Genomic DNA, 132,805 nt, shown 5'->3' on the forward strand with positions numbered 1-132,805 from the left:
CTGGGCCAGAAGATGAAGCCAGAGCACAACTACAGGTGAGGTCGGCTGTGGTTTCCTCTCCCAACCACCTCCCTTCAACCTCTATGACTCCTGATGCAGCACCGCTCTCCTGTATAGCCTGGTTCTAGCTGCATCTTTCCAGCTTGTGGGTCGATGCTGAGTCCCTTTTGCAAACATCCTTGAACCTGAGCCTACACTGGCATCCACAAATTCTCCATATAGGACACCCTTTGGAACGTGTCCATTGTCCACCTGGTGCAGATGACAAAGATTGACAGCGACCTCCGAGTGTTTGAGAATAGCGACTAGATGTGGTAATTTTGTTTTCTCAAGTACGTCGGTGTCAAGAACATTGGTTTCCCCACTTCATTTTTAGAATATAGCAAAGACAGTGAGTGTGAAAGGTGGTTAGCCTTCCCTCATGCATGCTGTAGGTGGTTCAGATCTCATCACAATACAGCAGTATGCTCAAAATGTATGTCTGGTGGAGCCTTATCTTCATGTTCAGTGTCAGTTTCTTGTTATGCCACAGGCAATTGGTCAGCTGGCAACTGTGGTGCCTGCCTTCCCAATATGAGAATTAAGGTTGTCATCCAGAGATAAGTTATCTGATACCTACCAGTAGGAGAGCCAAACCAGTGGTAGTAAGGCTGGGGAAATGTAAAAAGCAAATGTCTAATGTAGACAAAAGCTAAGTGCTTTACCCAAGGCCACCCAGCAAGTGAGTGTCAGAGTTAGGAATAGCATGCAGGAACCTGTGGCTCCTACTACCAAGACTGGTTCACTAGGCTAGGCTGCTTTGTTTACCAAAGTATAAAAAAGAGAGAGAATAGCTCCTTTTTCATTTCCCCTTGACTTGCTTAATCAGAGGCTCTGAGTTCTCAAGGAGAAAACCAGGGAAGAATGTATTCCTATCTGAATTATTTTTGAAATATGTTTTTAACCAGGGCGGTGAGAAGCAATTTTCTGATGTGGAGACTGAGAATGAGTGACAAGAGGAGATGAAGTGAGAGCAATTAACTACTGGAACAATTTACCAAGGGATTCTGCATCACCTGAAGTCTTTAAATCATGAGTGGATGTTTAAAAAAAACAAAACAAACAAAACCCAAAAAACAAACCATCCTTAACCACAAGATAAGGGCTTGATGCAGGAATTCCTGGTTAAAATTTTATGGTTCATGTTATACAGGAGATATCATCGGACTAGATGATCATAATGGTCTCTTCTGGCCTTAAAATCTCTGAATTTACAGTCTTAGATGTGGGAGGAAAAGGAGAATTCAATGTCAAGGAATAAAGTCATGGAAAGTGGAGGCAAACAAAGTTCTGAATCAAGGAAGGAAATGGAGGATATATGAATATGCTTGCCCAGCAAAATCACTTCTGTTGTCTTTCAAGCATTAAGCCAAAGGAAGTGGAGCTGAAGCCTCAAGATTTCTTGGCCAAAATAGGCAGAGGGAGAAAAGATTGAATCAACCAGTGTCAGAAGATATATACAGTTGAAGACATAAAACAGAGCAAGTATCTCAACATATGGGAACACTTTATTTAAAGACAAAGCTCAGTGGTTATGCATAGGCATTTACATGAATTATTTGAATAATAATACTGGTCAGTGACAGGATCCTCCCTATTATATATCAAAATAACTAAATACATACAGAAGGTACTATATTCATGGGAGTCCTTGGATTCCTTACATTATAAAGCCACTCATGATTTTGGATGGTTTTAAATACTGTTTGTAACCAACTCTTAAGTGTACATATTTCTGCTGGCAAAAGGTATTGGCTATGGGTAGGGCCCTACCAAATTCACTGTCCATTTTCATAAATTTCATGGTCATAACATTTTAAAAATCTTGAATTTCACCGTTTCAGATATTTAAATTTCATGGTGTTGTAACAAAGCATGAATTTGTATTTAAAAATGGCAAAATATAAACACGTAAAGCCCTTAAGACTCACCATTTCTCAAACTGGGGGTCCCAACTCAAAAGGGGGTCACAAGGCTGTTGTAGGGGGATCGCGGTATTGCTACCCTTACTTCTGTACTGCCTTCAGAACTGGGTGGCCGGAAAGTGGTGGCTGCTGGCTAGGTGTCCAGCTCTGAAGACAGGGCAAAAGTAAGGGTGGCAATACTGTGACCACCCCTCCCCCACAATAGCCTGGCATCCCCCTTTTGGGTCGGGACCCCCAGTTTGAGAAACGCAGTGCACTTTTGTATGTGTTTGAGAAACACTGTGCACTTTTGTATGATTTTACATTTTAGTATAGGATACAAATACACAAAAAAAGCAGATTTCACAGGGGAGACCAGATTTCATGGTCCGTGATGCATTTTTCATGGCTGTGAATTTGACAGGGCCCTAGCTATAGGGGAGGTTTTCAAAGGCACAAAATCTAGATGCCCAACTCCCACTGAAAACCAATTGGAGTTAAGTGCCTAAATGCCATGTGTGCCATGGAAAATCTCCCCCTGAACTTTAAGTTGAGTTGTATGCTGCCTTCATTGTACATATTACATTGAAAAACACCACCACAAGAAGGGTGCAGTGAGGTTAAATTAGTGGTAGGCAGTACAGGCTAGTGATTAGAGCAGGAGATAGGCAGGCAGACAATCTGGGTTCTGTTGTCTGAGTCTGCCATTGACGTACTGTTCAAACTTGTGCAAGTCATTTCCTTTTTCTGTTCGTCGGTTTCTCCATAAATTAGGGACATTGATACATATCCAACTTGGTAGGATTTTTAGAGAGATCCTCAGCTGAAAGATGCTTCAGAAATGTGAAGTATTAATTATAAATTGCTATTCTTATCTACTATCTCTCTGAAGTAGAAAAAATGTAACACTCTGCTCCTTTTGTCCACTTTCTGCAAAAAAATCTTTTTTGTATTTTATTATAAAACTACTTGTTAAAGAAACAATGTTTAAAAAAAAGATAGGTACAGCGAAGGGTCAAACATAAGAAGCTGGGAGCTATAAGTATTTTCCTATTATTTGTTAGGCACCAGCAATGTACATAGCACAAAAATACAGTTTCTACCCTAAGGAGCTAACAATCTAAAGCATTCTTATTGGCCTGGGCAATTGAGTCCAGAGGAGCAGAATTAGGTCAGCACTGATCACTTTTGAAAATCCCACTCTTAATCTTCAGAGTACTTTAAACAGACATTAACTAATTTCTAAACAGGCTTCACAACAGGCCGCTGAGGTGGGTCCATATTAGCATTTGTTGTATAGAAACTGAAGCCGAGATTTCCCCAAGATCACAGTGAGCCATCATGTCAGAGCCAAGTGAAATATTTTCTGGCTCCTGTCCTGTGCTCAGGCCACACCTCTGTACTGTAAATCCATGAGGCTGAGATGAAAGTTTTACGGGCTATGAAATGCCAGAATAGTACTAGTGAGTTCTTGTGATGGAGAATTAGGCCCCATGTCAACTACTGTGAGAGCAAGTTGAGGTGAGTTTTGTGTAGGGTAATTTCAACTAACTCCAAAGCTTTCTAGGAGTGCTCCTTGTTGCCTGATACGCATAGGGCAGCATGGCTAGGATCATCCTCCAGCTGGTGCAGAACTAAACCTGCTTTAAATAGCAATATTAAAGAGATAGCATCAACGCTGGAAGACCTAACATCTAATGTATTTTCATTTGTTTGCAAAGTCCATGTAACTTCTGCTGCTTCTTTTCGCTCTTGAATTGCATCAGACTGATTTGTATGATGAATGCAGACAGAAGCATACATGGCATGGGGCTTTCTAGGAGAAGAGTAAAATGGCCCTTTCCAATCCTCCACAGATCAAATCTAGGTCCCATGAGGCTGACCTTTGGCAATTCCATCATGGTGGCACTAGCCTTGATTCCTACACACTTTAGGAATCATCCAGCCCTGGTGTCAAACTGAAGCAGTATATTTAAGCCATTATTGGCAAAGAGACCATTTGCCATCAGTTGGCATGCAGAACTCCTATTGACTGCAAAGAAGAGTTCTACTTGGAAGTCTTGCAAGATCAGCTCTCTAACAATCATGTGGAGCAGCTGAGACTATAACCTTAACCCAGCTGGCCACTAACTGCTGGGAAATTTCTGACCCAGAGGTCATTATTGCTATTGTAAAGAGTGAAAATATATGTCAGAAATAAAGCACTTTCCTTTTGATGTGTTAAAAAGTTGGCATGCACATAGCCATGGATGGGGTGCTTTGTTTACAGCACTGGTCTTTTTCTAGCACTTAAGAGTGGAACAGTAAGAATGCAAGACAATTTTCAAGGTTATCTTGGGAGATTAATGGCCACTATCCAGAGGGATTCTATTTGAAACGCAGAGCAAAGCGTGTTGGAATTCAACCAGAGAGACAGGGAGGGAATCCATTATTGCCTCCCTCCCCCGATGGCTCTTAGATTGAGATGCCGAAATTCACTCATATTTCACAGCAGAAAGATTGGCAAGTTGACTGTATGCTTGACAAAATATGGGAAATACCATGCTCTATGGAAATGAAAATTTCTTTAATTTGAAGGGAACAGAAAGATCTGCACCCAGGGAGGCAGAGAAGTCTAGACAAAGCATCAGATCACACAAGCCAGTTTCACAATAAAACTGTAAAATCAAGTTGTTGGGTTTTTTTACTGAATAAACACTGCATGAGTGTTAGCATGATAGTGCTTTTGCTCTGTGTTTATAGTTCCCTTTATCCAAGGACCTCAAAGAACTTTGCAAAGGTGGCTACACAGTATCCCCAAATTATAATAGGCTAAATAACACATAGCAATTCAGTGGCAGAGAATCCAGGAGTCCTGAACCCCAGTCTGCTGCTGTAACCAATAGATCCCACTGCCTCCCTTATGAAGGCTGATTCCTACACTAGACAGCCCTGAACCTTGTATAATTCAGGAGACTGGTAACAGAATATGGAGCCTTTCATTATTAGGTTGCCAGGTGAGCTCAGTGTTTTCTTGATAGGTGAAATGAGGTAGTGGTCTGAGCCCAATTTGTATTTCCCAGTCAAAAGGCTACCATAACAAGTGGCTCCTATGTTGTCACTCAGGAGAGAGCAATGGTTAAATGAAGCTAAACAATCTTCTTCCTTTCCAAGGGTTCTCTTCAGGTAAGTGTGGAGGCCCTTGTTTGGGGCAGAATTATGGCTTTGATAGACACCCAGAGGTCTCCAGGGCTGTCATATGACCCCTTTCACAGTATTAAATTCACTGAAAAACTCAAAATGCTGCATTGCTGTTTGTTTTCTCCAGTTTAAAAATCCAAATCCTCCTCATTTATAGCAGGAGACATTTTAGCATCTGAAGCTGGCTTGCTTTTAGTTTATAAATGTGTTCCTATTCAGGGTGATTGTGATGTATGCGAAAGTAATATCCATTGGAACAACAAACAACCAGTGAGAGAGAGAGAGAGAGAGCCCCAGTCCCTGTCCAAATTACCAAATCCCATCAATCACTGTACCTTCATATTCAGTGCTTGGCCATAGGTACAGTTCTTCCCTTCACTTTAAAAGCTGGCCCCTCTATAAAAATGCACATGCCATAGCTACTCAGCCTAGCTGCCTATGAACAGTGATCCCCTGAGTCACCTTATCTATCCACGTCTCCTTTCTGGAGCCAAGATGCATCTTTTTAAGAGTGTGTTGTACTAGATGATTATATTGTAAGCTAGAGTGTGTATGGATAATGTGTATCTCCGTCAAAGTCTCTTTATTTTCCTGTATATTGCTATACTTTCTGAGATGCAAAATTGTATCCCTGTCTTCCTGTATGATGTAATTTTAAGTTGTAATAATACTAGTATGCATGTCTATAGTCCTATTTATCAGGTAGTCTCAAATCACTTTACAAACTTCAGGCCAGCTCGCACAAGCCTTTACTCACTCAAGTAAACGTAACGGGATTGCATGCACAAATTTGCAGGACGAGTCCCATTCCCAATACTATTATTTACTGAGCATGACCAGTGTGGTTTGCACAGTGTGCGCATTCAGACATTGTTAATTAAACCTTACAACAACCCTGTGCAGTAGGTAGTTGTGTGTTTTGTTTTTTAAAATGCACTAATCTGAAATGATCTTCTAGTACATGACAGTTATTCCTGTTGTTGCGGATGGGGAAACTGAGGAACAAGTTATGCAGCAAATCAGTGGCAAAACCTTAACTAGAACTCAGGAGTCCCATCATCCTCTCCCCTCCTCTTACCTCTATAATGGGATGATAACATCTTGTTTTGATCCCAGAGACATTTTTCCTTTGCGTGGTGCACGCGTCACATTTCAGACATAAAACAGGAGCTCTGTAAATGAGAAACTTTGGCTGGCGTGTTTAATGACTGATTACTTTTTCCTTTTGTGATGGATTTCTTTCCGTCGTACTCACCGCCTGTGCGATTACAGCCTGAAATGCCACTGCTTTCTGAAGCAAGTCCAGGCAGCAGCCGGAATGCGGAAAAAACATCACTGCAGATTATGGTATGAGCAGTTACTTACGGAACGTGATCCAAGCAGCTCTCTAATTCTGATTCCCCTGGAAGAGGGTGTTCAATGTGTAGTGAGGGCCTATTAACAGGACAAATACTTGCACCTTCTGCAATGGCAAACATGAGCCTCATGCTCCCTCCTGATGTTGCTCATGTGGGCCAGTTCTTGCAGAAATTCAGCTCTCATCTACTCAGACCAAGTTGTCTTGTGGCACCATTTATTGTATTTTCCTTTGAAGAAGAATCGCTTTCCTGTGAAGCGATTGTGGGATCACTGACCCCATCCAATCCACTGCCTCCACATTAATTATTATAGGTATCACAGCAGCACACCTAGGAGTTCTAGTTGTGGACCAGAGTTTTGACCCAGAAATCTGCAGGATTGTTTGGCGTGGGCACATGCAGCCCAATGCAGGTTTTGTGAAAAAAGCATGGAGTGGTTCAATTGTTGCCTGTGAGACTCTCTTTTTATTTGTATCTCCAGAGCACCAAGTTGGAGGTAAAAGGCATCCTGAAAAGGGACCCACTGGGGTTGGGAACACATCCTGGGAGGATATGGGAACCAATCAGGCACCAGCCATCTGGGCAGCAAAGCCATATCTACTGGTTGTCATGGATACAATCTCTCTGTCAGTTTTCCCCCATATCAGTTACCTTCCGTTTCCTGGATGCAAAGAAATGAGAGGTGGTCTAGTCTCTTTTCCGTGCGCAGCGGAATCATTGACATCCAGACAAAAAGAGAAATTATTCTGTTCAAAGCTCAGACATCTCTTCCTAGCACGAACTGAAGGAGGAGTGGAAGCTGACTTGCTTTTTGGTATTTCAACTATGTGAGTCTGCTAATGCTCTGACTAATTCCATTTTAGTGCTGCTGTTACCTTCAAATACCTCATAAGACCTCAGAGGAATTGTTTTCACAAACTTCAGTTTTTTCTCTGACTTAGCCTTTTGCATCCAGGATAAGCCACTATGGAGTCACCTTATTGCCTTCTTACAGCACAGACCTGCAATTTCATTTACTTCACTGCTCATTAGAAAGTTCAGGCTAATAACATCAGCTAACAAGAAACTGGCTCAGCCTTTCAGATCCTAGTTGATTTCAATTCCCTGTGTGGAAGAGGAAGAGGTGGATCAAACGTGGCATCAATGTTTTACGGAAGAGAAGCCTTTACAAAACCTAAAGCCAATTCCAGTGGAAACAGCCTATTGGGATTTTTTTAAAAAACTCAGCACTACCCTTCAATGTTTACAGCCCAGCCATTGCTATAAGCCATTCACGGCATATAGTTTATCTAACAAAGTTGGCAAATTTTGTTAAATCACTAGCATTCAGAGGTATTCATCATTCAACCAGCTTTCACTGCAGCACCCTGCCAGCCAGTGAGACTGTGAAAGGGAAAATGATTAGAAACTGTAAACAAGAGTGAAACTGACAGTTGTGTTTTCATTGTCCCCAGCTGGGGAGAATGCAGAGTCGTCAGTACAAATAGTGAAAAGGGCCTTCAGTTTTACATTTCTTTCGGATTTAATAACTCATAAAATGGGTGAGGGATTTTTCTTCTTTTAAGCATATGCAACTGGATTCAACTCACTTTTATGCAGTACTCCAGAATAAGTCCAGCTGCCTGGGTCTCTGAGAGGCAGGTCTGCCGGGGCAACAGAAAACAAAAGCACACTCCAGCAGAAGCACAATTTGAGCTGGTGGAAAATCTCAACTCAGCTGTTAACAGTACAGTGCTACAACACAGAGTTGAGCAGTTCTCATCCCACAGTGCAGAGGGCACTGGTGTGCACTACATTCATTCATCCATCCACACAATTTTACACTTTGGGAAATGCCACCCACCTCAACAGGTGGAAAACTTGATAGGGCCTGTGGTGATTGGGGATGAGAACACACATTGGGGGGATACAAGGGTGGCTTCTGCCCCTCCAGTTTTTAGACACTCACTAGCCAGTTGGCGGAAGAAGGGATCTGATTGGTCCTTCATTCTCCTCTTTCATTTCAATTTAAATGCTAGCCCAGGTCACATGGAGCTACTTTTTGATCTGTTTCAACAGGTAAACAGAAGTTAAGTCAGTTATTCAAAGTCATACAGTGAATCAGTTTCACATCTGAGAAGAAAACCCAAAAGTCCTGACTCCCAGATCCTTGGCTCTAACCCCTAAGCCACCCAAACCAAATAAACTGCTCGGATTCATCAGGAAACCATGCCCCTAGCAGCTATTCTTTCTCTCTGACTCTCTGCTTTCTCAGAGCAATGACGTTTTCATGTACCAGGCACTTCTTTGCTTCTTGGCGCTGCCACACAGCAGGGACTAAAGCCCACCCAACCCGTAGTGAAAAGCCATGCCACAAAAATAAATGAAGTGGATTAATTAATAACTTCATAACTTGGCAGCTAATAAGATCTCTGAGTGAACATATTCCCTGATCGAGAGAACTTTGATTCCACTCCCAGCTAATTCCCATTAGCCACTCTTTCTGTGATCCTACTCCTCAAATCCCAGAAGTGATTCTGCTTGAGAAGTTATTTCATGCCCCCCTCCGGTCCAGAAAAATCACAGCTAGGTATTATAGTGTGTGGGAATGGAGTCCATTTACACCAAGGGCGGGTCCATCAGGCTTCTGAGTGGGGCCCACAAGACATTTTGTTAAAAGTTACTCACATGCATGAAAGAATCATACAAGAAGTGCACTGATTTGACAATTTGTCGAATGTTTGGCAATTATTAAGTATTTTTCTAATTTTTATGTTATATTATTGTAATACTAAGTAATTTTCTATACCTCGTTATGAAATATTCAGCCTGTATTTAAGCTTGTTCGTGGGGTCATGGTTAGTGCACATGCCTGATTTCAATCTTGTGGCCCACTGAGCAAAAGGAGGGCCACTCATGCGGCCCACTCACTAGCCTAGGTTGCCCATTACTGCTTTACACTGTTTGTGAGCCCTCTAGTGGAACTCATCGTATTCTGTATTTTAGAAGCCACCTGACACTATTCAGAGCTGCAGTATGTATGCAACTAGGTCCGTGTATGGTTAGCAAATGCAATTATTTTGAACCCAGCTGTACCCTGTGGCTTCTTCATATTTTGTTGTATAAAGTACAAAAGACGTAACAGGGTTAAATATGCTGAGAAATGCATTTCCCTGCCAGAAGGAAAAGTAATGCTGCACTAACTTCAAAAAAAGACACCTGAGTTTGTGGGACTCCAACATATTTGGCAAAGCTGCAGCTCAAAGGAGCATCTGTCACCACAATGGTAAAATGGCTGAAACAATATAACACTTGTACTGCGTTGCTTCTCTGCGTATTTTATCATCTTTTTTCCTAGAGGGATTGGACCAAAGTATGAAGAAGTCTACAAAGGGACTTGGCAAGTGTTTGCTTTTTTTAATTGAACTTGTGCCTTTTTTTCCTCCCTCTTCTTTATGATGGATAAATGAAGGCCTGAAAGGGGGTTGGAAGTTTTTTGGGTCTACCAGTAGCTCCCCCCCTCCACCACCCCCAAATAATTTTTTTTCCCCTGTTTTTCACATTAGAAATCTCAGGAACATCCAGTCCAGCCTTCCCTGGGTCACGTCAGACTGATGTTTATCCTGTCTCTCCAACCAAAGGCGGGGAGAAGGACATTGAAGCTTTAACAAAAAAAGTCCTATCTCAATCATATTCACTAGACATCAAAATGAAACAGGTGTTAACAAACCCAAATAGATTCATACTACTGAAAATCCCTTCCCCACTCAGCTTCCGCTCATGGCTCTTATCATTTCACTAGTTCTCCAGGCACCATAGACTCTTCCAGGAGAGATTAGATCTGAATTTCTAAGGCAGAAAACAAGCAGGATTTTTTAAAAAAAATTTTTTTTAGGCCTCTTGCTCCATCATAATGAAGTTGAAAGAGGCATTGCCCATTTTTTCCCTCTTTGCAGCTAACTTTGTATTTGTGCCTGTACTCCCTCACTCCGTCGCTACAAGATGAGGACAACATTAATCAATTCAAGGTTTTAGTGCCGGTGAATTTAGCCAACAGACAATTTCTAATCAGCTATATATTTTTCATGTTAAAATAAAAATGTGTCCAGAGGCTCATATTGAAAAATTTGTAAAATAAACACAGGATCTATAAAAAGGGTGCATGCGTGTGCTTTTTAATGAAAATAATGCATTGCACTTCGGTAGCACCTTTCATCTATCTCAAAGTGCTTCATAAAGGTAGATAGCGTTAGGCCCATTTAGAAGATAGGGAAACTCAAGTGCAGAAGTAAAACTACTTACCCAAGTCAGAGCTCACAACCAGTCAGTGGCAAACTCCAGACTAAAATCCATGTCTCCTCACTGCCAGTCCTGTGCTCAGTTCACAGTATACAGCTGGCCATTTGTTTTATGGCAATTTGCAAAAATATTAACTTCAGGGATATGTTTTGGCCCCTAGTGGATTAGATAAAATCTTTATGCACCTACTTTATATTGCAGCATAATACATGCTATTTTATATAAATAAAAGCTTTTCCTGAGGTGGTCAATGTTATAGAAAGCCTGTTCCATGGAAGTCAACAAGAGTTTTGCCTCTCACTTCAATGAGAGCAGGAATGAGCCTGCTGTTGACTTCAATGAAAACAGAAATGAGCCCATGGCAGGTCTGCAAGGAAGGGAAATGAAGGTTTCTTTCACCCTATTTTCCTACAGCAGCTCAGTGAGACACTTGCTCAGAATCTGTCTTTTGAAGGCCCTGGCCACAGCTGCTGTGTTAATTTGTCTCTTTCAAAGTCCGTACAGAATAATTTTCCCCCAAGCCTTGCATGCCACTAACATAATATGCAAGATAAATGTCCCACAGCAGCAGCCCAGAATAAGATACAGTGGAAATGAGGTCAGTGTGTTGGAAACAGATAATAAAAATGTTACATCAGATGATACTTAACTCAAAAATCCTTTCCATTCAAACAGCAAGGACTCCAATATACAGTAAGAATCCTTAAAAAGGCCACAAGATCCACTGGGCGTGACTACACAGAAGCCCAGGGCAAAGAAGTCTCTGTTCTGCCTGCATGTGTGTCCGGTTGTGTAATGAAGTGAGCTACCTGTTCAGTGTTCAGACTGCAATTGCTCCATACCTGGGCAGGAATCCAATGCCTTAGAGAATAAATCATCCCACTGTTCCCTGCTCCGGTGCACAAAGGCAGGCAGTGTGCGCACAAACCGCTGCTGAGTATAAACATAATCTGATAAGGACTTGGATGAGATTGGGGCATTTTACTTCACGATCTGGTTATCCCTGGGTCCAGGCAACCTCTGCTGCTAGCAGAGTACTCTGTAAGTTATCCCTAGCTGTACACGTCCACCGAACTAGAATGACTAGCCATGCAAACTTTAGGATCCTATCCACACCACATAGATATAGTCATCGGAAGAAAGATCCTAGCAATATATCTTGGACCAACAGAGTAACTATTTTTTGACCCAACCTGTGCACGCAAGCTGCATATATGTGCGTACTTTTTAAAATGCAGAATGCCCACAAGCCTAAGGTTCGCTCACCCTTGTTCTACGAGTAGGAATTGCTCATTCACTGAGTTAACCGGCAATGAAAACAACCCCGAAAGCATTCCCATGCAAAAGGAACATGGGGTCTGGCCTCTGCAAATTGTTACGTTGCAGGCTAATTCGGGAGGATATAGTAGTGAATGGGCAGAGCTGGTCATCGGTTGCCATTTCAGTAGCTCTGCACGTAGAAGGCTAGCACCTGGGGGGGGTTGGTTCGGAGGCTGAGTACTTCTCTCTCTACCATGCAAGTTATTCAGCTCACAGGTTGGGACTCAGCCTGTTCCTCACTAGCCTTTGTGGCATTTTTCTCCATTTCTTCCCCTTATTCAGTCATTTTCCTTCTGCATAAAGACCAGTTGTCTTTTCACAAACAAGTAGGCATTGCGAGCTGAAGAAAGGATGCAGCAACTAAGCTGGGTTTATCTGTAGCCCATATTGCTGGTTTGTATTTACTTCGAGGAAATGTAATGAAGCTGCGAGTGCTTCATTAAAACCTCTCCTTTCCTTGGAAGTGGCTACTCCCACTTTTCAAAGTGTACGCACGGCTACTTAGAAACAGCAAAGGGCGTGTGTTATAATGGCATAACGCCAGGCCTCAGGTGCTTCATGAGGCAAAGGTGGAGAGTGTATGTGCTCCCTACAGAAGAATGCTTCAGTATAAAACATTTTGTATCACATTGTTTTTATAGACTTTAAAAATAAATTGTGAATGCAGTGGTGGTAAAAAGTTGCTGGCTTGACAGCCCTGGCAGGGTGAAGGCCTCTATTTGTCCTCTCATCAAGAGATACAGTGCAGGTAACAGCAGTCATCCAGAGAGGCCCTGCTAATAAGACTATCTACCCTGAGTTGAAGGCACTACCACCGTAGGGAGGAAAGGTGAGTCCATGTTCCATTGACTCATCATCCTTTCTGCTGAAAATGTCAAGAGGTCCCAAGTAGTGGTAACAGTGATGTAGGGGGTTATGATATGAACACCCGTTCACCAGAACTTGGGCTGAGACCCACTGAATTCAGTTCTCACAGGCCACTAGATGGTAAAAAGTTATCCCTAGCCAAGACTGGATTTAAACTGGTGTCCCAGAGGCAAATTTCCGTTGCCAATTTCCTTCACAGTCTTAAAAAGAATGAAATATGTAAAATTACTTTTCAACTTCAGGTTTTGTTGTATGGTCCTCCTGGAAACATCTAATGTTAAATAAAGCACTTCTTTTTAAAAAAATTAAATCAAATGTGATTAAGTAAAATAAAGAGGAATGAACAGGTCTTTGACAGATATTTGTACTGCTAGACACTAAAAATCATGGACAACTTCTTCTTCTTCTCGTGTCCTTGTCACACACTATTTGTTTTTCCAAAACTGGGCACAAGCAATTGCTTTTTCCATCACTGCAGCAAGGTCTTCCTTTGTACAGCTCTTCCCAAAGAGTCAGCAAACGAGCAGGTGCTCTACAGTCTGATTCTGCACCTCACCGCACTTGCACATATTCATGTCTTTAGAGTAGACCTGGGTGATATTAGTCTTTGATCGGTCAGTTTGTGTGCCCAGGCAGTTCAGGCATCGCCACATTGACCAATCTGTATTGGCCCCTCTGGGAAGGTCCTTCTGGGGTTCCTGACCTATTTCAGTGCGTCATTTTAGAAGCATTCTTGTTGAGGCCCCTGCGAATTCTGCTGCACACCTTGTCACTAACAACTTCAAAAGAATCATGGACTGAACGGAGACACTGGATTTATGGCTTATTACAACAATCTGTAACCACTGACCCCCTCTTTTTATGTTATGTCTGTAGCTGTGTTAACAGGCCCCTCTACTTTGAATGCCTTACAATATGTGTTAACTACTTATGCTAAACAATCTGTTCCACCTCGCACTTAGCTGTGATGCAAGACCTGAAGATCTTTGTGTGACTCAAAAGCTTGTTCCTCTCATCAACAAAAGTTGGTCCAATAAAAGATATTACCTCACCCACCTTGTCTCTTTATTGTTATTTTTCATTTATAAATCCACTGTTGTCTTGAAGACCTTCCAGTAGCCAAAATCTGAAAATAGCTTTCAAGAAACTGTCTGCTTTGGTTAGGCCATGGTGTATTGGCACATAGTTTAATTTTAATTGTAAGTGCCTTGGGGCAGAACTGCATTTTCTACTACACTTTGACTTGGATTGGGGATGAAGCTAGTCTTCAAGAAGTCCAACGCAGATTGGCACGCACACAAAATTGAAGTATATTTTCGGACGGACACAGTTTTAAATAGACTTGACAGAATTCCTTTTTAAAAATTTTTCAATTGATTATACAGATATTTAAAGTTTTTTACAATATTTTATGTATTTTAATTTTCATAGTTGTACAAAATTATGGGATTTAATAATTTTTTCTATTTTTATTAATCTTAATTTTCACAGTTGCAAGAAATTATGGGGAGGTTAGACAATAGTTATTTAATGATGGTAGACATTGAGATTAAAATAACTAAAGCTGTATCAAGCAGAATTTTTCTTACTTTGCTTATCTATACATTTTGATTATTGATGGAAATACTTTTTCACTGATTTGTGTGTGTATGGTGAAATCATCATTTACTGATAAAAATCTAATCCTTCCAAACGTAGTTTTAAAGTATCAGAAAACTTCTTTGAATCAGAATGTAATATGCCTTATGAATTGGGACACGGTAACATCCTAGAGTAGTTTATATTGTGCATTTATATTGTGAAAGAAACCACAGAGAAAGCAAACACCCACAAAATATTTGGGATGGCCTACAAAAGTGAGGGAACATGTTAATAAGTAGTATAGGAAGCTTTTAGTGAAGTGAGATTTAATCACATTAGATAATGGGATTTGTACTATAACCTCCATTGCGTGATGGAGCAGTTCTAACAAAATAATAATAAAAGTAGGATTAGAACAAGTTTACGGATACCAATTTAAATATGGGTCTGAAATAAGGAATACTCTGCTAATTGAAGACAGATAAGGATGACATGGGTTCTCAGTTTGGACCCTGACCTCTAGGAGAAACTCTGATACCAGCTGCAACAACTCTTCGAGAAGGAGAAGTGTTTAGGGTGCTGGCACAGGCCTTTGGAGACCCGGGTTCAATTACTTGCTCCACTACAGACTTCCTGTGTGAACTGGGACAAGCCTGAACAAAGGTCTTGCATTTCTCTACCTCATGTGTGTTGGGAGGATAAATTAAGATTATGAGGTGCTCAGATGCTGTGGCAATGCAAGACATAAACACCTTAGAGAGACCACCTGACTTTTAAGGGAGCCTCATGTTGCTTAAGTGACCATTCTTTGCATCATTAAATAACTATTGTCTAACCTCCCCATAATTTCTTGCATGCTCTTTTCAGGCTAGAAGAACATCAGCACAATAGGGAATATTAGAGCATTCCGGGAAATTCCCTTTCTCCATCCTAAAAGAATATATACACATTAGAGATTTTGGTTATAAATTTGGTTTGGAAACACCTGCTTGTTGACAGGCACAGACTGTGCTGCAGGTTGTCAGTGTCCCCTCTTGTGACACATGGCTCCAAGCAGTGATTTTATGTTTGCTGGTGGTGCCACCACGTGGTGACGTGGAGAAGCAGCTTCCAATCAAAAGTGCTGCTACACAGAAGAGCAGCACTGCATAATACAATCCTGAATCCACCATACTGGTGTGAGACTGTCCTGAGCTTGCCAAACACAGTGCTACCTTGGCAGCTTGCCTCAAACCTGACTTGCAGTGATGCCCACCCTTTTAAGGGTGAGTGACGTTCATTGAGTCCCTATGTCCCATGAAATCCTGGGCCTCTCTGTGAGGTGGCTAATTATAGTGACAGGAACACTTGTGCATTCAGAACCAGGCTGAGACCCAACAAAATCACTTCACATAGGCCACTGAACAGCCAATACCATGTAAACGTTTTTGGTATTATCTCCACTTTAGAGAGGAGGAAATTGAGGTAGAGGTTAAATACATTGCTGAAGGGTACAGAGGCAGTTGGTGCTAGGGCTGGGCTTACAACCGAGGGGCTTATGCTTAGATCACATTCATCTGCACCAGCGTTAAGCACCAAGAGATGCCATGTTGTTAGAATAATGGCCTCTCCTATGCCTATTTTTTCTGGTCTGCATTAGTGGAGCTAGACTAGTATTTCTTGCCTAGAGGTAACTACTGTCTTGTCTCCTCTGTGACCATCACTATACCCCTCTTGTACAAGAGGAGTACAGTGCAGCGAAATTGTCTAGAAGAATTTAGATCTGAAAACTGTTGCACCAGGGAAAATGTCAGTTAGAAACCCAAAGATCAACTGATCTTGCTTAATTTAACAATGGAAGATGCTGTAATACTAGGTGACAAAATCAACATTTAGCAGGGAAACGAGAACTACTGTCTGGTTTTGATGGACTAGACCAAATGGCAAAAAGTCTTCCTGTACCCATGTTAGTATAAATTAGAGAAGGAAAAAACCTATTAGATCACATTGATTGCATCCTCCAGACACTGCAGGAGTGTTTCTTATGGTAAGTTTTGTAGCGCTTTCTCCAGTTTAATTTTAAGTATCCAAAACAATAAGGTTTCTATTATTTCCCTTGGGGAGACTATTCTATTTGAATAAATCTAACCAACAGGAAGGTTTTAGTCATATTCAGCCTAATTTCTCTTTCTTATTCCAACACGCTGCTCCCAGTTGTACACTTTTGAGCATCCTAAGAAATTCCTCATACAAAGGAGATCCCTCAGTCAGAAGTCCATAAAAGACAGCATCAGACTCTCTTACTACCTTGCCCTCCAGTTCAGGCAAGAGACCTTCCAAATTCATTCTTACTAAAGCTTTTTTTCATATAGGCCCAGATCCATACACGGGCTTAGGCGCTTAAGTCTCTGTTTTAGGCACTGAGATCCACAAAACTCCTGCTTGGCTGCTGCCGATCCTTCTCGGTGCCTAAATTTGTTTGGAGCCTAAATTTTTGCTGTACAGGTTCCATAGGCACCTGGACTGTCTCTGAACAAGTGCACTACTGCCTCCCTCTAGGTGTCTGGACACTTAAGACTTAGTGCGATCCACAAACCAGGTGAAGATAGGCATTCCTCCACCTACATTTCTGTTTTGTAGGCCTAGCTCCACACAAAACAGCAACCATTGGATGACAGGATATTCTGATGTAGGTCTCCCCCTGTTGTAGTCTCTCCTGTTGAAGCCATTCCACTTTAATTAAATTATTAGATATTAATTGCACCAGAGAGAATCAATCACTCTATAGTTCAGTGGCAAGGACACTCACCTGAGGGGTGGGGAACTCCTGTTCAAATCTCTGCTCCTTGCCAGGCAACGGGGGAAATTGAACTGTCGAGGTAAGTATCAATGAGGCAATGCAAGTGCCCATTAATGCAACCTATCTCTGTGGCTGGACTTCTTACCCCTAGAACTAGGAGTAGTTACATATTTTTGCCCATTCAATTCTTGGTCTTTCTGCCACCAAAGCAGCCAACACATGTAGGGGACTACCTGTGCTATATTTTAAGGGAAGTTATTTGGTTGCCCAAGTAATGCATTCTGAATCTGTACAGAATGCGCTTTGTCCTGTATTTCATCAAAGATTTTTATATTGTGATGCTGTACAACTGAAACAGTATAAAGCCGCTGGCCCTTAAAAACAAGCTGTCCCATATTTTTCATAGAGTAGTCTATTTCCTTTAAATGTAGGTGGTCCCTAATGTAATGTAATCATTTTTGAAAGGATTGTGATGAGTTTTATCTTATTCCACATAACAAATAAAACTGGTGATTAAAGAGACCATGGTATTTTATATGATTAACTTTAACCAGCAATCCTAGACAAATCCAAATTAGGATAAGTGCATTCTGCTTACCTAAATTCCACTTCACTTTCAATTCAATACAGTATTCTGAACTTCTGCCCTAAACTGTCATGTTCTACCCAGAGCTGGCTGGATTTCCACGGTAGCCAAAGTGATTTTTATAAGTATTGTTTGTAAAGTGCTTTGGGATCTTTGAGGGGGAAAGAAATATTATAAATATGATTTCCCCAGTATAAAGCTTTTGGGGGAGGGGAAGTGCATTAAGGACTATTTAAACATGTAGAGTGGACTGCTTATTGATTTTTCATTTTCCTTTAAATTTCTTCGATCTCCAATTATTTGCATATCACATGCCATACATCCCTATGCAAAGCACTCAATAGATACAGCTGTGTTTTGACAAAGATAGCACCTGTAGAAAACTGTAGGAAAAATAGGGGGAAAATTGCAGATAATTTTCCTAATGTTTTGCAGGATTTTGTTTTATACTGTTACAACACAGAAGGACAGTCACTCACAAACGTCACATTGCTAATCATACCAGGAGAGCCACAAATCAACGGCCAGTAGCCTTCTGACAACATTCATTGCATTAGTCAATAACATCTAACAGAAGTACCATGTGAAGGTTGTCATCTTAGGTTTAGAAGGAGCTCTTTCTAAACCTCCAAGCCCCTCCACTTCACTGCTATCATCCCCATAAATTACACAAAAAATAAAAAGGCACTTATGACTTCTAAAAGTGGAAAAGCTGCTGGCAATGATGACATTTGTCTTGAATTTCTCAAGAATTTGGGGCCAAATGGACAAGCATGGTTGACAAACCTGTTTACTGCCATACATTCAATGGGAAAGATCCCAAAAAGCTGATGAGGTGATCACTCATTGCTCTCAAATGATATTGCCAGGTATGGCCCAATACCACTCCTCTTCACAATTAATGGAGAGGGTTTTAGTGAGCTGTGTCACCCCTATCTTTGAGGTCATCCTGCTCAAGGGCTAGTTTCAGACCAGGCCATAGTTGCTGTGATTAGGTTCTCACCATTACTAGTCATACTGAGACTGGCTTCCAGAGGAATCTAAAAACCAGAACAGTGCTGATATATTTATCTGTCGCCTACATGAAGATATGGGCTACTGCTCAAGCATCTATGGTTATCAAGTGCAGTAGCACTAAGGAACTACTGGCCACAATGTTGAGAAACTGAAGATACCGCATCCTTCTGAATGGACAGATCTGTCACTGAAAGTGTGTTCTTTGCTGTCTAGCTTAAGAATCCATGCTGATTCCTTTACTGTTCAGCATCAACTTTAGTAACTTATCTGAAACAATTTTGGATAAAAGATGGTTACTTACCTTGTAACTGCTGTTTTTTTGAGATGTGTTGCTCCTGTCCATTCCATTATAGGTGTGTGCACACCTCCGTGCATGGTTACTAGAACTTTTTTTCTCTTAGCAGACCCCTAGGGCCAGCTTCGGAGCCTCGCACACATGCCACGGTATGAGAGGCACTACCGGCCCTACGCCCCCTCAGTCCCTTCTTTCCACCAACTCCGGCAGCAGGGACAGGGGGTGGGTCATGGAATGGACATGAGCAACACATCTCAAAGAACAGCAGTTACAAGGTAGGTAACCGTCTTTTCTTCTTCGAGTGCTTGCTCATGTCCATTCCATTATAGGTGACTCACAAGCAATAACTTCGAGGTGGGCCGGAGATACGGATAAGTTGCCTGCAGCACTGCTCTGCCGAAATCCGCATCGTCCCGTGCCTGCTGGATGATGGCATAGTGGGACATGAAGGTGTGTACCAACAACCAGGTGGCAGCTCTGCAGATGTCCTGCACAGGCACTTTCGCTAGGAAGGCTGTAGATGAAGCTTGAGTTCTGGTTGAGCGTGCTGTGATGATCCCTGGAAGCAACACCTCTGCTTGCTTGTAGCAGAACTGATGCAGGAAGTTATCCACAATGAGATGCGTTGGGCGGAAACAGGGTAAGCCTTTCATCCGATCAGCCACTGTGACGAAGAGTTGCGTCGACCACCGGAATGGCCTCGTGTGCTCGATGTAGAATGCCAGCGCCCATCTTACGTCTAGCGAGTGCCACCTTCTTCCTCCTCCGAAGCGTGCGGTTTGGGAAAAAACACGGTGAAAAAATATCTTGGTTATAATTAAATTGGGAAATCACGTTGTGCAGAAAGGCTGGGTGCAGCCACAACTGAACTTTATCTTTACAGAATACAGTATAAGGAGGCTCGGAGGTCAGCACCCTAATCTCGGAGATCCTTCTTGCTGAGGTAATGACCACCAGGAAGGCCACTTTCCAAGAAAGCAGGAGTAAAGGGTATGTAGCCAAGGATTCAAAAGGAGGACCCTGTGAGCCGTGAGAGGACCAGGTTGAGATCCCAGGGAGGCACCAGGTCACGGACCTGCGGATAGAGCCTCTCCACCCCTTTCAGGAACCTAATCATCATAGGGTGGGAGAAAACTGATCCCCCCTCCAAAGGCTGGTGAAACGCCAATATAGCCGCCAGGTGGACCTTCAGGGAAGCCACAGCCAGCCCCTGGAGTTTTAGCTGTAGCAAATACCCCAGGATCGCCTGTATTGGCGAGAGACCAGGCAGGATTCCCTGGGACTCTGCCCAGCAGGTAAACCGCTTCCATTTAGCCTGATACACCACCTGCGTGGAAGGCTTCCTGCTGCCCAACAGGATTTGCTGGACTTGGGCCAAACAGGCTAGCTTGTCCATACTCAGCCACAAAGTCGCCACGCCGTGAGATATAGGGAGTTGGGGTCCGGGTGCAGCAGGCAACTGTGATCCTGGGACAGGAGATTGTGCCATCTCCGAAGCTCTTGGGGGGGGGAGGAGGGGAAGCAATCGATAGGTCCAGCAGCATGCTGAACCAGTGCTGGTGCGGCCAGGCCAGTGCGATTAAGATAACATCCGCCTTGTCCCTCTTGATTTTTGGCAAGACTCTGTGAAGGAGAGGAATGAGTGGGAATGCATACATGAAACTTCCCGACCACTACAGAAGGAAGGCGTCAGAGATTGACCCGGCCTCCCGACCACGGAGGGAGCAGAACTGCAGGCATTTCTTGTTCCACACGGATGTGAACAGGTCCACCTGGGGAGAGCCTGACCTCTGGAAGATCATAGACACCACCTGCAGGATCTAATTTGATACACATTCCCAGTGTGACAGCAAAGCATTTATTACTCTTTGAGTATGATTCTTCGACCAGTTGTACACCCACCTAATGGTAATTTAACCTAGATCACATTTCCCCAGTTTGCTTATGAGACTGTTATGTAGGACTGTGTCAAAAGCCTTACTAAAAATCAAGATATATCACATCTACTGTTTCCCCCTATCCGCTATGACAGTAATCCCATCAAAGAAGAAAATTTTGCCATGATTTGTTCTTGAGAAATTCATGGCTAGCTATTCCTTATAAATCTATTATCCTGCACGTGTATCAAAACCATTCATTTACCTGAAGTGGTGGAGTTAGGGATTACTCAAAAGGAACTCAAACATTCATGTTAATTATTATTTTATTTCATGGGTTCTTCAACTTTTCCATAGTATGGAGCACTTTCTAATATAGTGTCTCAAGGGCCAACTCCTGTTATTTATGAATTTGTGGACTACCTTCCCTTCCCATTTCCTAATATGTGGCAATCACAATTGTTTACTTGGAAACACAGAAAATGATTTCATGCATTTTTAGCTCACAAAGCATTCTATAGCAGTTGGAAAAAAGATGGGGTAGCTACTCCAATCACCAAGACTCCATGAATCACAGTGAGGGAATTTAAGAACTTTTATTATTCAATTTATAAAACTGATTAACTGGAAAAGCTCTGAGCAGATGGACTTTAACAAAAACCACATGAATAATATCTTACTAAACAGACTTACATCCCCAAATAGGTTAGTATCATTTACACACACCAATTCCCCTCAAACAAAAGCCTGTGTGACTAAATGAGCTTTACACCAAGACTCAACTTTAATGGAGAAAAGGAATTCCAATGTCAAGGACCCTCCACTAAGAATGCCCTAGGATCCAGATCCCAGATGTTCAAATCTCCCAGCTATCTCAATTCCTGCAACACCATTAAGTGGGGAAGAGAAACAATTAGTCTCTCAGGTAGCCAGGATGCAGATAATTTAAGAAATTATAACTACTCACTAGCACCCAATGAGGATGACAGGACAGAGAAGACTCCTAATTTCCTTCCAATGTAGGCAGTGACAAAGTACAAGGAATAAACAGCAAGCAGAGTCTAACCTGCAATGAAGGGGAACATGAAAATAAGCTTTGTAGCTGGAATCCATTTGAGTGTCTGGTCACTTCCAAATTAATTCATGCTAATGGCATCTAGTTACACATTTGGCCTGACAGATATGGTAAAGCAATTTTGTCTTGCAGTGCAGCTGGGATCCAACGGGGTATGTCTACATAGTAAAAAAACCCCATGGCAGCAAGCCTCAGAACCCAGGTCTACAAACTCAAGTTCATGCTACAGTGCTAAAAATAGCTGTGTAGACATTCAGGTTTGAGCTAGGTATGGGCTCTGAAACTCACTTTCAGGGTTGTTTTGTTTTTGCTGTGTAGACATATCCATGGAGTGTGTCACCAGTGGAATTTGCAGTATTAGCATTTAAGATATCAAAATTAAACATTGATATTAACCCCCAACTAAAAGGAATTAGAGAAATCACTTTCCTGTGTCTAGAGCAGTGTTTCTCAATTAAATTTGGCCACGGAACCCTTCTGAACTCCATAAATAATTGCAGAACCCCCCCAAACTCTTAGCAGTCTTCAAATGTCAAAATAAGCAAAGGTCAGCATTTCTCACTTAAATTACACTTACACTGGATACCCTCCGCCGGAAAATCCGAGACATCTTCCCTTTTTCGGCGGCGTGGCGAACAGCTGCTCGCGGAACCCTAACAGCATTCCCACGGAACCCCAGGGTTCCGCGGAACACCAATTGAGAAACACTGGTCTAGAGGAAACATTCTGCATGATAAAGTAAACAAAGCAGTATACCCATTCACATACTTTTTATATTGGAAAAGGCTACATCTAGCATGCAGAGGTGTAAGTGTTAGGGAGCCATAATTAGGCTTCATAGTTATACTGTAATCACAGTAAAAAGAAATGAAAGTAAAGCAACTCTGACCATAAAGGTAGCAGTTGTCTTCAGAAGACTGAAGACCATTATGCACCTAGTTTAGCATTTGAGTAGGCAGACATTACATTGAAGAAAGTCCCTTCAAGCTCTCAGAGCACCTGTGACTGGTTCTACTGAAAGCCTGCTCCAGCTCTCCTTTGGTGGAAAGGAAAGTATAACAGGCTTTTGTCAAAAGAGGAATTTCTACAAATATTTCAAGCTTTTTGTTTCTCTAGCATGTATCCCAGTTAATATTTATAACAGCTCCAGTAAAATGAGAGCTAGTTGTTATGGTAAAACTAGCCTAAAAAACAGCAGACACAGAATACAATCCAAGTATGAACTGGATACTGTGTGAATGTGAAATCGTATTCTGCTCCTAAACTGTATAGTTTAAAATCTCAGTTTGCCAAAGTATTACTTTGTCTCTCAAGTGGGTTTTTGGTGGGTTTTTTTTTTTTTTTTTTTTTTAATTATTTGAATACTATCTAGAGCACATGGGATTTTTCTTACCCTATGCTATGTATAGCTGGTGTGTATGGCATGACCATTCCTCATTTTACTACTTAGACAATAAAATTTTAAGTATGTAGTAAAAATGAGCAGTAAGTAACAGTTGACTAGAAGTAGTTCATCTGTTGTACTTTTCTAGCCCAAGTGACATCAAAAAGTAGTACACCAGGTACACTTTGACCATACCTCTCAACACCACATGCTTGAGATAATAAAATTCCTACATTTTTTGAAGGAATAAGGACTTCAATTAAAAATAAGCTATAATCTTCCTATGGCTCTCCTAGGACACAATCTTTGTAGATGCACCTCCTTCAGGCAGGAATCTTCCATAAAATGTCACTGCTCCAATATTAGTGTATAATAATTACAATGCACAAATGCTGCTCAGGAAGGTTTACAAAAAACAAACTTTTCTCCACTAAAGTTACTGATGTAGACAGTAACTGAATGGAACAAACTAGGTTCACGCTGACTTAAAGCACTTTAACTAGTTAAGAGGCACAATGCAAACAACCCCTTGCCTGGTTTTAACCTATTAAAATTTACAGCTGACAAATTTTATAAATAAAAAGATGTGATTGTAGAACCACAGGAATTGTCAAGGGGACTCAAGTGCAGGTTAATGAATGTAATTTGAGGTGGTGTATTTATTTTAAGAAGATTTAAAGTGTAAGGTATTCTTTAAGTGTGGCTCAACTTGAGAAGTAACTGAACAAAAATGACTTTCTTACTCAAATTTGCTCCCAAGTTCCTACTTTGCCAATCATCTCTGCACAGCCAAAAAATTATTTGCCAGAAGCTGGGAATGGGTGATGGGATGGATCACTTGGTTCTGTTAATTTCTTCTGAAGCACCTGGTGTGGCCACTGTTGGAATACAGGATATTGGGCTAGATGGCTCGTTGGTCTGACCCAGTATGGCCATTCTTATGTTGTTAAAATTAAGCTGGCAGTTTTTTGGTTTTTTTTAAAACTACACACATAGCCCATTACAACATGCTAGTACTGTTTTCATAGTAAAATCTAGGAAGTTAAAATATTAGTTCTCTTCTAATTGAAGCATTCATGATTTGTAAGACCATGACATTCAGAACTGTTAGTTTAGTAGGTCTTCATGCACAAAAGTCCAAAATGGTAGCTTGAAGCCAGGTGTAACACAAAAGAAACCTGTAGTGTAACCACCCCCTCCCATGTACCAGCCCAGAATGCAGTCTGGGGTCAAATATGACTCAAACCTTGAAGTGTAGCTACCAGGTGTATGCACCTGTACTAAAAGGGCAAGGTGATTAATTACAGCTTTTTGTTTTGTCAGACTATCCTATTAATGTATATATATGAAGATGTTAAGCAAATACAACTGTGCACTTTCACCTTTGACATGGTAACATGCCTGAAGGAGGGAGAGGCCATAGAAAACAAATATTAAAAACAGTCCAAGCCAAACCGTATCCAGCTTTATTAAAGGTACTTTTCATAAACAATCATGGTAATTCAGGCAGGATATGGGCTACAATCTGCAACATTTTACAACAACTTCAAACTCTCCCTCCCTTCATGGACTACCAAAACTTAAAAAGTTACTATATAAAACCAATGAAGAATCTTCATTTCATACTTTGAACAGGGAAATGTTTAGAGTGAGGGTGGACACTTTCACATTTAGCATGTTGTTTAACAACTTTTCATGAGCCTACCCTGACTTTTAGAGGAAAGCAAAATTAAAACTGCAGAGTTCTTAATCTGAAGATCCACAATATAAAAAAGGAAATGTAGCTCCTTTTAGAGCCCTCACATCCCAATTTGGACATTGGAAGTCTGGATTGCCTGACAGTGACAATGCATTAGGGTGATAAGTCCCAAAATGTCTTTTGCCATACTTAAAGGGGTGATAAGCTATATGCAAAATGACTAAGGAAATGAGAAAAGAGAGGGCATTTAAAACTGCAGTTTTAAAACTGGCAAGCAGGCATGTTGGGAGCTTCAATGCTCGCTCCAATGCATTTCACAAACCTACATTGATATGCAACATCAGGGAATCCCCCCTCCTCATGTCCAGGAAGAGCCCTTCTCTCAAAAAAGAAGGGGATTTTTTTTAAAAATTGGGTTCAGAGAAATAGAATGATACTTGCCCCTGCTGCTCCCCAAAAAACACAACAATGAAGCGTTCTGTGTGCTAACAACATAGCTTAAAAAAAAGTAAAACAAAAAATTCTGCATTGTTATAAAACTTGATAAAAAATAGTATTTCAAACTGTACAGTCACCAGAAGTACACAGTTATCAAAAATTCACACAATTCACTTGGCATCACCAGCACCTTCAGCTTTCTGTGCCTAAAAGAAAAAGGAGAAGCAGTCAGTGCACTGTGCAAACTTACTCACTTCTCACAAAGCAATTCATAACAGAATCTGGGAGGAAACCAATTATAGTTCCCAACCACTGAGGATCTTAAAACTGTGCTCTCTTACAGTAATCAGATAATGTTAATGAAGTGAAATGCAGAATCAGAGGAGCCTTAGAAGCAAGCCTGAAGTTATGCTCTTCCATGCACCAATAGTATTAAAGTAACAGTGCATGACATCAGTAACTATTTAAGCACTGCTGCTTTCAACTAGCACCAAATGACTTTTGTTTTAAGTACACACCAGTTAAGAATGGTGGGAACCAAACAGCCCATAGCAAACCCTTAAATGTAAGTGGGTACATGGCTTATGCCTTAAGCAAATAACAAACAAATCAAATAATCTCTCTTTTTATAGGACAGGCCTAGACCTGTCTTTACCTAATAACACAAAAAAGTCTCAGTTCATTAGAGTAACTGAGGCTACTAGACATGCTGTTATACCTGGTCTGTTTTGGCATCTCCATTTTCTGCAGGGTTGTTTCCATCCTTGCCAGCATCAGCTTTACCCTTCTTTCCCTTGGGTAACTTCTCACCCTTCTGTCAAGTGGTGGGAAGATATTAATATTGTTAGAAGTACAAGCACCTTCAATACCAAACTATGTACCTGCAAGAGCCCAATAACTGGCAAGATGGGGAAACAGTATACTATTTGGAATTTAGATGTAAGTGGGAGAATAGAGTAGTATACACAAGCATTTATCTTTCACCAGAGAACTAAATTTACAGCTTTAATGGAAGTACTGCCTTGAAGTACTTGACCAGCTCTCTCTCACAAATTCTAATGTAACTGAAATAACATCAACAATTTTTTTTGATAAATGCACTGACATTGAACATTTAAGCCTTGATTACTTGTTACCACTAGGCTAGGTCTCAAACTTAAGAGATCACAAAGATATTTCGCACAGTACGTTCATGATATTTTACACTAATTTGGTTCCCATGGTATCAACTTACCTTTGGAGCTACCTTTTTAGGTTTAGGCTCTGGCTTCGGTGGAGCAGGTTTCTAGGAGGAGGGGGGGGAAAAAAAATCAAACAAAACAAACAAAAAACACACAACTGAAATGTAGACCCCACAGGGCACTAATGGCAAGCACTTAGATTTCCCCCCCCCAAATCATGACTTGCCCAAGTTACTTTTAAAGTGGGAAGGCGGTTTGCCCATGTGGGTGGGTTTCTGTCTCAGCTACCACACCACTGCTCTAGCTTGTAATACAGCACAATATTCACACCAGGCAATGAGCGGATAACCTTCTCCCAAGTGACTTACTTATGAGCCTTCTAGAATAATGCAAGATGTTACTTCCAACAAATCTTCAGGGTTAATATTAAGACCAGTATTTTTTTAAAGCATTTATCATGCAACATACCTCATCCCAATAACAAAATACTTACAGCAGATAACCTTGCTGATCTCCGCTGTGGCTATCAAAAAAGAAAACAAATTAACACAACTATCAGAAGAGTTGAAAAGTATGGATTAACAATCTATTGTAAAAACCACAAAGTAAGCTTGGCTATGTCTACACTACAGACCTTACAGTGGCACAGCTGTACCGTTGCAAGGTCTCCTGTGTAACCACTGTATGCCGATAGGAGAGCGTTCTCCCACCAGCATAATTATACCACCCCAATGAGCAGCGGTAGCTTCATTAGCAGGACAGCATCTCCTGACAATATAGCACTGTCCACACTGGCGCTTTTATTGGTGAAACTGATGTCAGTCGTGGGTGTGTTTTCCCCCCACAGCCTTGACTGACAAAAACGATAGTGTAGACAAAGCCTTAGATTCAGAAGTATAAAAAAAGACTAACACTGGAACATTTGACCTGCTTTCTTCACATTAGCATGAGGAACAAAACACATTGCTTAAATGGACAATATGGGGAAACAGCTGCTAGCTCAGTTTATGAAGGCTAAGCTTAAAAGACCTACAACCAGTCTTTCAAGGGTTAATATAAATGAAAAATATGATCTCCCCCTTAAAATGTATCAAAATCAAACCTGTAATCTTGAAATCCAAACATTTAATGTATAAACTTCCTCAGAAGATAAATCTTACCTCATCCTTAACTTTGGCCTTATCGCCCTTGGAATCTCCTTCAGCCTACAATGAAAAGGACTAGTTACACCAAGAAATTAACAGCAGTGAACTAAAAGGCTGAAAAACTACTAGCCTCAAGACACTGCGCTGGGATGCAATTTGTTTGTTTGGAGGTACTTCTTAGATCAAACATGTGCATTAATTTGAACTCTCACTCTGGTGGTGGGGGCCAGACCTGAAATTTACTTTCAGTTTCACCTGAGAGAGTCCTGAGTCCCCAGGATGTCTCCCCCACCCTCCTCAAGCTTGTATGTTTCATTTATTCCACCAGGCTATTGGATTGTCAGCCCAATACACTGTGGTGTGGCTGGGCTGCATGCTATTTAAGATCAGTGCTGTGACACCGGCATCCCCAGGCTTGCTAACCAAAGCTGGAACAGCAGCAATTGCCATGCCATAACGTATTTGGGAGCAGGGATGAACGGTGTGCCTGGACGCCTGGGTTCTGGGGCATGGGACACAGCACCGTATCTCCCGGAGCCTGAGGAGAGGGCGCACCTCATTTGCCCATGGGTGTAATGGGGCGATAGTGGGATCCTCACCATTATAAAGCACTAACGGACCATCTCCCCACTCTACTCCCCGGAGACAGAGTTGAGGGACGGGGATGTAAACGGGAGACCTCGCGCTCCCCATCCGCCTCCAGGATTGGAACCTAGCGCCCAGCGGAGGTGACTAGTTGCCCCCCCCGGGCTCAGGGCCTGAGCTGCCCGAAGGAGACCCTGCTCCCGCTGAGGGCCCCAGCCAGGGCGGTGGTTTTGGCGGTAACTCGGCCCCAGCGCCAGAGCGCGGTCGCTTCCCGCCCTTTCCCGCGCGCTCTCGCCTCCTCTTCAAGGAGGGGGCGAGCCCGCACAACCCCCGCGCGCTCCCTGGCTCTGCGCGGGCACATGCATCAAGCCAGCCGCCCTCCCGCCAAAACCAACCGGATCGAGCCGGCTCCGGCCGCTCGGCCGCCCATTAATCCTACCAGGCCCGGCCGCGGCCCGCCACCCTCTTCATTCGGGCTCCCCCTTCCCCGGTCAGGCTACTTTGCCCAAGGCCATTAACCGCGCGCGACGAGTAACAGTCACGAAGTGGCTCGCGCTGCCCTGCCCCGCCCCTCCCCCGCGACCGTTGGGGCCTCTCCTGCGCGCCGCCTCACAGCCGACTGTTACCGCCCCGAAACGGGGGGAGGGGGAGGGAGAAAGACTAGAGCGGATGGTCCCCCTCAGGAACGGCGGTGGGGGAGGGGGAGGCAGCAATTGGGCCCTAGGACCTGAACCCTGCAAACGGGTAGGGGGTAAAGTAGCTGCCCTCTGGCCGCGCCCCGTACCTTTCTCTTAGGCATGTCTCCGGGCGCTGCGTGAGGAGCTGGTCTGGGCGGAGTGAGAGGGGCTCACGGGGTCCGGGCCAGGCGTTCGTGATAAGAGAGTGGCTCGCCTGGATGGGACACTATGACAGGCGGAGGCGCAAGGCTCGCTGGTCTCTCTCTCCCGACCCCACTAATTTGAATCGGGTGTTTATAAAGTTTTATATAGAGCCGGACGCGGCCCAACCGGTTCCAGCCGGATCCCCACCACCCCACCCGCCCATTGGCCAGCGTGGGTCACGTGGGGGAAGGGCCAAGCGAGGCGGGAGGGGGGGGAGGGAGGAAAAAAAAAAAAAAAAAAGGAGGTAGTGGCGCGCGCAGCTTTGCCCTCTCCTCCCCGCCATGCCAGCGCTCGCGCTGCTGCGCCTGCCACGCGCCCTCCGCTCCCTGCGAACGCTCTGTTCCGGTCCGTGCAGACCTGCTCCGGCAGTCCGCCTCCTGCCCCTGGTGCAAGCCGGGGCCTGCATCTTCAGCACCCCCCACGGCACCTAGCGGGAAGGAGGGGGGGGGCTGGAAAATCTAACCTCCACCCCCTGTGGGGGCGGGCAGCGCTTAGCGGAGACCTGTCAAATATCGGGGGATCTGCACGTTCCCGCTCTCCAAATCGGGGGGGGGGGGAGCTGTGCATTGTACCCGGGCGGGGGAGGGCGCTGTGCCCCCGCTACGTGGGGGTGGGGCTCCGCGAAGTCCTCCCGCAGGTCACGGGCGGGGTTAGAATAGAGCTCGACGTAATGCGAGCGCCCAGCGGGAGAAAGAAGCAGCCTCTGCGCCCCTCCCCGGCCAGCGGGCTGCTGAAATTCCCCCCCCCCCCCCCGCAGCTGGAGCGAGAGGGTGGGGACGGGGGACTGCACCAGCGCTTCAACGTGAGATGGGGGGGAGGCTGGCGGCTCTGGGGCCGGCGCCCCCACTTTGCCCAGGCTTGGCGCTGCCGCCAATGAGCGGGTTGGGCCGGTGGGAACAAGCTCCGCGCGGGCAGCCTCCTTGGCCCGGTTGCACCGCACGTGCAAGGTGCAAGCTTTGCAACCTGGAGCCAGCCCCCCGCCTCGGTGTCTGCTGGGGGCCAATGGGCAGGATCAGGAGCTGTCCCTTCAGCACCAGCCGGACCTGGCGTATCCCCCCAGGCCAGGCACACTCCTGTAGGCCGGTAGGACCACCCCTAGGGTTAGTGACTCCACGCTCCGCTAGACCCGCTCTCCCACCCACAGCAAGCCCCTTGGGAGGCTGCCAGCGCCTTCCCCGGGGAACAAAGCGCCGCTGTCGGGAGGAGCCCAGTCCAGCCAAAGCCCAGCAGCACCTAGACAAAGGCAGAGATCGCCGCAGGTTCACACGCCGCAGCCCACTGATCGTTCCTGAGGTTTAAGCGCCCACCCCGCCCGGCTCCAACGCAAAAAATGAACCGAAGTTTTCTAAATTACAACATGAAATCAGTCAAAATGGCAACTGACCGATTAAAAGGAATACCCAAGTCAATGAGCAGAGGAAGGAGCAGACAACTCAAAGGATAGGGATTGAGTTAAACAACTCGATGGAACTGGGTGCTTTCAGATAATAGTATGCGTTTGGCCATATAAAAACAGATCAACACTAGGCTAATAAGAGAAACTGATTAGAAGCTTCTCTAGCTGAAAACACACCTTTTTCCCCACCCCAATAAACCTGCAAAAGTCCAAGTTTTCCATCACACAGAGGGGAGCTAATCAGTGTTTGAAAAGCCCAGAAAAAATAGATTAAGGACTATTAAACTCAAAAGGTGAAAGTTTGAGTGCCAGTAACCATTACTGATTGCAAATGACTTGTAAAGTCTGCCCCTTTCCACAGGAAGACACAGTTAGAGAAAGACCACATGGTCTATTTTTCATGTACATTTGCTACACTAAAAGCGGCTGATTATTAGGTACATAGTTTAACCTCTGTCAAACTTTTCCCTTTATCCATCTCTAGAAGAATAGCACAGGGCCACTTATTGGGTTGTAACAATGCTCTTCAACTACACAGCAAACCTTCCTAGACAACTTTCCAGTGATGATTATCCATCTTCTATCCCCCTTCCATCAAGTCTTTTACACCATTCTAAACTATGCAAGTTGGACTGCCCCTGTAAAAGGCTTTCAACTCTTTTCCTGTGGGTTTAATCTAATTGGAAAGTCCCATTCCTAAAGGCATATACTTACAAGCTCTGCCTGCTGTTTTTCAGAATCTATTTCTCCCTCTTCCTTGCTTAAAAAAACAACAACATACCCCTGTAGTTTAGGCTGCCCTTGTTTTCATCATACACCTGAAAATATTTTATTTGGCCAAAAACAGGTTGTTGCACAGAACGTATTCTCTGGTTCCTGAAGGGTACAGTGGAAGAGGGCTCCCAAGTACTGTGCTAGGACTCTACATACACTGTAAATTGAGATTACAGAGGAATCCATCTCCTTAAAAATGAGAGATTAGGTTGAAGAACTATTTCCATAGAAGACCTCTTGAAACGTAGAGAAAGAATTAAATGAAATGCAACTAGATAAACACTATAAAATCGACAGCCTCCGTCACCCATAGATTTCACAATCGGGGTAGCATTAGCTATTTACACAAGAGGATGCACTGGAAAGTGGTTTATTCAGCCAATGTCTCAGGATTCCAGCACATCACCCAAACAGAATAAATCAGAAAATCTGCTAATCCACTCCATTTCCACAGGAATAAAGTGGGGAGTTATACATAGGTTAAGGAACAACATTACATTAGACCCAGGCATGTTCTTTATTAAACCTTAGAAAAGCAACTCCCTCTAGTTTAAAATGTTCAGCTCATTTTAGAAATATGTTTTGTATTAAAATGCTTTATTCATAGTTTGACATTTTAATTACCCTCTTCACAATCATTTTCAGTGTGCTACGCAGCACTTAAATTTTTTAAATCTGCATTTTTATCTGGAGGTAAAAGGAACACGTTAAAAGCTGCTGTTACAGTTGAATATGCCTTAGAAACAAGTTGTGGAGACATTTTCAGTTGGTTTTGACCATACAAAAAACACACAGAAATCAGAAATGAAGAAGAACTAGAAGGTTAGATAGTCCATCTCCCTGCCAGTAGGGAATTCAAATCAGGTAATACAGTGCCAAACTGAGTCTTTCCCATCATCTAATTACTCCACAGCCATGCAAACCATCCATATTAAGAGCTACTACATGTCATCTTTAAACCATACTGAGTAAGAAACATGGATTGGTCACAGTCCCCCTGTCCTGAGCTAAGACCATTCTTATACTCTGAAGCAGAATGGGAAAGCTGAACATGTGGGTTGAGTATTATGCTCATTTAATAGACCATAACCTAGCTGGCTTTAGCCAAGTTCTCTCCCTGCCTCAGACAAGTTCTTTTTAACAAGGTATTTGATTCACAGCCAGTTCTTTCTCCACACCCCCTCAAAAATAAAGTATTATTTCTGATATTGGAAAAGACACCTGTGCCCTTGCTTAAATATTGCAGAGAGGATGATGGAACAAGAATGCAAATATAAGATGATGCTTAAGGGCTTAATACAGCATGGCTGACAGTGTATATTTTGCTACAGCTCTTTGAAAGTCAGCAGCAGATGTATCAAAACCTGGAACAAAATGATAACGAGTTCAAAAGAGCAAAATTCTACAAGAAAAGTTTGAGAATATTTTTTGCCACAGCTCATAACATGTCCCCACCATAAACAAATCTTTCCACACAGAATGGGAATAGCGTGCTTCTTTTTTGGAAAAGCTTACCACCCATTTTACGATAATAAACAAATCTCACTGCAAGTGGCAGTAGGAATTGAAGCACAGGGTCCAGTGTAGATTTAAGGGAGGATTGGGTTGTTCTGTCTCAGCTGACTCACAAGGGGACTTAACCACATTGGAAGTTAATTCTAGTCAAATGCTTGTCACAAAAACACCCAGAGATGTAAAGTGTCAGGCAGCAGAGATAAGAGAGGGTGCATTGTATTCCTTTCTCCATTTTTAGTGACAGGAGGCAAGAACATCCTGCCACATCACCTTTCTCAGTGGCATTTACAGAACTAGAAAGCCTTATAGTATTCAGCCTCTGCCCTTTGGAGAGTGCCACTGGAGATATAAAATCTTGTACCAGTTCTGCATCATCACCGAGGAACCCTCCCACCCCCGACAGTGAATTCCTCTGGCCAAACAGTTGTGTTATTTCTAACACTGCTGATATTCACCCTCACAAGACCCACCTAACATCAAGGTCATGCAGACACTGTACACAATCTTTCAAGGAAGTCCACTCTTTTGTGCTCCAGAGCCTGCAGAAAGCCCTGGATTCGCCTTTCCCGCAGGGCAGTGCATTTCTGCAATAGTGTCCATCGGCGCTGAGAGTCTCCATGGGATGCAGACCCTTCCTGTTGCAGTTTGTTTGTCACATAAGCCTGGTCATTTTCCAGCTGCTGCCGCTTCCTTTCCTCCATGTGCAAATCTCTGGCCTTCTGAAGTGAAAAGCAATAGAGTATTAGTATTTTCCTGGCCCTTTCGGCTCATTCCTCTTTCTGTGGGACAGATAACACAGCAGAACAGGCTGCAGCAAAAATAAGTCTCTGCTTACTTAGCTATCAATCTGTAGATAAAACCCAAAATAGGCCCTGTATGAATCTCCTGTAATGTTAGGCAACTGTTTGATTGGCTGGAAAAGGTACAGGGAAATCCTTAAGGAACCCTTCACTGAAACTTAGGTCTGGTCACACACTGACTCACATTTAGAATGGAAAAAAGGCTGTGACTGCCAGTGGAAAAACCTCAAGTATCTGAATCAGAGATAAACAAACTAGTTTACAACAGAGCTCTCAAACCACAAACCCATGTATACATAAACAGTCCCTGTCAAAGCCATCCCAGAATCTTGGAAACCTGTTCTCACAGCAGTTCAAAGGTGGCATGATAGGAAACAGCCTAATGGTTTATAGGGCAAGTCTATCATCTGATGACCAGCTGGTTGAAGTAATCTGCTTCAGCAGAAAGCAAAAGCAGGCTCACCACACCACCCAGATGACACTTTGGACTTAATAATGCACTGATTTAAGACACAGTACGGGGGCTATAGAAATGTAAATATGGTAACCTGTACATCTATTAAGTATTGACATTTTCTAGTACAGAAGTACTTTCAGATTTCTCTCAGCATCATATTTTGAAGTAACTTTTGAATGCTAGAAATCTACATGAATGGAGACTGGGGAGTTTTAAATGGATTTAGGAGTCTCCCCAACTTTTTCCACAAAAAATAAGCTTTGATCTAAAAAATGTTACTAAACTTTGAGGTTGTGACAACAAGATGCCAAACATACCAAGGCAGTGCTGTCCTTTCAAGTAAGCGACAAGACAAACAGTAGCTCTAAGAAGTGTGAATGACCCCCAGCTCACTCCAGTGAGGAAGTCTATATATGACATTTTAGATACTAGTATAACTCTTTTGCTGCTAACTCCTCATGTGCTTGGATGAGCCATTCAATTGAGGTATGTTCCACAGACGTAGGGTTATCTGTTTGAAATAACTCAGATAACTGAATTCTCCCACACAGGTTTTCTGCCTCTGGACAGAGTGACATGGCGTCTGTTTACCAGGAGAGACCTGATGTCTTGATTTTGATGTAAGTGGCTTGCTGACCAATCTGTCATTAATCATTTGCACTACCCTCCTCCCTGTTTATAGAACAGCTCCGATTTCAGCTGCTTCGCAATTACACACCAGTGCCATGAACCAGCTCCCAGCCTCTCTATTGAATTGTGGGCCCACTGTAGAGCAATTAAAGGGATGCTCTAAAGCCTGAAGTTGTATGATCTGGGATTAGAAGGCCCCAGCCTCTATATTGCACACCCTACCCTGTAGGATGGCAGAGAGCACAGTGAAACGGTTTAGCCCAATAGAGGCAGAGGGAGAGGAACATAACTCTCCAATATTCCCAGACAGAGATAAATACTTTCAACATGACCCTTCTGCTAGTCTTCAAAACCTCAACTGTACCAGCCCTTCTCTGCTCCCCAGCCTCCAAAAGCTGTCCTGACAGTGCAGAAGCCCCCTCCCAGAATAGACCCCTCCAGCTGATGAAATATACTTTCATCTAACAGAAGTCAAACCATCAAAACCCCATCACATCTTCATTGACATACTTCCTTCTTGCCAGAATTCATCCCACACCTATGCTGACCCTTCTTGGTCTTGGATGGGACTTTCTTCATGTGCCATCAACCCAGCTCCTTACTAAGGTTCAGCAGTTACTTTAGAGTGGCAAGGAGATCTCCTCCTGCAAAGTCTGAATGCACACCCAGCAGCATGTACAACTGCTGATACCCTGTAGAGACAGCAGGCCCGGAAATCTAACAATGGTTCCATGTAGCAATGTGCAGCACTAACCAAAGATTAAGGCTGCCCCAAGTAATCTTGGTTATTCTTTTAATTAAGGCTCTAGCAACTCTCCTTAAAATGGGGAAACGAGTGACAGTGCTAGTAGCTGGAAAACACTGAGTTCCGGTAAAATTTGGTCTAGCAACAGTAACTCATTTTAAATAGAGTAACTTTTTTTTAGTAAGTCCTTGTATTTGATCATATTCGTTAGTAATATATGGGAACATAACCAAGTAAAGCCAAAAACAAAATTAGAAATTCACACAAGTTTTGGCTAGAATCTCTAACCAACTTCTGCAGAAACGCCCTCAACTGATTTCCTGTTGCCATGAGATAGCTGGCCTAATGACTGTATGTACGGGGCTAACAGATTTGAAGCTATTATGACAGCTAGCCACAGTCAGTTTCACTGCTGGCTGTTTTAATAAACCATATTTAAGAAGCTGTAGCACTGAGATTAAATCAATCTAGATCAGGAAGAAAACTAAATGGAAAGCAGAGACTTACTACATGAATAGAATGGCATTAAAAACATGAATTTGAGTATTTTTCAGAAATCTGCATGTTTGAAAGGGACAGGATAAGAATGCTCCCAGAGAGTTGTGGATTCACATATTAATACCTTGGGAAACGGGGTTATCTACATATAGGTGACATTTTAGCCAGGCTAATACATGCATTGTAATCAAACCCTATTATACCATCAAAATATGAGGCATTTAAAGCAATCTAGTGAAACTGGGGGAATTTGTTTAAATTTTATGTTTTCATCACTGAGGTACAACCCAAATTACATGAGCAGTGACAAGCTGATAAGTAGCATGAGGCATTATTAGGGCTTTTCACCTTCTCTTTACTTGTAGAGGAAGTTGGATATTTAACTGCTGCCTAGAACCCAAAGTTGCTGGATACTTCTATTAAGATCATCATCAGTTGATGAGTTAAACGTATTGCAATATGTTCAGAATGAACACCCTAATGAGGTGAACAGGACAGGTCTCCCGGATGTCAGAGCTGTTTCTATTATCTGCAAACTCAGGCAAACACTATTGAATGAGGTCAGCTCAGCACTGCCTCAGATTTTCTAGGCCATCATTATTATAAAGGCTAGAAATTGTATGAAACATTCTGCAGAAACCACCCCAGCCACCAGACATCACTGTATTCACCCCACTCCTGCACATCTGCCGTAGGCCACTAGTGAAACAGTGTATGACTAGACACATCATTAGTGTATTCAAACATGGTTAATTTCAATGTTTCTAATCCTTACTAGGTTACTTTACATACATGCTCTCCTGTCCTCCAGCACATTACTGTTTTGTGTAGACAGTATATTCTGCCTTGGGCTCTTCCTCTCTAATGCTCTTACCTGTAAAGCACTATGGTTCATCTGGAACCGAAGGACAGCCTCACACAAGTTCCAGAAGGAATATTCTGGCCACAGCACAGATTGAAACACCAGGCATGAGTGAGATGTCTGCAGAAAGCAAGATCACCAAGAATTTAGTAACCTAGGGATGAAAATCATCAAGAAGTGGCTCCGTCACTCACAAGCTATGCCAGAGCTTCCCAGCCAGGGGCTCATATAGGATTTGTTGATCAGGTCCTGCCTGCATGCGTACGTGAGGCTGTCCAGATACGTTATTCCAAGAATTACAATACAGCCTGATTTATCCGGTTCATTGTGTGACATTTTAATAGGAACAGGCTGGGAAGCTTTAAGCAACAAACATCCCTCAGAAGGGAAACATACCATTTGGAGGAAGAGGGTTTAAATTAAAACCACAACAGCCAGGAAATTCAGAGTCAGCTCAACACTTCCGTTTTCACCTGTTTGTTTCTACTGTTGGAACTACAAGGGTCTTCCATCCCCAGTACAACATGCAGGCAGGGTTAGACTATTACATTGGTCTTAGGAGGAACTATTGCTAACAAATTAAGCATCGAGCCACACAGGATGGCAGGTTCATATTAGGGATCAGAACATGACCTCTGGACCACCATTTAACATAAGACATCTTGTGCGATTCCTTTTTGCCCTCTCTTAATATCATTGTAACTGCATATTGGATTTGAGAGACATAGCACAGTGGTAACATCATAGGACTGGGAGCTAGGATCTCTCCAGTTAAATCTTGGTTTTGCCATCAACTCCTTCTAAAGGCTTTTGGAAAGTTATTTAATTCTTTTACTAGAATTTCTGCAAGATGTGGATACTGCTTACCTTCCAGGGACATTGCCAGGACAGGTTAATGTTTGTACAGTTCTTTGAAGATTTACTAAGCACTATATAAAGTCTTGGAGAACTTAAAATTCTTTTTTGTTGCAGAGAAACATAAAATTTTTCTAAGACATTCCCTTCCAAAATTTCAAATTAGCTTCATCTACATCAGAATAACTCCTGCTTCGGGGCTGTCGTTGTATAGGAGATACTGCAGTGGTGACGCTGGAGGTATGTGGAGCCCTCACACCCATTTAGTAACTTCTCCACAATGTCTGATCCATTTCTTGGCCACTTCCTCCCATTCTCCAGTGTAGACTAGAAGTTGAACAAACTCATTTTACCAGCACAGCACAAATACATGGCATAGAAGTATTTGTCAGACATATATTTTTGGGTGACAGATGTTGTGCCCTTCTTCTGTGTTGCCATTCGGTTTGTTGTATGTCTACATTACATGACCACAACATGAGGTGACGTAAGAATGAAGAGAATCAGGAATTCAGCTGGTAAGAACCTCCAACTCTAATATTCTCAGAAACTGCTATTTTGGAAAATGTGCTGGTGAAGGATGCCAGATTGACAGAATGAAGAACTTCATTTATAGTAAGTGCTGTAGGAATGTATGTTTCCCACTAATGCCCTGTCAACTTGGCTGAGGCACTGCCTGGAGGGACCCTTAATGACGTGGTTGACTCTTCAAGATATCAATCCTTACCTCACTGGTGAGATGACGAATGAAAGTAGAGAAAGCAACATTTGCTTATGATGTTCACAACTGTCCAGAGTACACTGTACCCCAAACTTTTGGAGGAGGAGAGGACGGGACAATTTGGAAGCGAGTCACAATTCAGATTTGAGAACATCTGCAAACTTGTCATCTGCAGAGCTGGTAACTGAGACTTGGTCAGTGGTTGTTTAAAGGCAGCAGGTAGTTTAGGGTCCATTTCCCCTCCAAATTTAACTCAAGAAATAGTCTGAGTCCAACATGCTGCTGCATTGTTTGAAGCCCAAATTCACAGTGCTGCCCAGGTGTGTAAGAAACAGAAAAGGAAATCAACAGGGAACGGATCTAATTCCATTAATCAAGCTGAATAAAGTGCATAAATAGGGACAAGCTAGTCTTAAATTTATGATTTTTAACCGGATAGTGTCCTTTTAAACCTTTCCCTTTAAACATTCACAGCTGAGTGGATGTGCATCACATGTTCCTTCCATCATATCCCATGGGTATATGTGGCCAGACTGGTTAGTTCCCAGCTTTAGATAATCTAAAACTAGGACTGACATGAGTGAGAGAATGAGCAAGGAAAGTATGAATCAGTCTCTTCACCAACTTGTGAACTAAACTAAGTTTGTGATCTCTTATTTTAAGTGTTTTCAGGACAATAAAAGTCTCCAGTTTGTTGCACTGGAGTGTATTTTAGAGCACCATGAAGGTCAGGAAAGATGGAAAAACCTCATATTGGGGACTTTCCCTGAGACTTATGCCATTCAGCAAATTGCTGGTGCCAAGGCATGACTGGTTCTCTCACTTCAGCTGACTCCTGGGCTCAGAAGAAAGGCCTGTTATGCAAACATGGAATATTTTCAGGACAAGACAGAGCTTTTACCTGCCAGAGCAAGAAGTCACTAAGCCGGACTTCTCCAGAGGTCCGTATCAGGAGGTCTGGGTTGGGGGAGTTGTTGGTGTAGAGACATTTATCGAGCAATGACTCGGACACATCGCTGAGAGAGAGAGAGACAGACAGACAGACATCCCATTAATAAGATCACTTTCAAAGCCTGATGATGAAATCACTATGAAATCAGAGTTACTAAGCCTACTTACAACGGTATGAATTTGCTGTTCTGGCCCCAAGAGCATTTCATTGGAGCTTTAGGAAACATGCTAGACAGACAACAATAGAGACTGAAGAGATCTACAGTCCAAACAGCGGCAGGACAAGCTCCGTACCCTCTCCTGACCATTTCAACTCTACGCCTTCCAGCATAGAGAGGGGAGTTCAGTCTCTATGATCCATTTAGCAAAAACAACGAGAGTCCTGTAGCATCTTAAAGACTAACAAATTTCTGCAGGCATAAGCTTTTGTGGGCTGCAACCCACTTTGTCAGATGCAGCCCACGAAAGCTTATGTCCGCAGAAATTTGTTAGTCAATAAGGTGCTACAGGACTCTTGTTGTTTTTGTTGTATACAGACTAACACGACTACCCCTCTGGAACTTATGATCCATTTGTTATTTGACCTCAAAACTTAGACTGCCAGCAAGGAAGCCAACAGTCAAGGATGGATCACTTATTCTATTCATTCCCTCTGAAGCACCTGGCATTGGCCACTGTTGGAAGACAGGATACTGGGCTAGACGGACCATTGGTCTGACCCAGTGTGGCCGTTCTTATGTTCTACTTTTATGTCACATACACCAGAACTGAAGTGAGACCCTCCAACTCATTTTTGTTCTGTTCAGGTTCTTGTAGCATACTCCTCACCATGTTACCTAAGGTCACAAAAAAGGCTTTCACATAGTAATTTTCAGTCACTATAAACCAGTCTGTTTGGAATCAGTGAACGGCCTAAGGGCCAGAAGGGCAAACATGACAAAGTATTGGGTGAAATTTGCAAGGAATCATCCTGTTTTTACAATACATTAACTGAATGACCAGACCACACCCAGCATCCTTTTAAAGAGCAGCTTGTTACCCCCCCTCAAATGTGGTAAACAGCGGTAGAGGTGGATTGACTATTTGGTGAAAGACCTTGTAAACCCAGCCCCCCTGAATTCTTTACTACCATATGTGGAACATTCCACATTGAAGTCTTTTGATCAAGAGCAGTTGTTTCCCCTCCAAGGATTATCTCTGTTACTTATTTCATGCCACTGTCCTAATGGTGACACCCAGAAATGGACTGGATTTTAAAGCAACAGTTCTTAGGTTTTCACACCCATGGAAGACTGCACAGTCATGCCAGAAGCTGTGAAAGGACGTGGGTTAGACTAGGGTAATTAGAGCGAGACACATGAGTTACCTGGGTTCAAGTAGTCCTTGTTCCACACCCCAGGCCATCTCTCTCACTGCATTGCTGATTTCGTGTCTTGACGTGTATGCAAAACAGACATTCAGAAAACATCTGAAAAATGTGAAAGAAAGTAACTCAAGGAAGGACCCAAAAGATAACAGAAAAAAATCTCCCTAGAACACTGATGCATACTTGTTGGGAAAAAGCAGAAAGTGTCTGTTGAACTTCCATTTCTAAGGGCATGTGATGGATACAGTATCTCTGCAACTTTGAATTGTGCACTACTTACTTGTTGTAGTTCCTGGTTGCCAGGACAGCCTGGGCAATCAATTCCTGAATATCCAATGGCAGAAGTGGTAGGTCCCCAAGAACACGGATACGCACACCATGCTTCTTCAAATTCTCCCTACACAGAACAAGAAGGATGAGGACAGAGCTTGGCTCTGTCCAACAGCAGGCAGGCCAAACCCTATTGCCTGTAAATTACACCTGGCACTCCTAACATTTGTTATGGAAGAAGGGGATCTTGACATCACAGGCAAAATTAAGACCTGATGTAACTGTCAAAGAGGCCAGTAATGTTGAAATTACTTACAGGTGGCCTGAATTTGACCATCTCTAGAGCTCTAGCCATTTCTTCAAGGGAAATTTAAAAACAAAAACAACCCACAAGATTCCTCACACACAGAAATAGCTCAGTAATTGTTCAAAAAAAGAATCAATATAAGCATCATAGTTGTGGGATTGTGCATTCTGTTCGCCATACTTTGATGCAATTAAATTCATCATATGAAAGACTTTTATACAAGTGATCATTTTCCTGCATTTTACTAAGCAGAAATTAAGAGGAGGAACGGGCAACTAGAATTAATAATGGCTATTCACCTATCAGCACAACTAATTTCCAGTTGGAGGGGAAACTAGTGCATTGACAAGGGAAAAACAATGCCAGCCGGAAACATGGTCACTATTTCGTTATTCTGGACAGACAAGACACTGTCCTAGTAACGCTACCCTGAAAGCAACAACCACCTCTGTATTCCAGTACCAGCTTCTGAGCAGAGAATGACAACAGTTTCGAGTCCAGTACACTGCAAACTGGTGCTATACGCAAGTGTTCAGCCTACCTCAGTCCTGACCTACAGCACCCCTCTAATATTTCTGACCCTCTCTATCTTTGCCAATTCACCCAAATACTGAACTATGATACCCCAGCCCCCATTATTCTAACCCTGTCCCCTGACAGTTCTTCTGATGTCACAAACATCAGGGCTTTCATTCTTTTTTTTGTCCCATATTGCTTGCAGACACAAATAAATGTGCCAAGTTGTTGAACCATTAAAATACCTCTGTGGTCATCTAAATCCACAAAGAATCCAGGTCTCCAGCTGGAGACATATACAGCTGCTTTCAATGATTTAATGAAAATTAACACATTGCAACATCACTTTTAACATCCTTTACTGCCATTCTCCCCTTTCCCCGCATTTATTTCGCCCTTTCCATATGGCCTTAGAGGATCTTACTGTTCTTCCAGCAGACGGCTAAATTTTTGCCTCGCCAGCTCCATCAGCCCATCCACCTCCTCCGTGGAGCGTTTAAAGTTCTCAATGCTAAATGCATAGACAGTGACCTCCCGGATATCCAGATTCAAACACCACCGCAGCGTCTGCAAGAGGAAAAATTTAGTCATTTAGAGCACCAGGTCTCAGCAAGTGAGTGAACTTCACTGCAGTTCATCACTACACTAATAATGACTGGGACAAAAAGAAAAAGAAAAAGGAGAGGATCTACAATGGTCCCAATCCTATAAGGATTTCAGATTCACCGCAAAGGACTCTGGAAAAGAATCTCAACTTGAACAAATGCACCCTTTCTTTACCACTGCACAGAACCTAAACTCCGAGTGTAACTGTAGAGTCTGTTACAGGGTAGGTTACAGTGTGTTTCGAGAACAGCCAGTGAAACAGAAAGAGCATTTAGGAACATAGGAATTGCGATAATGAGTCAGACTAGGATCAGTCTAGTCCAGCACCAGATATCTCACAAGAAACTTACAGTAGGCAGATATGCGATAGCCCATCTTCCTTGCAAGTTTCATCTTGACCCCTAATAATTAGACACTGGCATAAACCCTGACTCATGAGGCTTTATATCCCTTCCAGAGCATTCAAAACAAAACAAAACAAAACTAGCAACTGTTTGAACTCTGGATATTCTTGTTATCCATATAAATGTCCAAAACCTATTTGAATGTTGCAAAGTTCCTGGCCCCAACAACATCAGATGGCAATGAGTTCCACAGTCTAATTATGCATTGTGTGGGAAAAATATTTCCTTGCATCAGTTTTGAACTGGTCACCTTTCAATTTCGTTAATGTTCCAATTTGAGCATCTTTGTTACACCGCACATGCTTGTAATAAACCAACACTTCCACCAGTCACTCATTATGGCCAAGAACATGGAACGGTTTGTAGCCACATAAGTTATAACAACAAGGAGCATCTTGGAAGCCTAGGTGCAGGGATGAGCCACCTTCATAAAATCAACATCCAGCAGAAGGCTCACAGATGGTTGAAAACATTTACAGTACTTAAGCCAGAGAGACTGAGCACTAACCCACGGGGAAATCACTTTTTGTAGCATACAAGAGAAAAGATTATATGTAATATAACACTGCTTGTGTTGATTCACAGTAACTACACCTGTTTTTCCCCTGAGTGGTCTAGCAAGGGCATTGACACTCAGGCTTCCAGCCCCGCCTCCTGTCTCTCTCCCTTCTGACCAGGATTTCCAAGCTGAACAGTTTCCCTGCCTTCATTGTATTATTCCCAGCAAAAAACAGATTGCCTAAACAGGCCTGCTTGCTTTCTTCTCACAGACTAACAACAGTATAACGATCCACAGTTGTAAGTTACCACACAGTCCTTCCTCAGAAAGCACTACAGAGAAAACAAATTCAAAGCAACAGAAGAACCTAAATGCATGCTAATTATCTTACTAGAGATTATCCGCCCCTCCCCCACAATCTACGCAAACAATCCTTCCAACCCTTCCTTAAGGACTAGGGACGTCCATGGACTGGAGGTCCTATATGTTCACTGGATCAGAACCAAAAGCCCTCAACCTGTTTAAAACCAGGCTATTAGTCCAAAAATCCTGAAAGGATTTGGATGCTGGTCCCTGGAGAATATGGTAGATCTGAGAAGAGAACTCAGGAGTCCTGACTCCCAGACCAAGCATCTAAGTACCAGATTCCACTCCCATTAAGAAGGGGGACAATTGTCATGCACTAAGAAAGAAAACACTGATGAAAACTGGAACAAAGGATCCAACATCCAAACCTCTGGCACCCAGAAGCATCTATATAGAAGGTCTTCCCCACCTGTGCCAGTTTGTCGAAGCCCTCTGAATGCCCCTGTTGCCTCTTCACATGGCACTTCTGAGCATAACGGCGATTCCCATCCATGATGAATGCAACATGTTTGGGCATCGGACCTGCCTAGATGACAAGAAGGAGAAAGACTAAACAGACTAGAAAGCTAACAAGCAACTTGGATTCCCACTTCAATTAGCTTAACCCACCTAGCTCCTGGCAATGCTGCCCCTTTACAGGGAGTGCATTAGATGGATTCCATATTAAAGTTTGGGGGCAGAGAGGAAACAGGATAGCGAGAGAAAGACAGAAGAACACAGGCTACTAGATGTACGTACAGCTCTTTGGTAACCCTCGTTTAGAGTCCACTTGAAGCACTATGGCAGTGGCACTCACCAGTAACTGCCTATGGCTGCCCCTTACTCTGTTGTGTGACAGAGAACTGAACATATTTAGGATACAAAAGAGCCTGCAACAGCACTATGAAGTGATTGCCACCTTCTTTCAGTGAAGACTCAGCAGGTGTTCCATGTCCTATGCTGCCAGCATTTCCTATTTTGGTGTTCAAGAGAGGCCACAGACCCAACTCATTTACATGCAGAAAAATCTGAGTTTCACTGCTAAGGTCAATATTTTCTCCCCTTAATTTCGCTAGGCCTCTACAGCTCTTTTTGAGCATGGAAAGAGATGCTTATGTTAGTCCCAGCATACATTTCGAGATTTGCTCGCAGAGGGTACAGCAGACACACAATCTTCTGGAACTATTGGGATGTTTTACATTCAACATAAATACTTTAAAAAAAAAAGAATTATATTAATCTAAAATATACTATCTAATTATCTTGCATCCCTCCCAGCCCCTTTTCAATTGTCATATGATTTTAACAGCCATTATTTCTCAAACCACTAGATAAACATGAATGTGTTAAACCATTTGAAAACTAGGATTTTCATCTGCTTTCAGATGGTAAAATGATTAATTTCTTGCCTTAGCGATTCTTGTGATGCTGGCTGTCAGAAATGAAATGAGAGAAAGGGCAAGAAGATAAGACACATTATTTTAAGATTCTTTATCTCTTGATCAGCCAGGACTATAAATATTGGAAGTCTGGGAATCCCACCTTGCTAGTGACATCAATTATGGCTCTGCTCATCTACAAGACTGAAGCCAGTGTAATCTTCCATCCCTGAATAAAATTTAGGAATGTACTTTTAGTACTAATGTTAACATGTGTTCCTGTATAATGGCATTTTCTTACAGAAGAAGTCACAGTGATAGTTCTTTTCTCGAATATGGAGAAGCAATCTTGAAAATTCTTGGTTGTGACAGGCAGCACTGAGTTTTATATCTTACCTTTATAATGTTGGCACAAAATTTCTGTATGATGGTCAGCTCTCCTTCTTTGATCCATGACATGGCCTTACCCACAGCCTCTTTTTGAGAGGCAGGATGAGAAAAGGAGCAAATGAATCAGGAGGATCTGTCTGAGCCCAAAGCAGTAAAAATAGTCACTTTAGAAAAGTCAGCTTTAGTCACTCATCTAATAGGTTTTTTTACTACTTATCTACGAAAGTTAGAAAAATAGAACATGCAATCACAGGGCAGGATAGCTTAGGAATGTGATATGGAGTCTTGCAGCTTTATACTGCCAGTACTGGGTGGTAACAAGCAAAAATTGTTACCACCTGATAACTTGTTCAATGGCCTGGGTGAAACAACTTGTTGGGTCTCAGTATAGTTTTCAGAGAATAAGCACAGACATTACAAAAGCCACCACCATGGTTGTCATTAATTGGTCATCAGTGAAGACAAGGACTAATTAACTGATCTTAGAGACAGCACTTCTCTTTCATCCACAGAAGTGCTTGCTCCAATTTAAGGGCAATATACATTGTCAGGAGATGAGTCTCTTTCCTGTTGCCGCTTGTGCTATTTCTGTTCTGTAAAACAAAAGGACTTCAGCCTCTACAGTTGTCAAGGCAGAACCTTTCACAGCACTAAATTCACATCAAATGCTGATAGATCCCATGTATGCTTGGCCCGTTTATCATGTCTGCGACAATTTGCTGAGCTCCCAGAAAATCCTTTACTTCTTTCTTCCAACTAGGGCTCTGAGCTATATCAACCTTCAGCTAAAGGCAGGCAGATGGACAGAGAGCCTGGGGGTGGGGAAGGATGGTCCAGTTCTAACTGTGTAATACGCTCCCAGGCCTTGTTTTGAATCTATCCTGGGCCCTGGGTGAATAGATGGGACGATTTCTTCACCCACTGCCTCTTAGATTCCCCTCCCCTTCCTCTTCTAGAGAAAATGTCTGGCCAGGGACTCATGGCAGCTCAGCCACCTCCCAGAACTTGGGCTCCATTACCAGAGCTTTCCCATCCTCTCCCAACAGGAGCCTCTGGCTCCCAAGGCCTTAGCCCTCCTGCCTAGCCACTGACAATATTACCCAGCTCTCCTACCGTACGTGTCAGCCGTAGATCTCAAGGGGCTTTACAAAGGACCATTATCACTGTGATACAGATAGGGAAACTGAGGCACGTGGCGGGGAAGTGACTGGCCCAAGGCCACCCAGCAGGCCGCTAGCAGAGCCGGGGTTAGAGCCTAGCTATCCTGAGCCCCAGCCCAGTGCTCTGTCCACTGGGCCATACTGCCTCATACTGCTTTCCCCTGCCGGGTCAGGGCACAGGCTCCCCCCAGCTGAGGGGAGCAGGCGCGCTACGGTACGTCCCGTCCCGTCCCGTCTCGTCTCGGAAGGGGGGGGCGGATCTCCCCTCCCCGCCTCTCCCCCCGCGCCTCAACCCCGAGCCGTACCTCTCCCGCAGCAGCTTCCCGGTCCCCGACCACCAGGGTGATGACGTGTCCCTGTTCCTCTCCTTACGTCATCAGCACGCACGCACGGTGGGCGCATGCGCCGTGGGCACGCTGAAGCTGCGCAGCCTTTAATTATCCCCTCCCTCTCCCCGCCTCTTTCTTCCTCCTGCCAGCGGGGCCTGGCGCGGGGAGGGGAGGGGCGTGAGCCGGCTGAGGCGCGCGCAGGCTTGGGGGAGGGGAGCTGAAGGGGTCAAGAGGCGTTGGGACCCCCCGCACGCGTACAGCGGTGCTGGGGTGAAGGCGCCTGAGGGGGGTAGAGCGGGCCCCTGAAGAGCCGGGGTGGGCCCTACAGGCGCGAGGCGCCTCTCTAAGCCCAGGCCCACCCCTGCCCGCCCGCGGGGGATGCCCTGGTGCTGGCAGCTCGCGCCTTGAGAAGGGGGCCGCACGGCCCCCCGCGCTGGGCGGGGACGGTTAGGGGCACAGGAGGGTGTGTGGGGCGGCTGTTCCAGGCGAGCTCCATCGCAGCCCATTGACATCCTCCCCTCGGCCAGCCCCAGCAGCACGCAGGCCTGTCCATTCCTGCCCCACAGCCGGGGGTGTAGTTTGGGGTGGGGGCTGAGGAGCATTGCCCCCCCCAAAACTGCAAGCCTGAGGCAGGCACAGAATTTGCTCCCCATCCACCTGTGTACAGCCCAGTTGACCTGACTGGATCTCCCTGCCAAAGCCAGAAGTCAGACTAGGGCTGTCTCCATATCCCCAGGCCTTTGCGTACCAGGCCGGGGACATTTTAAAATGGGGCCTGATTGTTACTCTGATTTTTTTTGGGGGGTGGGTGGCACAGCCACACACAAGCAGATAACGCCATTTTCACATGCACCATCCTTTTGTCAGCGTTGGCTAGGTTATTTGGCTCCTTCCTGCACCAGGTGGCTCCAGTCACTGTTTGCCTTCAGCTACTGATGAAACCGGTAACAATGAGGGTAGGACACCTAGCAGGCTTTGCTGCCTCACATGCCATTGAGCAGCAGAAATGGTTGAAGAATCTAGTCTAGTGCTGTGGTAACAGCCAGTAGAGACTGAGTTTTTACTAGAGCTCTCTTATAAAGCAGGATGCTCACATATAAAACACTTATAGGGCCAGGAAGGTAGTGATTAGGAGTTTAAATCTGATAATAGTGAAAGGAAGCCAGTGAAGGGATGTGGGTTAGTGACAACAGAACAGTGAGTTGCAAGCAATATTTTGGACAAGCTGGAATGGGGGAGAAGGGGGAAATTGAGAAAGGATACAACCCATTGGGTTGTATCCTGAGTTGGTTCTGAGTGGGGGAAGAATTCAACGATGGGTACAAGCCTAAATTGTTCGCTGCTAGAAGGTACTGACTGGGAAGCTGGGCATTGTGTGTGGGTGAGTGCTGCTTCCACTGGAACAGGGAAGAACACCTCTGCACATGGGGCCTGACAGATAAGCTTCCCTTACAGCAAAGGGGCTCAGCAGGAGAGCTGCCCATCTGACCGGGGAACTCTGCTGTGCTCCATGGGGCAATAAAGCTGAGGTCCTGGGCATGCCATTGGTAGAAGTGTTCCTGTGTGGAATTTGATGGAGTGGGACCTGAATTTCCTTTCCATACACAGGAGTATCCTGCTCTGGTTGGCATATAGTTCATAACGAAGTGGTTAGTGGATTCTGATCACTCTGGCTGGGAGCTTTCTGGTGGCAGGCACACTTGCTCACCTTACTTCTGAAAACAGTATGAAACTTTGCTTTTTAATAGCTGCTGCCACCATGCCCTGTCTAAATCTTTTCACGCAGTACATGACCTTGAAATGTTCACAGTGAAAGGTGACCCTTAAGTGATTAGACTGTCTACCATTAAGGCTGGGTATCAGGGCAAACAAACGTTTATTGGGTAAAATTGCAAACAGATTAGGCTCCCCAAGCTAGAATAGCATTAAGTAGCTGTTGAGAATAGTTTAACATAGCAAACAGTTAAAGGGCCCTATGTATAGAAATTTAAGAGTCCTGTTCAATTTGCAGCAGAACAGGTTGAAAAGGTCCCCACCCAAATAAGTCACCAACTGTGCCATCAACATTACAAGTAGTCTTAGGCTCCGATTGAATCTGTAGTCAAGATTGCTGCTCCCACATGCAGCCCCATTGACTTAGGTTTGGGTCCTTATCAACTATAAAGAAAGGGTTAGTATTCTGAGAACATTATAAAGGGGAAATATCCTTTCATGGACTATTTCCCTCCCAGATGCCCTAAGCATTTTAATCTGCAAACCACTGGGGGTGGGGGTCTGCAGATGGTAATGAGCCCCTGTTATAGCACCTTTCATCCAAAAGCACTTCACCCAGCATCCAAATACAGCATTAAAATGCAGCCAGCTCTGGTGTGGAGAGCAGCTTACAGCACTGACACGTTGGCTAGGGACCCCAAGGAACTTTTATTCTTACCAAACTGACCAGATAGAGCAGATAGGCTCTGGGATTTTTTTTTAAATTCTGACAGGAAAAAGCCCCATAATTTAAGTTCTGTGCTATCTAGTGGAAAGAGAAAGGAATGGATGCTGCTTGGATTCTATCCTGTGGGTACAGAGTCTACTTTGTCCCTGACAGCTCTCTACATTAGATGCTTCAGAAGATGTAACCCCCAACCAGCAAAGGAAGATCACTTCCTGATTCAAGTGGGTGATTAGTACATGAAAATTAAAAGCCCTTGCACTTTTTCAGTGTAACTGCAGATCTTATTTGTTTCTGAGCCTTTTAAAGTTTAGTAGATGTTAAAGTTAATTGGAAGATAATTAAAATGATTGAGGGGGAACCAGACCAAAACTGCTCGATTCTGGGAAGTGCTCAGATTTGTAGTCAATCAGAATTTGTGGATGGGACTGATGCTTAGAGTTTGGGTAAGAAGGATGATTAGTAGACAAGGCAAACCTGGGTTCAATTCCTGGTTCAGATTTTCTGTGCTGCTTTGGGAAAGGCACAATGTACTGTGCCCCACTGCCTCATCTGTAAAATGGGGGAAACATTTCCCTCCTTCACAGGGATGTTGGGAGGATAAGAGCAATGAATGCTCCAGTACCACAGCAATGAGGGCCATATAAGTAACTAGGTCATTGTGGATCAGGACCAAGAATTCCTGAGTCCCAGGCCTCTGCTCCTGGACTTTTGGAACCAGCTATCATTCAGATAGTATTTGTGACTTTGGGAACATGCTTCTCAACATGACAGATCTATAGTAATGAAAGGGAAAACACCAGCTGCCATTACCCATATTCTTTATTTTGCAGAAAAAAAATCAAACATTTTGCATGGTTGGTACAAAAATGAAAAGGGGGGGGGGGGGAAATGCAGTGATGGGTATTTTTGATCTCACTGCAGACATTTCAGCAGGAAATCTGCTCTCCACAAAGCACAGTCCCACAGCTCAGACAACCCCAAAAATTGTACACATTCACCCTCTTAACCCCTCCCAGCCCCCCTCCCCCTAAAAATTCAAGAATTTGACACAAACAAGCTTTGGTTGCTAGCAGTAAACATGGAGTTACATTCTTCCGTCTGACAGTAGACAATCTTGTGGCCACTTGACTCCAGGTTTTTGCACCAGGGGAGGATCATCCCTTGGGGGATATTTTATCCCCCTAACATTCAAATGCTCCTATATTTTTGGATAGGACTGATACTTAGAACTTGCGTAAGAAGGATGATTAGTGGATAGGGCAGATCTGGGTTCAATTCCTAGCTCAGAGAGAGCCTGGCATCATTTACCTGCTGTCCCATAATGCAGAGTGCCTGTTGCCTGCAAACCGTGCATGAGCAGAAGAGGTGATGACAGTAAGTCTCTTGCAGCAATTTATCTGCAAGATTATTGTCAAGGAGTGGAAAGAGCCACAACAAAGATCTTCAGTCTGTAGATGACGGTACATAGAATATTATAATGTACGTGGCAAAGGATACTGCAAACCACAGACAAAAAGGAGAAAATGCAATTGACTATTGAAAAATTCCATCTTCTCTAGCGTGGCTTCTCCTTACAAAATCTATCACTTTTTTCTTGGGAGGCAAGTTGCTCTATTGACTGTGGAAAATCTGAGGGCTTCTTTAGAACTGTGTACGTTTATGATTCACTTTCTCACCAGAACCCAGGATGGGGCTGGTTACTTAAGTCACCTCCCTTCACAGACAGAGTTGCAAGGCAGAGCACACAGAGAGGATCCCATCTCCCTGATCCAAAAACCCATCTGATGCTTTGGCTATTTTTTAAAAAAGTTTGTAAACAATAATCAAGGAGAATATTGAAAGAAAGTGGAGAGATTTACATAGATATTTACACATTCTAGACACCTAGCAAATCACCAAATTGATTACTTGGAAAAATTCTACACGATTCTTCAAGACAGATAGATACAAAACTAGTAGGGGCAGCATTTATCCATTGGCACACCTAAGGTACCAAGGGATGGTCAACAGTTATCTCTGTGGACCACACGGGTACCAGAACCCAGGGTTAGACGCACACAATCCAATGCATTCTATTGCATTTACCCCGTTCAGACAGAAAAGTTATCCTGAGGTAGATTTGTATAGATCCCATAGCTATTTAAAAAATCAAAATTCCTTTTTTCCCCTCAAAAGGGCCATCAACACTTCACCACACTCACTACTGCAGCAGGGCGGAAAGCCAGCTCGAGAGCTTCCCTCCACCCACCAAGCCTAGATACAGGCAACATCAGACTCTGGCATCTCATCTAGGTGGCTTTCATGTGTACCAAGTGTGTGCTAAGGAGCCTTGCAGCGCTAATTGTTCATCACTATAATACATATCTGACTTGCCAAAGACAGGCAAATACATTTTCTGACCAGGCTAGTCAGTTTTCACAACAATTTAGCAGGGCAGCATGTTTATAAAAACAATGCTTTCTAGCCCCTTTTTCATTTGAGTCCTGATTCATCTCCCATAGAAGGGAAGTTTTGCCATCAACTTCAATGGGAACAGGATCAGCCCCTTGGATGGTAGCTCCCAGAGTTTTAAGAGGTGAGCGTTTCACTCCAATTGTTTCAAGCCCTCCTGCTCTCCAAATTCATATCCCAGCAGCAGAGGGAAATCTTAAGCAATGCCTCTGATTCCCCCCCAGTTTTCACCTGGTTCCTGTTTGGAAGGTTAGAGATCTCTCTTAATTTATTACTACCTAAAACTTGTAGCGGAAACGGCACACATATTCTGAAACATACCACCGTGTCAGCATTACCCTGTACCGGGGAGGGGTGGTACAGCCAAATCCTGTGGCTGCAGAGCACACAGGAGTGTCACAGCTCATGGTTCAAGAACAGGACTCCATAATCCCACCCAGCAATTGTTGGCTAGCATTTGAGGAAAGTGGGGAGGAGGGGAAAAACGGGGCAGGGCAGAGAAAAGGGGAGTAATTATACCTGAATCTGCTAGAAGTTTGGGTGATAGGGCTGGCTTTGGGAACTCTTGCCATACACGTTATGTGCCCAGCTGCATTCACATCCCCCAAGGAGGGGCTGGGAGTCAAGGCATATTAGCGCTAGGTAGAGATGGTTGGACCAGAAGGGTCTGCTCTTGGGGAGTGTTAGGATTGTAACATTTATTCTGGTTACACTGCAGGTTTCCTAGAGATGCAAACAGTCCAGGTGGAAGTAAGGAGGAGAGAACATCACAGCCACAGCAGTGCAGAGAAAAAGGAGGTTTTAGAGACGGGATTTATGTTATAGCCTGTTTGCTCTCTCAGAGAGGGATTACTGGGTGCAAGAGCAGCAGGCTTCCATATGCCTCCAGTCTAGATTAACCTCCACCCAGCGCTGGAGTGACATCCAGTCAGTCATTGCTCCCCATTTCTGATCTACAGTCAGGCACTGAGCTAGGCCACTGGGGAACTCCACTACCCCAGTGTCTACAGCAGGAGGAAGTCACCAGCAGAGAGAGACTAGATTTCATGGTGGGGTGGGGCAGAACGACGAGTGGTGGAGTCATCAAAAACTAGATTGGGGCAAAAACTAGGGCAGGGGTTCTCAAACCGTGGGTTGTGACCCCTCGGGGGTTGCGAGGTTGTTATGGGGGTTTGCAAGCTGTTAGCCACCACGCATGCTGGTAAGGGAGGCATGGCCGGGGGAGGAAAGGGGGGGGTGTCCGTCCCAGCCTGAAATATTTTCAAAAGGGGTCCCAGCAAAAAAAAGTTTGAGAACCCCTGAACTAGGGAGACAAGAATGTTTCCAGCCAGTGAGCAGTCAGTGGGGTGGGGAGGGAGAGGGAATTGAGAATGGATTGAGTGGGCAGGGGAGAGGGGAACATGGCCACGCTGGGAGAGAATTTGGAGTTCGGTACCAAAATACAGACACAGGCAGCTGTACCTTCCTCTGCAACACTGACTGATTTCTCTTTATCCACCTGCAGACACAAAGTCCCAAATCCCATGTAAATACAGTGAGAGGAGAAAGAGACTATTAAAAATACAGTTTTAAAAATAATCAGTCCACCTGACGAACACCCAGCGAGGTAGACTGACAGTTTAAAAATACAAACTTTGTTCTGTCTTTGTGCTGTTAAAAAACAAAAAGCAAAATTCCACTCCGTCCAGCACTGGAGCTGCAGAAGCTGTTCATCCCTGAGATTGCTCGAATACCTGAGAATAAGTTGCAGTAGTTATGTCCTCTCTCTCTTTAAGATTAAAATATACAAAAATACAAAAAACAGAATATTTATATTAAAAAAAACAAAAAAACAAAGACGACAAACAAACCCAAAGATACGTCATACGCGCACGTCTTAGTGCAGGTTTCACATCACGTCGGCTTCGGCACAAATGGGGGCGGGGGCGTGCATTGCAGGGCAGCTGTCCATGGGAACAAATAAATAAAGGCAGAATAGGAGAGTGGGGGAAGACAAGGCGGGGAGAGAAGGCAGCAGCTTTTAACTGATAGGTCACCCTTTTCCAACATCAAAGGAAAGGACCGAGCCTGCAGCCCTTATGCTCAAAAAAGGGCATTACAGCTGCATATGGACTGGAGGATTGGGCCCTAATAAAGGGAGAAATAGTAGCAAACTGTATACTATATGGGTCTGATCCAAAGTCCACTGAAGTCAAAGGGAAGATTCCCATTGATTGCATTGTGCTCTAGATCAGCACCTGTAGGCACAGGGATACATTTAATAGATTTCACTCTAGGTGCTCTCAACTGTGATGGCTTTAAAAACAGTGGAGAAAAAATATGGCTTCTTCCTCTGTCAGACCCTGCATTGCAGCCCCTGGGCACTGAGGACCCACCATGATCTATACCAAAACACGTGCTTCCAAGCCACTTGTCACTTGGGCAGTACCACCCCATGTGTGCCAGCATGCACACTGACAGACAGCGAGTGGCAGACCAAGAGTGACAGCAGATTATGGAAGGGCTGGAACGACTCCTCCCTCAAATTTTGCATCTGTCTGATTTGTTAACAGTTTTGATGTCTCCGTGGTTTTGTTCCAGCCAGGCCATGTGTTGCTTTGATCTGTCCCCTGCTAATATAGCTAGATTTTTTTTTAAAATCAGCATTATATTACAATGGCCTTCAATTAAAGAAACCCTGAGTCTAGTTAAATGCTAGGAGCCAAGGTCTGAGCCCATTAAAATCAATGGCAAAATGCCGGTTGATTTTAGAAGGCCTGGGATTGGTCTTTAGGAAAAGGCCTTTTCATGTAACTTTCGGAGTGCAGAAAGCCCAGCTTGTACCTTCAATTCCTTCCCGTCCCCCACAAACTGGGAGAGGAGAGGGATATGAAAGTCTGGTGGCTCTGAAACTAAGGGCCTTCAGAGAGGAACAGGTCCCAGCAACTGCTACAAATCCCGCCATCCTGCATGGAAAGCCTTAAATAAAGAAGCTCTTCCAAATTATTTCAGGGCCAGCTACAGCTTAATTCAAGAGGGGCTTGCTGTTCCACCGTTCCCCTGCAGGTGGCATGCTGCTCCACCATTCCCCTGCAGGTTTCAAAACGCTGGACAGTGGATATTTCTCGGCAAACTGGAATCCTGGGCTGGATATGGGCGAGCGAGACCCATTTGGCTTCCCTGCATCCAGCAGGAACAGATTTCTCACTAGTTTCTATCTTGCCATTGAGAACTGGTCTTTGTTCTGCTAGGATGGAGGCACTGGTCCTGCTCCACCCAAAAATCCCCAGGGGTTCACAAACACTATTGGTAGGGTTTGTTTAAAAAACAAACAAACAAAAAACACACACCACACACAGGGAAAGAAACTAGAGTGGCATGTGGCGTTCTGTTCGAGGCAGTGCTTAGGTACAGGGTTATGGGGCTGCTCCCTCTCCCACTTTTGGAGCTGGGCATCTGGACAGAGGGGTAAACAGGGTTCTTCCCACTCAAATTGGGAGGGGACGAGATCTGTGCTGGGATTTTGTAATCAACATATAGCCATCCCAGTCCCTCTGTCCTGATGCCAGAACCATAGCCCTGGCAGGTCATATCCTACAGTTAGAGCTGCCACCCTCCCACCCTTCCCTTTCTTACACCAATCGCCCTAAATTGTGACAGCAGAGACTGCTCACTGCTCCCCCTTTGCTGACTGATGCCTTGTTGAAGCCTTTTGATCCTGATGGAAATCTTCCCCCACCCCCCAAATCTGCCACCATCATTCCCTGGTTTCAGGAAGAAGGGACGAGCTGTGCATTTCTTCTTCCTCCCGGAAGTAGGCGGGCTTTCCCTGAGAGCTGGGCGACTGCTGTGCTTTGATGGGGCAGTTGGCTACCATATGGGTGATGCTCTGGCAGAAGTGGCATTTCTTTGGCTGCGGCGGCAGCTTGCATTCTTTGGCATGGTGGTCCAGTCCACCACAGTTGTAGCATCTAGGAAGAGGAAGGGGAGAGACTGAGATCCAGGGAGAGAAATGAGTAAGTTAGTTGGAATGATCATACCCTGCCGATTCTGCTTAAAGCTTTCCCGGTTGCCTCACCTCCTTATGCCTTGAGCATGAGCTACAGCACATGGGGGACACAGGTGGGGAGAACCAGCTGGTTTCCCAGCACTGACTGGTGTCCCCATTACTGCAGCAATGAATCAGGGGTGACTGTGCTCAGCAGGCAGGGATAAAACTCTCATCCTCCCGCTCCAAACGTGCAGGGAAATATGTATTAGCAACATACAGCCTGTGAGATTGGACACATGGACAGTACAACACACACACACACACACACACACACACATACACACACACACACACACACACGGGTCAGTAAAGTAAGACAAATGTTGCTTGAGAACATAGAGTTTGATTTACAGATATTTACTCATCAGAAATGGCTGGCTGGAAACAGGCTGTCCTTTTCACCGCCTGTGAAATATACTTCAGAGCACGCCCAGGGGTCAGTGCTGTCATGCAGCCATGCTGCTGCCAGCTGAGGATGTAACGAAAGTCCGTGGAAATTAAATATCTGAGGAATCCCCTTGCAAACTCAAGGTGGGAGGGGAATGCTGCATGGTGATGAAGTGCTAACTAGAGACTCACTTCTGGGCTGCAATGCTGCTGTGGGAGACTTTGCTAGGCTAGCTGGCCGTTTCCTGAGCAGTCACCAATCTCACAAGGATGGGCTTTTACTAGAGAAAATTACCTCTTCCCTCCCCCAATTTGCAGTAGGGCTACAGCTCCATCCTGAACACACACAAACAGAAAGGGAGCATTGGTCCATGCCATTCAGCCCTGGGTGTTTTTGACCTCTGACCTTTCACTTCTGGTTTTCTGCCCTTTCCCCAGAAATCTGCATCTGACATTCATTAAAAGCTGAAGGAAGCATCTTTCACAGAGGAAGGGCCATTGCCCCTCCTACCCCCAGGAGCCCTGTGGCAAGAGCCCTCCTGTTCCCAGCGGCTCGGTGATATTCAGCCTCCTGCCTTCCCAGCTGTGTCCCAAAGGTACAGCAGCCAGATGGGGTCTCCCCAGCCCTGCTCCTTTTTATCAGCCCCTTAATATCAGTAATGTTCAGATCTGCTAACAGTTCTGTGTTTGTCCTGCCGAACTCCCCCTCAGGGTGACAGCAGACACCCATAGGATGGGTATCTATGGGTGCCTTGTGTGGAAGATACACTGATGGTCTCCTCTGGTTGCCACCAGAATAGAACTGGGACCACGGTTACACTGGTGACCTCTTCAGAAGCAGAGTGGCAATGACCTGCCTTTCTCCGACAGGGAAATTTCCTTGCAGAAGTGGATGGCTTTGGGTCTCGAATAAACTCCAGAATCTTTTGCACCAGCTGCTTGGGCCCAAAGGAGGCAGAAGATTCTGGGACATGTTTGGAAATGAAGAGGTGTCGAGTGACTGGACACAGAAAAAGTCTTTCAGAGGAAGGAATCATACAAACAGAGGGGTGGGGAGGGTGTTACCAGATCAGAACTTAGTCCACAAACCAGTCTCTCGACTATGTGTCTCCTCCCACCTTGCCCTTCGCCGTGAAGCACTTTCACATATGGCTCAGGTCAGGTGCGGGGCTGGTCACAAAGCCCTTGGAGATCAGGTGCTGCTGGCTGATCACTGTGCCCTTGCTCTTGCCCTGCTGCCCTTACCTGTCTCCTTTCGATCTGCGTTTCTGGACGTTCTTCCCCTTTGGTCTCCTCTCGCTCCCGATGCAGAACACGCCTCCGGGGCCAGTCACTCGGATGGACTCCAAGCCTTTGGATGACTTCTTGAAGGTGAACTCGACTGCCTCGCCTTCCTTCAGGCTGCGGAATCCCTCCATGTGAAGCTTGCTCTAAGAGGCCAGCGAAAGGAAAAAACGTTAGGCATAGCTGGAAGACGCATTTTCCTGTGGCACAGAGAGAAAAGAACCACGTTCACCAGGTTGCAGTCTCATGGGATCAAGGGCATTCTCTTCTTTCCACTGCAGAGCCTGGGAAAGGACGGACAAGAGAGAGACTGTGACAGCATTGCCAGAGTGCTGACTTCCCCAGAGACACTTCTGGAAGATACGCTGGCCTGAAAGACTTGCTTCATAGACAACTAAGAACACACAGAGCGTGTTAGATAGCTCCCCTCGCGGGCAATCTCAACAGAGCGGGGAGGAGTCAATAGGTCATGGAGACTGATCAGCTCTTTTACCCCTGGTGGAAGGCCCTTTAGAATCAGGATTGAGACGTAGTAGTAGTGATAGGAGCCTGGCACTGCCCAGACTATACCTGTTCTTGGGTTTTAGTTTCCACAGCTGTCTGTTTAATAACCTGGAGCCTTTGATGTGTGCAGATACACACAGAGCCATAGAGGATTTATCGATTTGCTAGATACGATCCAACACAGCCAGATAAGACAAGAGTTGAATTCAGATCGTTTTGCTGCAAATACTAGTCAATCATGCCATGAAAGTGATTATAGAGTCCCTCCCGCAGACCCAACCCCTCACTTGTTTTCACCTATTGCACTCCATTTGGGGAATTAAGGCTGCAAGGTCCAGAGGGCCCCAGATGTCAGCTGGAATCATGGGTTCCCAGCAGCTTGCAGGATCAGACCCTGCATCTGTAAAACAGAGTCCTGCATGCAGGATACTTGTTTGGAGATCCTGCACTGTGTATGCTGTAGGAAGATACAGCAGCCACTCACAGCACTCCAGTTTAATGCTCCATTTTATACAACTGTTAGGCAGAACCTAGCTCCAGGTGCTCCACTTGGGACAAAAATACTTTTTACTAATTAAGCTTAATAGATTGTTGAAATCACCATAGAACTGTCTGACTGCAGGTTTCTGAGCGGCGTATTTGCTAATGTTTCCCTGAGCACTTTCTCAGTAGAATGGAGCAATAAAAGAAAAACTTTCCCAGGGGCCATGCGGCTGCCGTTTTCCAATGTGATATGACATGGATAATACAAAAGGAACTTCAGTGATGAATTCAGTTTGTCCCAGTTCTGTAGTCAGTTTAAACAAACAGTTTAACAAGTAGCCAACGATAAATGCCCAAGTGTTCAGGTCAGGATAGTCTATGCTGGTTGTGATACATAACCTGTGCCCTTTTCCTACTGAATCTATCAGTCAGACAAGATTTTGGTTTCATTGAGCTGACAATGGAAACAAATTCAAGAATCTAATAAGCAACTTAATTTCAGCTGTTTGTATGATGCTGAAGAAAAACACGAATGGTATGAAAATAATTCATCCTACCAGGTTTCATCCATTCTAGCATAACAGGATCATGAGAAATTCTAGCGATAGGAATTTAAGCATTTGTACTGCTTTCACTGCTATAGTATCTGAGCATCTTGGACAAGACTGACACCCCTCGGCCACACGTCACCACCCCCAGCTGGTCCATGCCAGAGAGACCATTAGATGATGCATGGCTGTTGACTTACAGAAACAGTCTGTATGGGCCAATGGAGATATTTACCGGTTCATATGAAAATGTCTGCTTTTGGGGACGGGTGGGTGGGTGGGTGGGTGAATAAAGAGCTAATTTTCAATCTTTGGAGGTGGGGAGGTGGGATTGTGTGTGTTAAAGTAACTTTCCCAGCATTTTAGCAACTTCATCTATCCTGCAATAGCACGGTGTCTGGCAATTCCTAGAGCCTTGTTCAGGCAGCTTCCCTGTCACTCCAGCATCCTTAGTTTCAGCTCCCTGCCCATCTGGTCCACCCGCTGCTCTTTGGAACAGGATTTCTTCTTTTTCTTTTTTTTTTTTTTTTATGAATGAAGCATTCCCACCATTCATCTGTTACTCAGTAACCCAGGTCATGTGATCTCCCACAGCCCAGTCTGCAGATTGAAGGAAAATGCCCACATTTAGACTTAAAGGGGATGTGTTTAAGAGGAGAGGATTAACATCCTTTCCTCTCCCCATCCCCACACAGAAATACTTCACCGTACCAGCTATCCCTCCAAATCTCTCAGCACTTGATGGAAATGACTTGAATGTGGAAAAAATACTAATATCAGGAGGAAGAGATTCTTTAGATAGATCTTTACAGATATTTGGGGCAGAGCAAGAGCATTTGTGGGGGGGCAATGGGAAAGGGAAGGGGTGGAGTTTGGAAGAAGGATCTCTAAGTTCAAAGGAAAAGTTACTCTTTTCTGCTGTGTGTCTCATCTCACCAACCCCAACCCTGATGTTTCTTCCCCAAGGCTTTTTCCCAGCTTGCCCGCTCTCCAGATCCCCCTGCCACTGCACCATTCCAGGGTTGACTCTCACCCTCATGGCAATAAATAAGGCACTATCCATGCACAGAGGTATCCTCAGGGCCACAGAAGCGGGCTTTAGAAGGTAAAGAGAACCACGCGTGGCCTCAGGGTGGATTGCCAGGACAGGAATCAACAGCAGCCTGTGTGTTGGGGCAAGGGGATTGACAAGTGGGCGAGATCCCCTTTGAATGGAACAAAGGTTTCTCACCAGATCCAATTCATGGCGTTACCATCTTAAAGGGGAGATCCAAGAAGCAGGGACCAGAGCTGCAAACCACTTGGGTCTCTTGTTACTCCAGGAAGGGATGCACACAGTTAGCTGATCACAGCCAGCATCTGTGTATATAATGCTTAGCTGGAAAAGGAAATTAACATCCCTCCCTGGTGGCACTGAGCGAACCCCAAGCCAGCTCTCCCTGCAGTGTAAAGAGGCTTCCAAGACACACTCGTACAGTCCAAGAGTCCGCAGTAAAGTACCAAACTCCCTCCGAACAAAAACTCAGCCTCACCCAGCTCCTTCTGAGCACGCTGCCCACTAAGCCTGGCTCTGAAGAAGCATGACCCTAACCTCAGGGTGTCAGGATCTGGAGCGAACGCCAGCTCCCACATTCCCTCCTTACAGTGCCAGCTCCAGGCTGCAGAGGAAGAGGAGTGCAGGCTGCCATGGGCAGGACTGAGCCTCACCTACATAGCAAGGCCTGAAGCAGATCGTTTAGGCCTGACAGGGTTTCATTTGTTCCCTCCCTCCCGCCCCCATCCTGCCAGGAAAACTCTCTCCTTCCCCACCTTCTTAAAATGTTTCCTGACAAGACACTCCCATTTCTTGGGATGAATAGAAGTGGCTTCTCAGAGTGGAGACACAGCAAGACCCCCATAACACAAGACCCCATAACACAGCAAGACTCATCACCAGGTCCAAGCTGGTGCCCATTCAGTGGGCCAGTTTCACGCAGTGGGCGTCTCACAGAGAATCACCTCCAAAAGGTTAAAGGTCATTATAGATTCCACCTCCCTCTTTGTGAGAGTGGGGGATTGTCCAGCCCAGGTTCTAATTAGGGCAATTACATCCCACCTCCCTAAATTTCCCTTGAAGCTTCAGTGAGGAAATTATGCCCTTCACTTCCTGGCCCAAACCGTGCAGTGCTACTGTTGAACAGATGCTGCATTTCACTCCAGAAGTGGATGCATATCAGTGAAGTGAACCTTTGCCTATCAGGACCCTTTGAGATGAAAGCTGACACAAATGCGAGATCTTTATCATTCAATGTTTATATGAGCAGCAGCAGCAGCTGTGTTTACACTGGCCAAGACAAAAATCCACAGGACTCTCAACCTTCATGCTTCTGGACAGAAACCGATCAACAGCTGGGGTCAGGAGGGAGCTTCACTAGACAGTGAGTTGCGTTATTTATTTGGGAGAGTTGCCCCATTCTTTGGATCCTTTCCACCCAAAAGCATCGAAGTCTATCACAATTATCATTTTGGCCTCATAACACTCCTTGGAGCTGGGATTTATCCCCTTTTTACAGGTGGGGAAACTGAGGCACAGGCAAAGTGACTTGCATGAGGCTACACAACAAAGAGTGGCAGAGCTGAGACCCTTATCTCCCCACAGCTTATTGCATTGCAGATCCTTCATCATACCTTTGGAAAACCACCGACCGCAATGAGTTCCATCTGCCCTGGCCCATTGCTCTTCCTGTAACTGAGGGCTTGCCTCCGTGTCCTAGGGTGCAATTTCCCTTCTCTGCCATGTTGCACTGAGCACTGCCCTCCACCTCCCAGATTTGGCTGCATTTCAGCAGCACCCTATGCCCAGGAAGAGAAGGAAGAGCCCTCCAAAACATGACATATTGCTGTTTATTTTCCAGGAGTGCTGGAGATAAACGACAAACCCCCAACAAAAGGCTGAAGGAAACCCCGCTCCCTGGGGAGGGGAAAGAAACAACAGGGCAGGGACTCACCCCCTCCAGCCCCTCCCCGCCTGAGCCTTTTGAAGTGAACTGCTGAGAGGCTGGTGGTCCTCCGAGCATCCCCATCCCCCCTTCCCAAAAACACACACATTGTTCAAATTCCTCTGTTATCAGATAGGTAATCAAAGTGAAGCCCATTGAATTAGCTGCATACCTCCTGCATCTGAAAGGAAGGGGCCCAAAGCCCCCTCCTCCTCTGGCCTGCCCCACACCACACACAAAGCAGGAACATTCCCAGGCCTCCTCCACTCTTCCCCCCCCCAAAAAAAAAAAAAGAAGGGGGGAGGATTTGGAGCCTAGAGAGAGATACTGGGAGGGGGAGGGGAGGGGCTCTGCTTTTAGTCACCAAGGCTGGACCCAGAGAACAAAGAGCTGTCCCTGTCCATTGCTCCCGCTGGTCAAATTCCAGGAGTTCCAGGGTCTCCATGGGGGGAGGGAAGCTGGAGTGGACACTGCGAATCTGCATGTTAAAGGCAGAGCTGCCCTACAGCCTCAGTGTGTGTGTGTGTGTGAGAGAGAGAGAACCAACTCTGAGACCATGATCCCTTCCATTTCCTCTCAAATAACCCCACATTCACTGCTCTCTCCTCCCTGCTAGTCCCTGCCTCTGTCCACTCCCCTCACCCCACCGGCACGCTTCCAGTCCAGAAAGGAACCGTTTCACATTAATTGATGATGCCCTGACTGAGAAGCTGGGCCCGTGCTAGAAACCAGGAGTGTCCAGACTTCTCTGCTTCTCCAAGCAGAACCCCAGAGTTACAGCTGACCAACTCTCCCCTTCCTCCACACAGCGGCCTCCTTTCCTAGGTCCAGCCATTCCCCTCCGGCAAATAAGTAACCCAAATGCCACTGTGCTGCAGTATGTCCATTCTGCCAACTGAGAACCGGGTAGTTTCTTACCACGGTGCCTGTGGCTAAGATTTCCTCTCCTACCCGTGATGTGCTCTGGGGTTTTTTTTTATTGGTCTGGTGTCTTCAGAAGATCACATTGGAAAAAGATAAGTAATGGTGCTCTCCCAACTCCATCCACTCGTGAGGTCAAAATGAGAAGTCACGCGCCCTAGATTTTGCAGATCTCCATACGGGGAATAGGGTAATAGCCTTATTTCACAATATGCTTTACTCCAAAGTCAAATGGGTAACTTGAACATTTAACAAATCATTGTTACACTTCAGAGTCAACATAGAAGGCGGTCAGTAGAGTCAGCCATTCGCACCTCTCAGAGCTGTTGTTCCAGGCTCTCTGAAGACTCAGGTAGAAATCACTGTTTCCATTTGATTCACTTTGCCAGGAAACCATGAAGGTTAGAAAATGGGGGTGGTGTTGTTTGTCATGATCACCAAGATTCAAGGGTTCAAGACACAGGAACCAGGACAGAGTATCAGCACATTGACCTGGTGCTACTGGGCCAACCCAAGTCCTCGGTGCCATTAGCAAGTTTGACCACTCTTCTCCTGGCTCTCCCTTCCTTGCTGACAGCATTCGCAGGGTTGCTTTTGCTTCCCTCCTTCCTGTATCAGTTAGGGTCCTTTAAGCTTCTGTCCTCAGACTCCTCCCTCTATGCAGGGGACCTCATCTACTCCCATAATTTCAGCCACCACCTCTCTGCCTCCTCCCCCATCCAACTCCTTGCTAAGACATAGCTCTACATAGGCATCTGCTGTGCTCATCCCCATGGGATCTGAGAACCTTCCTCTACACGGTCACCAACATTTGACCTTTCCTTACTATCCCACCCATCATCTCTCACCTAACCAATAACCCACTTCCTCCCCACCCTCAACCACTTTCCCTTTAGTCTCAAGTTCAAGCACTTTGTCCTTATCTCTATAATATTTCTCACCTCCCCTTAAATCTGTTCTCACCCTCCCCTGCTTGTTCCCCACACTCCACCCAATTCCCTCACCATATAAGGCTCCCTTCATCGTCTTCTTTCACTCTTGGCAACAGGCTGCCAGTTCTGGTCCACCCCGGGGCCTGCCCTCTCCCCTTTAACGCACCTTCCTTGCAGGAAATGGATTCTACCTCGTAATCGGCACACATTCTCTTTCCTGAGCAATCTGAGAGGCCAGGCAAGGAGGACCTCATGGTCATGTTTTGTAGCATGTAGAGTGTCTTTTCAGTGTTACACAAGTTAATAGTGTCAACAGCTGACACTAAGTCATTGTAAGGTCCCTCTCCTTTGGGAAGGAACTTCTAAAGGTTCTGCTCATGTTGACGTGCTAAGACTTTCTGGTTGGTTGAACACCATCACTTCTTTCCCTCCGCACCACCACAGAGTCCCCTGTTCCTAGGCTTCCTCACCCCCCAATGCTATAAGCACCATTCTTCCAAGAAGAGATGCACTGTCCTGGAACAGAGGCCTGCTACATGTCGGCAGTTATGCCACTTTGTGTAACCTCCAGTTTAGGAAGAAGAGCACGCCCAGGTTTCCCATCATGGTAGAGCAAGAAACAAGTGGGTCACCAGAATTGCCCACCAATGACTGCTTTAAAATAACAGTTCAGAGGCATGGTAGAATCACTCTTAAGGATAAGAAGAACAATAGGGGGAGAGAACATTGTCCTGCTTCTCCACAAAGCACTGAGGTTCTCATCGAAGCAGGAGACAGTTTCTCCTGGGACAGTCCCCCACCCCAGTGCCAACTGATTCACTCACTGGGTCACATTCAGATTCCTGGAGGGAAAGTCATTCACTTGGCCATTGCAGAAGGCTGAATTCTGATGGAGCCTGTTTAGAGAGCCTGCCAGAGAAGGGGGTAGCCGCATGAGTGCAGCTTAGAGTCTCAGAGATCATGCCACCCTCACACAGTACAAAGCACATCGTCACAGACAGAAAAATTTGCAGCTAATTCACAGCTGCCTAGAACAGCAGCAGCATGCTATCCTTACTTGGAACTTCATGAATGCAGCAGGGATAAAAAACCAGATCCTTGAGCTCCAAAAACACAGGCCACTGCCACTTGAGCTAAATGGAAAATCTCCATTAGCTGTTAAGCAGTGCAGGGCCTATGACACACAGAACTGATCATCTCTGAGCCCATCCAGCAGGAATCAGTTGTGTGCGCAGCTTGTTACAATATGATGAGTGGGAGCCTAACAGGCACAGGCAAACAAAGACAGGAGAGCCAGACACACTCAGGGAGGCTGTTCTACACAGCAGGGGCATCTCCCCCAGTGAGGGTGGGACTACATGGAGGAGAGGTCAGAAGTAGATCCTGAAATGAATGGGGAATCAGTGCAGCGATGTGGCTAGCAAAGGGTTTAATAATCAACTCAGTAGGGGTCCTCCCAACCCTCTGATTGGCATCAATGCCACTGCGTTGTACAAAGAGATACCGTGGGATATTTTAATGGATATATAAACGGATATTTTAACACAGGGTTAAGGGGCTCAGTCAACTCTCCCCTTGCCCCATCCCCCGCCAAAGCCCCCAGCTGCGAGGGGGAGTCTCCATGATTGACTGGTGATCAAGAGCCCTCAACTGACAGAAGCACTTCCTATTATATTGCAGTAGCACCTGGGGACCCAGTGACAGGCCAGGACACCACTGCGCTTGGTGCTGTACAAACACAAAAACAGACAGACAGACAGCCCCTGCCCCGAAGAGTTCACTGTCTAATCTACATAAGCAGCTTTCTGCTCACCACTGATTTCTGACCAGCCGGTAAGGGGAGCTCATTTCCTCTCCATTAAAACCCAGGTGTTTTCTTCTTCCTCTCTTTTTTAAACTTTTAAAATTACTTCAGAGGCCAGCTGCAGCAGAGACAAACAGCTGCCTGTGCTTCTATTGCTCCTTTGGCTGGAGGATCGCAAAGCAACTTACAACCCTAATACTCACAGCAACCTTGAGAGGCAAAGTTTGTTCCCACTTTACAAATGAGGAAAGTGAGATGCAGAGAGAGTAGGTGACAGTCCCAGGCTGCAGAGCACATCAGTGGCAGAGGCAGAGATGGCAATTTGACTCAGTCCCGGGCTCTAATCCAACCATTTATTATCAATTGACATGCATTCAAGGGATGCCTTTTAATGCTAGAGGGTCATCTTTGTTCACAGCCTTACAACCCAGGATACAGTGCTGTCATCCCCCAAGGGCATGGAGTCAGCTCTACACAAGGAGACATTCTTGGGAGCAGAGCCCGGAGAATGTTCAGCTAGCTAATCAAGCCATCATTAGCCGAGCCATCTTTGCGTCTGGAGGGGGCCCCATGTAAAGAAGACAATTGCACTGGAAGGCCTTGTCTACACAAGAAAATTGCATCCGTTCAATTTAAGATTGGTTAAACCCCTGCAAAAACCCTTTCTAGACACTTACTTAAGAATGGCTTATTTCTGGTTAGCTTATGGAATCAATCGAAGCTAAACTGAGATAAGCCACTCTGAAACTGAAAGAGCACTTTCACAAGGTTTTGCATGGTTTAAGTACATAGCTTTAAGAAACACACCTTCACTGAAAGCAGTGCAAGTTTGCAGAGGAGGCCAAACTGTTCCATCAACCACCACACCAAAAAGTGGTGCAAGCACTTAGTTCTAATGAGGAAAAATAGTTATTTCTTGTTTCACTTTGTAATATAGGAGATCCAGTTCCTTCATTCATAGCACCAGGGATCAAGACATTGGGGACTCATCCTAGCTAAGGCCTGTAGCCTGATTTTGGGTGTATTAGTTATTTAATAGGGTTATAGGCTCGCCAATTGATCTGATCAGAAGATAATGAAGTTCTTGTTCCTGAACCAGGCTCCAGAAGAGTTTTATAGGGACCCCGGGGTGCACAACAGGAAGATTCTTAGTGATAAAAGCTTATAAAATTATACAAATTTGGTTATTAAGATAACATAAAATGATAGACAAATGACTGATATAGAGAAAATGAACAATCAAATGGATACTGGATATTACAATCTTAATTTTAGAGACTCATATGGTATATATTTTTCTATGATATGCTTTGGATTAATATACTCACACCCTTCCCTGATGACCTGGTTGAGAGAGATGTCTGGTTCCTCAACTCTTGAGTAGAGGGGTGGAGAAGGCAATGCTCGAGGGTTAAGAGCTATAAGACTAAGACTAACACTACAAATAATACTAAGTATAAATGAAGAAGAAAAATCTTAGCACTAACTAAAGAAACTTCAAGCAAGAGTAGCTGACAATCCATCGCCCCAAATAGCATGATCTGCCCCTTCTTATACCCCAAAAATATGGGTCCTCTTGGATTTACCACCCCCAAACTATTGGGGTACACATATTCTATAGGCTGACATATCCACATCCTTTCCAGATGGTTCCAGATAGTCTGTTCATCTCACCTTTGTTATTTCTGGCCCCTTGTGGGTTCTGTGGTGTACTTGTAAAGTTCTCTTGGGGCCTAACCTGTGACAGCCCCCCCTGTTTTGATGCCTCCCGACTTATCTAGGGTAAAGGTCCCGAATACATGTATGCTAACTGCGTAGCGGTCATACAGGATGTGGCCTGTAAGGTACCTTGCATTACAGCAAAATATATACATTTATAACCCTATTATAATCAAACAATCATACTTAAATCGATAAGAAAAAATCTCTCTCTATATAATGCAAGCAAGCAGGCTAGTCCTATGGGCTACAGGCCAATGGCAAAACTCCCACTGAATTCAGTGGGAGCAGAAGCAGGCTTCCTTGGAGCAGGGATGAGCCTTTTTAACGGCAGGGCATTATGCATTATTTGTACTCACCTACAGCAGTGGAGAGAATACAAAACCCCAGACCTTGCAGTGTTTAGGAACAACCCAGATTCCTTCCCTCCTACCACAGCACATACCAAGCCTCCCCTCCCCACTACACTAATCAATAGCTCCTGCCTACACCCTCTAAAGAGTTTGCACACACACACACCACACACACACGGAACACTCACCCACACCCTGAACAGCCTTTTCTGGCAGGGCCACTTCTCGACCCATCTCCCGCTGCAGTGAAAATCCATAGGGCTGTCTAGCACCACGGCAAACATTCGCACACCATATTACTCTTCCAAGAAAAGGTGAGGCCTTGGGAATAGAGGAGTCCATGCCCTCAGGGGATGAGAGCTGTCTCCTGGGTGGTACAATTTGGAGCAAAGAAGCTTCTAATATGGCAAGACAGGCATATAATAAACCATCCATCAGTCAGAGCACAGGACTGGAAATCAGCCAGATGGGCTCTGTTCTTGGCTTTCCATTGACTGCCTTGCCCAACGTCATGTGGCAGTTTTGCATTTCAATCCCTCAGTTTACCTATTGAAGATATTCCTTCCCTATTTCACATGCAAAGTGCTGACAGCTGCAGATTAAACGGTGCCGTGTAAATCCAGATTATAGATACAAGAATCAACCCCCTAAATAAAAAAATTAAATATGAAGCCACCAAGAGAGAGAGCGCGTACAAAGTAATTATCTTTATCTAGCACAGGTATTTCTAAGACCACGTGAGAGCTTGTGGCATACAATTTTTATGCCATTTCCCCCACCCCACCCCACCCCACCCCACCCTGTTGGAAAATGCTAATTCAACAAAAGCAGAGCCTTTCACAGGAAGAGGTTTGTTTTGGTGAATTTTTCAATTAAAAAAAAAAAAAAGATTTGAAAATAAAACTGAAGTGGTCAAAATGTTTTGCTTTGACATCGTCAAAATGAAAAAAAATATATCCAGTTTTCTGGTTCAAAAGAACTTTTCATTTCAAAGAAGCTAATTATAGTAAAAAAAAAAAGTCAAAATTTAAACAAAACATTTTGATTGACCCAAACTGAAGGATGTTTTCCTGGATTTTCCGTTTGTGAAAGTATGCGGTTGACTTTATGTCCCCATTCAGGGGACGACATGTTTTGGAATCTTGAAAGTTTTCATGTGACAAGAAAACTGCTTCCCACCCAGCTCCACATACAGTCATATCCTCCTTCCTCACCCCCTCCACAACTGGCAGTTGCATTTTGATCACAAGCTCTGCAGGGACCAGGTCTTACTTCTCTGTCAACGGCCAAGCACACTTACAGTTATCTATACACAGTGTCAGTCATTTACTGAATGCAATCCTGTTCTTATGGGGATCGGAAGAGGAGAAGAGGTGTAGCCATCTCTTCGTTGGCCTTAGAAACCTGCTTAACTGCAGTCCCAAGACAACTCCACCAGTTTGGCCAGAATCCCAGAACCCAGTCTCAGCCTGACCCAGTCCTCCTCAATCCTTCTCAAACAGAGTTCCATAATCAGTGAAGACAGGTTTCCAGAGCTGGCTCTGAGCCCCAGCTTGGAGCACATCGAAGATACATCCTGAGTAGATGCTCATCGACCTCAATCTGGAGAACATCGTGGGAGTGGACAGGAAAGGCAGGCAGGAGATGGGAGAGCTTTGGAATATTTACCAAGGGTCCTGGTGGATTCTCCACCACCGGCAATTTTTAAAATCAAGATGGGATTCTAAAAGCTCTGCTCTAGGAATTGTTGCGGGGAAGGTCACTGGCCTGTTCTACCCAGGAGGTCAGGCTCGATGATCACAATCTGAGCAAGAGGCAGCGTGCTCAGACCTGCAGATGGAGGCAGAAGGCGAGCTGCACTTAAGGCAAATACAGCTTAGTCTTGGCAGGCTCTGATGGGAGATTTCAGTGGCTCCCCACTCAGCCAGGAAGACAGAAAGAGAACCCTGTGGGTAAGCAGATGCGACACAGGGATCTGTAGGTGGTCAGTGGGGGCATGAATTGTCTAAGCCTATTCACACCCACCTTACAGGGAGGAGAGAGGGAATCTGAAAAGACCTAAGAAAGGAAGGAGACTTTCATGAGAATTGCACCAGCCATGAGCCTTAAATGCCTTCTCTGTCTCCTGCTGCTCAATCTTCCAGATAAAGGCTTGCTGGGGAAGGAACAAAGAGACAACCAAGACTGGGAAAGGGACTCCAGCAAACACAACACTCCTCCATCCCGGACACCTCGCACAAGCAAGTGGGACTCAGTGCTCCAGCTCTTGTGAACGGCCAGGATTCCTATGCACCTATCCTATTTCTTATCGGACACACAAATCTAGGGTGAAAGGCACACACAAGCGGTGTCAAATCAGGGTTCGGGCTGGTTTAGAACAGCATGGCCCTGCCTATGCTGGTGCCCAAATAGTATCAAGACCGGCTCAGGGAGGGAAGCCATGCTTGGACTGCAATTGGAAGAGGAGATGGGCTCAGATGATTATCCAGATCTAAAGACATCCCTTCTCCCCACCCATGCTTAAAAGTCCGCTCTAAGTCCTCACTTTGCAGCTGGTTCTGGGTCTCTGCCTAGCACAGTGGAGCCCTGGGTCTGTGATTGGGGCCCATAGGACAACTACCCCAACACAAATGATAAATATCAGAAATGGCTTTCAAACACAGCCCCCTCTCTAGATTCAATAGCAACTAAGGCGGCAGTCAATTTTCTGTCAAGCACATTCAGAAAGCCACAGATGAGAGCTACTGGGCCACATCTGCCCCAGGTTCGTCACCAAGTGCAGGATTGTTCCCTGCAGCAGGGAAAAAGTTAGCCCCAAGCCTGCTTGAGTCAGGGATGCTCAAAAGTCAGAGTCAGAGTCAGCTCCAAAGCCCCCCCATAGATCACCTTCTTGTGACTCCTGGGCGCACACACTATTCTTGACCTCAGAACCAGAGGGTAGCTCCTCCTTCCCCTGAACTGTGCATCACCTGGTTTGGGTGGGTAAACTGAAGTGGGGCACATTTCTCATACTACATCCCGTCATAACGTATTCCACTTATTACATATTAGTGGAGTTCATGCTTTGCCCCGAGGGCATGCACAGATGTGTCTACACTGCAACCGAACGCCTGTGACTGGCCCCCGTCAGCTGACTTGGGCTACGGTGGCTATAAAATTGCAGCACAGTGGTTCAGAGTCAGGCTGGAACCCAGGCCCTGGGACCCTCCCCCATCGTGAGCCTGAACATCCACACTGCAGTTTTATAGTCCCACAGCCCGAGTCAGGGGAGATGGGCCAGCTAAGGGTGTCTTACTGCAGCGTAGTGAGTGAGTCCAGATCAACTTGCACAGGTTTGTTCATTTTATGACCAAGGTGAACAGTCTAGTCCCCTCCGTTTTGGGCTATGACATTCGCATTGCTTGGGCTAGCAAGACAGGGACTGCAGCTCACGTGTTGCCATCTCACAGTTGAATCTCAAAGCTTGTGAAATTCATATTTTTCTTAAAGCTCCAGCTCCCGGAGTCAGGAGATCACGTGACAATTTCAGATTTCATTTAGGTAAGGCAAGTTTCCTGCCCTCCTGGTTGTGGAGAAACGTTTGAAAACGTGAGCCCTCAAGGTTGAAAAAAACAGAAGGCAAATAAGAAGCACTCAAAATGTCTTTTAAAAATCATGACATTTTTGGGGATCTGACTCACGATTTTTCACGGCTTGGCATCAGTGATATGACTATTAAGCCTCTAACACAACATCAGATACATAGCACAACTGGCAGGAACCACAACTGGCAGAAGCACTTGTGTGCATATAGAACCAAGTTAGTGTCACATTAGGAAGAAAAGAAGCAATGTTAATCATAGTAACGCCTAGCATAGATCAAACCTGCAAATCCATTCAACACAACGCACTTGTATTTTCAGCCCTGGCAGTTGGAACTGAAATGTTGCCAATTCTCTTCCATGCCTGAGGAATGATTTGGGTATTTTCCTGCTACCTAAGTCAGCTTGTCAACCAGACTTTAACTGATCAGGGTATAGATCAGTTGGTTAGAAGTGAGGCAGAGAAAACTTTGCATCCAAGAGCTGGCTCTTGCTGGCAATGACACTTGCAGAAAAATGTTTGAATTTCCTTATGCAGCCCATGCAGATGGAGGGATCATTTATGTGAATAGATTTTTAATGTCTTTCCTGAATCACTTGGCAAAATTTTTCCATTGCCTGAGGGAATATAGAACTATAGAGAGAGGAGCCACTTCTTTCTAAGAGCTTGTCTACACACAAACTGGAACCGGAATAAATACAACAACTTTCAGTTCCCATCTTTTGCTATTTTGGTGCAAGTTGTGTGTCAACACTCTTATTTTGGAGTAAATGCCCTATTCTGAGTAACCCAAGGTCTTGTCTGAATGGGAAAACTGACCAGAATATCTATTATGGAATAAGGGTCCACGTGGGGAATTATTCCAGAATAGCTATAGCGCTTTAAATTCACACCCTTCCTTATTCCAAAATAGCTTCCCCATATGGACAAGACCTACACTGCCTTTTTTTTTTTTTAACTGATTTAAGTTATATGAAAATAGGGCACCCTTCTTTCAAAATAAGAGCATCCACACACATCCATACTTGTATCTTTAGTTATGTTGGTGCGAGCTACCATCAACTGAGTTATTTCTGTTGCAGTTTGGGAGTGAGTTAATAATGGAGGTATTAGCAGAGGGGGACCTGGACTTTATGACCCAAGAAGTCCATTCCAGATCTCAAACACATCCAGGCTTTTCTAGGTTTGATTTGAGTCTTGCTCTAAAACAAAGGCAGTGGAGAGATTCCATTTGTTTGGAGTCATTTCATCTTGGAGAACATTTAAGGATGTTTTCTTCTTCCCTCCTCCCCCCTTAACCCCCTGGGAGTTTGAGAGTTTGTGGTGGGGGAAGGGATATGCCTGCCATGATCAGTTAAACTTTAGACAGAGACAGGAGCTCAGAGCTCTTTTTCTGTTTAGTATCTTATAGAGATGGGACAAGTTCACTCCTTTTGGATAGTAAATATCAGACACTGTATTTCACTGGATCCAGACGCTGCCTTATTTATCCCAGCAATACTCTAAAAGCAAAGAAAAGAGAGGTACAAAGGTGCATTTCCCCACCAAGGTACTCAGAATAGCTTGGATATCGGCAGATTCACTTCCAACGAATACAAGTGTCATTTGGCCGGTTATAGGATCAGCCTCCAAGATGCTAGCAAACACCTAGTTCACTCCCTTGAGGCAGCCTGTTGACCTCAGTGGCCATCTCTACACCCCATCATTCCCAGTGGATGCAGATCCACCAGCGGCAGACCCACGCTGGCAGCGCAGACAGAATTCAGGCAATCACATCACTGCGTTGTCCAACCCTGCTCAGGGTAGAAAGCTTGATCCCCTAAACATTCAACGGAAGGGGAGCGCAAAAGGGTCACACCACAGCCACATGGAGATTCACTTCAAAATTCAGATGCCTCTTTGGGAATCATTTCTCCCTATCAGCGAGCTATCCCCGTGATTTAAGATCACAAGCCATTCTGTACAACTGACTAGACATTAGCGATTGCCATGTCTTTATTAAGCACTGCCAGACTGTAGGGTCAGTAGTGGGGGCCACCAAAAAAATAAATAAAAAAATAAAATAGAAATCAGCTGTTGAAAACCATGTCTTGGTTAAACTCCCCTTGTGAATTCTGGGCCTGATCCCTGCCAGGCTTATTTACACCAAATAGTGTCTTGCGCACACAAGCAATCCAGAGGCCTTGTCTGCAGTGCTGGGGATGGCTGACTGTTATATTGCCACTATAGAACAGCTCCTCTGGCCAGGAAGTCTGGTCTGGTGGTTAAGGATTGGGACTTAAGAGAGCTGGTTCCTATCCCTGGCTCCTCCAAGACTCCCTGGGGGACCATGGGTGAGCTACTTAATTTCCGTGCCTCATTTCCCTCCCATCTGTAAAATGGGAATAACAACACTCCCGTGTCTCTCTGGTCTCTTCAGTGCCTGGCATAACAGCGCTTTGATCTCAGCTGCAGCCTTTAGGTGCTATTGTAATACAAATAATAATAAAAAGAAGATCTGAGTCTCGCCTACACTACAGCTTCCATCAGTAGAGCTGTGCCGACTGGGCATTACAAGACTAATAGGACTACTCACTGAAGTTAAATTACTCGTGTGTGTAAGAGCTTTGTCACTGGCTTCAGACTCATAGAAAGTTAAGCACAGAGTAGCTGCAGCTTGGACTTGATGTGAAATAGGTGAATGGCAGTAGGACCCAGGGCTCCGGAGATCAGGGACCCAACGTGCTCGGTGCACAGCTATTAGGCCGTTCCTGACCCAGACAGCTCGCTCACCCTGGGACTGGTTTTACCATGGGACCAACTTGGTGGTTTGTCCCTTTTATTTCTTTCTTTAAGTAGTAAAAATGGTTATTTGATTTCCCCGGCAGCCGTGATGAATACCTGCATCCTGAGTAAGGGCCCATGCACCCCAGAACGGGAGCAACAAGCGCTTCTCAGGATGAGAGGCAGCAGGTTCTAACACAGATGTGATAGCGAGCATGCTTGGGACAGCATATTCAACAACTGGGTGGGGAAACAAGGCTCTAATCAAACTATGACAGAGCGGCATGGTTCTGCCTGATTCAGAGCAAGGATCAGCAATACCATGGTAAAGATGCCTGAGCCCTGTCTACACTATAACTACAGTTGTCCCGCTCCAGATGCGCCCCAAGATATCGTCTATACCAAGAGTCATCAGGTCTGTTGCTGGGCGTACCAGCGGTGGAAGTGCTAGTGCAGAGAGGTCGCAGCCATTTGTCCCACTGTGCTGGCAAGGAATGCATGGAGTAAGAGTAGACAACATGATTGTACAAGACACAGCAGCTGGTCTACAACCGTGCTCCCGTTGCTTGCACCGAGAAGCTGCTCTAGTGCAACATTTTCATCAAAACCCTCATTTCAGACACTATCTGAAGCAGTACAACCCTCCACAAGTAACACCAGTTGTAATTTAGAGCAAAAAACAAAAGTCACCCTTTCCAACGAATGCAGATCTATTTGTTCAGTTTGATTCACGTAAACAGCTCCTGGTCTTATGGTAAAGCCACTGGGCTGCAGCTCATAGCTGAGAACTCAACCATGGTCTCCTGTCACTGACCTCCCCTGTGTCCATGGTCAATTCACAAACTTCCTGACCATCAGTTCCCTCCTCTGTAAAATGGGGATGATAAGGCTACCTTTCTCCCACCATTTATCGGTCTTGTTTGTATAGCTCTCTGAGGCATGGCATGTCTCTTTCTAGGTGTATCTACAGTACCTTGCAGAAGTGGACCCCAGTATCAGCTGGGTCTCCAGATGCTACCATAGTAATATAGTTCTTCAATGAATAATACCTTGCACTTCTCGGGCACATCTTACAAGGATCTTCAGAGAGCGAGATGCTGGCAGAACTAAGAATAGAACCCAAGAGTTCCAACTCACAGTTCCCCATTGCGCTAATTATTAAACACTTCCTCCTTTCCAGATGCCCATCTGTCTAACCCATGAGTCTGAACTGCAGGGACAGATCTCCTCTCCTGGAGCCATAGTGTTGGGATACAGACGCCTGCATGATACAATACCATAAGTGCCTGCCAGGAAGAGTACTCTGGAGGTAGAAACCCCATCCTAAGTGCTATCATTATTAGATAGCAAGAACCCAAGTCTTTCAAAATTCTTATCTCTCGAGTTTCTCTGGGTACGCATTAACTGGCTAATTGGCTTTCCCCTTTGATAAGCATGCTGAGAGGTTCCTCGACTTCATTGTAGATTCTCAACATTCATGTATCCTTGGCCAACAGGCTTTTGTTTTTCCACAGTAACGTTCCTCATTCAATATGTGTATTTTCCACTCTTCCCACAACAGCAGTATTCAGGGGAGGGACTATTTTCCCCAGCAGTGGAAGAACATCTTTGGCCCAAAGCTGTGATACATCCAGCACTGATAACAATAGGCCTTGTGTTTAAGGCCTGAACTTCTTGCCGTAGTAAGCTCTTTGGGTGAGGACCACATCTTCATATTTATACAATGCCTAATACAATGGGCCCAGGATCCTGGCCAGGCCTCTGCACTCTACTGTAATAGCAGCAGCAAATAAGTCAGGATGAGTTTTGCTGTTGATTTTCAGGACATGATCCTGCTCCTATTAAAGGCTGAGCTTTATAAAGTACATCAACTTAGAAATCAGCAACCCAGACAGCATCCCAAACCATTTGGATGAATTCTCCATGGGCTCCACCACCCTATGAATTCCACATTTGATTTCTATCTGGAGCCTCAAGATCAGAGGAGGTGGGAATTGCTTTATATGGAGTACAAGGTAGTGCACTTCAAACCGCATTACCAGTCACACAATGTGCTGGGAAACTGAGTGTCTCCGGAGAGCTGCAAAGTAGCTGTTTGCAGCGTCTCTCTTGCTAATTGAGGGCCCTGGTATCAGATCAGTAATCGTAAGGTACATAAAATACCAGGGGATTATTAAATCCTTGTCATTTCCTTGGGAAACTGAGATGGAGAAGTTAGGGACCACTATGATTTTCCTAAGCTGGTTGTTTTAAGGCTTAATCGTTCAGGCTAGTTTAGGTTTCTTTTACAGAGTTAACTATTCTGTTCTCTCCTTTTGGGAATTTATTTTGGGGCTTCCAGACATTCCCCTGGGCTCTCACCAAGCCAGTTTTTTAAAGGTCCTTTTGTTTTAAGAGTGGGTTTGTTTTTACAGTACACCGTGCTTACTTTTGCTAGTTTTATCTGAGGATCTCAAAGCCCTTCACAAATATTAAGTCTCACCACAGCATAAGAGGAAGGCAGACAGTCAGACACCATGGCAATAGACGGGGAATAAAACCCTGCAAGAGAACAGGTCTCTGGTTTTGGTGGAGATGGAGAAACTGAGGCACAGAGAAGGGGCATGACTTGCCCACGGTCACAGAGCAAGTCAGTGACAAAAGTAGGAAAGTAGTTCAGGAGTCCTGACTCCCGGTTGTAGCTAAGGTGCTCCACTGACAGCCTGGAGATGGAACTCTTTAGCCCCTCCACAGGAAGGGCAGCAGCTCCAGCCTCCCCGCTGTTGGCCTGCCAATGTGCCTCAGTCCCGCGCTACAGAAATGACTTCCTGGTTTGAGAAAGGAGTTCAGTCTCCGTGGCCCATTCAGTCCTGGGCCTCTCCCCTCAGGCCGCGAACTGCGGGACCAATAGGGCATTTGCCTGTAATGGCTGTATTTCAATTCCCCTTCGGCTGGTAACTCCTGCTGCCTCGGGGGGCTAACAGGAATTGAGGTGGGTGGCCACACGGCGTGAGGAGTAAGTTCCACGTATTTGTGTTTTACTCTTTTCCCCCAGGAGGCAGTCTCAGGGTGGGCTCGAACTGTGGTCGCGGGATGGATCCACCCCACCGCTCCCGGAGGGAACGTTCACAACTGCTGAGGATGCACCGCTCGGGTCACCTTTCCAAAGAAAACCCATGAACTAAAACCTGCTGCGGGGACTCTCCGGCCGACCAGGGTCCCCACGAGCAGCTCTCTCCTAGTGGCTGTAAAACAGTGCAGCGCCAGTGTCTTCAGCGCAGGCTGCTGATCCGCACCAGCTGAGGGACTCACCCAGCATGTCAGATCTTGGCATCCTGGTTGAAGGCCAACTCTATTCCTACATGCTTCATCCCCCCCCCTCCCCAGCCTCCTCCGGGCCCCCAAACGAATCCACCTCCGGTGCCCGGGGAAGGCTCCGAGGTTTAGCCTGAATGCCTCATTTTAAGATCACAAGGCAGCCCGGGAGGAGCCCTGTTCGTCTCCTGTCCTGCAGAGATTTTAATCTCTTTGTGATCAGATAAAGGCGGAGAGAGAGAAGGAGACTCACCCCCTGCCGGGAAGGGCCATTCAAACCTGGTTCCTGTAATAAAGTGATTTAATAGATCTAAAGAGGCCAATTCCCTTCTTTCTCCCACAGTTACTTCCTGTGGGTCGTCATTCACATATGTAAATGCAGAGGGGAAGGAGTGGGTTATCAAGGACACTGCAGCCGGTTCAACTGGTTTTGGGGCATTGTGTGTGGGGTAGGTACCCCATGGCAGACAAACACCACCCCTTTTCTCAACCTCTCCCCAGACACCTCATTGCTGGGATTTGTCCATTTGTTTACCTTCCTCTGGATACTTTGGATTATGGCCCATCACGGACTTGACTTGCACACCATTCCTCTGAGCAAAGGTCTCAAAATACATGGCTAGGTAGTGCTCAAGAAAGTAGCTGGGCTGACAGCCCCCGCACCCTCCATTCACGGCCCCTGCATGCACCGTGGAAGTAGACGTTTCCTTTACACTTCTACAATGTGCCTCAACCTTGTCCTAAGGGATGACTTGTGGGGAGGAGAGGGGAGTTCATTCTCCATGGTCCATTCAGCCCTTGGCTTCTCTGATGGGTCTGCCAACCCCAAGGGGTCCCAATTTGTGCCAATTCCAGGGATGTTTGGGTGGGGAGGAGGGGGAGAGACTGACAACTGGATTGTGACCCTGAGCGAAATGCACACAGGCCAAGTAGTAATAACTTTCTATCACTACCAACCTGGGGCTGGATTTGAACAGTGACCTTGAGATGAAAGTCTCTATAGCCCATCACCAGGCCGAAGCCAGCTAATTCCCCCATGTGCACAACTCCTTCATCACAAAGGCTAATCTGGAAGAGTCCTGTTCCCTTTAATGCTAACACACAATTAAAGCAGGAAGCACACATGAGCTGGGGTGTAGCCATTTGGCCATCAGAATTACCTTTGACCCCATATCCACTCATTCACTTACACAAGTTTCTTGAGCACACCAGCTCTCCACCAATTCGGTCTAAGTTTATGACTACGCTACAGAGCTTGCAGCTGCGCTGCTGTAAACTCTCTGGTGCAGATGCTCTAAACCGACAGGATCCTGTGGATTTAATTAATCCACCCCCAGGGAACAGTGCTAGCTATGTTGGTGGGAGAAGCTCCACACCGGTGCTTAGGTCGGTGTAACTTACATCGCTCAGGGGAACAGCTTATTCACACCCCTGCGCGACATAAGTCATACCTACGTAAGTGGTACTGCAGACAGCCTAAATCTAAGGGTGCGAATGTCACAGTAAATGCTCAGATTAAGGGCTCCCTAGACCCCATCCTGGGTGAATTAAGGAAGTTGGAAATTTGTGGCTTTTTCCTAGACAGCAGATTGTGAGAGATACAACAGGCAGACGCACATTGGCTAATTCTTTTTTGTTCAGGAATGTTAGTGACTGCAATCAGAAAACTAGACTGTCTGGGGGCAATAAATGCTGGGGGAGAATAAAGAATTCCTCCCCACAGACTCCATTAGTCAGGGCCACACTGAATCTCTCTCACATACAACAGATCCAGTTGCTTCTTCTAACAGAGAACTTGGCACAGTCATTTACTGGCTATAGTGACCAGTCCCAGAACTGGGATACCTGAGTTTTCCCAGCTGATCTGAACCCATGTCCTCCAAATTCAAACAAATGTTTATTATGTATCTAAAGGGCTGTTTAATTAGAGCAAAAGCAGTTTCCTTTCCGTTATATACCATGCAACATCCCCGATTGCACTCTCCCGGGTTAAAAGAATTCAGTTATCCCTGTTCATTCACTTTGGGATTTACCATATCACTCCATCGGGGTACCCAGCCCCTGCCCTGGAGGAACCATTCTCTCCTGCAGCAGATCGTGAAAGAGAATCCAGACCCCACCTCCATTCAGTCTCGCGGTTCCAACACAGTTTCATAGACAGCAGGGATAGGTCAGAACCAAAACCCTGTATCTGAACCCCCTGAACTCTGGGGAAGTCCTATTCCGAACTCTTTAAACAATGGCACTCAGTCTACCCTGTCTTCTGAAGGTCTGATTACATTCAGGAGTCATCAATATTTCCATTTCTAAGTCCCGCTTTTTCAGTGGTTTTCACCTAACTGGATGTACGTTAAATGATCAAATCCATGCTCTTGAAACAGACAGAATTTTACACCACAGGCATCACACCAACTTTTAAATGAAGAGAACAAGCATAAAAGTTTCTTTGGTGCTATCTAGGAATAAATAGCAAACACATTGTTTACGACAACAATGAAAACACTCCATGTTCAACTAGCCTTCAGCCCTACTATTAACCAGCTATACTATGTCCATACTGGCTGGGCAGACCAAGTTTAACCTGTGTTAGCCTGAACCCCAGTATAGCTAAGGCCTCTGAAATATGTGGAACCAGAACAGAGATAATGCAGACAGCCACCATCTCTAAGGATAAATCTACTCCGCAAGTAAAAGTGGATTGCAGCATGAGTAGGCACCCCTTCGCTAGCTTTTATCTAGCTAGCATGGGTAACAATAGCAGTGTAGGCGGGATGGTACAGGCTAGCAACCAGAGTATAAGCTGATTGAGAGCCCTGAGTGTGTACCCTGGTTGCTAGCCCATACACCACATCTACACTACTACTGTTACCCATGATAGCTAGATTAAAGTTACTGCAGGGATGTGCCAACCCATGTAACAATCACACCTTCATTTGGAGTGTAGGCACACCTTCAGAAAAGCAGAACCAGGCCTCAGGGCATCTCCCAGAGACCACCTGTGCTGTGGTGTAAGGCACAGATGCAGCAAAGCACTTGGGTGCCATTGGCTTCAATGGGACTTAAACACATGATTTCGAGTACTTTTCTGAATCAGGGCTTAAGCCACACTAGCTGCCCGAGGCTCAGAAATGGTTGTGGCTAGGAAAGTCCTTCCCAATCCCAGACAGGGACATTTTAAAAGCCAGTTCCCCAAAAGATACAACAATTCCCCTAGGTTGGCATTAGTCCAGAAAGCAGGTTTCACAAGCCTGTTATATGCAGATGCAAACTGAGACCAGGCCTACACTACTAACCATTTGCACCCCATTCCCTCTATAACATGCCTGAGGATTTTTTGGGGGTGTGGGTTGTTGGTTGGTTTGTTTTTTTCCTCTCTAGACCAGAAACAAGAACACGTTATAACGTGCAAAGAAACTGTCTCGGCCTAGGTCGTGTCCAGGGTTAGAACCAGGCTTAGATTTTTGTCTCCATGGCATACAGCACATTTAGGACACAGCCATGTTACACAACGGGGATTAAAAAGTGGCTTGTTTCGAAATTCAGTGTAAACACTGCCAGTGGGCATCACCCATTGTTCAAAGCACTGCCGGGCCTCAAGCAGGGCTTTCTAAAAACCCGGATCTTTCATGGATGGGACCTCATCATAACAGGGTCAGGATACAACCTTGCTTTAACACAGTGCCCTGTAACATGGTCACTGGCAGCACAGATGGAGGGTGTGTGTCAGATTAAACCATTTTCAAATGGTGGGGGGAGCAGGGGGAGGTGGGAAGCCTAATTCTATAAACTAGCCTAATAATTGTGTTGGCTCCCTGAATCTCAGCACGCTTCTTCCTCCATCCCTTCCTCCTCTCCCAATCCGCGGGGACATGGTAGCTTGTTTCTACGGGCAGTACCCCTGGGTGTACCACCTTTGACCCCACTTTCAGCAGGAGGGTGTCTGCCTGCATAACCCCTCCCTGACTATCCTTCTCCTCCCTCCAGCCCCTCAAGCCAACACCAGCTCCCTGCCCGGCTGCATGGGCTCCCACATGAGCCATTTGTGGAAAGGAAATGAAACCAGGCAAGTCTCCCTTTATAATCAGGCTGCAGGAGGGCTAGCTCCCTGCCGGGGAGACCTGCCCCCCCCCCTACCACGGAGGGGAAACTAGCCCCGAAATCCTCCAACCAGCTCCCCATGGCTAAGCAGCCCCCAGGGGCTGAAGAAGAAGGAAGGGAAAGGCAGGAGAGAACAATCACACGATCATCCCGGGGAAAGGCCGGCCCAGCGTGGCACGGGGCCCCCTTCCCCCCCCCACACACACACACACTCGTAGGGGGGTTGATGAAGCTGGCCTGAGATTTTTGTTCGGGGGAGGGGGCGCCCAGAAACAGGCTGGGGCTATCGCCCTCCCCAAGAGGCTTCACAAAGCACGAGCTCCATGCAGGGGGGGCTCCCCGGGGGCCAAACGCACCTCCCCGGCCGCTGCACCCCCACCAGCGCCGGGGCGGGAATGCTCCCCTCACCCCCTACCCCCGGGGCAGGCTGCCCCCCCCCCCATCTCTGCCTGGGCTGAAATCTTTGCCAGCGTCTCCTGCACCCCAGCGCCGGCGTCCTAGGCCTTAAACCTCCCCGCCCTGCCTAGGGACCGGCTGGGGGGCCTAAAAAGCCCCTGGATCCACGCTGGCCTCAGCCAAGTCCTTCCCCCCCCCGCCGCCCAAATCCTACCTGATGCACAAAGACATCTACGGGGGAGTCCAGGGCAATGCCTTCCTTGCTGGTCATGGAGAGGAAGCCGAAGCCCATCCGGACGTTGAACCATTTACAGATCCCGGAGCCGTGCAGGAGCTGGGGTTCCTCTCCCGGCTTGGGGGAGTCTCCTGCGGACTCCTCCTCGCCCGTCTTCGCGCAGCCACCTGGAAACATACAAGCAAGACCCACCCTGAGCTAGGGGAGAAGAGACAAGGCGCCTCGCCATCGTGCAGAGTTGGGGCTCTGCCTGGCGGGGACCAGCATCCGGGGCGCCCCTGGGAGCATGATCCAGCGTGATCTGCAGCCCCTGCTCGTCCCTCTCCCGAAGAGCCCCCCGCCCCCCGCTGTGGGGACCCCCGATTTCCTGGGAATCTCCCCGGCTGCTGCCGCTGCTGATTCTAGTCCAGCTGCGTGCAACAACCGCCCCACACCAGCCCTGGAGAACCACAGGCAGAGCCTTTGCGCCTTGTGGGGGCGGGGGTCGTTCCCCCCCCCCAAAAAAAATAATCTAAAGCAAATGCACCAGAGCAGGGAGTAAAACAGCGACCCCCCCATCCGGACGTTAAGTACGAGTCACCCAACTCTGACCGCAAAAGAGGGGCGGGAATCAAGCGTCCATCTCAAGGATGATTTTGTTCTGCTGATCGCAACCGATCGCAAATCATTAACCTAGATGAGATCCAAGAGACGGCGAGGAACCCCGAAAGTCCCGTTCCTCTCCTCCCCCCCCCCCCCGCTTCCCCCCAATGGTGCAAAACCAAAAGATGAACCCAAAGAAAAGTTTTTGCCTCTGGAATTCGGCCGATCTGGTTTAAAAGTCACTCGTCTTCCCACCCCAGCCCCGGCTGCGAGATGGGCCCCAGCGGCCCCACATTCAAAAAGGCCCCCAAACCCCCCGGCTCGCAGCCCAGAGGCGAGCTGGAAGTCAGCAGGACCCGCGGCGGCGAGGCACTGATTTCAGGTGCTGCCTTCCCCACACCCCGGGGGGGAGAAAATGGGGGGGCAGCAACCCTTCGTTTAGTGAGTCGCTAAATCCAAGGCGGCCAGGGGCAGGTTCTTCCCCCCAAACCGGAGCAAACAAACCAGCCCGGCTCGTTTTCGGTGGCTGGGAGATTCCACCCCAGCAAAAGCACAAACCAGCCAACAAAAAAAAAAACCCAGCCCCGAACCTGCGAACTGCTGGTTGGAAACAGAGCCCATCCTGCACCCCCTCTGCCGATTCGGAGCTGCGGCCGGAACCCCCTCCACGCCTCCGCTCTGCAGCCAGCCTCGAGGGTGCGTGTCGCCGCGGCTCAGCCCCCAAAAAAAAGGATTCCCGAGCCCGAGGAGAGGGAAAGGTTGGCTACATCTTCACTCCGACAATGGAGGTGGGAGGGCCCAAGGGCTTTCAAAGGATCCCAAATTCTAAGAGACAATAGCCACCCCTGGAGCCGTGCCTCCTCCTCCTCCTATCCCGCCTCCACAACACCCCTGAGCTCCCCCCTCCCCGGGCTGGGGAGGGGGGGAGTCACCTTCTGCCATGCAGCCTGCGGCGGGACAGCCCTGGTTCATTTCACTTTCCCCCTGTTCCTACTTCATCACTCGGAGTCCGGCTGAATCCCGGGGGGGGGGGGGAGAGGGGGACGGGGGGATGAAGGAGCCCCCCCCCCCCCCGCCTAGGCAGCCAGGGCTCTGGTTTGATCACAGAGCGGGGTTCACATGTCCCCTTCCTTCTGGCCTTCACCTCCCCCACGCGCCGCTCAGGGACTTGGCTCCTTGCTCCGAATTATACATTCCAAGGGGGATTTTTGTTTGGAGGGAGGGGGCGGCCGCCTGCCAATGCAAACCCCACGGCGGGCCAATCACGGCTACCAACCACCTGTCAAGCCAAAAAAAAAAATGGACGGACCCCCCCTTCTTCCAGCCGCTTTTGCACGCCGCTCCATCCCCTTCAGGACACTCGATATTAACTGCTGCCCCCCCCCGGCTCTCTGCCCAGTCGCTTTGGCTGTGAGATGGCTAGCAGGACTTTAGCTGACCTGTTTAAGATGAGAGCCGGAGGCGAACTCCCCTCCCGCCTCATTCCTGCTTGGCGTGTAAACCCCCTTCTCGGACAACCCCCCCATGGAAGGAGAGAGCAGCTTTCCCTCGCTAGAGATACTGTTAGAGGTAGGGAAAGGGAGCAGGGGGGGGATCCTCTGCATAAATGCTCAGGACTGGGCTTTTGCTTCTGCAGTTAGTGTGTGTGTGTGGGGGGGGGGTCTCCGCCTTTGACTGTTTTCCCATGTATTGCTCCCTCGTGATATATTCATCTTCAACCACCTGCGGTGAGGTGATCCCCCCACTTCGGATTCCAGCGGCGTGGACATGACTGCACCCGGGGTGTGTTTGGGGTTTTTTAAAGTTATTTATTAAATGTTCGGCTTTAATTGCCCTGGAAGATTTCTTTCTTTTCTTTTTAAACCCAAATAAATAAAGGCTGGGGGGGGGGGGGGGAGGAGGAAACACAAATGGATGTTTTATGAAAGGGGGAAGCAAATAGATTTTTGTTCGCCTCATCATGGGACAACTCGTGAAGAGAACCCCTGCCTCCCCCCCCTCCGCGGGTTTTAAAGGAGAGGTTCGCGGCGGCAGTGTCGGGACGAGCTGGGCGCTCAGTGTTTTAAATCTCCTTGGGAGAGAGCCTCAGCCGACGGCACTTTGCAAGGCGAGGGCTAAGGAATCATTCAATATCACTCGGCTCTTCGCGCAGCGCCGGGCACATGGGACAGGTTTAATAACCAGAGTGGTAAAAAAACGCGGATCGATAAAGCCACGTTCCCCAGCCGGGGAAAAACAGGGCGTTAAAAAGAGCCACCCCCAATCGAAAAGCCTGAATCGGTTCTTTTGGTCCCAACCCACCCAGTTGTTTCTGGAAGCGCTGGAATCGGTCTGTGCATTGATTCGCTTTGGGTCAAGTTTTATTTTTCAGATCTCGTCCCTCCAGAATCAGTTAGGGAGGGCAGAAATATTTCCAACCTCTGCCTATAAAGTTCGGGGATATTATTCCGCCCCCTCCCCCCCCCCCGAGCTCGGCCCCTGGGGCGGGGAGGGGGGATAGGCAGGGGGAGCCTGCGAGCTGGTGAAAAGGCGATCAGAGCGAAGGAGGCGAACGATCAATGCTTCAGTGGGGCTGATCGATGTGATTGGAAACCCGGAGGGGGTTCCCGGGTGCGCCCAGCAGAGGAACGGCCCCTCGGGAAGGGGGGGGGGTTCTTGGCTGGGAAATCCACTTGCTCCCCGGGAAATGCTGGGTCCTGGGCTCCAGTTTTCCTCCCTGCCCCGGCAGCGGCTGGGCTCTCTCCGGCTCTTTGGACTCCGCTCTCCGCCTTCCCCCCAGATTCGGCGTTACACGTGGGGAGCGGAAATGTCCCATTGGCCGGGGGGGGGGCGGGGGGGGTCGCGCTTTCTTCCCTCCGCTGTCGGTGGCGTGGGGCAGGGGTCGGCCTGGGTGTCCGCGTTTGGCACGGACGGGCGCTGCCGGGCGGGATGTCCTGGCTGGCCCCGGACAATGGCCGAGTGGCCAGCGCCGGCTGGCGGGCAGCTAGCCCCTCCATTTCCGGCGCCGGGCTCAGACTGGACAATGCCCCGGGGGCCAGGCTGCGCTTTTAAAGGGACAGCGCCGCTCCCAGAGCCGCCAGCGCCAGGCCCCGCCGCCCGCGCTCCCCTTCTCCTGTCCGCCCACAGACTCCTGGGGGCAACGTAGGTTAAACCCGGGCGGGACCTTCCCGGCCACCTCCTGCCCACGGGCCAAAGGAGCCGAGGCAGAAGGTCTCCCCCCCCCCCCCAACAAAGAATGGACGTAGCTGTGGAACAGCTGGATTTCCCGGGGGGGGGGCACCCCCAGGCCGTGTCTCTTTCTACCCCCACACCGCAGACCTATCCCGCCCCGCTCCAGAAGGGGGGCCCTCACTTCCCAGGAATATGGAATATGGGGGCGGGCGGGGGGTGGATATGGGGGTGAAAGCTCTTTGCCATCACCGTGGTATCGAGCCGTCCAATCCGGATCGCGCTCTCTGCTCCTACTCACACTCCGATATCCCCCCCCCGCTTCTTGCAAAGGCCAGGCTGGTTTCTCTGAGTCTAAAAAGCACACCCGACCCCTTTCCCTTTCTTTCTTTGGGGGCGCAGGGATTCCCAAACGAGAATTGGTGTATTCCGGCCCCCCCCCCCCCCCCCCCAACAAAAGACACTTGAATGATCAGCGAAGACCGGTTTAAAAGGATCGCTGAGCATTAACCACGGCCGGGAAAACCAGCCGCTTCCCGGATCATTTTTATGGTTGGGGTTGTTTTTTTTTTCATTTTAAAATTGAGCTGAGCCGCGGCGGTTTGGAGATTTCCCCCCTTCGAGCGCATCGCTCGCAACCACCCGCCCCAGGCAGCGAAGCGCGCCCGGCTGCCGCCGGCTGCCGGGACCTCGCTCGGGGGGAACGGGCGCCCCGAGAAGTTTGGAGCTCCTGCTCGGCGGCGGGTGACTTGCAGAACAGCTGCGGGGGGGGGGACCCGAGTGTCCCTGGGCTTTAGGGGCGCAGTGGGGTCGGTTATCTGCAGGAGAACAGCCAACATCGCCCCCCCCCTTCCACCCCCGGCATGGATAAGCGCAGAGAAACGGGCATTTTTTCTTGCCATCTCACACAGCGTCCGAGGGGCTTATCCAGGGAAACACGGGGAAAGGGGGGGGGGGGGGGATCTCCACCTGCCCTGCCCTGTCCGGATCCAAACCGCGGGCTGAGGAGAGAGATGAAGGCGTTGCCTCCCCTAAATCCAAGGGAGCTGGGGGGACCCAGAACCCTGCCTGCATCCCTCACTGAAGGGCTCAGAGAGGCAAACCCAAACGTGGGGCATCGGGGGGGGGGGGATTGAACCTGGCGCTGTCAGCCTCCCAGCACTGACTTCCCCCGGGATTTACAGGAGGGCAACTGCGGAGACCCCTGAAGAGGCGAGAATTTCTCTCCCGTTGGGGGCGGGCTACTCCGGAATTGACACCCTCAGCTCCTCGGGCTGTGCAAAGGAAACCGGTCCCTCCAGCCCGGCAGGAGAGGGAGGGGCGGGTCCTGGCCAGCTGGGGAGCTTAAACGGATTTGCCCGCTTCCTTTTCCAAAGGGGTCCTGCGGGGAGCTAGCGAGTTCGGCAAATGCAGGGGTGGGGTCGATCTCTCTAGACAACATTAGCTGACTTCTCTCTGGGGGCGGGCGGGCTGCCCTGCCCTGCCCTGCAATAGCCCGATTCCCGCCTAGCCTAGGACCGACATTAAATCGCCACCGACTTGTAAATTGCTTTCCGAGCCTGCAATGACCCTCCGGGAAGGGAGAGTGGAGGAGACTTGAAACCACTGCTGCTGCCTCAGCACCTTATCTGGCGGTGTGCTCCCAGCCCCGCCAGCAGCTCTGGCACTGGGGGCCGGAGGAGGGGTCAGCAAAGGACGCCCAGTTTAAAATAGGATGAGGGAGAAAGGAAGAAAGAATTCAGGATCAAACTGGAACCTCTGTTCTCTGTCCAGGGTGCTGACCTGCGGGGTCTTGGCTGCCTGTCGCTGTCCCTGGTGCTGAAAGACAGCCTGACTCTTTCCAGGGCTCTGAGAGGGGATTTAAGTCTCCTCGAGACAAACCCAGAAACACACACACCAAATAATGCAGGTTTTTTCCCCCCTTAAACTGAATCTAATTTGTTAAACATTCCCCGCCCCTCTTTTACCAACCTTGTCTATAATTACCAGGAAAACTACAGTTCAGTGGCGTGGCTAACATCTCAACAGGGTAATCTTTAAATCTTGCCTTGTTGGTTATTTCTATTCGTTCAATGTTTGCAGTCAATGAGATCTTCCTTTAGGTGTTCGCTGGCGTCTTTGTTTTTAGGAAGTGACTGGAGTCTGTATTTTGATCATCGAAAAGCTACTGGTGCTTCTCAATGTTTCTGAGGCACAATATAAAATAATAAAGGAAAGGACTCAATAATTGTGTTGTCTGAGTGTTGCAATGCTTTAATAATCTGGGTTATTAATAATAGTTCTCTAATTGATTTATTCCTAATTAGGCATGACTCACAAAGTAAAAGGCATATTTAGTTTGCAGGACACACAAGGCATGTCCATAAGAATAAGCATCATTCGTCTAACCATGTAAGTGTTGCAAACTTTCAGATTCATCTGTAGCTAAGCAGGGAAGGAAATGATGTTCTAGGAGACTGATCAAACCTTCCCAGCAGTGATTTGAGAATGTGGGTTTTTTACAGTAGATTTCTGAGGCAATAAACTTCCAGGAACAAAAAAAACTCTGTGACTCATTTGATTTGTCCAAGGTCTAGTTAGTGGAAAAATATGTTTCTTGCCACTGAACTTTCCCTGACTCTATGATCAAAAGGAGCCCATTTTTCAGCATGAAAATGAAGTGCCATTCAGAAATAGCTCTGGTGGAACTCAGTCAAAGTGAACCTAGACCAGGGATGGATCTGACTCTAATGTTCACTTTTCTCATTCCCATGTCACTATCAGGAATAAGTGTTCCCCAGACACAAGAAGAGATTGGTGCCAGCTACATAAGAGATTGGCATCTTGTTCCTGGGCAGGTTGTTGCATTTGTAAGTTGTAGCTGACATGGCTCAAGGAAGGATAGTTGGAGAGAAAATACAAAGTCCAAGGAGATCTACTGACCTGTCATGGGGAGGCGACAGCTGATGGTCAGAGCGCTCATCCTCTTAGCATGGGGCAGATGGGAAAATCTGTGCTGAACAAAAAATATATAAATATAAATCAGAGTTAAGGCTGGCTCAGTGATTGACCACGAAACCAGTGTTGGAGGCTGGGCAGGGACTCAGAGCCCAGGAAGTCATAACTTCAGTGCTGACTCATTCTTGACCAGAAGCTCCTATTGCTCATCTTGGAAGCCCAGCCACGCCCCCCCGGGATGGGGTCAGGATTGCAGCCCACTGCGTTGGACCCCAGAGTGTAACTCAACAGGAGGATTGTTGAAACCTTCCAAGTCCCCTTCCCCACCCAAACTGATGCCAGTGGGAGCTGCAGGGCATGAGCATCATTCCAGACTTGACCCATCATTATTCAGTGCTCTCCAGACACGTGAGTTAATGGGGTAGACATTGGGGGAGGGAGGCTGTTACATCTGATGGGCAGCTGCCCCCTTTACTGAGCAGTGGAACTCTCTGCTTGTCTGTCCTACCCCTGTCCCCTTCCCTTTGTCTGTCTGTTTCTCTACTTAGAGGTTAAACTCTTCCAGGCAGGCACTGTCACTAACTCTGTGTCTGCACAATGCTAAGCACAATTGGGCTGGGATACTGCATAGACAGCACTGTAATATATTTAAATGAAGAGCAACTTGGCCTGAACCTAAGCTTAGTGTTACCATCAGGGTAATGGACATCAACATAGGAGTTTGTATAGATAAGACAGAACCAGCTTGCTCAGAAGCTCCTGAAGGAATGGCTCACTGGGATACGATTTGTGTAACCCCTTCCTTTTTACATACCCTTTTTGTCTCTACTAGAAAGTGACATTGAATATAAATATACATTAATTAACCTTTCTAAATGATCAAACATGTTATTCCCTCCTGTGGTTTAATCTTTAAAATGCCCAGTGCTCTGACTCAGTGCCAATAAAGCACTTTAAGGATGTACTTCACTTTAAACTTAACATTGACTTCAGAGGAACTACCCACATGCTTAAGTGAAGGGCCAGGATAGGGCTTGAGTGCTCAGGATCTGGCAGGATCCAGCCTCTGCATTCTACCCTGGGAACTTAATTTCCCATTCCTTGGTGTCCTGTATTAATATTCCCCTTGTACCTGGCTTGACTCTATGTAACTATCTGCCTTGTGACTTTGTAATGTCTTCAGAGAAACATCTCTCTTGACAGTAAATACCTTGCTTATTCTGGTTCCATTTGCATGATACAAATTCAAGGTAACGCCACTGAAATCAGCTGAGTGACACCTGATTTGTACTGGTGTTGATGAGATCAGAATAAGAGCTCTGAACACTAGCTTCCCAATGACACCTAAACCACCCCGAACAGCATGGCTGTACTGCTTGTGGAAAGTGGCAGATTAAAAGCCTTGGAAGAGGAGGTCCTCTTTGTATTGATAAACTAGGCCCTGCAAGCAGACAGGACAATTTTTCTTTACATCTCCCCACTCCCTGTCCTATCCCCAACATGGAACCCAAATCAGCAAAGCACACACTGGAGGATAAGCACATGTTAATGCTTTGCTGAATTAGGGCCCTGAGGTACCCTCACTAGGAGTGAGAAGATTTTTCTCTCTACCAATTCAATCCCCAGCCTCTCTGCTGTCACTACCAACAAGGATAACAATTAGTGCCAATTGTGCGTGTGTGTGATGTGCGTACTTGTCCCCTGGAAACTCAAATGAGCCCCGCAATTCATTTCACATAGTCCACTGAACAGCTATCAGCTGGTAATGACTTTTGGGTACTACTGACCGACGCACAGTATGAACCTGCGACCTAGAGGTGAAATCTCTCATTAGCAATCTCCTGAGCCGGGCAGTCCTGATATACATATTCCTGGTGAATTTTTCACTCCCACCCAGGATACAGTAGAATGAATTACACCCGTAATTTGCCTTTAAAAATATAAAAACCACAAGAGAGCGTAACAACGCCATAGTCAGTTAATTGCCTCTAATCAATTTCAGTTTAATTATCAAGCCGCCACCCACAGCGTCAGTTTAGCTCCACAGCTGCTGCAATTATATTTGCATTCCTGAAACAACTACTGGCCCTCTCAGTATACGGGCCCCAACGTCCAACCGACGGTAAAAAGAATACTGCACTTAGCACCGATGGCCAGATTCGCAGCTGCGGGCGTCAATAGGAGGTTTGTCATTTACATCAATGGGACATAGCACTTTATTCCTTCAAAGCACTGTACAGACATTAACTCACCAGTAATCATAGGTGAGCCCTCTAGTGCAGGTTAATATTATTTCCCTTATTTTATAGCTGGGGAAACCAAGGCACAGACACATTAAAATATTAAGTTCACACAGTGAGGCAGTGGTAGGGCTGGGAAGAGAACACAAGAGTTCCTAGCTCTTAGACCAATGCACAATCAATTAGACCAGATCTCATTTGAGAGCTAAATTCTGCTTTTAGTTACACTGGGTGAAATTCAGAATAAGACCACTGACTTCAGTGGAGTCATTACAGATTTATACCTGAGAACAGAATTTGGAGAGAGAATTAATTGCAGAACTATGTGAACAAACTGCACATCTCCATGTAATTGCGGGGTGAGGACAAAGCTGATCAACTGTACATTTTCACTACTGGCAAACTCTGTAGACAGGGAATTTCTATTCATCCATCAAGGTGAAACAAACAAAGCTAATATCACGGCCATGTGCATTTAGTTTTGATACATTATATACAGTTTGTGTGGTCCTCGCACTCTTGCTAAGTTGTTATGTAGTCTTTGGGGTCGCTAAGCAGGGCAACCTGATTAAAGGTAAAATAAAGGCCCTTTCAGGACACACAGCTTGGAGCTCACTTTGTTCAGTTCTGTAGCACATCTCACCATTCTCCAAACATCTGGGTGACTCAAGGTCATTGTGCTCTGCCAGCCACTTACCTTTGTCAGAGAGGGACACCTCAACTCAGCAAATCCAGCTGCAATGTTGCAAGCTCTCTGTGTTCGGTCAGACCATCAGGATTCGCAAGGGAGAGAGCCATTTCCTAATGTCTTCGAAGAGAACAATCCATTTCTCCTTCAATCATATCGAGAGGCATCTCCAATAGGTGCTTACCTGCATCTCTAATCCCTTATAGGACATATAGCAAACTGATTGCAAATCCTCGACTTTGACTACCAAACAATGCCTTATTTGTGTGGAGGACCACAGACAGCTTGTGATTATTAGATGAGTTACTTGATTTGGGGCTACCTTCTGTGGGTGTTTCTGATCCCCGCGGTAGAAGGGTCCCTTATGTCTGGATCTCTCAGTTAGAGCTAGTTGATTTTAGGTCAGGAAATACCTGGAAAGTTGTATTCCTTAGAACTTATCCTGTAGAAAAGAGGCTCTACAGATCTGAGTGTCTCACTCTTCCCTGGTTGATTCCTTTGACAGGAGAGTTCCTGGACGCTGCAGCTTATAACAGGTGCTTTGTCATGGAGAAGCCGAATGGAAGAGTTTTGGCTGATTTAGTTAATGTCCCCTGGTTACTCTGATGGTTCAGAGGGGAAAGTTTCCTACTAAGAGCTCCCTTCCTCAGTCCCTGCCTCTCTGTCCTCCTAAAAAGAGGCCCTCTGGCACATCTGCTTTCCTTCATGTCCCCTGGTTTGCTATGTTTGTCAAGATCTCTGGTACTCCCAGCCACAGAAATGCCTGGATGGATTGCGATGCTGCCTCTCCAATGTAATATACCTTTTCAGCACACCAGCCTTTTTCCTTCTCTAGTTACCTAGGTGACCAGACAGACCAGAAAATTGAGAGTAAACAAAGGATGCTCTTCCACAAACCTCACCCTTCCCATGTTCTCCCTCCTGTCCTGGGCAAATTTATACCCCGGGGGCCGAACAAAATGAATATGGAATTGAAACAATAGTAAGAGGAGAACTTAGCCACGTCCCTGACTCACATTCCAATCTCACTGCAGGACCATTCTGAGCAACAGGTGTCTTACAGAAGGCAGGAAGTGCCCTGTCCCCCGGACAATGGCTTGGATTAGGCTAGGGAGGCTGGCTTGAGCATCCCGTCAGCAGAACCTGCTGCTTCCCTTTGCCACATCTCGCTCTGTGGTTAGTCGCCCTGCAGCATCTCACCTGCTGGAGATGGGAATTAAATCCAGGCGCACAGGCCACAAGGTGTAACTCAGGCGAACGTCACCTGGCAACTTGGCTGCTCTTGACAACACAGTTGGCCCAAGCTGCCTGGGAGTGGGATGGGGTATCTGGCCTGGCATCTAAGGGCCCCTTGTTTAGCAGCTGCTGTGGTCAAGCCACACTGCCCTGCAGGCTAGGCTTGTGGCCTCGCTAAAACAGCCCAAGGCTGAGAGGTGAGGTTGGGACGTTTCAGGAAGCTGGCTGCAGAGTTACACTGAGCGAGGGGGAGAACAATGGACTTCAGCGGTTTCTGCAACATGACGCACGCAACTGACCTGTAAGAGCCGTCTCTGGCCTGGACAAGTGCCTGTCACAGACTCCTGGGACCGTGCGTTGCCAGCTGTGTATTAGAGTAACCTGACTCCACCTGCTCCAGATTCTTCCCTGGTCCCAGAGCCCAGCAGACACTTCCACAGTCGACACTGTATCTTCTCTATGGCTGCTTTACAGTGTCTGGTAGGAAATCCTTTGCTGGATCATCTTATTCCCCTTCCCCCCAAGAGGCTTAAAAGGAGATTCTGTGGCTTAGTGGTTAGAGCAGTCATTGGGAGTCAAGATTCCTGGGTTTTGTTATTGTTTCTGACACTGGTTCTTGACACTATTCACTGTGACATGTCACCTCTGGAAATCAGGCACTCGACCAATCTGTGCCTCAGTTTCCAGGTCCATTTAACAGGGGTAAGAAGGCCTCCTTCACTGGGATGTTGTGAGGCTTCATTCACTGAGCTCTAAAAGCCACTTCACACAGTCAAAGCATTATCATGAGGACCAGGCTTCTCCTCCCCTTCTTTATCATGCAACATATTCAGTTTCTCCTCCAGAAGTAACTAACCTCAGAGCAGAGTCACACTCCCTGGAATGTAGACATGCAGCGGGGTGGAGTTCGGGATGCTCTGGTGAGAACTTTCCCTTTTGTTAAAGCAGAGAGGGACCCAAACCAAAACCAGGCACCAAGTGGAAAATGAAATCTGAATTCAAATCCAAATCCACATTTAGCAAATGACCCCTCTCCGTCTAAACACCCCAGACTGGAGGTTGATCCAGAAAGGGATCTGAATGCTGTGGCCTGGACCCATATCTGTTGAACATCCATTGATGTCCTGATTGTGAGGTACTGAATGCCTGCGTCTCCCATTGACTTCAATGGTTGGATGCTTAGCTCCTATATGTGTGTGCAATATGTGTGTATCAGGACTGGTTCTAACTGGCTCCTAAACCTTCGGCCACTGCAACCTCAGCTCAATGACATGCAGCCCCAGGTGAGCAGATTCTTTGCAAAAACTATAGGGTTTTCCCACTGCCATGGCAGTGTTTGCTGATTTGCCTGGGGTGCTATGTGTGCACTGTGAGGAAGGGGTGAGGGTGCTAACCTGGGACTTAGGGCACTTGAGTTCAATGCCCTGCTTGGCCACAGACTTCCTCTGTGACCTTGGGCAAGTCACATGGTCTCTTGGGGTCTCAGTTCCCCATCTGTAAAATGGGGCTAATAGCACTGTCCGACTTCACAAGGGCATTTTGCAGATAGATACATCAGGTGCTACGGTAATAGACCTCGGTACAATGGTAAGGATGGCCTGAATCATGCTAATAAAAGCTCAGTGGGGGATTTCCCAGGAAATAACTGAGATGGCTGTTAAATGTCCATTGCCTGAATTCAGGAGGGGGATAGTGAGACCCTCGCCTGGAGAGTGAGCTGGGCTAATGTTATGATTAGAAAGTCAAGTCCATGTTGCAGAGCACTGATTGGCAAGTAGAAGTGGGTGACCCTAGAGCCTCGTACGGGTGCAGGGTGATGTGCACAAAAGTCCGTTGCACAGATAAAGGAGGGATTTCTGCCTTTAAGGAATTAGGCTTTTCCTTTAGGAATTTGTACTAAAACGCAAAGAGTCGATGGTGTGCGTGAGAAACCGAACCTCGTCCTCCCGCCATCCACAAGACCACACTGCACCCGCTGTAGTCAGCAGGAGCTTTGCCATTGTCTTCAGTGAGGAGAGGCTCAGGCCCATAACCAGAGATCGGTGCAGGAGAATCCCCCATGACTCGGCCTACGTGCAAGATCAGGAGAGCTCACGGGAAAGCTGCATGAGGCTGAAAACTTCCCCTGGTGAGAAAGAAATCGATAGACAAGGAAACCACACACCTGCATTTTCACACCCTCTCGCACACACAGAGTAATATACACACTCATCACACATCCCCCTCTTGCATACACACCCACTCACATGCACCTCTCACATACACACCCACATTCATATACACATTCATCTCTCAACACACACATATGCACTCTTACACACACACTTATACACACTCATTTCTCTCTCACACCCCTCCCATGCACACACTCATATAGACAAGCGCACGCTGACTCTTATACCCATGAGGAGTCACACACGTGCAGGCTAATGCCCACTCGCACGGACACACGGGCTGTTTTGCACACTCACTGTTTGAGGAGTGCTATTACATCGCAACCACCAGAGAGTGCAAACACATGGATTTCATTTGCCCCTTCTAACATGTGCACCTCGCCCTGCAAATACCTAAAGGACTCTGAGAACCCATTGGGATGTGACAGCGTGAGAGCTGTTCTGGATAGAGCGACCTCTGCTGGTCAGCAGGAGACATGTCTGAAGCATGGATTTATTTTCTTCTGCTATTTTGAGAGTTGTGTCATATTATAGAGAAAAGCATCAGGAGAGGAACTTCTCGTTCTCTGTCTCTGTCTCTCTCAAATCTCTGTGCATCTTTCCTTCCTACTATCCTTTGCCTTCTCCCTCTTTTTCACTCTCCTTTTCTTGTCAAGGAGTGACAGTCATTACAAAAATAAAAAGAGCGGCGTGCAGCTGGGGTGAGGAAACCTCTGTATTTAGCATCACAGCTCTTTCCCCATTTCTTCTTCTAATGTGGGGAAGGAAAAGTGAAGCCATTGGTTCCAAACCCTGGCCCCAGAAACATGTACTCACGTACATAACTGAACTCAGCGGGCTTCTCCACAGAGCTGCATTGGTTAATTCAGCTCCGAGCGTGACTGCTTACAGAATCAGGGCCTACAGAGCTATCAAATCAGAATTCTCAGACCAGTCCTTAGAAGTGCCTGTCACTGGTTTGTAAAAAGGGCTGGCGTCTCTCTGAGTGGGAATTCCTGTATTAATGCTACATCCCAGCAGGGAATCCAGCCCGCTGATGGATTCTGAGACTCAAGAAACATGGGGCATCCCTTGACTGTGCAGGAACGGCAGGAGATTTCCAAAGATTCAGTCAGGTAAGTACAGAAAATCTGGGAGGGATGCATCAAATGTATCACTTCCCTCTCCCCACAAAATATCATTGATGGTGAAAGCTTCTTGACTCTTTCCTGTGTGTCTCAGACTTTGTTAGCTGTCAACATGACAGTTCCTGGTTATTTCTTCTTGTAATCATATGTAAGGACTGAAATCCCAGCCTCGTTGAAGTCAATGGCAAAATTCTCATTGATTTCAGAAGGCCAGAATTGCACCCACCATCCTTGCATGATCTCAGGGCATGCCTACACGTTAATATTAAGTTGACCTAACTTACATTGGCATACAACCGGCACAGCAATTACATCGTTTGTGTGTGTCTACACTTTGCTCCTTGTGTCGGCAGTCTGTGTCCTCCCCAGGGGTGCTTGCACCGATTGCACTGGCAGTGTGGGGCCTCATGGGATGAAAAACCCACCTAAAAGCCAGTAACAGTTGATGTAAGCAACGTAGTGTCTACACTGACACTGCATGGACCTAACTCCATTCACCTTGACTCTATGCCGCTTGTGGAGGTGGAGTTAGTAAGTGGGCGTAGCCGGGCAGCTACGTCAGCAGGAGCAAAATTTTAGCGTAGACACATCCATCGTCAGGTCGACCTAAGCGGTCTTGCGTTGACCTAGCTCCGTAGTGTAGACCAGGCCCTAGTGTCTCACTCTTCTTAATTCGACACAGTCCCCTTTACATCCCACTGCAGCTTTCCTTTAGTATCCAGCTCTGAAACCCTAGGAGCTTTGGCCACAGCCCCCGGGTAATAAAATCAAGCCCGGCCCCATGTCATATTTCTGTGTGTGGCGTATTTGTTTTCTTGGGCTGTTGAAAGGCAAATGTAAAGGGAAGGGGGCTCCTTCCTGTTCTTTCAGGCCTGGACACTGCGCGCTGCCCGGCTTCAAGAGGCCGAGAAGCAAAGCGGTCGCTTGCACAAATAATGGCTTCATTAGATTGAAAGAAGTGGACAGTGACCTCTTTGAAATGGACTTTCTGACCCCTGCTGACCTTTAGCCCTCACCCTGACAGCCTCTAAATCTTCTGCCTTGTACTCCTCACTCCCGTGCAACCACTTCAGGGTTCAGTGTCTAGCTGCATCCCGGGTGCCTGTCTCGAGCCACTGGTGGGGTGGTGTCTGGCCGAGCCATTGCCAAAGCGATAGCTCACACCTCTGGTGGCTAACGGCAGCTAACAGGGCTGGATGGAGGAAATTGCAGGTGCTATCTGGAGCCTTTCATCATGAGGTTTTCTGTTTAAATCTTGCCCTTAGTAGTGACCAGAGGTTGCTGCCATCTGATGGACTGTTTTGTGCCCCATCTGCAACGAGCTGGTGGGTCCCAGCCCCGATCCCAGTGTGGGGGATGTGTGTCCATATCACAAAACTCACTATCGCTGCTGGCATTTCACTGGTACCTCTGTAAACAGCTTTCGTAGCAAAGAGGCTGAGGACCGAGCGAGTAAGGAGATGCTGCCCCTCACATCTGAGAGGCGGCACCTCCAAATATGGGTGGTGGTACCTTGGCAGGACCTCAGATATTCCAGGGATGGGCAGGACTGCCCAGAGGTTTTCGGGGGGCCCAGGTAAATCTGAAACTGAGCTCCCCCACTCTTCCAAAATGGGAAATGGAAGGCCAAGCCATCTCCATGCCTACCCTGCAGCAATGGCTCCTGTCCCGCACAGCTGGGCCTGGCTCCCTCCTGTGGGCGTTGCAACCTGGCGTGTGGGGTTGCAGGGCCACTCAGGTTTGGCCCCGCGCTCCCTCCATTGGGCTCGTGACGGAGTGGGCTGCGGGACAAATTTCAGGGAGCGGAGATGCGACCCGGCGCGCGGCGTCACGTTTGCCACTCAGGTTTGGGGGTCCTCTCAAATGGGGGTGCAAAACTGTTCCTGGCACCAGGTGGCCCTGGAAATGGGCACTGCATAAGGACATAGTTAGATTAGATTAGATAGAGAGTGAACTTTGCATTGCCAGTGCCCTTGATGCACAAGCTGGTTTCTTTCACCAGCTGTCACTGAACAGTTGCTGGAAGTGGCTCACCTCTGACTGGGACTGATTGCTGACTGTAGCAAACAGCAGGACAGGTACCAAAATGTAGCAAGTCGGTGGGGCTGGGTCATGACCAGCACGGCTGGTGGAGTCTAGCGATGTGTAACAATAATGCACGGCGCTGGTGAAAAATCATGGGCTGGGCCAAAATTGCAACTAACGTGACTTTCTGCCAAAGGCTTACAGGTCGAAAACGTTATTTATATTCATTAACACCTTCCTCTGTGACGCCCAGTGAAAAATTCCTTTGAGTTCCAGGCTTTGCAGCCTTTATAGACCTGGGACAAAGGAAATAAATAGCTAAGTGATCAGGAGGGGGCACGGTCTTTCTAGGTGGGGTGGATACACCCTCCCTTCCAAGGGCTATCTCAGCTCTCAGTGGTTCCTGGGAGCCTCCCTTCCTCGGGCCTGTGATCTGCCCTGCTTGGATTTCTAGAGCTCCGTATCTCAGCATGCAACAGGGCCAGCTGCAGGCTCCATAGACAAACCTACACAGACTGATACACGAGTATCCATGTCACCTGGGTGATGACTCATGTGTGGCAGGCCACACACAGAGACACACACACAGAGGCCTAGGCAGAACCATGTAGATCCATACGAGCAAACATGGAGAATGGAAAACAGAAACTTTACACAACCACAGAAATACCTCCACGCAGATATCTGGAGCTACCCACGCCCACGCAAGCAGAGAATTAGAACTACCCACACTTACTCAAGCATATGCAATGACGTGCACACACATTTATACACGCATGAATATACAACTACGCTAGCCACACAACCTCGCAGAAGTCCATACGTGTGTGCCGTTCTTAAACACCCAGATACACAAAAATGATCACACATGCATGCACAATATTACTTGAACTCACCACAGCCACAAAAATGCACTCACAAACACGATTCATCTACAAAAAGAATAGCCATAGCCTTATCTCAATCCAGATCAGATCAAACAGCGTCCTAATAAACAACGACATGCCCCCATTCAGACTTACACACTAATAAGAAAAATATGCGGTGCTTAGATCATGCTTCTTATCCACAGTGCTGGCCTGTAGCATTATTTGCATTTTACAGATGGGGAAACTGAGGCACAAGGCGGAGAAGGGGTTTGCCGACATCACCCATCAGGTGAGCAGCAGCGCTCCTGACTCCCAGTCCAGTGCACTGGGCCATGCTGCCTGCCTAGCACACAGCTGTCTGGTCTAGGCTGGGGTCTAGCTGAAAGAGGTGGGGAGGGAGGCTGCCAGGTAGTGGCTTGTCCTGGTTTCTCTGAAGAGCTGCACTGGTTAATTCGTCTCTATTCCAACCATCCTCGCCCCCCCCCCAAGCTGAGCATTCATCCCGTGCTGGACGTGCAGCCCCCGGATTGCTCACCCCGCCCCCGTGGTTCCTGACGTTGCTCCGCTCCCTCCTTCCCCCGATCTTTGCATGCCCGCTGATGACCTTTGGCCACAAAGAGATCAATATCCGAGGCCATGGTCTCACTTCCCCTACCCCAGGGGAGCCCCTGAGTGACCGGTGCATTGGTCAGTATCTCTAATGAACCTCGGCAGTGATTGAGGAACTGTCAGGTGGACGCCTCCTCCCGGCATCAGGGGAAATGGTTTGCCGCTGATGTATCGATCCACCGGAGACACAGGTGTGTTCCCATAGAGTCCTCTCTCTGCGGCACTCCGCCAGGAGCCCACATCTTTATCCTCCAAACCCCCTGGCTCCCAGCTCAAATCCTCCTTCCCCCGTCTTGCAAACGCTTCCTTTCCCTTCCGGCTGGCCCAAGGACCTCCCGCCGCTCTGCCGATTCACCGAGATTGAGGCTTCGTGGGGCTGTTACGAGTTTTCCCTGATTCATTTGGTTTTGGAGATCTACGGCTCGGCGCCCAGCCCCGTCAGACCAGCCAGGCGCGTCCCGTCCTGCCGTGATCAGAAATGCCACGTCCTAGGAGACGGACTCGTTGCGATTGAAGGCGGTGTTGGGGGAGAGAGGGCGGGAAAGCGGCCTGAGTAGGGCTGGGCAGCTGACCCCCTGGTAACGTGGCACAGACACATTACTTCTTTGCTCTTGCTTCATGCGACTGCTTCATATTTAGGCCAGGCTGGAGCAAAAAACCACCCACCCATGGTGCGGGATCGCTCCTGACGTCTGTGCCCTCCCTCTGCGTCTTTCGAGAGAGCCCTTGGCCAGCAAAGGCTGATTGATTGGGTGCAGGGTGGGAATCAATCGGGATTTCTGCCCCATACATATTCCTGCGAACTGATAAAGGGAGATCAATAGCTGAAAGAGGGATTCCTAGCAGCACAGCCTCTGCGTTGGCAAGTTCCCTGCCATTTACAAAGGCAGCTCGCAAGCGCGGCTCTCCATTTTTCCTTCACCTCCTGCCCCCCCACCCCCCTACCCCAGCTCCCTTCCCAATGACCATGAAACCCAGACATCACAGAGAGAAATGGCTCACAGGAGAGCTCGGTGGGAGAAGTCACATCGGAGCTGTAGGATTTCTGGTGCAGAAGTAACCGTCAACATGGCCGCCTGTTTCAGCAGGATGGACAGCAAAACGATGATCCGAGCCCTGGGGGGTGGGTATCCTTTCTCCAGGAGCTAGGGGAGGGGCAGAGATCCTGGGGCCTGGGAGTACCTTGGCGGGAGAACCCATCAGTGATGGAGCATGCACAGTCCCTACTCCTCCTTGTATTATCAATATAGAAGCAAGCTCGTAGCTGGTGCAGACGGAGACCAGCCCTGCTGCCTTCTGTGGTGGGGGGTGGCGGCTGCACGCACATCCGTGGCTGAATCGTGCCACAGAGCAAGCGCCACCTGTATTCCGGGTGCTGAGTGTAGCGGGGTTACTGCCTCCAGACTAGCCCTCCTGGCATGGCATGGTCCTGCCGGCCCCCTTGCCTCACTTCCTCCCCTTCTAAGGGCTTTGCAAGAACTTCCACAGCCTGGTTGGTGGCTGCTGGGACTTGGCCCTCGGGCTAGATCATCAGCTCAACCAAAGGTCCGTCCCCGCTGGGGCAGCCAAGTCCAAAACAAAATATAAAACAAAGAGTCTTCGGTCCAGTCTCCGGCCCGGCCCAACTCCTCTTCCCTGAGCGTCTGTCTTCCTGCTCTCTAGCCAGCAGAACTCCCAAGGCTCCTTGCCTGGAGTCTGGCCTCCCCTGGTTCCTCCCCAGGCCTCTGTTCTGATCTCTGCCCCAGAAGGCCCAGTTTAGGCCTGTGACCCACCTGTCTTGTGACATTACCTGTTATGACTCATCCTCCCCACCTCCGGAGGTGAGCGAACCTTGCCACAGGTGGGCTAGGGCCCTTCCCCTTCACCCCGCCTCTGGAACACAAGCGTCATCTCATGCGTCTTGGGAGCCAGTGGACGCCAAGGTGACTGTCCTCCGTTTGCTGCACTTACGGGCCGCTTGGCACAACCCTGCGTGGAGGGAGATTAGTGGCTGACAAATCCTGATGCTGTGTAGTGGGGTCATTGGTGGAGAAGGCCAGGTAGGACCATCCATGACCCTAACCAATTCTTGCAGGTTCCCATTCACGTGACTTTTATTATGATGATTTTATTTGCACTACAGCTGCAGCCAGGGACCCCAATCTGGGCCCCACTATGCTAGGCCCTGTACAAACACAGATCAAAGAGACAGTCTTTACCCTGAAGACCTTACAATCCAGACTTGCTGTCACAAAACCATCCCAGGGCTATTCCCTCTGTAACTGCCTGCCTGAAGACCCTGCCCGGTTAGACTCACAGACTATCAGGTCAGAAGGGACCATTATGATCATCTAGTCTGACTCCTGCACAACGCAGGCCACAGAACTTCACCCACCCACTCCTGTAATAGACCCCTAGCCTATGACTGAGTTAGTGAAGTCCTCAAATCATGATTCAAAGACTTCAAGGTACAGAGAATCCACCAGCAAGTGACCCGTGCCCCATGCTGCAGAGGAAGGCGAAAAACCCCCAGGGCCTCTGCCAGTCTGCCCTGGGGGGAAATTCCTTCCTGACCCCAAATATGGCGCTCAGCTAAACCCTGAGCATGTGGGCAAGACTCACCAGCCAGACACCCAGAAAGAATTCTCTGTAGTAACTCAGAACCCACCTCATCGAACATCCCTTCACAGGCCATCGGGCATATTTACTGCTAGTAGTCAAAGAACACTCAATTGCCAAACTAGGCTGTCCCATCACACCAGCCCCTCCATAACCTTATCAAGCTCAGTCTTGAAGCCAGTGAGGTTTCTTGACCCCACTGCTCCCCTTGGAAGGCTGTTCCAGAACTTCACTCCCCTGATGGTTAGAAACCTTTGTCTAATTTCAGTGTCTAAACTTCCTGATGGCCAGTTGTTTCCATTTGTTCTTGTGTCTCTGTGTAAGCTTGAAAGCTTTTCTCTCTCACCAGCAGAAGTTGGTCCCGTGAAAGATATTCCCTCACCCGCCTTGACTTCCAAGTGGCACTTTAAGAAGAGAGAGAGAGAGGGCCAGGGTGCAGCTTTATTGGTGTGCGTGTGGATTCTGTTTAGCCGGTGCAGTCACTCCGGCCCTTTGAGAGGGCAGAAATGTTTCCTCTTGAAGAGCTGATGCCTGCCAATGAGATGCTAAATATCCCCGGCCTTCTGCTAACCAGCTGGGATCAACCCCCCATGGCATTCCAGCTGCCAACAGGGGTGAGGGTCTGTGATAAGGCCTGGCACCTCCTTGGGATTCTACTTTCCAGTTTGCTTCAGACCCTATGTAGCTGTATGGAGGAAGCCTGCCCACAGCCCCCCCATCTTTAGTAACAATAACAAGCGATGGGGCAGGTCTAGGTTGTCTCCCAAAGCAATTCAGCAGCATTAGTACATTCCTGCAGTGCCCCGACATAGGTTGATACCGTTACCCCCCATGCACGGAAAAGGGGAAGAGTCTTACCCAAGGTCACAGCCCCGGCCAGGAGCAGAGCCAGGAATAAACCCTTGATCTCCTGAGCCCCACACCTGTGTCTCGTTTGCTAGCCTACACCTGCTTGTTACAGCTCCCATTCTGTACAGCTGCTCTCTGAAGCAGAGGGAATGGAGAGCGAGGCACTCATCTGAGCTGCCTCTGGAGCCTTGGATTGAGGAAAGGTTTAAGGGATCCTCATGGTCCCTCTGTGGATCAGGACTGGAAAACTATACCAGAGCATGCAATGAGGGCTCATGGCTTAAGGCCTGGGAGCCAGTAGGATACTAGCTCTAATTGGGGCTGAGCCATAGGCTTCATGCACCTGTGGCTAGCTTGCCCTGGTGCACCAGGCAGCCCTGTGAACGCTGCCTGAGACTTTCCAGCATCAGGTGAGCCTTGCTGCATGGGGTGAGTCCAGCTTTCGAATGCTACCGCGTGTGAGAGCTGCCAGCGGCACCCAGGGGGCACAGGATGGTGAGAGGAGTTTCGGAAATGGGTGAGTCTGGCCTGTGGTGCCCTGTAACCTGCTGAAGAAGAAATGCTGCAAGTTGAGGCAGTTCGTATTCATCAGCAAAGCTCTTTGGCATATCAGAAAATAGGCTGGGGTCTGTCCCCGCTGCCTCTGCAGTGGTGCAGGATTGTCCCCGTTGTCAGAAGATTTTGGAGCCTGCAGAGTCCGTCTGTAAGGGGTGCGGGGGGTGCGGTCCCATGCACAAAGGGCACGTGTTTCAGATACCTAGACGGCATGTCATGGATGTGATATATGTCATGGAGGTGTGGGCTGTAATATACAAGCAGGGTCACTTTCACATTAGTTCATATGCAGTCCTATACGGACTCGTATCAGTCCAATATTTAAAACACATGATCCTTAGAGCGCACCCCCATGTGTAGTATATGTATCTTTGTGCCTCATGGGGGGCAAACCACTGGACACCAGAAGCTTTGAAATGTTTGCTGTCCCCTTGCACACCTATTGTTGTCCTACTCCCATTGCAACCATCCTGCTATGCCGCTGTCCCAACCCAATATCTATGGGTTTAGGGTCAGATTCTGTTCTCGCTTTCACTGAAGTCCAAGGACTTAGTCTGAATTCATACCAGTTCCTCTGCGGGTCACAACTGGCCTCTTTGGCTTTGTATGATTTTATTTTTCTTAAAGCCACATCTGCTCTGCTTTGTCAGTTTGGTTTGTGCATGTCTCTAAAAGTGACTCAATGCCGGCCTTTTTGTGCAGGTTTTCAGCTCGTTCTGAGCCATTTTCTGTGTACAGGAGTCCTGCGGCCTCAGGTAACCTTAGCCACTGTGTCTGGAAGATTAGCCCTTCCATGGAAACCAGCTGATGCATCTTTGTTGAGCTTCCCTGGGTAAAAGACGACAAACCTGCAGGCACACACATGTCCAGCCTGTTCTTTTGCTTTGCCCACATGACTCTGTAATGCTGCAGTTCTGGGAGTGAAATCCTTAGCCATATTAAAGTGGGGTGAGAGGGCTGAGACGTGTAAACTCTTTACCCTGGAAAGATGTCCAGTGTCACTCCAACAGGCTGCAGCTATGCAACGTCTCAGGTTAAAGCTCAGGGTATTTTCCTTCCGTAGCGTGGCCTATTGTTCTGTTTTATTTGTGTTTATATTTCTCTTGGCTCTGAGGGACTTTGAAACGGTTTTATGTGCTTGTCCCAGGAGGCTCTTTTAACACTGGAATGTGCCGTTAGGCTTGTTCACTATGCAGTGGGTTTGACTGTGCACTGGGATTTTTACCGGCAGGGGGCACCACTCCCCTATAATTTCCCAGTGTGCCTACCATCTCCAACCAAAGGCCCTTTCCGAAGGCAGGGGCTGTGTAATTAATCCCCCAAGATCCCTGTTTTTAGTGTTTCAGCCTCTTTGGTTCTTGTCCTTGGCTGCTCCCACTACACCAGGTGGGAAAGCCCCATTTCAGTCATATCTAAGCCATCTCTCCCCCTCGGCGGGAATGTTCCCTGCAATGTACTGACCGTTCTACAGGCAGGAGGATGGAGCTTGGCAGCTATTCCCGACTCCCTGCAATAGCCCGAGGGTGGGTGGCGAGGTGTTGCTTAGGGCAGGCAAGACGATGAGAGTGGAGATGGGTTAAGGTGACACCGTTCAGAGCTGGATCCGGATTAGATGGACAGATTAGATTAGGCCGAGACGCCGGCCTCACAGTGCCAGAAATCTTATCAGCACGGTGGTTCCTGGGAGATTCTCACCCTCCGGAGCAGCCGTTGAGCTTGGCGTGGTGGGATAAATCAGCCCTTTTCTGGGTGAGGGTCCAGTTGAGAACCAAGTTTGTAGAAGAGTGGTTGGATTTGAAGCGCTGTTCAACACCATCTCCAGCACAGAGCGTCCCCCAGTTCGTTCTGCTCCAGGGGGAGTGTGTCTCCTTTGACAAGCTACCCAGTGGGCAGCTTTCTTTTCCTCTGCTTCAGCAAATCAGCTCACAAGAAATATCGAGGCCTTGAAATGCCAGAGAGAGAGAGGCTTTTGTGTGGACACAACAATTGGCCAGCAAGGAGGCAGTGTTGCCTAGTGGATAGGGCACTGGACTGGGGCTCTGGAGCCCCCAGTTCTATTCCTGACTCTGGGTGGCCTTGGAAAGTCACTTCCCTGCTCTGTGCCTTAGTTTCCCCATCTGTAAAGTGGGGATAGGGATACTAGCCTCCTCTGTAAAGTGCTTTAGATCTACTGATGAAAAGTACTAGATAAGAATATTATCATTGATTATGGGTATTGCAGTAGCACCCAGGAACCCTGAGTCATGGGCCAGAATCTCATTGCGCTAGGCCCTGTACAAACCCAGAACGAAAAGATGGTCCCAGTGCCAAAGAGCTGAGATCATCAGTCCTGAGTTTGGTTTGCACTTCGGCTATGCTAATGATGCCAGCTCCAGGGAGACAGTGTCTGGGGTGCATGGGGAGGGGGTTTGCACCCCCAGAGCAGGCCTGGGCCCTGGGCTGATCTCCCGCTGTGTGAAACGGCAGGGTCACTGGCATTATCTGTCTCGTCCAGGGGGCTGATCAGTGGCTGGGCCCTGAAGCCTTTTCTTAGAAACCCCATGGTTTTATTTGAAACTGCTGGGGCCCTTCCTGGAAACCCTGAGAGAAAGAGAATTGAGAAAGCTTAGGGAAAGGCTGAGGGCGTTTCCGAAACGCACCCTCGCACTGCGGCCACTTACCTCGCTGGCTGCAGAGAAACTCATTTTTAAAGGTAACACGTTATTTTCCTTTTCCCCCCTCCGCCCCGCCCCACAGTCACCGGGGCAGGATGATGCGCCTGTGTTAGCAAGAGAAACCCCGGTGAGAGAAACCACACGACCTCAGGGCGTGCTGAGCACCAAGTGAAAGTTGAGGCTGTGAGCAAAGCCAGACGTGCAGGCAGCTCCTCGCAGGCAGCGTGGCTAGAGCAGAGAGCCTGCGTGACAGCAGAGATCTCGGGGCCATGGAAGCCACTTGGAGGCTCCATGGAAGCACAAAGAGTTCCAGCTTTTCTGACTAAGCATTTTGATGAACCAGTTATGTGGCCCAGGACGGGGAGACCCAGGCCCCGATTCATCCAAGCACCGATGCACGGCCCTCCCCTTGAGCTGACTACAGCACATGCTGACGTTTAAGCCCCTGCCTAAATGTTCTAGTTGGTTCAGCGTCCTGCCCACCACAGCAGCCAGCGCTGGTGCTTCTGGGGAAGGCACCCCACTTCCCCGTCCTACCACATTGCGCAGGGCTCCGCTGTGGGCCCGGATGGGTAACCCCAGCCCTGCACGCTGCTCCACGCGGCGGGACGTTCCACAGCCGGCTCGGAGCTGCGTCCCAACGCTGTGAGTGGCTCCTGTATCTCTGACGGACTGGAGCGAAACCTCGGAGGCCAAGTCCTGAGATGGAGGGAGGGAGGGAAGGCCTGGATCTGCTCCCTCCCGGCCCAACGAGCGGGGCTGGGAAAGGGACAGAGCTCCAGCTGGAAGCCTGGCAAGTTGACACCTCTTCTCCAGAGGAGCTGGGCAGCAGGACTGTACATCTGCACCGCCCCCTGCATTGTGTCCCTGCAGAGCGAGGCAAGGGGCTTTCTCCTCCCACCGCACGCTTCTGTGGAGGAAGGCACGTTCCAGTCACCTTGCTCCCGGGTAGGCCGGTGTTGGCAAGTAATGCCGCTTTGATGATTAACAAACACCAGCTAATCCCAGCTCAGCTGGCCCCTCAGCCTGCGCTTTCCAGCATCTCCTTGGTTTAATTTGGTGGGACTCTCCTGTCAAACTGGGGCACTGCTCTGTTTAGGGGGACAGGATATGCCATGCTAGATCAGAACCCTCGCCCGCCCAGCCTGTCACCCTGCCTCTGCAGGAGGCCAACACCTGAACTGTGCTTGCTCAGCCTTTCTGAAGACCAGGCCATTAACCAATTGTACAATGATAAACATATGGGGACGAAAGCCTTCCTGACCATCGCAGATGCTCAAGGTCCACCCTGAAGCATGAGTCCTATGGCACCTTAAAGACCAACACATTTATTTGGGGATAAGCTTTCGTCGACGAAGTGGGTTTCTGCCCACTAAAGCTTATGCCCAAATAAGTGGGTTAGTCTTCAAGGTGACACAGGACTCTCGCTGTTTTGCTAAAAGCAGGCTAACACGGCTACCCCTCTGGGACCCCGGAAGCATGAATTGCTCTACACGTGCAACTACAAACGTTCCTATAGATTTTACGGGGCCAGGGTGATCACCTAGTCTGGCCTGTCCTGCATCGCACGGGCCGAAGAATTTCATGCACCACTTCCTGCATCGAGGATAACGTTGCATATTCCTGCACTGCAATAACTCGAGGTTGAATTAGCACAGATAGGAAGAGAACCAAGCGTGATTTGAAGATGTCACGGGACGGAGAATCCACCGCACCTCTTGGCAAGTTGTTACAGATTGGTCCTAAGTTTCTCTGTAGTGTTTTAAATCCAGCTAGGTTACTTGACAGCATTTCTCTTTGGTGCGGGGAACTGTGCTTCTCTCTCTGTTCTTTTGCAGCCCATGGTTCAGCTTGCACCCTCGGGTGCTCTTGAACTGCTGCTGCTGCTGCGGGCATCTACCTATCTCAAGCGATCTCACACTGGTAGGGTAGGTGTGAAATTTTTAAAAGGAGATGCTGAGGCTCTGAGCCACTTAGTTTGTCTCTCTGGAGAAAGCATCTCCTTTACCCTCTGACTTTGGTTTCTCTTCTCTACCGCTTCTTACAGCCTGGCCGGGGGCAGGACGGGAGATAAGAGGGTGAATGCAGATTGCACTGAAGGTGTGAACCACAGACCAGGTATCGCTGCAGGGCTCCCTGCACATTGGGCTGGGAGCTGTTTCTGCAGCTGCTCCAGCTGTCTTGTGACGCCCTGGGGAGCAAGAACATGCTGTCCAGGGGTGTAACCCCTTCACTGCTGGATTCTTGCACAGAAGGGCTTGGGGACCCTCCTGCACTGTGAAAGGCAAGGGCCCAGTTTCATGACCAGTGCCCAGCAGGACTTTATTTCAGAAACATGCCCCATGTGTCCTGGGTGCAAATGCATCCAAAAACTGGAAGATGCCTCTGAAAACGGGTAGCAGCTAGGATCCATGTGTTCGAGCTCTGTGGTTGGTCTTTAGGTGGGAGACACAGTCCGGGTGCAACCTGGCCTGCGGTAAGCAGAGAAGAGCATGAAGGATTCCAGCCTGCCCACCAGCGCTCCGCCAGTGTAGGGCGGGCGCCAGAATGACAGCGCTGGGGCGCGGAGCCCCCTGCCCAGAGAGTGGGTGCAGCAGGAACACCTGGCCCTGCCAAAGGCTCCAGCAGGTTCCTTGCAGCTTGCCCAAAGTCAGATGCAAGCCGTCCTTCCGGTGCTCGAGCAAAGCGCTGAGTCTGCTATCTGGCTGCGCAGGCAGGGGACGCGCACCAGCCGCTCTCCTTTTGAAGTGCTTTTGGGGAGGAAGTGGTGAGTTCCCACTGTGGTTCTGTGCTTTCTCCCTGATCTCATTGGCCCTGCTCCCCCCATCTGTCCATCTCTCTCTCTTCCTCCAGCTCCTGCTTGCCCCTTTAGCTCCCCATCTTTCTCCTTGCCCTCTCAAGGCCCCCCCCTTCCTTCTTTGGGGAGCCCCATGCTCTTCTCGTGCAGGCCTTGACGGCCCGGGAGCCCTTCGTGCGTCAGTAACACACCTCACCTCCTGGTTCCCGCTACTCCAAAGGCATCCACTTGTCCCTTTGGATGGCATTTGCTCAGAGCATATCGCTCCCACCGCGTCACTCTCCCCCAGCGCAGTGCCAATACAGGCAGAAAGCGCTGGCACAATGGCCCCAGCCTTGGATTATTCTTTCCCGCCCCCCTATGCAGCCATCACTTCTCCCACAATTCACCTGGGCTCCCAGAAAGTCTTGCTAAGTCTCCCACAAGCCACTGCTTCAGGGAGCCGTGGAACCGGTACCCGAAAGGCCGAGTAATGAAGGGAAGGGGGAGTTCTGACATGTCAGCAGAGAAGTAAGTTGGGAACACTGAATGCTTTCAGATAGGGACAGTTTTCAGGCCCTCCCACCCTGCGTTAGATTTGAACCCGCAACTTCGAGGTGAGAAAAGCAACCCAGCATTGCCCGCTCCCCACTGGCCGCGTGGGAACAGCCTTAGCCCTAAACAAGAAAAAAGGAGAAGAACAAGACCTGTCGACTCAGCAGTGCCGATGAATGGTTTCCATGGGGCACCAGCAGGTTGCTAAGACACTGCAGGCCTTGTTCCTGTTTTGTGCGGATAACAAAAGTAAAGGAGCAAGAGAAGACAGACAGGCTGCAGAAGTGCCAGGAGTTTTCCATGCGTTGGCTGGAGCAGTTTACTGGCCAACCTCTTTGTCACCCCTCGCTGCCCCCGGCCGTCCCTGCTATTTCAGTCTTGTGCTCTCCTTTTCTCTCTCACGCTAGTTTCCTTTCTTTCCTTCCTTCCTAACGTCTCTGTTGATGGCAGAGCCCAGTTCAATCCGGAGAGCCGGGATCTGGATTCGCACTTCGGTGCTGACGGACGTCTCTGCTTTGCTCGACCACTCTCTTTGGAAGTGGAAATCCCGGCTCTGAACATACCCCAGGCGCTGGATCTCGTGACATCTGGCTCTTGTGTTTATAATGGGTTGAGGTCCAAACAGCCAGACGTTTTGGTAGGATTCCGATCCAAACGTGGAGCTGCAGGCCTTGTCTGTATGAGAAAAGCTGAGTCAGATTAGATAGATTTTAACTAGCTGCCATCCCTGGATGGGGAGAGGTTTACCCTGGCTTAAATCAGTCATTTACCAACGCAAGTTCTAAGAAAGGTTTCTGCCTAGTTTATCTTCCCTCCACCCCATCCCTTGCCTGTTCCTGAGCAGCAGTTGTCTCTCACTTAGACCTGCAGCCCATGCCCTTTCCCAGCAGGTCCTAGAAGACAGCAACTCTTGGTAACTATTTATATCAAGGGCTGAATGCTGTGTAGTGCTGGCAGAAGGTGCTGGAGTGACCCTGGGGACTGGAGCCCTCTGTGGTGCACAGGGAAGGCAGCTGCAGGGCCAGTTTATTCTGTAGGACTAAAGCACAGATACGCATGCCCAGGAAATACGGGCTGCAGCAGGGAACCCCCAAGTCCATTGCCCGCTGCTGGGAAGCAGTTTTGGAGGAAACAGGAAACCGTGAGCTGGAGTTCTCCCCATACCTAAGGTGAGCTCCGCACAGGACTGGGGAAGGGGGTAAAGATGGTGCCCCGGTTCTGAGACTGATGCTGGGGGGTTGCTTTGGTCCCTGGATCAGCCTAGCGGAGCCGTGGGGCTGTCCTAACTTGTGCCTAGCTGCCTGTGGCCCTGATAAACCATCCCAGCAGTTCTCCCTTGCTTGGCACCTTGTGTTGTGATTCACGTCTATGCTGGTGTTACCGGATCCGGTGACGTTAAATGCGCACTGTGCACATGACGGCACAAAGTCCGTGGCCCTGAGTTGGCTCCTCGGCCGGTGTGAATGGGGGTCGCTGCATTGACTTCATCCAAGTGACTGCACCAGCTGGGTTGTGGTCCCCGGTGGGTCCGACTTGCTGGGCCCGGTGCTGACTAAATCCCAAACAATGGGGACAGTCGAGAACAAGGGACGCGCCAGGGAAGTTCTCCGTTCCTTGAAGCAGAAGCACTGAGTTTACCCTGTCAGTCCCAGTCTCTCTCTCTCACACACACACACACACACACACACACACACACTCACACACAGCTGGGCTTGAGCCACATCCTCCGCCTCCCCCCCAGCAGATTCAGTGTCATGACTCTGTCCGTGAGGGGAAAAAGTGAAGGGCCCGGTGCTGAGCTGAGCTGACGTGTGTCCAAAAGCCCCTTTCTGTTTATTTTGGGCAGCACACGAGGGGTTTGGCTAGGGCTGGTTTCAACATCCTTTAAAAGGCAGCCAGGCTCGGAAAAGTGAGTGGGTAAGAAAGTGGCATCTCCGTCCTCCACAGGTCCGGTCCCTGGGCGTGTTTGAGTCGCAGCCACTCGCTTCACTGCCACAGACAAGCTGGCGCTCCCGTGCACCTCGCAGAACCAGCACCGCTCCGGGCGTCTATTCTGCCTTGTGCCCTGGCAGTGATTGCCGGGGGTGATGCAAGGGAGAATTAGGAGGTGCTCTTATTAAAAGCAGACAAGAGTAGGGGCTTCTAGCCAGCCACCCTTCCCTTCCCACGTCGCTCACTGGCTGGGTCCCAGCTAGATGGGGGCGGGTGTCCTGGCGTGGAGGAGGCGGTCGTCGAGGAGGTGGGCGTCTGCAGCAGAATGATGGGCTTGGTCCAAGGCACCGCCCTGTTTCTGGGTGACGGACAATGGAAGCGGCACGCAAAAGGGGGGCCAGCTCCTGTCTCGCCCCCTGGCACTGACGGATTGCTCCCCTTGCCTCATCCGCCCCTTTCCCTCCCGCCACCCCTTTATTTCTCTCTCTCGGCCTTGCGAGGCTTGCGTGATATGGCTCTCCAGGGTGTCACAAGCTGCTGCACCATAACCCCCCCCTCCCCCTTGGGTGTGCTGCAGCGCATGGGACCAACACAGGGATGCATTAACTCACCGCTCGGATGGGCTCGGCCTGGGGCAGTGCTCGAGTGAAGGCGACATGGAGGAGCTCTCAAAAAGCCTGTATTGAATGAGGTCCCATGTCCCTGATCCCGTGGGGCCGGATCCAAAGCTCACGTGGGCGTCTTTCCATCGACTTCAATGGACTTTGGATCCGGCCCTTGGGCAGGGCGTCCAGTGGACGCTGTGATCGGCGCATTCTGGGCTCTGTTCAGGGTGTTCTGGCCCATCCTTGTTTGGCGCACGTCCACACTGTACACACCTTTGAGCGGTGGGCCGAGTACATACCATGCACACCCCCAGCACAGGTCGAAAGAGCAGCGTAGGTAGGAAGGCTCTGCTTAGGTGAGTAGGGTACAGATGCACCTGAGCCCTGGGGGTATGTTCCCCCCCCACACTGCTCTCCACACACCCAAGCTGTGCCTGCCGTCTACACTGCTAGTTTTATCAGTGTCGTACCCTGTTGCCTCCCCCCTGCGCCAGCCTTTCCCTGATGGGCGTAGTGACACGCCGCGGTGCGGACACAGCCAGCTTTTCACTGCGGCGTGTAGCTACACCTGCCCCACGAGCTGCTGCCGGTGGGGGTCTAGTGAGGAAGGCGGGTCTTACGGTGCTGGCACGAAACGGTGGCTCATGAGATCTAGGTTCAGCTCCCAGCTTTTCCATTGACTCCCTGTATGGCTGCAGGCAGTTCACATACTCTCCTTCCATGGCCCGTCTCTGAAAGGGGGGCTAACGCCTTTGTCTATGTGGGTGATGAGCTTTTGGAGCAGGGACTGTCTCTTGCTCACTGGTCAGTGCCTGGCAGATGTGCCCAAACCACAGGCGAGCGCCACATCACGAGCACAATACAGAGCGTTTCAATACGTTTCAAGGGCAGCAGTCCGCCAGCGGAGAGCTTTTCAACCTGGCAGGCAAAGATATGGCATCATCCAGCTGTGGTGATAAGAAATCGCACTGGGACGCGAGACGCACGTTGTTAATGTCCAGGCATGGCTTCCCAAGGGAAGCGGGAAATCTGTCGTCGCTTGGAGCCTCTACGTGGATGCTTTTCTAAAAGGCAGGCTCTGGCTCGGCCACAGGCCACGGGGCTCAATGGTGGCACTTCTGCAGAAGGAAAGCGCAAGCCTGCGGTGCAGGAGTGGAATTCGCTGGCCCAGGTGATGAGCCGGGTAGTCCCTTCTGGCTGTAAGAGCTATGCCTCTCCGCTCGTGCGAGCGGGGGGCGATAAACTCTGGGGCGTGACTCGCCCTTTGGGGAAGTTTGAAACTGAAAATTTTCTCTGGCTTCCCTGTGTGGGATGAGCTGACTGGAAAACCTGGGTCCAATCGCTCTAGGATTTAGGGTGTTTGAAGTCCAGATGCCAATGCTGTGACTTGGGCCCACGTCTAGCTGTAAATGCACCCTAAGGAGACCTTTAGCTTGCCAGTGTAAACTGTACATCTCTTCCTTTACAGACGACCTGCCAAGGAAATTGGGCTGGTGTCCTTTGTTTGTTTGGTTTTGGCTTTTTTTCTTTTTTATGATGGGTAAAGAAAGTCTGAAAGGGTTTTTCTCTCTTTTACCTTATCAATATCACCCATTTTGCCTTCTCTGGTTTTGCTAAAAGTCTCCATTGGCAGACCTGAGACTGGGAACTTTCACTGCTCTTCCTCTGTTTGGCCCCGCAGCTGGTTGGCCGGGGTTTGAGTTAGATAAGTAGTAACAAAACCAACGAAAACAAAGGGCTTTAAACAGTCTGACTGAAAATCCCCTCCCGCTCCATTTCTCAGCTTTCAGGGTTTTTCTATTTGTGATTTCAGAATACTATCAGCCCTCTATCGAGCCTTCCATGAAAAACATGGTAGACAAGTCTGAATTGTTATGGTAAAAAAACAAGCAGGGGGGGAAGCTTTCAGGGGAGAAAATGGAACAACTCTTGTTTGTTTTCCTGCACAGATCACCTTTAAGAATAAGTTGCTGGGTAAAAGCTAGGGTTGGATGTATCGGGTTGGATATCATATCTGAGATTCCGCAGCTGGGTAAATTTAATCAGTGTTGCCTTAGAGCTGTGCCCATTTAAACCAGCTGGTCCAGTATGCCTCCCGATTGATTTTTGTTCCAAACCCAAACTGACCCTGAACCAAAGCTGCTCTGAGGTTTAAAAAAGAAAAAAGTCTGGGCAGAGACTAAAGTTTGCCAACATGGTGTCATACAGCTGAGAAGGGCACGAGCGTCCTCCCTCTGCAACACCAGAGTATCACTCCCCATCTAAAAGGGATTAGGGCTGACAATGCCTCCCATCATTGCTGGTTTCCCAGATTCTTTGGCTTTTCTGGTGGTGGGATTTGCAGCCGGAATGAACACGGTGACTGCTAGAAAACTTGCACTCCATGGAGCCTGGCTCCCCTGTTCTAGTTCCTGTAGCAGATTAATGTGGCCTAATCAGAACGTAAAGAGCAGGGCCCCGGCCTCTAATGGCATTGCGGCGCACGCAGCCTTTGCGGGGGATTTTGATAATGAAATGGGGGCCCTAACGAGATCTGCCAGGAGCCCCTGGCCTGGATAACCCAGAAACCCACTCAGCCATGAAATCGGCAGCTGTTGTTTTCAACTCAGAGAGTTTATGTAGGCTGCCTCCAAGCGCCGCTCGCTCCCTGTTGCTTCTCCTGTTCAATCTCCGAGCACGCTGCCATCCGTCAGTCGCATTCTGGGGAGCAAGGTGAGGGGTGGTTAGTTCAGCAGGTGCCAAATGTTTTAATGGTGCATTTTTTAAAAAAATCCCGATTTTATTTATTTATTTTTTTTAAGCCAAATGACCCAAGGATAGAACTGGGAACTCGTCCTGCAGAGAATCAGCAAGGTGGAAAGGAAGACAGTGGGAGAGACAAACTCCTGACCTCATCAGCCTTCAGATTGTATAAATCTGCCTCCCTTGCCATCCTTCCCGGGGCATTTGCTCAGTGCATAGCAAGCCTAGATTGGTCAGCTTTGTTAGCCCCTTACGGTTGGGAGATCCGCAGGTGACAGGTGCCGGATAAGGGCAAAGGATCATACTTTTGCCCATGCTAAAAGTTAGTGGAGGCTCTCTCTGCACCTCTCAGCCTTGGAATCCCACACCTCCCGTCTCACTACGGAGGGTGTTTACCTGAACCTTGCCTCCACACCCAGGGATAATGGCATTGTCCTACCTCCCGGAGTGTCGAGAGGATAAATACATCAAGGACTGTGAGGTGCTGAGAGACTACAGTGATGGGGACCGAGGGAGGCAGAAAGAACCGATTCAAACCTTAAACAAAGTTCCCTTTGCGTTTAGTTCTCAGGTTAGGGCTAAGTGCTGGTTGGTTCTTATTTGACCCATCTCCGTTTGTCCATCCCCAGCAGAGAGCTGGCTTCCACGAAGGGCCGGTTCTTGCTACTTGCTGAGTTTTCCGCTTGCAGTCCTGGCAGGCCAGTTTGTCAAAGCCCTGCATTTCGCTTGAACTCGTTCAGAGAAAGGCAGCCGCGTCCAAGATGACAAATCAAAAGCAACTGGTTAAAAACAACCAGGAGGGAGCAGGGTAGGAAGTTGACCACAGGGTAACGTCTCTCCCACGTGGGGCTGGGCCACACTCTCTCTCCTTCTGCGAATTCCCATTTGGAGAAGGAAATGTCAGGCTGAGGTAGTGAGGTGGGGCGGTGAGCTCTGTCCACCCCTTCCGAAGAGGCATCTGCCGTGCATCTCTCTCTAATTCTCTCCAGGATCGCACAGTGATGCAGAGATTCTCCTTCTGACATCAGAACTGAACCTGAACTCCGGTTTAGGGGGAAAAGGACTTTCCAGGTGCTCGGGTCACTCTAGGGATGGGTAAGTGGCAACTGGGAAATGAGGGGTTACCCTGTGGGGGACAGTGTTGTGGCACAAATCTATCTACTCCAAAAGATGTGTCTAGGGCTCTAATCCCCTATAAATGCGGGCTCCCCACCAGCAATCACAGCCAGAGTTCATAAAGAGCCATTTAATTCCTGATTCTGGAGTAAGGGTCTCGATTCCTATTTATACTCGTATAGAAGTTCCCCTCTCAGGAGATGACTTGACGATAACGGTTACAAGACTGTGGCCAGCGTGAAATGTTTTACTGACGTCCATGGACAATCCCAAAGTGAATAGTTGCAGCTGCTAATTCTGATGTTTGGTAGAGTGGTACTGGGTGCTTCGATGGTATGTTCCATTTTGAGGATCTCAAAGCACCAACGTATTCGGCGGCACGTCTCCCTTTCCCTGTGACATAGGTAGAGTCCTGCGAGGATGCAAATATGTGGATCTGCCTCCGTGAGAATAAACTTCGATCCAATCCACAGTCCGCCCTCCCTCTTTTAGATGCATCTGCATCTGCACCACCAACCCCTGCGCCCCAAACAGCTGATCAGTTGTTCATCCTGACCTGCCACCTTTCAGCTGATCAGCTGTTCCAGTGGCGCCTGGGACTGGCAGCTGCCCCAGCCCTTATTCAGAAGTCCCGGAGCTCCCGGAAAGGCTCTAGGCACAGGCAGGGGCGGCACTGGATCAGTTCAGTGAGCTGTTGCTTTTTTCTGGAAGCTGGCATCTTGTGCCCCAGAGACTGGTGCTTTTTCACCCACCCCCTATCGTGTGTGGCTCAGCAAAATAAGGGCAGAACTTTCCCTTTAATGTCTAGTCCGATTAGAAAGGGGAATTTTTTGCAAGCTCAGTTGTGTGTCTAACTGGGTGCACAATTGCAAAATAGGCCTTTAAACCCACCTCATTTGCATGTGCAAAATAATATCAGCCTCTCCTGGATGTTAGGGATGGTTCTGCACGTGCAGTTAAATGTAGATCAGCAATGCCCCCTTGTCTGTCTGTGCTACTTAACAGCGGCTAGCAGCAGCTGCACCTAAGAAGAAAATCAATAGCAGGCCAAAGCCCGTGCACTGATGCTAAGGCCAAAATGTTAATTATGTCAGAATCCCCCCACCCCCCCATTCAAATTCCTCCCTTTGCGCCTCACCCGTGTTAAAAACAGTGTGCCTGAGCATGACCTCTCGTGTACGCCTGTGTGAATCAGGAGTAACGCTGCCTGAGTCAATGGAGTTGCGCTGGTGTGAAAGAATCAAGCCCCTCCACTGCCTTGCATTTCACACCATTGTGACCTGTACTTTGCACGCCCTTCGCACAGGTATAAATGACAGTGCCCAACCCCCACGGGCATTCAACTCCCCTCGATTCCATTTAAAACCCCAGCTGAGGTTCTGGTCCTGCTGGTTTAACCCAATCTGCTGGAATGGATCCCTTTACAACCCAGACCCTGTGGGTGGGTGTCATCCTTTGAGCTGGGTAAAAATAAACCGGGCTTCCTCTTTCTCTGAGGTTGTTCAGTACGTGTGATGAGAGCTTTTGCAGGATGATTTCCAAACCTTATCGGTTCATCAGTGCCCCATGCTGCCGGAAACCAGAGCAGGGATTAATGCTCCTTGCTGAATCAGAGTCAGTTAGGCACATGAATGCACTGAGGAAGCCTGGCCTTACCCTGCAGGCATGCTGGGTCGAAAACGCAATTGTTCTCTTGAGCGGCTCAGCTCGGCCTTCAGGCCCTCAGCTTTAGGTGAGAAACTACTGACTGCCCTGGAGAAATGCCAGTGTGGCTGTGCCCCCCGCTCGCTGTGCCAGGGCTGCTGCTCCGCACAGGCAGTGATGGGCGTGTAATCACGGGCTGGGCAGGAAGCAGGGTGAGGGCCATCAAACACAACCCAGTGCATAAAATATTTCCTTTTCCCACAGCTCACTTCACAAACCAAGTGATTGCTATGGCTCTGGGGACTGGACACCCCCAGCTAAGCCCAGCGGGTGACAGAGGAATATCCTGCAACCGTATCATAAAAATACTTTGCACTTATGCAACATCTGACCCCCAAGCTGCTGGGGGCACTTGACGCACTTTCTCTCTAGGCCGGATCCAAAGCCCATCGAATTCAGTGCGGCACTGGATCCGGTTCTCTCTCCCTCACTCCTGCTTTTCACTGCAATGCAGCCTCCTTTGGGGGGTGAGGTTGATCCTGTTTTGATGCCACTGTAGCTGATGGGACCAGAAGCTCCTTGCCTTGGGACATCCTAAGAGGAATCTGTTCCCATGCCTTGAGGGCCCCCAGCTGGTGGGACTCCCCCCGCTCCTCCCATCATCACGTCTCTGGCTTTTGGCAGTTCGGAGGATCCGCAATGGCAGGCTTGAAAGCCCCCCCCCCAGTGCTGGCCCGTGTCAGTCATTCTAACACCAGCAGGAGCTGCTGGGGGTGGGGGTCCCACGGTATTAAAGGGGCAGGGAATTATAAGATATTCCGAATACTTAAGCAATTATTTAAAAGATCGGATAAGCCCAGGCCCTGCTGGAAATCCCGGCTTAGCAGAGGCGGGCAGTCTGTTCAACCGCCGCAAATTTGGCAAAGCTCAGGGAAAGAAAAACAGAATGAGCCAGCTGCTTAACGAGTGGCCAGAGTGGGAGATTTAACCACGGCCAGAGGCCAGATCCCACCGTGTCTGTCTCCAGCAGGTCCCTGCTACTAACTGCTCCGGCGAACAGCTTCTCCAGGAGCAGCAGGCAAACACCTGCGGCTGGATCCTGCCGGCTGTGCTCGGAGAACCTTCCGCTGCCCCCGCCGGGTACGATTATTCTCCTGGCACAGCAGCCTAGGGGCTTCCCGAGAGCTGGCCATGGCGATGCAGGACAAGACGCAGTCACCTAGAGGGAGGGTGGGGGGGAAGGCGAGGAAGGCGGGGGGGGGCAGCTGGGGATTTCACAGCAGCCTAAGGGAGGAAGTTGCTCCGCTCCCATTGGATTGGACCGAGGCACCTGGCTCCTTGAGGCTGCTTTGGAAATCCCAGCCCCTACTGCAGAGGCGTGTGGTCTGATCGGTTCAGGTGTGCGTGCGCCTAGGGAATGAGAACTTGCTGTTTAAACCACGTCCCTGCCCCATTTCCACTTGTGAATGCCCTTTGAAGCAGGGCTTGGCTCCTGCCATGTGTTTCTACAGTGCCAAGTGCAGTGGGGCCCTGATCCTGAGTGGGGCCTACGGGCGATGCTACTATAATATACAGAATAAATAGGAATGTGAAAAAAGAGAGATCCTTCCCCATCCCTCTGCTATTGGCTGAGTTTTAACACTGAGCCAGTCCTTGTCCCTAAACCCATAGGGCTTTATTTATTTTTAAACAACCCCCCCCCCTGCAGTCCTAGCCAAACGACCCCCTTTCTCCAGACCGCCTAATGCCTACCCTCCTCCTCTCCCTCCTCTGGGTGAATGACAGCCCCTTTCATTCTCGGGGGCGTGGGGGTGGAGTGAGGATTGCAGGGTAGCACCCTGGGTGCGTGAGACTTGCCCTGGGGTGTAGAAGAGTCACCAGCTGTAGCCTCAGTCTTGATCTCTCTCTTTCCGTGTGGGACTGACCTGCAAGGTGCTGAGCACCCTCAGCTCCCAATAAACTCAGTGGGAATTTTGCCATTGGGAGCAGGTGCCGGGAATTTCCCCAAGCATTCAAATGCCTTGAGGGCCTGTAATCAGAAGAGGGTCTCTTTTTCCCCCTTTATTATTCCACTCGGCCGTGCCCAAATCCACCTAGAAAATGCTGCCATCCCAGGAATTCTTCTCCACATCCCCTTTTTCCGGTTGCCCCGTCCCTTCCGAGCAGAGGTGGCTCATGCAGCTCAATTGAATCCATTAGAATAACCAGCCCTAACACGAGTGAGGGGGCAGAGCATTGCCATGCCAGAGAGCCTCGCCCTGCATTGCCGCACCTGCCAGCCAGCCAGGGCAGGGATTACAACCCGTCAGAATGTGTGTAATGCCAAGTCCGCTTCCCAGCTCAGCCGGCAGAGGCCATGACCCTTTGTGTGACTTCACAGGTCTCATCTAGCGGTGCCAGCTGCAGCGGCTTAATATTTCTGTCCCCTCGGGCTTGGCACACATGGCAATTTCCAGTCTGGGCTCTTCTGGCAAAAGCCCTTCGTTTTTCCATTCAGGAATTTCCTCTGTCAGCTAAGCTGAATCCTTCCACCTCGATGTGTGTGGAGACTCGGATGCTGCCTGTCTGATCTACTGTGCCCATCAGTGCGGGATCTAAGCAATGCTGTGTGCTACGGACGCGCCAACGTGCACTCTGTGTATGCATCATCATGCACACAGATCCGAGGTGCTCAGCTCTGCAGCACGGCTCCCTCGCCCGGCGCCCGCTGTGTTTCCATTCGAACGAGGTTTTTCGTGAATTCGGCATCAGAACGAATAATCCAAGCAGCAGCACTGCAGCTCCCTGTTATTGGTGCACCATTCCAGCCAGCCCTGCTCCACGCACAGACTCCGTCCCGGTGTAACTGTGTCAGGTACAGGGAAGATTCTTTTGTTGGTGTAACTCCAGTAGCCCAGCCCTAGTTGGGTGCAGTCCGGCTGGCACGAAGGTATCTTGTAGCGGCATAGCTTAGTTCTGTTACTGACAGAGGCACCGTCAGATCAGTTAACTAAACCCCGGCTTGGGGGGTTGTTTTGCTTTGACTATACCAGTGTAGTTAAAACGATGCAACTTTTTTTTGTAAACAAGGCCTTATTTTATGGTGTCCCCACGTTTTCCATTTGCTGCATATTTTGCATTGTAAGGGTCTAATTGCATCGCAGTTGTCAGTGAGGGCAGCCGGATATGGGATCGTTGGGGGTTTTAGCAGCAGGGAGGGCACAGGAAGCAGTTTGGGACTGTAGGATAGACACATTAGCTGGATGTTTCTGGTAAAACCACATTGCCCTTTCAATGGTCATCTTTAGGTTTCAGAGTTAACATTCCAGCAAGATGAATGGGGCAGGTCACAGCAGACGTATTGTTCCAGGCTGTCAGCAGACTCATGCATCTCTGATTAACTCTCCATGTACCCTCAAATGGCAGGTATCTGAAATGCTGTGTGCATGCACCCTCGGATGTTGTGAGGTAGGGATGAGAAAGGGTGACTTTGGAATGCTCAGAGGTTCCAAAATTCTCACTGCCACCCTCCCTGTTGGTATTTCTCTCCCCTCACATTCTCTACAAGTGGGAATAATTAAAGTCTGCCAACCCTGGGATGAAAGGCACTATACGTGTGCAAAGCAAGTGCCATTAAGCCTCACAACAGCCTTGTGGGAGGAGATTAAGTATTAGGGGGAAACTGAGGCACAGAGGGGCAAAATGACTTGGCCACAGTGAGTCAGCAGAGATGGGAATAGATGCCAGGGGTCTTTATGCCCAGTCGTCTGCTCTAGTCACTAGGCTACACTCCCTCCTTATGGCACATATACTCTAGGAGAAGGCGGTGTCTGGGTTAATGGATGGGTCGCAGCTTTAGTGGGGGAGCAGCGATCTGGCTTGGCTGCAGGCTCCAGCATGGGATGGGCTCAGCCCGTGCCCACGCTTCCTGTGTTCCCAGTGACCATCCCTAGGCGCTCCTGCATCTTGGGGGCCCGCGTGCATCTCCTCTTCGTAACTCTCACGCCTCCGAGCCCTCACTTGCTCCGTTTTGCTGAGGAATTCTGCTGGGAAAGCAGCCCCAGCAGGGGGAAAGCAGCTCTTCAATACACTTCTGCGGCGCTGCCCCCCATGTCCCGCTGCCCAGACCGACTCCCTCTTTGTTCCTGATCCAAAGCGGCTAATTGGTCTTAACGGAGATGCTGCCTTCTCCTTCTCTGGGGGCTTCTGTTTTGTGTGGGGAAGGACGGGGGCGAGCTCCAGCTGGACGCGAGTGCAGGCTTACCATAAATGGCAGGTGATTACGGGGTTATGGATTATCAAGGATTAAGGTCAGTGGACCGAGGGTAAAATTATAGGTGAAAAATCTAATCTGCAGGTCCCCGGGAGCAGGAGGGGGTGAGAGGGGGGAAGGGAGCAACACAGACGATAGGAGCGGAACGGAGAAGGGCTGAGCATAGGGACCTTTCCCAGGCCAGGCCAGGTATTGGCCCTTCCCACTGGAGCAGGGCTTTGGGGAGCCCTTTGATTGCTGCCCCTCTTCCCTCCGCTGCCCAGCCCTGAGGAGCCAGGCAGGGGTGAATCCACAAGAGATTCAAAACTTCCTTCCCGTTCCCTCCAATCCTAGCTCTGGACAGGCTCCCGCCAGCCCCTTTCCTGCACCCGTGGCCAGCCAGAACGTCACAGGTTCAGCTACACCCCGGGCAAGCAGGAGAGTTTGGGCTGCCATCGCTCAGTCTGGCTGCGCTCTCTGCTCCCCCGGGCCATTCCTAGCCATGTGGAACAGCAGCAAGGAGGAGTGGGGCGAGGCTACAGTGGGGGAAGAGGTGACCGGGAGCTATTGGGAGTGGATCTCTTGGAGGAGAAGGGGGCAGGGCCCAGAGACACCATTGTGGGGGAGGGATGACAAGAGCTATGGGAGAAGACACATTTTAAAATGAAACCTGAGATGCTCTGGCCTGTGTTATGCTGGAGGTCAGATCAGGAGGTCCTAATGGTCCCTGAAAAGCTACTGATCGATTCTCATGAATTCACATGACTCCAGGCGCTGGAGCGCTAAGAAAAACAGCGAACGGCGTCAGCCTTAGGATACAATTGCGAGACGTGGTCGCCTGTTCTATGGATCTGGCAGCTCAGCTGCCGCTGGGACAGGTTACGTGGACCTCCAGTGACTTCTGCATTTTGCCAGGCTAGAAAGAGGAGCCTGCCCCACTCAGAGTCACTGAGGCAGCTGGTGTTAGTCACCTTCTCAAATTAACCACGGGTCCATGTGAGCTGCCGCCAGCGCTGCACTTCCCATCACCACCGTGGTGTCACTGGACGCTGAGTGTGCACAGCCGTGGGAAAACGCAAACCTCCGCTCCCTGGGGCAGGGCACTGGGTACAACGGCTCTGGAACGAACCAGACGGTTTCTGCACACGGAGCACGCGGGGGCAGGGCGGTGAGTGTGCATGTGATCATGAGGTGGTGAGTGTGACGGTGAGGGGACGAGTGTGTGATGGAGTGCGCAGGAGTGCGGGGGTGGGGCCGAGCAGTGGCTTTATAGAGACTCTGCTTTCCTGCTGGGAATTTCCTGCCCATCCCAGTGCTACTGGGAGGCTCCTGGCATCAAGGGGAGACCAAAGCGGTGCATCACTAACTGTGCTGTGGCAAAGAGCTCGATCACCATGACCCACCCCCCAGCCCCCTTCCCTGGGGGTTAGCATATTGGAATTAAAGCCGCGAGGCCCAGAGCTCTCCAATTGTCCCATCACCCAACTCTCTGAAGGAGAGGGGACAGATCTCTCCACCTGGCCAGGACGCCAACCAGTGGGTTTGGTTAAGACAGGCCTCGGGCAGCCTTGATTTGTCTCCGTTTCTCTTCCAGTTTGTCTGGAGCCAGGAGGGGGCCTGTGGGGCTGGCGGCAGAGAGGTAAGGAGCGAGAGGGAATCCTCATCAAAGTGAGTGCTGGAGGAATAGGAACAGGGGAATGACCAGACTGGCCTGGAGCTGGGGTCCAGGGGCCATTCTGCTCCCAGGCAATATTTCCTCCTAACCCCCAAGAGCGCGGCTTTGCCCCGCCTCGGCGTTTGAGGTATGATGTTAGTCTGTTAGCTCCCTCCCGGCCAGCACTTCCTCACGCTTAGACTTTTACCCCACCAGTTAAGCCTGCCCTAAAGCTTGCCTTGCCTTGCCTTTTTAGAGGCTTAGCAGTTTTTAACATGACCTAACAGCAGCCCTGAAACATCTCCCAGTCCGGGCCAGGGGTTGTTTCATTGGAAGGAAACCTGCCCTGGGGGCTCGTTATTCCAGAGCTGCCCACTGCAAAGCTTCTTCGACCTCCCTCCGAAGCAGCTGGGATGGCACATCTGGAGACGGGAGACTGCACTGGAGAGAGAATTGTGCTGGGAATCACACCATCCAACTCCCTGAAATATAGGGCTCCAGAGCGTTGGGTCCCCTGAATCTCACCTCTCTGACTGTCAGGAGCTAAAAGCCTCCCAGCCATCCAAGGACAGCAGGCACATTCAGAAAAGGGGCAGGGACTTTCCATGAACATCAAACAAGCCCCAGAAGTCACTGGTGCCGCTGCCCAGAACTAGAGCCACATCCTCTCTTCCCCCGAAGTCTCTGGAGTCATTTCCCTGAACCGCTCTGCATCCTCCCTTCCTTTGAGCTCCGCTCCGGGGTGGCTGCCCAGAATCAGTCGCACCCTCCCTGTTCTGGGCAGCAGCTTCTTCGAACACCTTTGGTGCAGAGTTCCTGGGAATTGTGCCTTTTGCCCAACCACCCAGGGTTCCCAGGCCCCCAAGAACAGCCTTCCCCAGAGGATGTGACTAACCGGGGCTCTTATTCATATGCTGCTGTTGCTTCTGAGGCTTCTCATGGGATAACGATCGCCTGGGGCAAGTTCTCCTTGACTCTGGGCACTGGACAAGCCAAGCCAGTGATGTTATTCAGGGTCAAAGCCTCAGTGGGTGTAAATTAGGGACGCACCATTGGCTGCAGTGCTGATTTACACCAGTTGTGGGTCTGGTCAATAATGTGGAGACATGCTGGCACCTAGGGTGGGATCAACATCGAAACCCCCCCTCAGCTCCATCCAGCGGCAGGAGTCCAGAGCGGTATGCAGCCTCGAGGAAGTGGAGTTAAGAATGGGGTTAGACACAGAGCCCTGGGGGATTCACCTGTGGGTCTCGGTCTCCCTTATGCTGCGGTGGATCGTTGGTGTCTCACCCTCTAGTAACTGCTTTGTCTGAGTCTTTTGGCTGTACCCAGTTTTCACTCTGCCTTCCGCCAGGCCTCCTCTCCTGGGATCTCAAAGCACCAATGGACTCAGCCTCTCAACACCAGGGGTTGGTGAGGGTTATTGAACCCATTGTACAAAGGGGGGCGCTGAAGCATAGAAAGGTTGAGGCCAACAAATGTCCAAGCTGGGTGCTTAAAGCGAATCTGCGAAATCCACGTTCATGTACCAAAATAAGTGATTTCCAGAGAAGCTGAGCACCCACTGTTCCCACTGAAGCCAGCAGGAGCTACAGCTGCTTAAGACCCCAGATGTTCAGGCCTGCAGGGTGTGACACAAAGACTCCCTGGCAAAGGGTCCCCTGTTCTTTGCGAACAACTCTCGTCTCAGACCTGACAAGCTCACTTCATCCAATACATTGTTCACAGGCTGTTTAGCCCTAAAGGGTAACATGCAAGGTCTCTGTTGAAAGCTGGCAATTTATCAGTGGTCCTAATCATGGCGTGAGGTGCGTATGGTGAGATTTAAGGCGTGATGTGACTATAATGAAGTTTATGCCCTTGCGGTCTTAAAGTTAGGAGGAGTCACCCTGGAGAAATGCAACTCAGTGATGGCCCTGTGCATGCAGGAGGGCGTGGCCACCTCAGTGGTTAGCCAGTGATGTAATGCAAGGTTCAGTTGTTTACCATTGCCCCATCACAGAACAGTCACTGGGAAACCAGCAATGGAAAACAACAGAAACCAAGTGGGGGTGAGAAAGAAAAGGAACATTACAACAGACAGGTTCTCCCTGAGTAAAGACAAAAGACTGTTTCAGAGTGTGGGGGGAGAGGCCCTTGGCGAGGCCAGGAGGCACATATCTCCTGGAACAGGGTGTTTCGATGAGTTTTCATTTCTGTGAAGCCAGCCAGCTCTGTTACAGCAGACTGAGCGTTGGGGGGGAAATCCTACATGATTAGCTAGGAAAGGGAACTATTGATAAAGTGTCAGCCCTAGTCTGGGTGCCCTGATTTGGTTTTGCATTGTAACCGTTTGTGCTGTGTGTTATGCAGGAGCAGTGGTTTAAGGTAAAACTGGGGTACCCTGCTCTTTGGGGGCAGAAGATCCGGGGTTTCTGTGGGTAGAGTCAGGGGCTGGATGTCGCAGGGGAACGCGTCTGTGTCGCTGCCTGGATTAGGGGGACCTTTTAGAGTATGATTTAATATCAATATTGCAAAATTGCAAGAATTCGTACAGGACAGGCCATGTCAGGTACCATTAGAAATGTTATAATGTGCTAAATAGGATGATATTGTTTATGTGTGTGTGTCATATTGGTATAGTAAATTATGGATACGTCCGATACAGCTGTATTTCAACTTGTTCTGTGTAACTTATCCCTTTGCTAGGCTGAGTGGGAGCCTGAGGCTGAATGCAATACGGGGGCTGTGTAGCTTCTTGTTTTTTGCTTCTTGATAACCAGCGTGGGGGATCAGAAGCCCTGTTTGTTGGCGAATTGGTGGGTTGGGGAATTTACGGCAGCATTCGCCCCCAGTGCTGGGAGAATCTGCTCTCCTTCTGCAGCCTGCCCTGACTATGGCATTTTCAGGTGGCCACCCTAGGCACGGGCGGGTCACAGCTTCAAAGGGGCTCGGGGACTGGGGTCAGGAAGGGCCTGGGCGTAGGGAGAGGGGCCCAGTGCAGAATGGAATAGGAAGAAGGGACTTCTGCTGTTGGTCCTTTCCCACTTTGGGTGAGGAAGGCTCCCCAGGGCAGGAGAGATTTCGGGTGCAGGAGGTGGAAGGAGCGGAGATCCTTTCCCTGTGCTTTAGTTATTAGAGAACCCAGCTGTCCCCTCCTCCTCCTTCTCTTCCTCCCTTGTGGTGCTGCTGCTGATGCAGAGGTTGCTCTGACTCGCCTCCAAATTTAGCAAGAGCCCCTGAACAAGAGATGCTTCCTGTCAATGAACTCTTCAAGCACAGTCGCTGAATCATAACATTAAAGAGAATCCCCGGGGCTGGAGCTCTCTCTCCTTCTCTCGTCCTCTGGAATCAGTGTTAAGCAGTAGCTGCCCAGGCCAGGTAAGCAATGCCATGCTCCTGGGGTCTCTCTTGCTCTTTTCTCTGCCTACTTTGCTCTCCTTCCTTCACCCTCTGCCTCTGTCTCCCTTTCCAAGTCCCCACTGAGAGCCTCTTCCCCTGGTGCTGTTACCTGCCTCTTGTCCAAACAGCTACAAAGCGGAGCAGGCTTGGAATATTCACCTGACACATTGATAGTTAGGGAAGCAAAGTTCAGTTCTGAATCAGAACTTTCCCCAAACCCAAGGGCTGCACAGATCCAGGTTTTGAACTGGCCAGTTAAAGGACCCAGATGCAAAGTTCAGACCTGGGCGGGAGCTGTCTCAAAGTTTGAGGATGTTATCATCCCTCCAGCTGTTCATTCAGACCTGTCTCCATCCAAAGCCAAAATACCTTTCTCCTGGAAACCAGCGAAGGTTGCTAAGAGACAATAGGGTGATTTCCTAGCACATCCCTTAAAAACTCAAGCTCATCAAAGCAAGGAAACAAATGGTTAAGGACATCATACATCTTAACACTTGCCTCATAATAGCTGAAGACATGATTTTATAATGTATATAGACATGCATATTTCATTGCAACACAACCAGTGAGTCTCTGACCTGTGAGTTGTTTGTGGTATTTAGATGTATTATTCTTGTACTTAGAGTTCAGTAAACAAGTGGGTTTTGTTTTTTTTAAAGATACTGTTAAATGGGAAGTATTGTCAACTAATAAGTGTGTCAGCTGACTGGAGAATGTTTTGGTAAATTCATCACTGATGTCTCTTGGAACTACACTTATTCAATAGATGCTTTTAAAAATGTTCATTCCAGTTCTAGAGATGTTACTGTTTCTATCTGGTTTCCCCATGTTCAGCAAAGGTGATATTGCTGGAACTGAGAATATAGTGAAACTCAGAATGAGTTTTTAAGTGCACTCATGGCATATGTAGGGTAACAGGAAAGTACAGAACATTATCCATTTTGCATATCTGTAGGCTTGCATCTGGGACTGATCAATATGTATCATTAATGTGTCCATATTGGGATGTCATTTTTATGTTTCATTTTCAGAAACGTTTTGTGTGGTGTGTCCTAGTTTGCGATTACGTGCGAAAGAGCCTATTTGTGGTGGGCCAGGGCTGACACTCTTGTGTTGTGATGCAATGCGCATTACTTTATATTTGTTAAAAATGATGTTTGCTTGTTACATGGGCAGGGTACGATTTCTTACACCTTTGAGCGCTCATTTCCTTTCCTTTTTAAAGGCTTGGATTTTGTAGATGTGCATTGATGTGACCGGTAGCTCCGTTACTGTCACTTGGCAACCTTGTATGGTTGGGGGCTGATTTTTTTTATGACATTTTTATACTGGCAAAAGCCCCAGTGTAGACACAGTTTCACCCAAAGAGTGATTTTGCCAGTATAAACTGTGTCTCCACTAGGAGGGTTTGCCATTACAATGGTATCGGCATAACTATACTGGCAAACCCTTTCTAGTGTAGACCAGGCCTTCGCGTTAGATGTGCTCACGGGTCCTGGCAAATTCAGCTCCAACTCAAGCCTAGACCCCATATGGCTTTACTCTGCAGCCTGCACCCAGCTCACTAAGCTTCAATGCTTCTTAGCAGGTTCAGCCAACCTCTCGGTGCCTAGGTGACCTCGGCCAAGAAGCGTGGCCATTAAGAAAGCCATGAACATCCCTAGTGCATTCACACGGCGCACGAGCAGATAACGTGAGGCTCTGCTGCCTGTAAGACCAAGGTTCTGCTCCCAGGTTTGCCGTCCGCTCCCTGCGTGACCTTCAGGAAGTTGCTTACTCTCTGTTAAGCAAACACGCCAAAGAGACTCGTGCTCATCCCCTCCCTAGGCCGCAGCATCGTGTCTCGTTTTCCGACAATGGCAATTCTGCAAACACGTTACCGTTCCTGCCATCCCCAAGTGCTGCCATGAGTCAGTGTCCAGCTCTCCTCATCTTCTGAGTGTGGTGGCTACCCGGCACCAAGGGACACGACACACCATCGGTCTCCGTAACACCTTCAACGAGGGGCCACTCCAAGTCATTTCGTCCAAAAATGATTAGTCAAACGCATCCACCGTTTCAGAAAACACTCTAGTTCCCATGAATCTCAGCCCTCAGTGTTTGCAAGTCGGACGGTATTTCTGGGTTTGGGGAACTAAAAGGATTCCCGGGTTCTAGTCCTGGATCTAATCTAATTTAATCCGTCTATCTAATCCTGGTACTTATTTGCTCATTATCACCAGGGCATCCCAATGACTCATTGTGTGGCCTTGGATATGTCACGTCACCACGCTGTGCCTCAGTTTACCCATCAGTTAAATGGCTCTGACGACCCTTTCCTAGCTTGCCAAGTTGATGTGAAACTTAATCAATTCATTTAGGTAAAGCGCTTTGGGACGCTTAGATGGGAGCAGCCCAGCGTTGCTTTTATTCACTGTAACAGCCACTGTGCTGGAGCCCTGGGCTGAGATCTGTCTGTGGCCCAGTTCCCCCCAGTCCATTTTCCATCTTCCCCAGGCATCTTCTGTATCTGTTTAATATCCAGGCTCCAATAACACAGCTGTAATGTAGCTCTGTGCGGCATGAACATCAGGGCATGTGATTGTGCCCCGTGGCCTCATCTGGGGCTGGTTTCCTTATCCCATATTCTGCCTTTGTGACCCACGAGGAACCAAGTCCAAAGAGAAGCAGAGCTGATAAACCAACCACCTCCAAAGAGCTTCTGAGGCCTCTTGCTACAGCCGGTAGCTCAGAGGAAACGGTTCTTTCAAAGTGATGCTCTAAAGCGACTGCCCTATGGCTGAGTGAGTTTCCTGTGCTGTAGCAGCAGCGGCGGGTGGCGTGGGGGAAGAAACACCTCTGCCAACCTGTGCAAAGGTGGGTGCTTAAACTGGGCACCAGTGGCTTGATCTGAACAGGTGCTGAGTGCCCACAACTCCCACTGACTTCACTGGAGTCAATTTGGATTTAGAGCCCTTGGATGCACCTCCTTGGATGCTGGCCCTGGTGGATTCCTCTCCTTCCTTGGCATTTAAACCCTTCAGATACACGTGGGCACATGGGCACCCTTAGCTGCCTTCTACCAGAGCTACATGTATTTAGCTCCTCTAATCTTCCCAGAGAAGGCAAACCTTCCAGCTCCCCAGTAACTTTCACTGGAGGCGCTGGAAGAGAAGAGGTAAGACTCCAAGGAAGCCCAACCCAGACTTCCCTGGGACAGTGAGGTCTGCCGGCTTGAGACTGCTGGTTGTGAAGAGAACGTTATCTGGCGGGCCGCTCCCCTGGCCCCAACGTGCTAGAGTTTTGCTCCTTCTTGACAAGAAGCTCCGAGTTCCATCAACTGGGGAAATATTTCCTCCCAGTCCCTCCCACACCAAGTCATAGGGAACCTCTCTGCGTGGGTGTCTAAAGGAGCCTAAGGAAGTTAGGCGCCTAACTCAATGCAAGCTGGGCGCATAACTCCCTTGATCATCCTTGAAAAATCCCACCCTTTAACTTAACCTGTGAACTTCTGGCTGGACAGATAAAGGGTTCCAAAACAGCCCCAGCTCCTTTCCCACCGACTTCTCTGGGCACCGGGGCATGCAGCACCTCAAAAAAGCGCTTAGCACGTTGCCGGCTCCAGCCCTTGCTCCCCAGGCATAGGGAACAAAAGGCCATCGGAGGAAATTCCACTGTGTACTTTGCATGACACAACGGCTCATTTATGCACGCAAGTAACTGGATGCTCCATCACAGCCAATGCTCCTGCACCCGACCCTTCAGTGACCCCTGCTGGCAGAGGCTGAGTTTGCAACGTTGTGAACTGCCCTATAACCGGTGCTCCTGTCCCATTCCCTGCAGCGATCTCTGCTGGCAGTGGCTAGAATTGCAGCACCTCTGAGCTTCCAATAGCCTGGCTCCTGCACCCCAGAGCCTCTGGGAGGAAGAGGTGTAAATCAGCGCAGAAGTCAAGCCAGAGCTCTGCTGACTTACGCCGCTGAGGGCCTAGCCTCTATTTTTAGCATTTGTTAAATGCACGAAAACAAATGCACCACCATAGTGACGGGAAAAGACTGAAAGTCTCTGAATTACATCGGTGCTACACAGTTCTCTGGTGTTCACCACATCAAAGGAGTGGGTCGCTGGCGGTTTGCTGAAGTCCTGGGGGTGAGGTCTTTCTTACACACACACAAGGGTGGTGTTGTACGTGTTGTTGCTTTTGCCTCAGGGAATGGATGTTTGCAGGGGTGTAAGTAACCTGCTCTCCTCGGTGAGTGTGCTCTGTGGGTGAGCTGGCTGTTTGTGTTTGGGGGAAGATCTGTGTCGCTGTGACAGGAAGTTAGCTGCCTGTCTTGTCCTTTGGTTGAACAAATCAGTGGAATTCCTTTCACTGTATTGACGTGACGGGCTCTTACAAACATGCATGGACATGCCTGCTGCTGGCGTCCACTGGCGAATGGCGGTGCGTGTACACTTCTGTACTCAAGTTCTGGATCTCTGTCTGCTGCTTTCTCTGGAGCTGTGTGCATGGTGGAATCCCCTGTTTCTAGATCTCTGTGGTCATATTGCTATGGAGGTGCATGCATACTGGGGTACCTGGATCTCTGAACCCTTAGCTTGTTATGGAGGTGTAGATATACTGGGGTAGCCCAGTTCTGGATCTCTGCACTTGGATTGCTACGGAGGGTCACACACACTGGGGTATCGAGATCTCTGCACCCAGCTCGCAATGGAGGTGCATGCATTCTGGGTTCTGTGGTGTTGCTGGGTTGCACTTTGGAAAATGTCACTGCAGAACTGAGCCTAGGTCATAAAAAGGGCCCATTCATTAAATCAAGCCAGCAAACCAAGAAAACCTGATAAACCCCAGCATGTCACTGTGGCAGCTGTGGCAGACGCCGCGGCTAGTGCCTTTCCCAACCAGACCAATTCTCTGCCTTCTGGGTTGGGTTTTGAATGCCACGTGCCTGCTCCCCCTTGATCCCATCAGCCGGTTCGGCTGGAAGAGGCAGGAGCCCTGGATAGCCTCTTGCTGGGCCTCTGCTCTCTGGAACCTTCAGAGCAAAGAGGAAATCGACAGGGAATCCTGCCTTCGGCCTCATGCGAAACACACACTCCCCTGAAAGTGACTCTCTCCTTTTTAGTAGCCGATGTGGGGATAGCTCCCTCACCCCATGAGCTATGCCATCCACATGGTCCAGTAGGGGCAGGGCCCAGCCGCCCTGCTTCTAGCAATGCAGACCTCTACCATGTGAGTTAGAGGAGAATGAATCATCAGCTGTCGCTAGTAATAGGGCTTTTATTTACTGTAAACCAGCCACTAGGGGTGGTGATGGCACAGTACATTACAACAGGTACCCATGTGGGGTACCCCATGTTGTGGGGCTGTGCTGTGGGGCTGTTATGGAGGCGCCTATGTCCTGCAGTACCCCTATTCTGCTGCGAGGCTGC

The 132,805-nt window shown here is 48.0% G+C and overlaps 4 protein-coding genes and 1 long non-coding RNA gene across 12 annotated transcripts in view; 2 read left to right on the forward strand and 3 right to left on the reverse strand.

Moving 5' to 3' along the window:
- Positions 1-24,983: 24,983 nt before the first annotated feature.
- HMGN2 (high mobility group nucleosomal binding domain 2) lies at positions 24,984-29,621 on the reverse strand. Its single transcript, XM_067543326.1, has 6 exons — positions 29,373-29,621; positions 28,019-28,063; positions 27,352-27,381; positions 26,912-26,962; positions 26,396-26,491; positions 24,984-25,883 (listed from the first exon to the last, which is right to left on the reverse strand). The coding sequence occupies exons 1-6, from the start codon at positions 29,385-29,387 to the stop codon at positions 25,848-25,850; spliced, it is 273 nt and encodes a 90-aa protein (XP_067399427.1). The 5' UTR covers positions 29,388-29,621; the 3' UTR covers positions 24,984-25,847.
- Positions 29,622-30,702: 1,081 nt separating this feature from the next.
- Positions 30,703-47,343, reverse strand: DHDDS (dehydrodolichyl diphosphate synthase subunit). Of its 7 annotated transcripts, none has more exons than XM_067543330.1 (10): positions 47,221-47,278; positions 46,299-46,348; positions 45,762-45,892; positions 44,417-44,533; positions 42,557-42,699; positions 41,320-41,436; positions 41,040-41,141; positions 39,624-39,738; positions 37,159-37,266; positions 30,703-33,873 (listed from the first exon to the last, which is right to left on the reverse strand). In XM_067543330.1, the coding sequence occupies exons 3-10, from the start codon at positions 45,822-45,824 to the stop codon at positions 33,637-33,639; spliced, it is 1,002 nt and encodes a 333-aa protein (XP_067399431.1). In that variant the 5' UTR covers positions 45,825-45,892; positions 46,299-46,348; positions 47,221-47,278; the 3' UTR covers positions 30,703-33,636. The 7 variants fall into 7 exon arrangements, with proteins under 7 accessions (XP_067399431.1, XP_067399433.1, XP_067399429.1 ...); XM_067543332.1 differs by having other exon boundaries at positions 45,762-45,888; positions 47,221-47,269; XM_067543328.1 differs by lacking the exon at positions 46,299-46,348 and having other exon boundaries at positions 47,221-47,343.
- An 8,458-nt stretch (positions 47,344-55,801) lies between these two features.
- Positions 55,802-82,623, reverse strand: LIN28A (lin-28 homolog A). The gene is made up of 3 exons (XM_067543367.1): positions 82,426-82,623; positions 57,798-57,982; positions 55,802-56,085 (listed from the first exon to the last, which is right to left on the reverse strand). Exons 1-3 carry the CDS (start codon positions 82,621-82,623, stop codon positions 55,872-55,874), a joined length of 597 nt encoding a protein of 198 aa, XP_067399468.1. The 3' UTR covers positions 55,802-55,871.
- A 21,085-nt stretch (positions 82,624-103,708) lies between these two features.
- On the forward strand, positions 103,709-120,736 carry LOC137149768 (uncharacterized). 2 transcript variants are annotated; one of them, XR_010918838.1, is made up of 3 exons: positions 103,709-104,065; positions 116,357-116,462; positions 120,625-120,736. It is a non-coding gene; the product is annotated as an uncharacterized lncRNA (long non-coding RNA). The 2 variants fall into 2 exon arrangements; XR_010918837.1 differs by lacking the exon at positions 120,625-120,736 and adding an exon at positions 118,392-118,910.
- An 11,074-nt stretch (positions 120,737-131,810) lies between these two features.
- The window catches only part of ZNF683 (zinc finger protein 683), a 14,952-nt gene continuing 13,957 nt past the window's right edge, over positions 131,811-132,805 (forward strand). Inside the window, exon 1 of the mRNA XM_067543352.1 lies at positions 131,811-131,816. Within this exon, the coding sequence (XP_067399453.1) occupies positions 131,811-131,816 (6 nt within the window). The remainder of the gene's footprint in view (positions 131,817-132,805) is intronic.

The sequence above is a fragment of the Emydura macquarii genome, unplaced genomic scaffold (genome assembly GCF_026122565.2).
Source record: "Emydura macquarii macquarii isolate MOO-44397 ecotype Brisbane River unplaced genomic scaffold, CSIRO-AGI_Emac_v2 contig_820, whole genome shotgun sequence".
In the NCBI taxonomy this organism is placed as follows: domain Eukaryota; kingdom Metazoa; phylum Chordata; order Testudines; family Chelidae; genus Emydura; species Emydura macquarii.

Coding starts and splice junctions, on each gene's coding strand:
- LIN28A (XM_067543367.1), bottom strand. CDS start 82,623: ATGTTTCCAGGTGGCTGCGCGAAGACGGGCGAGGAGGAGTCCGCAGGA. Junction 57,983..82,425: donor TAGATGTCTTTGTGCATCAG/GTAGGATTTGGG, acceptor CTGGCCTCTTAG/AGCAAGCTTCACATGGAGGG. Junction 56,086..57,797: donor CGCAGATCGAAAGGAGACAG/GTAAGGGCAGCA, acceptor TCCTCTTCCTAG/ATGCTACAACTGTGGTGGAC.
- DHDDS (XM_067543328.1), bottom strand. CDS start 45,824: ATGTCATGGATCAAAGAAGGAGAGCTGACCATCATACAGAAATTTTGT. Junction 41,437..42,556: donor AGCCGTCTGCTGGAAGAACA/GTAAGATCCTCT, acceptor TGTTCTGTGTAG/GGAGAATTTGAAGAAGCATG. Junction 37,267..39,623: donor GTGACTTCTTGCTCTGGCAG/GTAAAAGCTCTG, acceptor TGCTTTCTGCAG/ACATCTCACTCATGCCTGGT.
- HMGN2 (XM_067543326.1), bottom strand. Junction 27,382..28,018: donor AGGCCAAAGTTAAGGATGAG/GTAAGATTTATC, acceptor CTTTTTTGATAG/CCACAGCGGAGATCAGCAAG. Junction 26,492..26,911: donor CTAAAAAGGTAGCTCCAAAG/GTAAGTTGATAC, acceptor ACCACTTGACAG/AAGGGTGAGAAGTTACCCAA.